Source organism: Acanthochromis polyacanthus, chromosome 4 (genome assembly GCF_021347895.1).
Source record: "Acanthochromis polyacanthus isolate Apoly-LR-REF ecotype Palm Island chromosome 4, KAUST_Apoly_ChrSc, whole genome shotgun sequence".
NCBI classification, from domain to species: Eukaryota; Metazoa; Chordata; class Actinopteri; family Pomacentridae; genus Acanthochromis; species Acanthochromis polyacanthus.
Window position 1 is genome coordinate 38575176 of NC_067116.1, and position 107075 is coordinate 38682250.

The 107075-nt window shown below is 40.7% G+C and overlaps 2 protein-coding genes across 2 annotated transcripts; one reads left to right on the forward strand and one right to left on the reverse strand.

Moving 5' to 3' along the window:
• Positions 1-2005: 2005 nt before the first annotated feature.
• Positions 2006-61015, reverse strand: polrmt (polymerase (RNA) mitochondrial (DNA directed)). Its single transcript, XM_022191706.2, has 21 exons — positions 60805-61015; positions 59124-59222; positions 56316-57163; positions 55485-55618; positions 50431-50617; positions 47393-47542; positions 44426-44593; positions 43739-43909; positions 41318-41557; positions 38024-38809; positions 37623-37745; positions 35988-36110; positions 34723-34902; positions 33579-33665; positions 31580-31693; positions 20292-20344; positions 15509-15607; positions 15021-15093; positions 12251-12342; positions 9922-9995; positions 2006-2939 (listed from the first exon to the last, which is right to left on the reverse strand). Exons 1-21 carry the CDS (start codon positions 60944-60946, stop codon positions 2890-2892), a joined length of 3993 nt encoding a protein of 1330 aa, XP_022047398.2. The 5' UTR covers positions 60947-61015; the 3' UTR covers positions 2006-2889.
• An 8159-nt stretch (positions 61016-69174) lies between these two features.
• On the forward strand, positions 69175-99861 carry fgf22 (fibroblast growth factor 22). The gene is made up of 3 exons (XM_022191695.2): positions 69175-70441; positions 95549-95652; positions 97760-99861. Exons 1-3 carry the CDS (start codon positions 70066-70068, stop codon positions 97952-97954), a joined length of 675 nt encoding a protein of 224 aa, XP_022047387.1. The 5' UTR covers positions 69175-70065; the 3' UTR covers positions 97955-99861.
• Positions 99862-107075: the final 7214 nt, after the last annotated feature.

The window sequence follows — 107075 nt, forward strand, 5'->3', positions numbered from 1 at the left end:
GGACGTCTTCAATATCCTGTTTACTGCCTCGGCCAAAGTCAGCCGCAGTTTACCCTGCAAAAACTAGATGCACGTACCTCGACCTCCCACTTCCTCCTCCGACATGTTCAACATTTCGAAGCATTGTAAGGGAAGCTTTTTAAAGCTAATTCACAGCCTGCCATCCTACTTTCCATCTGGTGTGATTCACATCCTATTGATTGAGCCTCCATCCACCATCCATGTCGACTGCATAGTGGTGAGCTCAGGTTATGTGTTGTTTTTTTTCCAGCCAGCTATGTTGTAAAATGTGATATGTGTTAAGTATGTGTGATCCGAAGAGCACTTTACAGCAGAGAGCTCTGTCCTTGACAAGTGGCTCCAAGAGACGAAGGGAGGGGAGATGGAGAGGCACACTGGGCCAACGCCTGCTGGAAGGAGACCTTGGTTTGGTTCACTGTGAAGTACAAAGTTTATTAAAAAGAGCAAAGTGCAACAAGAATAGAAAATATTGTTCGAAAGTTCTTGTGGAGAATATGCAAAAGTGACAACCTTCATTACAACAAGGACTAACTGCAGCCTGAAATCTGACACGACTGGCTGTCATACAGGAATTCTACAGTATTCTTATTGAAACACTACGCCAACTTTCTTTCTTGTTTAAAGCGACAGAAGAAGATCAATACCACTGTCATATCACTTCAACATCAAAATCTCTACCTCCTTTTTATTTATGCTTTTGACTCTTTTCTAATTATCTATTGCTTTTGAAGAATGTTCTTTTATAATTATACATTAGCACTGAAGCACACTTATTGCTATTCTTCGGGCTTATTCTTATAGATTCTTCTGACAGAATTTTCAACACCGAACTCATATCGTAGCTTTGAGAAAACCATTAGAAATTATAAATTAAAACATGCAGCTTGGCTGTGAATGATGTTCTATGTCTTTTGGTAGCGATTTGTTAAAGGTTTTTTACAATTTTCCAACAATAACTGCATTAAACCCCCCCACTGAGTCAAGTCAGCCAAAACCCAGCCATCTTTAGAACCCTCCAGCTCTAGAATATTATACAGTAGAAACTTCATTCAAAGTTTAAACTGCTCACAAGGCTTTAAATGTTATTCATCTAAATCAGTTTTTTTAATATCCATTACTGTTTTTATGCAGTTGCAGTGTAAGTTTCATGAATTTCAGAATTTTTCTTCAGCTACACTGGGTGACATCAGGTCACACTGGTAAGTGGACGAACACCAAACAGCTAAACTGAAGCTATCCTTGTTTTCCGATACCATTAAACCTTTATCTTGTTCAAAACACATATTAGCATAAAAGAAAATCAAGCTATATGTTCAGTTCTTCCTTTTTCTAGCTTTTCATTTGCATACGGTGTTAAAGAAGCTGTAATATAGCGACTGTAATGGCAGGTCCTCCCAAAAACCACACTGAATATGAAAACCAGAGCTCTAACAATGTATCACTGTCAAATAAAGCCAGTAGGTGGTAGATAATTTCTACCAAAATAATAAAAAAAAGCTGATCAAAATTGGAAGCGGTATCTAATGCACATCGCTAAATGTGAAGAGCAACTCCGTGTGCACGTCGCCATGCAAATCATCTGCAAACCTACAGTCTCATCAGCTCACTGTTTATGCCCCCTCGAAGATTAATTCCATTTCATTACATTGTCACTCAGCCAGCTTTGTTTGGCTGAGCCTACATTTTGCCTTTGAACATCAACGGCACCTTTTGTCTGAAACTGCTGTAACGTTTCCAGCAATGATCAGATAGCACTTCTGCTATTTTTACTTCTAGATACAGCACTGGCCCAGAAAAATAAGATCTGAGTTGATTAGTGAAGCCTGCAAACCCTTTGTGGTGCATCTAAAAGGAGGCCTTCATCTCACGATACACAATAGGATTGAAATATTCAGATACAACTAAAAACAGGCGGTCTCATTCATCCTATTTAAGCACACTAAGAATACCAGCTATTTCTTTGAACCAAATGAACACCAAGACATTTTAAGAAACACATTTATTTTAGAGCAATCGCCAAGTGCTTAGTTACTCCGAGGAGGTGAGAATCAAGAGTATCCCGGGTCACAACGCAATCTCAGAAATCCCTGACTCATCCTTCTACATGTCTCTTAGAGTTCTGTATCCCTCGTTTTTATTTCATCTCAAAAGTCTTCTTCAGAGAAACAAAATGTCTATGTCAGAGGGCATCATACGATTGAGGATTAGGTGGGACAGCAGTAGAGGCAGTTCAGCGTCTTCTGGAGGTCTTTATGGCATGAGAATACACACACACACACACCTGCAATCAGCAGCAATTACAGTTTGTAAGTAGAAAGTTTTCTCTCTCGGGCTGATCGAGCAGCAGCAGAAGTGTTTGTGAGTGATGGACGGATCGACACGGTTCATGTGTGATTCGGTTCGGCTAATGAGCGCACACACACACACACACACACACACACACACACACACACACACACACACACACACACACACACACACACACACACACACACACACACACACACACACACACACACACACACCTGAATATGGTCAAAGCTATAAGAGGTACTTTTCACTGATTGAAGTCTTCATCCATCCAGTGCCGATTCCCTCATTTTTTGCCTGGATGAGTATCCCACCCTCCTGTCCATCAGTCTACTAGTCAGTTAATCAGGCGAGTTCACCGTGTGTGAACGCCTCCAGCGGCTCCGGCTGCTCCAGCCGGTCGCTCGGTGGACCAGGACGCCGGCAGGGTGCGGCTGAACCAATGTCCTCGTTTCTGTGGGAGGCAACGCCAGGCGGGACTCGGCGGCCTGCAGCCTCCCTGCTGCACTCCTGTCAATTCCACTCATCTCCTTCTGCTGACTCGCCCTCACGAGGCTCTCAGCTGAAGAAATAAGTGGATTCTTTCACCCGCTGGAGATCAAAATCACCTGGAGAGGCAAGAGGCAACGTGTCAGAGCAGGTTTAAATCAGTTGTTACAGCAAGTAAATGATATGAGCTGCGAATGAACACATAAACAGAAATAACAGAAACTCTAAATGCCACATACTGCAGCGTGGGTGTGCTAACAGCTATGAATTTTGACAACCAGTGCAGCAGCAACATAAACACTGTAGAAACAGAGTAAATGATGAATGTTTGAGCTAAATCCTGACAAAATGACTATGGTTAACTGATGCTGAGCAGCTTTAATGTTTACATTTTTATTTTTGTGTGTTAGTATGCTAACATGCCAAGTGTTAGGGAACTCTGCGATGTTGAGAGACGGACGAGGTGGCAGAGACGCTCTGGAGACTCAGATGGCACAGAGAGAAGGACTGCTCAAGAACATCAACCAGACAATATCTAATCATAACCATGCCATGTTTTTGGTACAGCATTTGTCTCTATCTCATGTATCTTCTCTCACAGCATTTGTCTTTGTCAGGGTCATATTGGGGACAGAGAGGGCCTGAATGAGCTCCCATCCTCAGTTTGGGAGAAGCAAATAGGAGCAGAGGTCAAACGATAATCTGAAGTGATCCATAGGTTCTACAACTTGATTTAAGGTGACTCAAGTTGACAGATGCAACCTGCATGATATTCTGGGATGTCTTCAGCTAACAGTTGCGAGGAAATACCTCAATAAGGAGAAAGAGTAATTTTTCCTTCACACCAAGTCGTACTTCAAACAAAGTCCAAGTATTGTCATTGGTTTTGTATGCACGTGGTCATACAAAATGGTAGAAGGCAAGCTGTAATTTTAACCTGAATGCATTGTACCACTAGATTAAAAGTGGATAAATACAGTTAGGAGGGTTCATCCTCTGGGAACCATGAATGTCGATACAAAAGTTGAGATATTTCAACCAGTACAGCTGCAACTACTAACTGGTTACTCCATTAGCCAATTAAAAGACAATGCAACGATTCTAAAGAGGTTTCCTTTTTAAAACATTAAATAAATATTTTCTTGTTCTGTTTTCTACATTTACCTCATAATCTACATGCAGCTCCCACTGAGAAAAACAAGCATTTTGTAAGCCTATAAATTCATGGAAATGAGATGGCATTTCATACCAGTTTATTTATTCTAATACAAAGCAATTTTAAACTTTCTGAACAACCGCTGTCAGGGTGGTCAGTGATTAATGTGGTTAATGGTAACTAAAGGAACTACTCCCTCACCATTAGAATGCAGGTTGTTCTGAGGTATTCCAGGACTGAGCTACAATCTTATTGTGACAAAAGAGGAGGAAATAGTTTTTTATGTGGGTCAAACTCGGGAACTTTAATTTTTAAATTCGATGCTAGTTTTTAGTTTTACTTGGCACCAGGAAATTTCAACACACTGCTTGAATACTAATTTTAGCTTGGGACGAGGTCCTGTCCTGCTCTCTGTGCTTTGCCTCGTGTGATCTGTGCCTCTCTGACAGCTGTGAACACCAGCAGGAGCTGCAGCGTGAATTATTGAGGAAAGTGAGAATGAAAACCTGGCTGTAGCTCAAAAATGTTGACAGAATTGGTTAGACTACTATACTAATCAAATAACACGTATACACCTATCAGCCACTACATTAAAACCACTGACAGGTGAATTATTTGGTTACAATGCAGCTTTCTGTGGGACACTTATGGTCCTGACATGCATGTTGATGTTATTTTGGCACTCCATCCACTGAAACCTTGTTCCACACTTTCCCAGACAGCAGTGGCCTCTTCTAGCAGAACCATTCACCCTACTACTGCTGTGGCATTTTAAGATTGAACAAATGATAAAATTTGACAAATAGGATGTATGAATCAAATTAAAGAGCTAACAATGATAAGAATGGAAGACCTAACGTGTCAACTGAAGTTATGAGCACACTAAATAATCCTGTGGAAAGTGGCAACTCAGTGAAAGCCCATGAAGCCCATATAAGACATAAGACCAGGAGTTCATGCCCTCTCTTTGTCTGCACTCGTGACTTGAAACCTAGGTCACACCGAGAAAAGCAGAAATAATGCCAACCTAGCAGAAATAAAAAAAGAGGAGGTGGTTTAACGTTTGATGTGATTACTTCATGTGCAACCTGATTGGGTCTTAAGACGATTGGTTGTGGCTTTTCAGAATGAAAGAGGAGTGTTTAGAAGGCTTTGCATAGGTACAAAAGACGATGTAATGCTTTGTGTAGTCTGTTAAAATCTCAAGATTTTGCTCATGCTTGTTCTTACAGCCTATTCATTCAACAAACATTATTCACATCAAACTCTGAAGACTGTTTGAAAACTCTTCCTTGAAGACTTTTTGCAGACTCTACATTTTGATCCAGAACGGATTTTTGACTACGTTTGACAAAGCTACCTGATCATCACTGACCCTTAGCAGGCAGACTGAGTCATAACACTACACCACAAAAAAGCCCTGCAATGACCAAAGGAACACCACAAAGAACCCAAAGTCTTGATTGGTTTCTGTACTCCCTAGATCCCAATCTGACTGAGCATCTGTGGCATCCATTGGAACAAGTCCAATCCACAGAGTGCCCACCCCACAACCCACAGGACCCAAAGGATTTGCTACAAAAAATCCCCACACCAGATGCCAAAAAGTGCCCCAAGAGGTCCTGTGTCCATGCCCTGACAGGTCAGAGCTCAAGGGGAACTTAGATACATTCGGCTGCTATTTCTAATGTTGTGGCTGATTGGTGTATCTCTGGTATATACACACGTGGACAAAATTGTTGGTACCCCTCAGTTAAAGAAGGAAAAACCCACAATTCTCACTGAAATCACTTGAAACTCACAAAAGTAACAATAAATAAAAATTTATTGAAAATTAAATAATCAAAATCAACCATCACTTTTGAATTGTTGATTAACATAATTATTTAAAAAAACAAACTAATGAAATAGGGCTGGACAAAAATGATGGTACCCATAACTTAATATTTTGTTGCACAACCTTTTGAGGCAATCACTGCAATTAAACGATTTCTGTATTTGTCAATGAGCGTTCTGCAGCTGTCAACAGGTATTTTGGCCCACTCCTCATGAGCAAACAGCTCCAGTTGTCTCAGGTTTGATGGGTGTCTTCTCCAAATGGCATGTTTCAGCTCCTTCCACATATGTTCAATGGGATTCAGATCTGGGCTCATAGAAGGCCACTTTAGAATAGTCCAACGCTTTTCTCTCAGCCATTCTTGGGTGTTTTTGGCTGTGTGTTTTGGATCGTTGTCCTGTTGGAAGACCCATGACCTGCGACTGAGACCAAGCTTTCTGACACTAGGCAGCACATTTCTCTCCAGAATGCCTTGATAGTCTTCAGATTTCATTGTACCTTGCACACTTTCAAGACACCCTGTGCCAGATGCAGCCCCAAAACATTACTGAGCCTCCTCCATGTTTCACCGTAGGGACAGTGTTCTTTTCTTCGTATGCTTGGTTTTTGAGTCTATGAACATAGAGTTGATGTGCCTTACCAAAAAGCTCCAGTTTGGTCTCATCTGTCCAAAGGACATTCTCCCAGAAGCTTTGTGGCTTGTCAACATGCATTTTTGCAAATTCCAGTCTGGCTTTTTTATGAGTTTTTTTCAGCAGTGGTGTCCTCCTTGGTCGTCTCCCATGAAGTCCACTTTGGCTCAAACAACGACGAATGGTGCGATCTGACACTGATGTACCTTGGCCTTGGAGTTCACCTTTAATTTCTTTGGAGGTTGCTCTGGGCTCTTTGGATACAATTCCAACGATCCGTCTCTTCAATTTGTCATCAATTTTCCTCTTGCGGCCACGTCCAGGGAGGTTGGCTACTGTCCCGTGGGTCTTGAACTTCTGAATAATATGAGCCACTGTTGTCACAGGAACTTCAAGCTGTTTAGAGATGGTCTTATAGCCTTTACCTTTAAGATGTTTGTCTATAATTTTTTTTCGGATGTCCTGGGACAATTCTCTCCTTCGCTTTCTGTTGTCCATGTTCAGTGTGGTACACACCTTTTCACCAAACAGCAGGGTGACTACTTGTCTCCCTTTAAATAGGCAGACTGACTGATTATGAGTTTGGAAACACCTGTGATGTCAATTAAATGACACACCTGAGTTAATCATGTCACTCTGGTCAAATAGTTTTCAATCTTTTATAGAGGTACCATCATTTTTGTCCAGGCCTGTTTCATTAGTTTGTTTTTTTAAATAATTATGTTAATCAACAATTCAAAAGTAATGGCTGTTTTTGATTATTTAATTTTCAATACATTTTTATTTATTGTTACTTTTGTGAGTTTCAAGTGATTTCAGTGAGAATTGTGGGTTTTTCCTTCTTTAACTGAGGGGTACCAACAATTTTGTCCACGTGTGTATATTAAAATGCAGGATGTACTCTTTCTGCTGGACCTGGAGCTACACGTCTCTGATCTGCAGTTGATGGCTTCACTGACCTCCAAAATGTTCATCGTTGTGTTTGTATTGTTTGTTTGTTCTCCATCTGCTATCCCCCACTACCAACCCCCAACCGTCAGACAGACACCTTCCCTGAGCCTCGTTCTGTCTGAGGATTTTTTTTCCCCCTCGTCATTAAAGTTTAGATTAGTTGGATTGTTGGGGTTTCTCTTCTCTCTTTAAAACTCATAAGGACCTTACTATGGGAAGTGCAATGAGATGACATATGTTGAGAACTGGCGCTATATAAATAAAATTGTATTGAAATATTGATATGAACTCTGCCTTAAAACAGTTTTTCCTCATTAATATTCAGCTGTATAACTTATCCTCCTACCAAGCAGTTCCAAATTTAAGTCTCCCTGCCAAACAGTATATTTTTGCAATTTGATTTTTCTGTTACATTCTCTACAGTTACTGATTCGTGTAAGAAAGTTGCGTAATCATGGCAACATGCAGTCTGTTGACCGTGATGACATAATGTTCTGCTGCAAGAATGAAAACACATTATTTCTAACAACTTCTTATCTTGAAGGTTATAAACTTGCAACGTTTGTGGTCACAACTAATACCGAAGTGCAAAGTCAGAGTTTACACTTAAACGCAGGAAGGCCAAGGGCACACTGAAAAAAGTATTGCTATTATTGTCCGAACAAATAACAATTCTGTTGTCACCAAAATCAGACTCCAGCTGTTAAAACATCAGGGAGTTTTTCAGTATCCTCTCCAGTCACTATCTCGTTTTTTTTTTTACTCCTGACTGTGGTTACATAGATGCATCGGACTCAGCTGAACTTCTGCATTAAACACAATGAAACCTGACTCACCCTAATAATAAATTCAGGATCTTTATAGTGCAGATGCTGAAACCAGTGGACATTCAGGGACACACACACACTTAGGTACACACCTGACTGGTCTCAGCCACATAAGCTGATTATGCAGAGGAGGGACACAATTAAGAGTAATCAATTTATACATCCCAGCTGTCGATGTCAAGTCGGTAGTACGTGTACAGATGGAGAAGGACCGACGGGTTGCATAACAGCAAAGCCTGCATCCACCTGACTGACAGGGAGACGTTGCCTTTGTACTGTGCCTCCAGTCTGGACAACAATGGACAGACACTAGAGTGGCATCAAAGGAAATCAGGGGAAGCTGTACCTGCTCGTGGCCACGCAGGCATGATTACACTACTCATGACATAAGCTGAAAATGAAATTTCAGCCTCACTCATGCTTTTCCTGTTTGAATAAGAAGACAATTTTGGAGGCTTTGACGCTTCAGAGAGAATTAGCCGTGATCACTGGAAGAAAATTTTAGCAGTTGGAAGACATTGTTACCTTTAGCTTTCAGGTGATTTGCCAAACTCAGTTTTCTTTGGACAATATGGCACTTTCTGGTGTCATCTTAACAATTTTAGGAGAGCTATGACACACTATAAAATGTTACTGTCTGAGAATTACTATAATAATTAATGTTGATACAAGTTTTTTTTCTCATTATATTGCCTTTCAACACTGAATCATAGTAAGTGTAATCAATTTGGGGTTTCAAACATGAATATACCAAAGAAGATTTTTTTCATGTTAAAGTGAAGTAATGTCAATTAAATACAATTTTAAAATGCAAATTAAGCGACTATGTAACTTCATCGACTTTAAAGTAACTACTTTAGGTCAATACAGATGAAGCCAGAGGGTGCTAGAAGTCACAGAATTTGAAATGTAGATCATTTGAATGCAGTCAGTGTGTATCAGGTGACTGTGGTATAAATACACATGTATCTGGTTAATCAATACTTGTTATTATAACTACAGGACAAAAGACCAGTCTGTGAAAAGGTGACTGAACACACAAGTTAAGGGATGGCTGTCAGACTAGATGCTAAATTTTGCAGACATTAAACAGAGCACATCATCTCAAACACACCATCCCAACTGTGAAGCATGGTGGTGGCAGCATCATGATGTGGGCACACCTCTCGGCAGCATATAAAGGCTTGTAAAGGTTCTAGAGGACAGCCTGATGCAGTCTGGAAGAGAACTGTGACCTGAGAGAAGACTTGCGTTCTAGCAAGACGAACCACAGCATACAGTCAAAGCTGCATAGAAAGTCTAAAGCCAACAAGGTGAATTTTCTGGAGTGACAGAGTTTGAGTCCAATTCAATTCAATTCAGAATTTGTAGCTGGACTTGAAAATGGTTGTTCACTAATGGTCTCTGTGCAGCCTGACAGTTTCTGCCCCAGCACAGTCAACAGTCACCAGGCTATAACAATTAGCTAATATAAAGCAAGATGAAAAACACAAAACTGTGCAAGAAACCAGTTCAGTCCATCATCCAGGCCTACTGCTGACCTCAGACAGAGCTTTGGGGCATACCCGTTCAAGTCTTCTTCAATCCATTTTGGAAAAAAAAAACCACACACACATCCTTGATGTTGCCCCTCATAAAACAACCCCCTCCTTAGTGAAGCCAGGTGTTTGGGATCTAGACAGCTGCAAAGAAACTGACCTGTCTGGGGCACATTGGCCAACAGCAACATCAGCCTCCTGTACTCCTGGTACTTTTTATTCTTGGCTTCAGTCCTGCCACAAAGAAGGAGAATAAAAGAAGTTAGGACTTTGGTAACTCAGAGAAGAATGTGTTTGTGTGTCTACAGAGGTATAAAGTGGTGGGGGGACTGGACTTTCTGAAATCTCTTGTGTCTTGTTTCAGTCTTTGTTCAAGTGTCCTTCAGTTTTGCGAACTGATGATCTCAGGGATTTAAATCTCAGCAGCTTGTTCACTTCTGGATGTCACATTAGAATTGTTAATCTATTACCTCATTTAAAAATACAGAACCTATGAATATTCAGACATTTTGTGTTTTAAAAGTTTAATTGCTGGACACAAGATGTCTGCTACAGCACTTTAAAGTCTATTTTCAGCGGTTATGTATGGGAAGTCTCAAGTTTTCACCTAATGAGCTTCCAAACAGGGCTGCAACTTACAAATTTCACTGTCATTTAATCTGCTGATTATTACTATTTTTTTGTATTAGCTTTGGTCTCTAAAATGCTATAAAATGATGAAAACTCTTGATCATTGTTTCCAAAAGCCCAGGATGATGCCCCTAAAGGTTTTCAGTTTAATGTTACAGAAAACAAACATCCAGTTAAAAAAACAGACTCAAACTGGTTGATCAAATATCAGATAGAGATTAATTTAACAGCTGACGACTAATCGATTAAGAAATTGGAAAAAGTGGAAGAATTAGCAAATTTTCCACTTTCAGACAGTTCTTGAACTAACCATGTAAGCTCAAATATAAATGCAGCATATGAACATTTCATGCAGTTCACTTTTAAAACCTGTCCATTTAAAAATTCAAAAACCTGTCCAAAATAAGTGTTTAGCAGTAAACAGATTCTATAAAAATCTAATCCATTAGTGATTAATCTGCGAATAACAATCACAAGAAACAGTGAGAGACTTTAAGGCTTAACTAGTTTGAACTGCAGGTTGTGTTTACACAGAGCAGAAGTAGACAAATATGTAAGTCAGTAAGTATAACTAGTAAAACATCTACAGTATGGAGTGCTATCTTGTTTTTCTGAGGAGGTAAGGCCACTTGGAGAAATGTTGGACACATTGAGTCCAGGTTTTGTGAAAAATAAACATTGCATTTTTAGGATTTATGGCATTTTAACTTTGCTCTTTTGCACAAAAGACATTTTTGAGTTCTTCTTTCTTGTAGTCAGGGCTGTGCTGCTTCCATAGAGCTGCAAATTTTATACTGCAGAGAAAAATGACGCCACCGTTGGTAAAAATGCGGCAGGAGCAAAAATCCTTCTTGCAGTTCAGAGGGTTACTCAATATTTCTTGCAATTTTACTTCCAAACTAGTTGTTAATATCACAAACACTCTGCTCAAATGTGCACATCTTTAACTTAAATTTAAGGTTAGCACAAAGACACTTTCGCCCTTCAGCGCATCAACGTACAAACAATCTTCTTCCATCAAACTCTGCACAGACATCATTCTGCAGAGCAAAAGACATTGTGAGTAGAGGAGAGATATTTTTTGATGGTAAAAAAATCTACTCAGTTCACACTGTGACAAGTGAAGCAACTTAAAAATGTCTTTGTACTTCCACACGTCCTCTTCTGTGACACCTACTAGAATGAATAATGTGTTTGTGAAGTTAAGAAACAGTAATAACATGAGAGAGACGAAGAGGACGAGGGCTGCAGTGGAGTAAAGGCTGCAGAAAAAGGTGTCCAATTATCCCAAAGAGAGAAAAACACAGTCGGATGATGAGCGTAACCCACCCTGAGGCCAGTAAAACAGACGCCAGGAGAGAGGCAGAGAGATTCATTTTGTATCTACTGTCACAGATAACTGGAGGAAAAACTCGGGGGTTTTACAGTCGTACAACCTCTAGTGTGTGTACTTTCAGTTTTATGGTGCTTGCACATTTAGGAGCTGCTTGTGCACAGTGTTATGAAAGCTTTTGTCTAAACAATAAAAGTCCAGAAAGATCCTGAGGTGCGGCATAAACATACTGACAAAGATGGATGACAATAAAGGTTTGTTGTGGAAGAACAACTCAAACAGAAAAGAGGGACAGACTGCAGATATACGTAACTAAGCTTGAAAAAATGAACCTCTATAACATAACATCTCCGTAAATGTAGATACTGGATGACTGTAATTCTGCTCGATGAACATCCACAGTGAGACGTGTGTGTGTGTGTGTGTGTGTGTGTGTGTGTGTGTGTGTGTGTGTGTGTGTGTGTGTGTGTGTGTGTGTGTGTGTGTGTGTGTGTGATCAGATTCGCGTGCAGGTGTGTATACTCACGGGAGTCTGGTGCAGTATTTGTGCAGCAGGAAGTTGGACAGCTCTTGAAGAATCGGCTGGCTGTGCAGGGCGACAAACTGTTCCCGACAGACCTGACAGGTGGAGGATGAGGCAGACGGGAACGTGTACTTTGAGTTACTTGGGTCTAAATGACAAACTCCCCAGACTAGTTGACCAGGTAAAAGATGGATGGAGGTTAGAAGGAAAAGGGACGACGGTGACAGCAAGGGAGGAGAAACAACAAGCGCCGTTCCATCGCCAAATACGGCAAATGGACCGTCTCCAGGAATTTAAAACAACTCTGGCTTTGCATGTCTTTTCCAACTCTGGCTTCAAAGATAGTTTTTGTCAAATGTGCCGCAACAAAATGGTAGTGTGGGTTGGATTTATACCAGACAGTAAAACACCTGGGAAAAAGAGGAACTCTAATTTTTTTTGGGAGGTTGCAGGTTTGCCTTTTTCATACAGAAAACATGCCGGCACAAAAAATATACCTAATATTGTATTATATAAGCGTTTTGACTGTTTACAAATAAAATAATTACGTTTTTGAGGTACGTTATGCTGCATTCGTCCTTTTTCTCCACACACCTTATGTTGATAGACATCTGTTGGCTCTAGCTAGTTAAAATGACAGTCAGTCACACCAGATGCCTTACAATATGGTGTAGAACTGCAGTGTATCTCGGCAACGCTTCACTCATGGCAAGTTATGTCAATCAATCTTTTTGTGATGATTTCTACTTGTTTTTGAAATACTGTCACAGCAACAACACTGCATCTTTTATGCAAATCCATCAGACATTCAGCACCTCCCTCAGCAAGATCCCACTGAATCTCTAAAAGGAAAGCGATCATCTATCACGGAGCTTTGTAAATGTTTACATTTCTTAACAATCTTAACCCTGTTTTTTTTGCTACCGTCACTTTTTTACTCTTGGTTTAATTTTTTTGCTGCAAATGACGTCTTGTATCTCTATGGAAACAACACAACCATGGGTAGCAGTAGAGAAAACTACAACATGTCTGCTATACAGAATAACACCATTATAATGCCATAGAGCATAAAGAAAGCAAATGTAAGTATTTCACTTACAAATACTGAAAAAACTTGGAACCAGCATGTACAGCATTTCTTCATGTGCCCAAAGGTGCTACCAATACTTGGGAAAACAAAGGTGACAGTACAAACTATAGACTATTGACTAATTGTTTCCTATCTGCTTTATGTAAACAGCCTGCAGTTCAACCCAGCTCAGCTGACAACATCTAAAATTTTTGTCATGTGATGGTTGTAGCCGAGTCACTAATGGCTTCACAGTTGTGTTGGAGAATGCAGATTTATTTTTTATTTTTTTGCAGAATCTAGTCAGATCAAATGGTTTATTTTTGGCAGTTTAAAATGAAATATGTAGAATAAAGTGAATTTGATGCAATACCATGATTTTAAACTTGTTTTTGGCTATTTTTGTAATGAGACGATGTATTACAGATGAGTAGTTCCAACAAATTTTATTTGGTTTTTACAGTTTCTGGCTCTGATAAATGGTGTTATTTTGGTTATTTTTTTATACTACATCTTTTTCAAATCTGCCAGTGGGTTTTGGGGGTTCAGAAGTTTAAAGAATCATAAACACACAGCACACCTTTGAGCCATCTTTCCTTAAAACAGGTCTCTTCTTCTCATTCTGTACAAAACCACCCATCATCTTGTTAAAATCCACAGCTCTCCTCCATCAGGGAGGTGTCCTTCTCGGATATTGAACACTTTCTATGCATTGCTTTTATGATTTATGCAGCTTAGGCCGGTTTCCTCATAATCTCAACATTATTCTGATTTGTGTGTGAATCTCCCAGTGAATCGGAAACCCATCTCCGTTGGCAGGCTGTCCAGGGTGTCCCCCGCCTCTCGCTCAGTGCACTCTGGGATTGGATCCAGTGCTTTGTAATGGGCAGTTTATAAAATTGGTGGATGAAGGATGGAGGAAAGGCTCATTTGCCATTAAAACACTGATCTTTTTTTATGTGCTTAGGTGTTGACTAGGATGTTTAATACCTCTCCTCCGCCGCTGTGCTCAATTACCTGTGTAATGAGGAAGGCGTATACTCACACATCAAGAGCCGGCGAATATGCGAGAGAATAAATGTGGTGAGAGGGAACTGCTTCATTGGTTGTAACTCCTCTTAGATAGGGTGAAGACATAAAACTGTGACTGTGCTCTGAAGCTACATCTACAGAAAATTGGGGCTTTATGGTAATTTGGTCCATTTTATTCTATGTTGTGTCTCAGTCTGGGCCTGACAAGCGAGTTTCACCCAGCCGGGGCAGGCAATCATTTATTCAGCACAACGGGGTCTGTCGGGTGGTGCTACCTGCAGCCAGGAGCCTTTAAAGCACTAGAAGCAGTGACAATATAGAGTTTGCTGTCCCATCATCACCACGACGTTGCATTTATTGTAACAGACGCACTTGTAATAGATGCAGTACTACATAGTTTTGCCCCTGCATTTGCTGTAAAAGAACGACAACTAATTCACAGTACATTCAAAGTGTATCTGTTACAGCTAACACAGACACGTCAATATAAAGTTGACAGAGAGCCAGAAGAATTAAAACACCTGCACCACCTTTGGCTTCAATTAATAAGAGCAAATTGAGGACAACAACACCGGACTGACACGCAATCAGAAAGAATGGAAACAGCTGGGAATGGACGATAAGGATGAAGGACAATGAGGGAACCTGGACAGGTGAGAGTAATGCAAATACCTTGTTCATGGTGTCCACAGTGAGGGCGTGGGTCCAGAAACAGTCGTGAACTGAGACAAAAGTCAGACCAGCACTGAGAGGTGAAGACAGGACAGGGAACGAACGGGTGATGAGAGTTTAAATGCAGCGAGAGGAAAAAGAGAAAAGAGGGAATAGACAGCGTTATTAACAATAGGTAGGCATTGAAGGAAGGTCTACAGGACTGTATTACAAGGACTGTTATTGTCAAAACCACAGTGGACATTCATTCAAAGCCACTGTGAGTTCCATCATGAACTATCCCACTTGTCAAGAGGCCAATTCTGGTATATTATAAAACATATTACACAGTACTATGCCTATCTGAGGTGATAACCGCATCTAATAAGAGACGGTACTTTCTCAAATCCTTTTGGGGTCATGCATATATTTTGAAAGTTAATATCAGAAGCATTTTTTCTAGTATCTTAGAAAAAATGACTGTATAGCCAGTAGGAGATGAATGTTACCTATAGCAGTGGAGAGCAGTCAGCATCATATGTGTGGAGTCCAGAGAGTGGATGAAGTTTGGCGGGAAAGCATTCTTCTGTTTAACTGTGTCTGGACTCCTGAGAAGAGACAGAAAACAAACAAATATATATATATATATATATATAAAGCTTTGTATTCCCTGTAATGGTTCCTTTTCTTTGATGCTTTCTGATATAATGGGAAGGTTCAGCCAAAACCATCTCACAAGTCTGAAGCGGCCTCATTATGAACCATACTGATAATCCCCATGGAGACAGTTAGAAATCCTATATATTCATCTGTGTTTACGTTTATGCACAGCTTGAAAGACCATAGCATAAAAAACACTGTACTGTTCAGGCTGTTTTAAATGTAATTACATTTCAGCAAATGTGCAGATATAGCCCACGTGAGTAGTAGTTTATGGACATGATATAGACATACATAATGTATGCAAAAACAGAGGACAAGTAAAAAAACTGTACTGCAATTTGTACCGTTTTACTAGTCAGTGTCCACAGCAGGTGCCTACTCTTAAATTACCATAAAAAAATTCTCAAACACCAACTTTGAATCTGTGTTCATCTAATATGTTAGGCATGTAAATATCAGACTGTGTTGCTTTAAAGCTACAGTTCAACAATTCCATGCAGCAGATACAACACGAGGCAGGTGGGTGGTGCAGCACCGAGGACCTCTCTAAGGGTCTTCACTGCACAACTGCACCCTGACTGGGATTTGAACCACCGATCTCCCATGCCAAAGCATGTGGTTGTAACTGATGAATCAGTCAGCTGATAGTGGGCTATCACATATACAGTACATCAGTATTTGAAAATGTTTTTGCCAGCATGAATGTTGTTAAAAAAAAACACACAAAATAATGCAGAAAAAGATGCTCATTTAGAAACAATGTCATCATATACAGTCAAGCTCGAAATTCTTCATACCCCCAGCAAATTTTAACTTAAAGTTAAATTTTTTCAACCAGCAGGTTTTTTTGGATTGGAAATGACACAGGTGTTGCCCAAAAAACAATACGATGACGTACAAGAGGCATGATTGTGGAAAAAATCATTTCTCAGCTTTTATTTACATTTAGGGGTATGAATAATTTCAGGGTTGACTGTATTTTGTCCAACAAAGCAGTTCAGACACATAGTTTACAATACTGTCAACACTGTTTGTAGCACATGCAGCAGAGTATGCATCACAGCTGAGCAGACAGTCATGCCATATTTACACAATAAGTTTCTAAGTGAATGTGATTGCTGGGAAGAAAATTCACAAAATGGCCCCATCATTTTCCCATTTCAGTACATACAACATCACAAACGACACTAAAAATAACAGACAGGTGAAGTATATAGTAATGATCATCTCATTGCAATGCGATGCTCTGTTGGGAAACTTTGGGTCTTGTCATCTATGTGGATGTTACTGACATGTATCACCCACCTAAACCTAAACATTATTCCACACTAAGCACACACCGCTCATGAAAACAGCACTCCTCAATGCCAATCACCTCCCCCAGCTGGTCAGTACATCCTGCCACACTGTAAAACTGCATGAGGAACTGCTTGAGGAACATGAGAAAGAGCTTAGGGCGTTAAACGGTGCCTCTAAACTCCCCAGATACCAATCTGACTGAGCATTTGTGGGTTGCATCAGGGCAATCTTCTTCCACTGAAGCCCCAGCCCGCAAACCACAGGAACCAAAGGATCTGATGGCAACATCATGGTGCCAGACACTAAAGGGCTATTTTGGTGGCACAAGAGCAATATAAATATCAGGCAGGTGGTTATATAGTTGTTGTTCATCAGCGGATATGCATATATTGGAATCGGTCCCAAAAATCGCTTATTATTCAGGCTGTGGTTTGGTCATGTGTGTCCACGGTTAGCTTGTTCTGCAAAATCACAGTTGATTGGATGAATGTACTTGCATGAGCCCCAAGTTTCAGATGACTTTGACATGTCAAGGAATTATATATTATACTTTGGTTTTGTACCAATTAAACCAACCAGATTAAAATTTGACGGACCAGGCTAACCAGCAGTCTTTGTCAATAATTTCAGGTTAACTGAACAGAAATGAAAGTGCTCTTAATCTAAACATTTAACTGTTTTCAGAAAGAAAACAGCACCCAAAATGTCCAATTATTTCTTTACCAGGGGAGCACAGGACTAGAACTTGAGAAATTATTTTCCACATATCTCCGAGGGCCAGATGGTAATGAGAACAGACTTTACTCATGATAAAAGAAATGTTGTTATATTTGCAGGAAAAGCGCAGGTGAAATAATGGCAACATCATTAACATTATGGGCCATACCTGTGCTTTCCTAGTTTAGAACAATTCGAAATGTCTACTTTGAAAAACGCAGATCCGTTTGGATGGATTCATCAATATGTATTTTGTACTATGTGACCTCTGGGGTACACCTCGTATCTATGCTTTCAAAACAATAGTCAATATGAGGGTGTGCAAATATAGAAGTGACATAAAAGTAATAGCACAAGGTCACATAAATGCAATGCTGCTACTACTGATGATGGAACCGGCAGTGAGAAGAGCATCCTGCCAATCTGTGTCCCCCACGTTCCCATTAGCCTGAGCCTGTGCCATTCAAATCCTCTGGGCTGCCACAGACCAGAACGTTCTTCTAATGGGAATACAGAAAGAGCAGTGAGAGCCGGAGCCAAACCCAGAGCGAAAACACAAACATACAGGCACACACCATGCCTCACTGTCACTCTCATTTTCCTTCTGTCCGTTTTATTTTTGGCTAGGGCATGTCAGACTTTCATCACAGTGCTTTTTAGTTCTGCTGCTCTGGGCTCGAGCTGAGCAAAAAAAAAAAAAAAAGAAAAAAAAGCACGATTCCTGAAAATGCATTTGCAAAGCACACTCGGCTATAGAATATAGAATGAGAAGAGCAGCTTTTCTCTTTGTCCTGTTTCTTCGTCTCACACCTACACACAGACACACACACAAAGCAAACGTGTCACCTTCCATAAAGCTGACAGACTGGAAAGTTGTGCGGTCCATACTCTGAGGGTTACCAACCGCAGCTCTCTGCAGTCTAACTGTGCTCCCTATAGAGCAAATGAGCCGGCTGTGGGTTCACTTCATATCACTAGAGAGGCTAAAAGCTGGCGTGGGGCTTTAATCTATTTTCCACTGCAGTTTGGAGGCCTGGATAATCAGCGCTTCTCTAAAAGACTAGAGAGTAAAAAGCCAGAACTCTTGAAGGCTGCCATGGCTCCTGCCTCTATTTACAAATGTCAGTGCAGGATGAGGTTTTGTTTTTGGGATGCTTTAATTACAGCAAGTGCAATTGTGCTGTTTGTGTGGAAGTAAAGGCCATAGAAAATCATGGCGATTGTGTCAAGTTTGGCTCCGAATGTCAGCCTATGATGCTTTTGCTGACAGCAAATCTGAAGTTTCAGGCGTGACTCTCCCTCTCTCTCTCTCTCTCTCTCTCTCTCAGCTCCTGACTTCCTCCATCCCTCCCTCCGCTTTCGCTGCTGTTTCATATTCACACCCCTGGATCTGTGGTGTACTGTAGATGTCAGATTGAGGAGGACGGCTGTCAGTCTCTTGTCATCAGTGTCTCCAGCGCTCTCACTCTGTCACTCCATGGCTCGCCATCGCTGTCTCTCATTCTGTCCCTTTTTGTTACTCACCTCTGTCTTTCCGTCTTTTTTCGAGCTGCTCTATCTGCTGCTTTTTGCTGTATGCATCTAAAAAAAACTATTCATGTAACGATCATTCAATGTGACGTGTAGAGTTCATTCACATGTGAAGTCTCAACCTCATTTGGTCAACCTATCTGCATTTAGCTGCTCTGTCTGACAAGCACAACTACACTGGAGTAAAACAGACGCACATGTAGCGCTGTTAAGTCGGCAAAGGGTTTGAATTCTACATAATAAGCTACACAAGGATGTAATGATATATGCTGTATCGGGGAGCTGTTTCGCTGAACGACTGCTGTATACCTCTAATTTAACCCATTAAAGGAATTTTGTACTGCAGTTTTGACAAATTCTGTCATGCAGTCTTTAATGTTCTTATCTTGACTCACAGATTTTTTTGGTCTGTGAGTCTCTTTTTTCTTTGCATGATCCCATTTTCTTCTAGTTAATAAGAGATTATGGCAGTTATATGATTTTTATTATGTTACATGTACAAATGATGTTTCATGAAAAGTATTTTGAACTTATTTTTGAACTAATTTCTCAAAGTAAAGTTGCATTTACAAATGAAACCGAGAGTGTAAAACTATGCTTTCAAAGTCCTTTCCAAAAAACTTCTGATGGCATTTCCTGCTTTATGAAAAATGCAAAGCTACTTTAGAGATTGAGTAGGCAATTAGTCAAAATGTGCAGTGGAGACAGTGCTTTTGTGTGGCTTATGTTCCTCAAAGTCTAAGCTAATTGCCTCAAGAGAGCTCCACATTCTACATTCATTTACCTTTGAAAGCTAACTTGGCAAACAGTCTGAAGCGACACTTTGAAAACTTGTGACTATAAACCGACAAAAGTAAATGAAAACAAAAAAAGTTACCTTCAGTAAACACAATTTTCCTCCACTAGCTATTCTCTGTCCTTGTTCCAGGTCACTAATATCAGACTAACTGCTGACATTTCAGCTGAAAATGTCAATAAGCACCACGAGAGAAGAACGTGGCAACACAACATCTGCTGTGTCTCAGTGTTAGTGTGAGAGCGGAGAAACAGACAGAAACAGATGGCAGCTGCAGGAATACTTACTGTTTGGTGTCGTGGTTGATCTGGAGGGTTATGTGCTGAATGGTGCTCTTCAGCTGAAGGGGACAAACAAAGAAAAAGCGACGGTTATTAACTTAAACTCCATCAGGTCCTCCATAAAGTCCAACTACAACTGTCTGCTGCTCTACATACAGAGATAAAAAGTGTTTGATAATGTCACTGTCATTACCCCCTGCTAACTAACTTAACTACAGGATGATTATGATCAAGGTCGAAACAGTTGCAAAAGTTATAAACATTGCATGAACTTATGTGCAAGACATACAGATATCCTGCAATTCAGAAATGAAAAAGAAGAGTTTCATTTCGTATAAGTAGAATTTATCTTTAACAAAGTTTACAAAGAGAAAACTCCATCATTGATTAGTTGCACTAAAGTCACAAGTATCTAAATCCCAAGGTAATGGCTTCAATTGACTTCTTCAATCTACCATAAAATTATCTTTCATGCTGATCTCATCCTGCACAAATGTAAACAAAACCTCAATCGATAAAGCCGTGATAGTTTTTTGTTTTTAAAGAAATCCCAATATATGCTTTCGCTCTGCTTAACTGAACCTGAACTGTCCTTAGTTTATGGTTTAATCATTGATAATACTCCAGTGCAGATGCATACAGGAACAGCTGCAGACACCCTGTTAAAATTACTCCACTTTCTAGTCCACCTGCAAGACTCTGTTGCACACATGTGCAGTAGATCAGCATCTCTGTGTGCTGCCTCTGTAACATAGTTGGTTGGGGATACAAATTTTAGGCTGCACGAGGACACCTATGGAGGAATCTGTGGGAAGATGATGAAATTTACATGGTGCATGCACATTACTGCCCTTATAGCTCAGTCCACATGGAGACAAACTTTCTGCTGCATATGGAGAGGTCCATGTAGACACTCATGGACTTGGGGAGGTGATGAAAACTGTGTCACGTTGTTCCCTTCTGGCCTGATAACAACAACTTCGTGTCAATCCACAGCTGTTCGTGTGCACAAGGTAGTGTAATAAAGACTTGAAATTGATCCCACTATTCCCTCAATTGGTTTTAAGTTGCACGAACAAGCAAAGATACTATTTCAGCTACTTCACATTCTCTTCTCTATCTCACACGCATTGGACACTGACACACTTCTACAGGCCTATTTACACACACCTATACATTCAAACCCCAGATAGCAAACTATGGGTGAATCAATGTTGAATCTATGTTGAGACCTAACGTCGAAATTATACAGAAAGCGCAAGGTTGATAAAATGTTGAGTCAACGTTTGCTTTTCAACCATAAATCACACTTTACCCAGATAGCAAAAGATGTTAAATCAATGTTGAATTAGGGTTAAGAAGGTTGAATTTTGGTTACGGTTGAAGACTGATGGTTGGATCAACGTTGATTCAACAACATTTTGTCAACATTGAAGTTTGTGTTTAAAAGATACCATTGAATCTACGTTGTATTTTGGTTTAATTAAAATGTTTGACAGGTCAATGTTTAATTAATGTTGAATCTATGTTTGCAAACATGTAATCTATGTAAGCAAACGTTGACTCAACATTTTATCAACCTTGCGCTTTCTGTATAATTTCGACGTTAGGTCTCAACATAGATTCAACATTGATTCACCCATAGTTTGCTATCTGGGACATTAACAGGGAAAGTAGCATGAGCTTCCTCACTGACAAGAAAGAGTCACAGAGGCACCAAAGATCAAATCTAATCAACTCAGGAACAGGTAATCTCCAAATAGGGGCATTCCAAATAAAAAAACTCAAGCTGTTGATGAAGTAGTAGTATTACAGCTTCTGAAATTTAGGTGTCAATCAGTCATAATGACTCATGATTCTATTAGACATAATTAATTGAGGAAACACTTAAAAGGAGAGAGCTGGCAATGAGAACACTTGAACGCAAATTACCATCTACTAATGTCACAATCTCTGCTATTTTTCAAAGAGCAACTCCAGCATTTTTAAAGATACATTTTTTTAAGTGTTGTGAGCAGCATTGGAATATGTAAAAAAAAAAAAAAAAAAAAAAAAAGTTGATTAAGCCCTTTTGTTGCACTAAACGATGCCACACGAAGCAACGTCAAACAGAGCTGCAGACAATAGATCTAAAAATCTGAGTGTGTTTGAAAGCATTGAGCTCAATAAACCTCTGTTGCTCACTTTTCATTTCATTCTCACAGGTCTAATTGCATTGTGGGTAATGTAGGCTTCGGAATGCATGGAAGAAAACAAGGTCTACCAGTTCCGCTGCATCTATTTTTATACTTTTTTTATAACAACCATTGTACATCCGTCAATGCTACAGCAGCGCAATGCCACAGTATATGTAGCGGCTTGTACAGAATCATTATCCACTTAACCTTCACCACAAGTGGAAAAGGAAGGATGAATCGTATATATTAAGCCCATTTTCAGTATATGCACACTAAGCAGGCATCAGGCAAACACATCCTTTAGGGCTCTGCTGTCATTCCATCATTTTTTCTTTGCACACTCTTGAAGGCCAACACCCAAGCCTTTACTGACAGTTGTTCCTAATAGAGAGAATACTTAGTACTCTAATCTCCTCAGCCTGGAGGGTCCATCCAGGCGGCTGTGCCAAGCATGTGTGGCAGGGCAGTGTTTCCCTGACCTCTGGAACCATGCCTGGGTGGGAATGACGGGCTACTATCAAGAAAGAGATACGAGTGGCAGCCTCGTCCTCATCGTTGTGAGCACGTTCCATTATTGTGTTTACCTTCCACTGAGCCAACACAAATGTATCTGAGCGTCTTCTATGCATGTTAGTCTGTGTGAACACATTTTCTTTCCTCGTCCATGTAATGCTCCTTTCCATTTAGGTCTTTGACACTAAAATGTATGCCTGTAAACACTTGTGAATAATGACAATGGTTTTGTTGTCATTAGACGTCATTACCATGGTTGAGAATAAGATTAACCTACAATTATGTGAATGAATAGAAAATGTATTTGCATTTGTTTATTTGTTCCCAGTAATTAATGGAATCACACGAGGAGTAATTTGCATCCATTTGCTTGGTTTTTAGGTCATCTGCATGGAATTGCAACCACACGCAGGCAAATAATAATGATAAATCCATACTGAGCAGCATGGAGGCTCAGCGGTGATCTTTTCATAGTGGGGTTTACACGTCCCATGTTTGCATGGGGTACGATGGGCTGAAGCAAAATAGATGGATCAACTCCTGTTAGCTGCTGGCGGGTTTTGTGCTACAACAGACTGACAGCAAAATCTGACAGATTTTCCAAATTTGTTTCCGGATGGGGGTCTTTGAATTCAACAGCTTTATCCTCCAGAATACAAATAACTCTTCCGAACAGGAGCGCATGCGATCACAGCATGACCATTGCTATTCTGACGCCCTTACGAGCCTTAAAAAACCATGAGTTTGGTGATGATGTGCAACTCTTTCATTTGATCCTGCTTGCTCCTCTGTATTCTGGATGAATGCTGAGGATAGAAAGGACCTCTGAAGTGATTCTGCAACTCTAACTCTTCTCCCATTCAGCTTCATCCTGAGTCTATAATGACCTTCAGGAAAGCAAGAATTCAACATTTCATACTGGAAGCCCTCTTGGGTGCTGTAAAGGTTTAGTCAGAGTGAAACATCTTGGGGCCCCTGACAGGAAGGTGTTTTTACTCATTTAAAGGGCAAAATGTATCCTTGAGCAGAATTAGACTGTGGCTTCTCAATGATCCTGGCTATTGATTTTAGTAATGTCAGCATCGACTAAAAAGCTAGAAACTGGGGCATATTGACATCAGGCAAGATTTTTGGAAATTGGTCCACTGACATATTGACAGAGTGACTGAACCTTTGCTTGAGATATTACATCCAGACAAGCCATAATTGAATGCGAGGCTTACAGCTGTGAATGATCAGCATGGGTGTCACAATATCTCTTCTATTATTCAGATTCTAAAGAGCAAGGAAAGGATGTTTCTTTACGGGATCTTAGCACTTTAATCAGCCACTGCTGTTTTTGAGACCTTTTTTAAATTCAGTAATACAATGAGTCTAGAAAAATCAATGAGCTAAGACAAATTTTGTGGGAATTCTTCCAGTAGTTTAATAAAAACAAAAACAGCAATTTTGTGCTAGCTCACCAAAATCTTTCAAATATATTGTTTGGAAGCTACGAAAGTCTGTCTAACAGATGTTGAGATATTTCAGAAGAGAAAAAGAGAAAGTTGCCATGAGTGGAAAATGAAAAAGAATTCGTCATGTTGGTACCAATAAAATTTGGAAAACAGCATCAATTTACACAGTCATTCCTTCTATGTTTATTTCAGTCTGGACCAACAAACTAACCGACAAACATTTTTATCCTATGAACTTTAAGACTAGTCCAGAAATCTAGTTTACCCAAGATAGATATTGTTACACAGTAGGTTTTTGCTAACTTATCTTCTACATCATCTACTTCTCAGGGTGACTGATGAAGACAACAGATGGTTTGCTAACAATAAGGTTGCACAAATATATTCAGCACCTTCCTATAATTAATATTTCTGTATTACAACTCTTTAATTATGAGCGGTTGGAATAAAAATAAGCATGAATATAAAAGGATTTAAGTGACAGGTGTTCACATGGAAGGACTAAATCTAGCTTCAGGGGGTCAATCAAGCTACTCGGCTGGGTGGTTTCACTCGATTGCTTTAAGGTCGCCGCGTGATGAATGTCAGAATCACACAATTATCAATGAAGGGTTTCAGAAGAGAAACATAGTGTGGTAAAACCCCATTACTTTCTGCCACGGCTACCATGTCATCCATCACGACTCTAGGAGGACTTGTGAGGAGGATCTGTCCTTCCCATCTTAACATCCACTCTCCTAACAGACATGTCTGAAGGAGGGGAAGGGAGAAAATGTGGTAAGGGGGTGAAAGAAAATGGAGGCTACTTCTAATGTGAGTTATGGACTGCCATGCTGTAAATGAGGTCACTACTGCACACTATAACCCTGTTCGTTTTAATGTATAAGTGTGTGATGTACGTGCAAGACCTGAGAGAAACCCTGGGGCTGTGATGAATGAGACCTTGGTGAGTCCTGCTGTGTGTCTGTGGGGAATAGGCTCCTGTAGTCTAAATCACCTCAGAGTTGCAGTGCAGATGGTCACGGATGTAACAGCCATCAGTAACCACATCTAAGCCAAGAAGGGAATCCCTATTCATCACATGATGGTTAATAACACAGGCCTCATCTCCTGGAGTGGACTCAGTTCTGCATTACACCAAACGCTCCGCCTTTCTCTGCCGTTCTGGGTCACCTGGACCTCTTCCCTTTCCCCATTCACCTGCTGAAGAGGGATGAAGACACCTGCAGGCTCACAGCCACACAAAGCCCTGAGTGTTGCCACACTTCCACTGACCTTTTCCAGACCTTCTTTCTTCCAAAACTTTCTTTCCCTGCCTCTCAGGGGGTGTCCTTGAAACTCAAACTGCATTTATTATTTCACCACAAAATGCCACAAGATTCTGCAAGATCACCGAAACATCATGCCACCCCTGGGAACGGCTCTCCTCTGTTCCGAAGCAAAAGCAGGCGTGGGGGGGCATCACATCGACATTTAGAGATATGTAGTTCTCTAGAATTTGAATGAAAAGCCAACTCATTCTGACTGCACGGGCCTCACGACTTTCACGAACTCTCCTGTAACGCTGCTTCAATACAAAAGAGGAGTAAGTGGGGCAGACCGAGAACCTCATCTGTTCATCAAATACAGCACCACAGGAGGAAAAAATAGAAGCAGAAATCTGACATGAGTGAGTGGTTCATTAGTCATATGGATAGATGGATAAAAATGGCAACAAAGACATACTGAACGGCCTTAAAGAGAGTCAAAGATCACAAGGGGTTTCCAACAACAGCTGGAAAAAGAAAGAAAAAGAAAGATCTGTAAGACCACCACAACATAAAAAAGTGACAACGCAAGTTTCTGTAAAAATTCCTCACAGCTTCATTCAGAGGCACCCACCATACAGATGGAGAGAGTGATAGTGTACACGCGATATTTTTGCCATACACACGAAACTGAACAGTATATCAAGTGACATAGATTGCACAATAATGCACATATCTGCGAAAGACACAATCAACACTAATAGCAAGCTTAGTAGGCTGTCCAAATAACAAATAGCCTACTTTATTTATGACTTCCCAAACACTGGAAATTCTGTCCATGTGTGATGACAATATAACAACCACTTTACAAACTGTAAAATAAATACAGAGCTGTGATGGAGCACAGAATTCAACCTGAGGACGGCTGCTATGTATCAAATGATTAACTGTAGCAGAAAAAATGTGATACTTTATAATTTCATTTGCAGTAAATAATGATGTTACTGCTGCTGTTCCAGCTGTTTCAGTTTGCAATTGATGTGATGTAGAAAAAAGTGAAAGAGAAAAGTGATTTTTGGATGCAAGCTGTGTCTTTTGTGCTCTCTGTGCTGTTGTCTGACCAATGTTGGTGTTAGGATTCTTTCTGAAATCACTTCACACAACTAAAAGTATGCCTCTTGTGCGTGTCTATCCGGTAATGCCAAGGCAAGCATTTCAGGAAAAGTCAGAAGGCCCAACCTAGCAAGACTGCTGTCACGAGGTTAATGGAAAAGTTACCGGGGTACTCATTCAGACATGAAGCCAAAAACTTCAGTCGCCGTCAGAATAATGGAGAGGAAAAAATGTCTCAAAGGGATTTAATAGAGACAAGATAACCACACAGAGATGCTAAATGAATAGCAATGTCTTTTTCTAATGTAAGGAGTGCGGACCCTTCCACAAGTCTGTGCCCAGGAGGCCAACTGTCTCATAATCTGCCCATGATTGGCAAGAGGGTTTGTTAAAACTTTTATTTAAAGGTATTAACTCTCGGGGGCTTGTAACACATTAGATTTAATTATTTAATAACAGTGCACTATTTTTGTATCGCTTTAGGCTACAAGCATCCACTGTACTTGCCTGTATTGTACTGTACTTAGCAGAAATTATTCACAGTGCCCAGCTGTTCCAGGGAATCACCAATTACCCCCAAAACCCAAAGAAACCTGATTCTTTCCACGTAGAGGACATTAGGATCACAAGCTTTTAGTCACGCTATAAACTCCCAAATCCAGTCAAATCCAGCCAATCCAGCTGATGATGCCCTTGTGTCACGAAACACCAAGAGTGAGATTTCAGTGTAGCCCTGTCTGTAAGAGGGAATAAAAAATAAACAGGGAATATGAGCCACAGTGACCTCTGATCCGATTAGTATCTCCCAATCCTGTTAGGCAGCCTCCCTGATGTACGTTCATGCTCCGTTCAGCTACTCCATCATACTCTCATTTCCTCACCTTCCATCAGCCATGGAAAATCCTTGATTACTCAGGTCAGCATTTGTATCCCATCTCTGTATGCACACTCAAATCCACCAACGAACAGAAAGCACAAAGAAGCACACACATGCACGCACACACTGTTCTGATGGGATGTTACTGTAGCTACTTTCCCTCCTCTTATTGAGTTTCTTACCGAGCATCACACTTCATCTTTCCACTCTATCTAGAGTCTAATTACTAACGACCCTCAGAAACCCAGTGGCCTTGGATTTAAGAGGCAGAGAGGAGACTGGGAGATTGAATTTAATCCAGCCACGCTGGGAAAAGGTGACCTTTCTGCAAGTTAGTTTCATTTTTGCTACCCAATGATGCAACTGGATTAGAGAATTATTGCAGGGGATGAAGAAAGTTATCTGTGAAACATAAGCTAAAACCTCATTCAGCCATGACGCTATCTCTTCATTCATTCATTTATTCAGAGTTAGGCCTTGAAAAAGGCGAAGTTAATCATCTTCTGTGTCCCTGTTGGACATTAAAAGAAGCAGATCAAATCAGAGGAAGGCACGCCACCACATCACCAGAGAAAGAGAGATGCACCCTCAGGGGACCCGCCATCTGTCACCCTCGCTCTCTTACACCTGCTTATGAGGTGTCACTCCCCCTCTAAGCCAACCTTATGCTTGATGTCATACTAAAAGAGCAGGCAGCATGCTGAGCCAGCCTGTGAGCTCGCTGTGTGATTGTGCTTGGCATATGCTACATGTCTGTCTCCACCTTTTATTTCATTAATGAAATTAAGAATAGTAGAGGTCAAAGTGGATTTTATATAATCAGACACATAGTTATTTTCTATTTGTGTTCACGTACACACATTTAGTCGCACTATCTGCAGACGTGCTTGCACACAGACATGTTATCGCTAAGACGCGTTACTCTCAGGATCTCCATAGTGACGGACAACTCCGGTCATGTTGTTGAGCTCCATTAAAGTTGGACCACTCACAGCAATCACAATACACCATCAGAGGGGCACTCCTGCATCAAACCCATTGAGAGTTGGAAGCCCAGCGAGGACATAACATCTACAAAGCAACCAGTGTTTACAGCTCAGTGATAGCTAGGATGTCCTGCATATGAGAAGACCTAGGCAGTAATGATTTAATGGAGTCAGACTTCACTGGAGTAAAGAAAGAGAAGAGGATACTGAATTAACAGCATACACTTAAAAAAAAGGAGAATTTGTGTTTGGAAAAAAAGTAGTTTTGGGTAAAAGATGAAGGTGCTGGAGTGTGGAGACATTAGCTATTTCAAAAAGGAAAAACATGAATTCAGTCTCAACAGCTTTCCGGTTAATTAAAGGCTCACAATCAGAAGAGTCACTTTTTCCCCAGTTAGAAATCCTGAAGACTCACCACAATGCTTGATAGCCATTTTCAAATCAAAGCCAAGAAGAACCATTGCCAACTATCTATTTGTTAAAAATGCCTGATTAAATAGCATTCAAAATCTTCATGTTTCAGACACACTGGCAATGCCACTAATTCAAGCAAATTCTTATTGCGCTTTGCCAGACCACAATGAGTGAAGTAGAATTGTGGGCTGCCTGTGTAAGGACTATAGCAAGCTTTCAGAGAATAAAAATTCTGAATTATAGCAAGATTTCCAGCCTCTTCCAAGATGATATTAGTCTGTTTTTAATGATTACACAGTTCAGACTGCAAGTATTTGGACAGTTACACATTTACAGACTCTTTGCTTCAGCACATTTACGTTAACATTAAATAAGTGATTCTACTTTAAAGTGCCAAGTCTCAATGTTCATTTATAACACGATACACTTAACATAACTATCTGGAAGACATAGCTGTTTTACCACATAGTGCCTACAATGGAAGAGAAAGAGTGCATATGTGGCTTAGAGTTGACGGAGAGTGGCCATTTAGATTGCGGTGGAGATGTCTATTAATTAGTGGTCAATAAGCAGGTTTTTTTTAGAGCAGGGCGACCAGTGGCTAATACCATGTTGTTATTTTGCTAATTTCTGTTTTGCATCTCATAAAATACAACAAAATACACTGATCAGCCACAACATTATGACCACTGACAGGTGAAATGAGAAATATTGATCATCTTGTTATAATGCAATGTTCTGCTGGGAAACTTTGAGTCCTTACATTCATGTAGATGTCTGACACCCACTTAAACATTGCAGGTCAAGCAAGCCCTCAGCCCCCCATGGCAACAGCAGTGCTTGATGCCAGTTGCCACCCTCTGCAGGACAATGCACCCTGATGCACCACAAAAGCTGGAGTGGCACGGGGAACACGAAAGAACTCAGATGTTCATCTGGGTTCCACATTCCCCAGAGCCAAATCTTTTTGAGCATCTGTGGGATGTGCCAGGATAAGCCTGATCTAGGTAGGTCACTGGCCCATTACAGCCACCATCCCGGTGTCACAGGACATCCCCAGAGGTCCTACATCCATGCCCCAGTGGGTCAGAGAAGTTTTAGGAGCATAAAGGGAGACCAACACAATATTAGACAGGTGGTCATAATATTTTTGCCTGATTGGTGTAATGAAAACAAATGATACAAAATAGCTTCATTGAAATCATCATAACCTTGAATTTGTCTGCAATGTCTCAGTTTGCTCAAGCAGATCTGCACTCAAAAATGTATGAACAAACAAATGTCCACTGGTGACGAAAACTTTGTAAAAGAAAAGAAAAAAACATTAAGTTTTAGTACATTTATGTAACAACAGCAGATAACAAAATCTCCCGATAAGGAGTCGGCGTATTGTGAAACTTCTGCTTGCCAGTACACTGCATTGTGCTGCTGTCAATGGATTTACTTTAGCTAATCGAGTAACACTAAATCCTCTGTACAGCGGATAATTTCAGACTGTAACATAGGCTTGAACTATTAACACACTGACAAAGTTTCCAGTCAACTTCAGGCATTTTGTTTCCTGGTTTCATGATGTTGATGTGAACTATTTCAAAATTAATGTAAATAAAGAGGCAACCATAGAAGTGAAAGAGATCATAATCTATCAGAGCGATATTACAGGTAGTAGATTTTTATGTCATCTTTTTCAGTTTTTACTTGAAATTGAATGTGCAAAAGAACTTACAATCTGGACTGTAACTGTGTGCAAGTATTCATTCCGGTCACATGTGTGCACTAGCCTATCCTAAAGACATGAATAACCAGCTGCCCTGATATATTATCAGGTTCACTGGAAATATCATTGAAATTCAATGTGTGGAAATCACACTGTGGAATGACAATTATAGTTGGAATGATGGCCGAAGGCATCGTACCACTTCATGGAAGTATCGGAACAAAAATAGAACAATGTATTCTATACTGTACCAACAGTAGACCAGCACAAAGACGGTTTCCATTATTGGCTCTTGTGTCAAAGGAGAGATTAATGAATACTGTTTGTACTTATACATGTGAGTCAAAAAGTGCCCGCTGTGAAAAGGTCAGCTGTGGTCGTATTGAGAAAGCTGTGAAGGTTGAGACAAAGCGTGAAGAGGAGCAAGACAAACAGGCGAAGACAGAAGAAGAGACCAAGAGAAAGGTCAGCAAGTGAATTCCAAAAAATATAGAGAAATGCAGACTCGCCTTTAATTGACTCAGCTATCTGTCATGTATATGGAAACAACAGTAGCATGAAGAGAAACTCGATCACAGAGTAAAACACTGATTAAAGCCCTTCTTATTCTGATTAATTCTAACACCAATACCTATTAAGGCTACGGAAACAGCAACAACACTTTAGCTTCTTGGGAAACCCTTTTTATGCTATGCACAAAAATTACATGAAAGCTCTGCAGAGAGAAATTGTTATGATTTCACTTGGAGATGATAGCAAAGAACCCCCACGCATGTCTTAAGGTGAGACTTACCACTTGGCTGCGTGTGCGGTGGTAGGGCTGAATGATGGGTAAACCCAGGGGTGTCACCCACTGCACAGTGTGGCCAGACTTGGAGATGAGCCTGGCGCTCTCTGTCAGCCAGTCCTGCAACAGACGGATGCCAGCAGAGGCAAAGCGTGGTCACACACTGATGAGCAAACTCAGAAAATATTCACAGCGCTGCATCGATCAAGAGCGCAAATATCTGCCTGTTTGTTGTGGGAGCATGTTGCATGTTTGCGTTCTTGTGCAAATTTGTGTACGTGGACAATCAGTGGGTTCAACAAAGTTTTCACATTTCGCCCAGATCAAGATTTAATGAATCAAGTTAGAATTATAAAGATACCGTGGTGCATTTGGACGACCAGACAGAAAATAGGAACTTTCACAGCCCACAGCATCAACACATCTAAGCTCTACTTCCACTGCTCTACCTAGAGAGCTTGCAACAATTGTGCCAGACTTCCTGAGGAGCAGGTGAAGAGTTGTTGCTACTTACTCTAAAAATTGCATCTGTGCTGTTTGCATAAGTGTCTGGCACAGTTTATCTCCAAGAATGGAAGCCCTATTAATGTCCCATAAGTGTCTCCTCACACGTATACACACATACTGAGCTGGAGGAAGATAAATATTTCTTAGCAACTGGAGGCAGCAGTCTGACCCAAAGCTGTTCCATTCATCATCACCTCCCTTCCTGTATTCTCCAGCACGAGGAAAGGAAGATAGCATGAAAGCAAAGAAACAGGAGTAGAACATTAACCAACTGGGTAGATATTTTGGGAATTGGCTGATCAGTCAACAGATTGATAGAGGTGAGCAGAGACGGAGACTGAAGAGTGTGAAGAGCAGAGTAGCAGTGCTGACAGAAGTGATGTGAAATGTACAGAAAATGTAGGAGAGGTCAGGGATGATTTGTCAGCTTCCTCTTTCTCACTCATACGTCAACTCCTTCCTATAAAATGTGGGAGGATATGACCTATAAAAAAGCAGCAGGTGTGCACACACACACACAGAAAAGCATCAGGTTGGCACCAAGGCATGATGGGAAAGGATTTTTCGTCTCAGACTGGGGCGTCCCTGCACATTCCCCAAAGGAGGCAGACACAGCAGCAGTGCGTGATCGTGGTTCTATTAGCTCTTTGCCTTGTGGAGATAACGTGCAATTCCCTAGCAGGTGCACGTCCTAAATCTATAAATGGAGTCTATGTGATGAATGGGTGCTGTTGCCAGGGCAACAACGAAGTAAACTAGCCACTAATAAAAACATAAAACATCCTATATGGAGCAGTCAGTCAGTAGGAGGAAAACAGTCTACAAGTCTGCAACTTTGTCAGAAATTTTAAGTAATTTTCCTAGAAAGTGACATGAAATTTGGGATTATTCATAGAGAAAATGGAGACAGAAGCTCTGTTCTTAATGTTATTGTGCATATCAAGTGTACCTGTGTTGGCGTGCAGCAGTTGATTTTAAGACGTCTTTTTTTTAAGTTTCTTTTAAATGAAAGAAAACACTCATTAATTACTGGAAACATTTTTCATTGTATATGTGGTACTGTGTGTTTGCCGTTCACTGATTGAAACTCTTGAGATTGCACAATTAATTGTAAGTGGTTTCACTGACCTTTTACACTCAAATGATAATCAAATTACATACTTTTTTCTTTGGGGAAATATTTACAGAAATGATTAGAAAATGACATGTAAATACTTCTAAAATAACTTTTATCATAAACACTGAAAAATAAGTTCTTGATTACATTTTTTGTGATTACATGTTGCATTTTTATAAACATGTGCATATTTGTACTATTTGTGAAACCAGAGGAAAAAGCGGACGCGTTTTTATGAAAATAAGATCGCTAACCAGAATCTCCTCTTAATGGTACTGGTGTTGTGGAATTTGTGACAGACAAGAGTTGATACTGGTGGGAATTTGCTGCATGAGCCAATTCCATGCTTGCATTGGTCTCTTTGTATGTCTGTGAACTCACCTGAATCTCTCTGGTGCCTGTAAACATCTCCTTCAAGCCACTGAACACCAGACGCACCAGGTAATGGGATGCATCCCACACATAATTCTGGAAATGGAAGAGACATTTTGATTTTGTATTTATTCCCACCATTTTACTTTGATCTATTCCCAAATTAAAGCTATGATTTGCCTAATCTCACATGAGTGTTATTACTGTGGTTACATACAGAATGCAAATAAGTGATGTAAATTGCAGGATTGCGAGTGGTATATTTCTCATATCCTGACAGTGATAAGATCTCCCTCTCAAGAGGAGCTGCCTCATCCTTTCGATCTATCCTCCCTGTTATCAGTCACAATCACACTTCTCGCTAACTCAATGTTTAAACAATTAGTGACAATACGCAGACGTCATTTAGCACAATCCTTCGGCTGTGAGATGGCAGATACACTGGCAGTAGGATCATGTTGATCCCATCTATACAGACAATGAGATTAACTCCAACTACTGCAAGGACTTTTACAGCTACGAGACAGACAATAAACACTACTGTGCTGTAAGATTAGAATCCTCCTGCAATAGTGTCACTCAACAGATTGTTAGTGTCCATCAAAGAACCATTTGCATCCAACCAAATCAAAGTGCAATGGTTTTGAACTAAAAATAGGTTCATAGTGCCGCGACACTGGATATCAAATACAGTATATCTATTGTTAGACTGCATTCTTAGCCTCTCTCTTCTCCGTAATGTGATCGTGAACAAGCTTCACTAAAATAAACAATAGAAGCATTTGGTCCATGTAGCTCACTAAGAGACTGTGTGACTTCATGCCGAGGTCAAAGTTACTGAAACCCCTCTGGTTTCTGAATAAAATCTGAGGAGATCGCACTGTCAACTGTGTGATAAATGTCTTTAAATGGAAATAACACAAAAGGAGGACAAACCGTAGCAGAGAGAATCTTCTACTTCATTAGAGTCCATAAAAGACCATCTGAACTCAATGCATGTGTAATGTATAGCTTGAGATAATGGTATGAGAAGGACCCTACACAGAGGAGATCCTGCGTTATGGGGCCACTCTGTCATAACAGCCTAAAAATAAAATGATGCTGTGTGAGGAAACTGCCTCGCTCACCACCACCGCCCTCAGCCATGCCGTACCTTGGGGAACTCATCAATCTCCTTCAGTCTTTTCTCTATCTGGAGGCGTCCTCCGTAGCGTGTGACCCCGTACACAACCGTCATCACCGTCTGCTTGACCACCTTCCTGCTGATGAAGCCTTCCAGCACCTGAGCGATCTTCAGGCCGTTCTCCGCATCGCGAGCTCGAAACTCCTCCACCTGAAACACATGAGCAGGTTTGCAGGTCAAGATGTATACAAGTGCAATTGAAGGATATTTTAAAGCTTGTACACGAATCCAAATACATATAATCTGAGTATGAATACTTTCACTGTACCTACAACTAACTATCATGTTCATTATCAGTCAATCTCCCGACTATTTTCTTGAGTAACCAGTTAAGTTGTGTGGTCTTTAAATGTCAGAAAACACTGAAAATGTTCCAAAATGCCAAGGTGACCTCAAAAGTCAAATTTTGTATGACCAGTTACTCAAATTGCTTTCAAATAAATAAAAAAAATGTTACTGTTGAGAAGCAATAGGCAGAAAACTGTGATTTTTCAATCGATCAATCAGCTACTCACTGCATCTCTAACTGAAACTCAGTCTCAAATATTATGGCCATTTCCGCTGTTACCTATTGTATAGCTTTACCCTTGTGAGTAAACGAGATTTATTTATCCAGGTAGTTGCCATTTCACAAGACTGATATCATCTACAGTATCATCTGACACTAACTGCAATGCCCAGAGGTAAGTGTATGACAGTGAGATAGTGTCCTGCAGCAATCACTGACAACTACACGATATACTTTGCAATTGCAGTCGCTGCCCTTGGAAGGCCCGGAACAGACGCTTTTTTTTCCCTTGGCGCGCTCCGATACCTCCTGTACTGAAATGTCAGTGTGTCGCAATTAGCTTCAAACTCTTTCTGCCTAAAAGCTTGCAAGTTCACAGTAAGCTGGGTCCTTTGATAGCATTGTATGCACACTTACCCTTTGAGCCTTTGAATATGAGAAACTGTCTCCTTCCTCTGCACTTCTATGCAAAGAATGGGGAACTAAGCACTTTTTAAATGCAAGAGCTAAACTGAGAAACTTAAAATATATTCTCAGTGCTCAGCCTGTCAGTCACTTTGGGATCCAGTGAGTCATCTGAATATTAACAGCTGAGCGGGTGCAACGTGCTTTGCAAATGAAATATAACACAGTTCAGCTGTGTTGATGAAGTTTAAAGAAGAGTACAAGGAACGATATATATATATATATATATATATATGTATGTATGTATCTCATTGGTGCTGACCTGCTGTGCTACGCCGCTGTACACATCCTGAGGCACGTCACAGGGCATGAGGTTGACCGATGTGGCACCAATAACATCTCTGCCTAGAGCAGCATAGTGCTGGAGACCATTACAGGAGCCGTCCTGGAAGAGAGGTGGAGAGAGGAGGAAAAATATTAAAGCAGTGCTGTGAAGGAGAACAGAGCAGAGAGGGAGAAAGAATTACAAAGTCCAGCACAAATTGGGAGAGGTCAGCACGAGGAGAAGGGCTAAGGATGAACCTGTCCACCTATGAATAAATGATTTTAACAAAGTACAAGAAAAACAAGGAAACTGACTTGAAGGCATAGAAAACAAAGAGGGAGAAAAGGCAAGATGAATCACATGAACAATGGTTCAACAGATGAGAAAAAAGATCCAGTTAAGGCTGTTCGCACTGTAATAGCATCATGTTGTGCCATGTCTTAAAGCTACAGAGGGAATTTTGTGTATAAAGCTGGACTATCAAACCATTTACCAGAATAATGACAAAACTGAGTCATTCAAAGCAACATGTGGTTTGGTTTTGGAATCAGACAGAGGAAAGGAACTAAAAATGTAAACAATTAAATGATATTGTTCCTGTTTTTCAGATTGATTTGAAGGTAACTGGCAACATCTTCTGAAAAATGATGATATTTGGATATTAGCAATGTTTCTGTATTCAATATGCAAAGAAATATCAAAAATCCTAAATTGTTAGGCTTTGTTGTTACATAAACATGTATGGGTGACTTTACTCAAGTAAATAACACAAGTCACATATTTAGTTGAAGATGTGTAAAATATGGAACTCCCAACAAGTGAAAGGCTGCACAGTTAAGATATATACTTTTATAAAAAATTGTATGTTGCCTTCAATGACACCAATTTATATGATTTTTCTCCTGCTTTGGTGTGCGTAAGAAAAACCAGAGGCTTGAATGTCAGATCTCGGGGCAGGATATGTCAAGATGTCGTCTGGCCTGTACGATAAGGGCTACAAGTTTATGGCAGATAACACAAAACGGTCCCAGATGGCTGGAGAGGTCTCGGCTTGTTAACTTTGATTTGCCCTCTAAAATAGCACTATAAAACATGAGGGAATGGCACACATTATTTTTAGAAGGCTATAAAACTAATCGGTGATAGAGGTCCATAGTGTAGGCAGAGGAGTGAATTCCTATTGACAATCTACCCTACATAATATGTGTTTTACGTTCTTGTTTCACTTGAGTTAAAATAAAAAAATTATTGGACATTTTTGATCTTCAGGCAGAGTATGTGATTCTGGAGAAAGACTGATATTTAAGTAGTGCATTTTAATAGTATTTATTTGGCAGATTTACTGTACGAATGAGCACTAGTATGCACAGGAGAAAATTATGGAACAGATTTGTGTGGATCAGTGTGTTTGTCGTCCATTTACAGAGCCAGAGCTGTGTACAAACACTGGATTTTATCTCAGCACATCCACAGAGCAGGCAGCTAGCGACTGTCACGAGATAATCACTGAATATAACAAAACGTTTATTGGATTAGGGATTAGTATCACTGACTCTGCCTTTAAAAGTTGTATTATCACACTGGCAGGAGACGTGTTTTTAAACAGACAGATCATTCTTTGTTGCACGGTACCTGGTGAACAGGAAAATGAGAGACAAACTGTGTTGGATTGGGCGACCTCACGGCATTGGCGATCTCCATGCAGCAACCCAAAGCCTGCCAAGGCTCATCTGCATTCATCCACCACTTCTTACCCTGAAAAAAGACAAAAACAAGCACGACTATAAACACTCACAAAAAAGATTGTTTGCATTTGATTTTCTTTTTACACTTTGTCACTGATTAAACTAATTGTTCACTATTGTGAGAGAGATGACTAATACAGTAATCTGCACATTTCAAGAGTTGAAAAAAACTGTTTTTATTGCTGATAAATGTAAATGTGACTATTTCACACCTAGGAAGTAATAACAGAAAAATCTAAGTGAACTGTGTAATTGGTAAACAGCAAAGAAAACAAAAGATAGACTGACATTTAGAGGGTTGTCTGCCGAGTCCAGTATGTCCTCCATAACAGTGTTGGCGTACTCCAGTCGTCCCTGGAGTGAGCTCCTCTTCTTTAACCCTGTCAGATTGACTAAATGGATCTTTAGCCAGTCCAGGCCCTTGGGACCAAGAGGCTTCCCCTCCGCAAACACAAGGATCGCCCGTGTCACATCACTTCCCAGGTGATTAAAGTACGGAGGACAAGGGTAGGTCCGGCCTCTAAAGTCCATGTTGTGAGGAAACCAGAAGATCTCATCCCTCATGTGGTGAGCGATGGAGAGTTTATAGAGAGCGTCCATACGCAGGCTGTGCATCTCACTGCATTTCTTTTTGGCAATGATCACCTCTTTTTTCATGTGAGCCTTCTCGCTAGCTGTGTAAGTGGGATCTTGAGGGTTGAAGTGGGGTATTTTGGGGGCTTCTGACAAAGGAGGAGGGATGTCTAGCTTATCACTGCCACGATCGTTAAAGATAGAGATGATGATATCCAACAAAGGTTTGTTTATCTTCCAGGCGCAGTTACCTAACTGGTTAAGCGAGTCCAGGACTGCGGAAAGGTTCTCGCACTTCTCCAATAGTTGCTCATGTTGGGTGGCACCGTCCACCGCGCGCATCAGTTTGGCTGGTGAGAGCACGTACGCTCCAAACTTGACTGAGGTCCAGGGAACAGGAGGGCACAGCATCGGCATCACATAGGAGTCAAATGTCAGCTTGGTCTCCATGGCTTCCTGCTGCATCTGAGTCAGGATGGGGTGAGGCTTGATGAAACCAATCTGGTGGGTAAAACATCACCAGAAAAACACTTAGAAACGATAAAACAGCAACAATGCAATTTCAGGCATCTGTTTAAACCCCTTAAGCTTCAGTGTACCGCCGGCGGTACACCTACTAATTTGCATAGGAATTTCAAGAATGTCCGACGGCTGCAAACACGATTATACAAACACTATACGCCGATGGAAAGCTTAGATTCTCATGAATCCGCCGGTATAAACCACTTTCAGATGCGATTACCACAGCGGGTGAGAAAAACACATTTGTCCGACAAAAACGAATATTCATCCATCCGTTCTCTATACACAGCTTCAAAGCACACAGCGCGACTCACATTTCCGGGTTTATTATTACACACAAAAAAAAATATTCCACAAAAAACGGCCATAATCCAACCTTTTACATCCAGATGACACAAGCCAGTAAACTATTTTGTCCAAAACATGTCCTGAAGTCGGTATAAAATCCCCGAATCGGTCATTTTCAAGGAAATGCACCTCGCGATGCCCGTCCAATATTCCCTGTATTTTTCGTAATTTTTTTTATTTAAAAATAGAATATTAGCGATTTTTTGTACTGAAAACGGCTGGAATTGACTGAAGCTTAAAGGGTTAAATGATAACTAACATGCTTAGCACAATTAACAACTACTAATCGGAATACATCTCTTAGAAATCCAAATAACGAAGATAAAAACCCTCAACTGATGTAATTTCTTTATTCATACAACTAACCATCAGTAAATACTACTGACAGTAACAAAAGGGAGGCGACTTTCTCTTTTTGATTCTATAAAATCAAATATCACTTATTTTCTTCCTGTTGTTTTCTTAACAGTTACTCACTCAATGGAACCTGCACTGATGAATGTAAAGTCTGTAATCACATTTCTTTATGCAGAATCATTTCAGTTTTTTGTTTTTGTTTTTTTTTACTATTATTGTATCAGCATCACATTTTCTCCTTGTACCGTAACTTGGGCCTTCTACCAACACTATTTGGACCTAGTTTTCATGATTTTTCTTACATGTTATATATGTGAGCTTCTGGATACCTTAAATTTCCCCAAGGGGAAGAATAAAGCATCTATTTATCTACCTATCTCTATCTTTGTACTCCAAAAACCTTGAAAACCTTTAAAATCTAACATGTTTGTCTCATTTTCATTACCTTAAATGCAGCCACTGAAATGTTGCTTACATACTGGATATTCCACATTGAATTTAATCTGTTGGAACATCTTTCTTGACTTGACTCTGATCGGATTATGTAAAACTCTTTTGTCCTAGGCCAGGGGCTTTGATGCTAAAGATCTACTGTGTTCTAGTTTTATCTCCGCATACTTGAAGCATTTGAAACTGGACATAAAGATCATCACTTGTCGACAGGAAAGAAAAAAATAATGGTAATCTGACAGAAACACCTCAGCATTGCTTGAATGAGTCAGACCTTCATGCTGAGCTGTAAAATCATTAGCATGCTCCCCTGATGGGCTAACCTCCACGGAAAGCAGAAGAAAAAAGCAAAGGAAGCAGCAGAGGAAAGAAAGTAGAAAGAGGATGAAAAAAGGCACACAAAAAAATGACACAAGAATAAAATTCTGCTGCAGTCCACCCAGTGTCAAAGTGCATTAAGTCTAAAAAACAAAACAAAACAAAAAAACTCCACAATTTTCTCTCCCTTTTTGCTCTTTATCCCCTGACACAGTCGCCTCACCCTCCTGCAGGGTCCCATGGCAGTAAATCAGCGAGCCAATTAAGGGGACACTAAAAAAGGGATTAGCCTCGAACCTATTCATCTTGCTCAAATGTTCCCTCTGCCAATTCACACTGTGGGGAAATGGTTTTATAAATCACACTCTTTGCAGCTTCACACTGGATAGGAGGGTGCTCAAGTGTTCAAGGTAACCGGCTTTAGAACAGGCTTCTTGTCTAAAGTGAAGGTCAAATGTTTTAAGGTACTTTCTTTGTTTCTGCTCCTCTATGGTTTCTTCCTCATTAACCAAAGGCCAGCTGTGCAACTTCTTAAACTTTACTTAGTCAATCCTTTAATCAGACGAACTATTAAAAAGCTACAATGAGTATGACTTGATTGAAGCATTCTCATAATGAGCAGTTTGGTTCCTTTTTTGTATTCTTAATCCTTTTGAATACGTTTTTTAATGTCACTTTCAAGGAGATCCCTTCAACTCTAATCCTTGACCATTTTTTTCTCCACATAAATCTGAGTTGAAAGGATGTCTTTTGGTTTGGGTTAATGCTCAGAAATCCTGTTACCAGGTCATCAAAGGTATTTGAATTCCCTCAGATCTGATTGTGAATGGTTGCATAAGAGCAGCTAAAGGAGCCAAAGGATGTACAGGAGCAGTGTTAACATTCCTGTATAGGCAAGAATCTGCACTGGCTTTTTGGGTAAGAAAGTTTTGGCTGAATCACAACCAGCTGCAGGTTATCTAACCATTCTGTAACCCCCCAGCAGAACAGACCAAGCGAGCACAACGACTGTACCTGTCGGGTGCTGCGAAAGGTGTACATGTGGTAGAGGATGGGGATAAGTTTTCTGCTGTAGGCTGGGTTCAGGATGTCGCTGTTAATTTTGAGGTTCTTAACCATCAAATCCACCAAGTAAGTGCCCAGTTCCAGAGTTACTAGGTACGGCCAGCTTGTCTCGCCTCCCTGCAGCGAGGGTCCCGAACTCTGCTTCATCTCCAGCTTAACCCAGTGCTCCCTGGGAAGGACATTGTACACCTAGAGGGAGAAGAAAGAAGGTGGGTTGTTTCATTTAAGTACAGAGTACCATTACATTAATATCTTAAAAACACAATGACACTACAAGGCAACACTCATCACGACAAGCTACAGTATTTAAAAGACATGCTAACATCTGTTAGAAACCCTAAAATCTTTGAATAAAAACATTTTATGATTGAGGAGGAAGTAATCTTGTTAATCTTATCGGCATTAGAGGAGCAGTGTGAAGGATTTAATGGCATCCAGCAGTGAGGTTGTAGAGTGCAACCAATGGAATCATCCTTCCTTGTCCAAATATGTAAGAGAAATCTACAGCAGCGATCACTTTAACATCAAACATAAAAAGTCCTTTTTGATAGCCAGTGTTTGGCTTGTCCATCCTGGGCTACCGTAGAAACCTGTTAGTCCAACATGGCAGCATCCATGGAAGAACATCTGCTCTGTATGTGGATATGAAGGTCTCATTATAAGATTAGGAAAACATCATGTTTCATAGTTACAGTTAGTTATACACTAATGAATCCACAATTATGAATACTGAATTCCATTTATGAATAGGTCCTTTAAGCCATAATTGCTTAGATTTTATTTTTACTTCAATGAGTGTGAAATGAATCACTATACATAAAATTGACCTGAAGTGATGCGCAGTTTTGTCAAATGTTTATGATATTCTAAATGGATGCATGAAAATGTAAACATGTAAAGTGAGAACTTGGACAAGTCAATGAGACCTCAGACTAACACCAGCCGTCATAATAACATGGAAAAACACTGGCATAATTATAACTACAAAGGCTGCATATAAATACATTGCATAAAACAAACACCTTCACTAACTTCTGATCTAACTGCTGGAGCATAATGAGCTCTTGCTCATTATAGTGTTGATGACATGAGCATTTTCCCTCTCATGCACCAGAACCATCAAAACACTGAGTCAGTGATACAGACTATAAAATCCCATTGAGAAAATACAGTCCTTCATTCTACTAAAAAGGACTCGATGGCATGTCAATGAGCTGGAGAACAAGGTCGCCAACAAAGTTTATTGTTCTATTAGATACAGAACAATGATGCTGTGACTAAAACATTCAGCTTCATGACAGCATAATATTTTAAACTTTAGAGTGAAACAACTGAGTCACTGAGTTTGGTTTCCAGGAAACAAAACATGACACAAAACAATAGCAGGGGCTTAGAATGAAAGAAAAACAGCCACGTTCATTGACAGAAACGGATGAGAATCAAGAACTGAGTGTTGTGTTTTCATACATAACTACAGCAGCAGAAATAAACCAACAGCCACATCATTAAAACCACCTGTCTATTATCGTTTAGGCCCCCCTCATGCACCCAAAAACAGCTATGACCAATCGGGCTATTGACATGGGACTTCTGGCAGTGTCTGGTGATGTCTTTCACCAGGACTTGGCAGTCCATGGGTGACATCTGGGAGGTTGGAGGCCAAGTCAACACCTCTTTGTCATGTTCTTAAAGTCGTTTCTGAGCATATCTTGCAGTGTGGCAGGGAGGACTGCCTTACTGAGAGGCATGTTTGGTCTAAAACAATGGGGGTGTGCCAAAATTCATACCTACATACTATACAGTATGCCAGAAAAAAGATTTTGGATGCTCCAGTAGGTAGTATGTCGAATGCAGTGTCGAAAATATCCAGATGTACTACATCTGGATAGGTTTTACAGTATCTAAGTATCAGCATGCTTTTCTGAACCACAGTCCTCTGCATAACTACTTTACATATATTGAAGTGTCTCCTACAAGGACAAACAAGCTTGAGCTGGCAGGTGCACACATGCAGATGACCACTGCAATGGTCAAAGTTTAAGACACATTATCATGACAAAGAAGTATGTCCCAATTGTATATACAGTGCATGAAACAGTACGTACTTTGTAAGGGCAGCTATAGTACATACCTAAAGTTTAAAGAAATGGTATGCAATTTGAAAATCATAAAATATTTATCGGTGGTATTTGTCAAAGTAACATCAATGCCAAGACCTCAGGATTTCCAGCAGAACATTGGGTTCTAATGACATTATCGATGCTATACACTTCACCTGTCAGAGGTTTTAATGTTGTGGCTGATCAGTGTTTACAGTACATCTGTAGCACACTGCAGTAGTAAGCTGTTAAGTGTAAGATTTGTTTTTACCTTGGTATCTTTGGCCAGCAGGTCAGTGTACGAGTTGTAAATGCTAGCCATCTTTTCCACCATCTGATTCTCCTGCTTCTGTCGCACAGTGTACTTGGTGTAGACCCTGTTGCCCAGATCACTGGCTAAAATCTTCAGCGACTCCCCACTAGGAGGCATGTTGGCAACACTCTGGAAAATGGTAGGGCACGGGTCAAAAAGCATAAAATCATGTGTGACACTTCAGTAACAACAGACAGCAATTAAGTCATCAAGGCTTTTGTAAGGTTTGGTTTAGACAAATAAGAAAAAAAAAAACTTCCAAGTAGAAATCAGAGTGAGAATGATCTTTTCAGAATTAACATCATACCCTGTGTATTTGTCTTTGTCACAACCAAAGGTATCTGATCAAAGTATGCTCTGCTTTGCTGCCAGACCTGGACGCTTTTCCAGCTGCTTTGACTGTCAGGCACTTGATTTGTGTTTTGTGGTTTCCCAGATTAGTCGTGTCAAATTACACAAAAAAGTTGCGCAAACCAGAGAAAGATAACAGTGACATTACTCCATGTTTTTTTTTTCTTTGTAATGTAGTAAAATAAAGTCGTCGTCAATCAAATGCCTTTCATCCAAGCACAGATAAGCCTTTGTTACATCCTAGACTTCTGGCGTTTCATTGAGCGGTAGGCCGGGTGAGGTGGCTTGTATTACCTGTATCATGATGTCAACATACTCCCTATCCTCCAGCAGACAGAGATAGGGATAAAGGTTAAGCCTGTAGTCCTTGGTGTTGGTGTTAGCCAGGATCATCTTGCTCTCCCTGAGGGCCTGGAGGAGGATCTTCTGCCACTGTGCCCGCTGCTCAGCCAGCAGCTCTCTCTGAAAGGACAATGCAACTGGAAGTCATTCATCTGATGACAGCGATGGACAGCAGGAAAACCATAAAGGGTGAAGCAAAATGGAAAGTCATACAGCATTTATCACACACTGCTGGATCCAAATGGAAGAACATTTAAATCATGAGGCAGTAGTTAGGGTCACCTCTCACTGGGAACAAGTCATTGTGCAACAGGACCATGAATTCCATTTGATGGTTAGGCTTGTTTGGCCAAGAAACCTCCAGATGACAGAAAGAAAACAGACTAATCCTCTGAGAAAGCACAACTGGGCCACAGATTTATTCATCTAAAACAGGAAAGAAAAGCAGAGACTGGCCCAGTAGAAACTGTTTTCGGGGTGCATAAAGTGTATCAATCATTAATCCTCATTCACAGCCCAGTGACTTGAGGTTGGGAGGAAGAGATGAGCAGTTTGGGAAATAAAAACACGAGTTAGATGAGAAAACTGATACTGCTCTTGCAGGAAACCAGAACCAGCAGGCGTTACCATCTCAAACTTATTACCCAAAGGACGGCATTTGATTTTTATTCAATGTTTAGAAGTCTAGAACAACTGGAAATGACAAAATACCATTTAATCAACTCACACATTTAAAGCAACATACGCTCAAGTTGAACACAATCAATATGGTCAAAAAAACATTCAAGCCCAGAGGGAGAAATGACAGGATGTGCTTACAATCAGTTGCATATGTGACCCCTGATTTGTGATTACACCTCAAACACGCATGGGGCGGCATGGATCAGTGGGTAGAGTGGCCGTCTTGCAACTGGAGGGTTGCTGGTTTGATCCTCGGCCTGTCGCGCTCATGTCAAAGCAAGACACGCAACCCATAATTGCTCCTGATGGGTCGTGGTTAGCACCTTGCATAGCAGCTTCCGCCATCAGTGTGTGAATGGGTGAATGTGATGTATCATGTAAAGCGCTTTGTATAGTAAAGTAAATACAGAGCATTTATCTCTTGAGATCAGACCAGCACGAAACCTTAGTCAGATAGTTCATCCTTATTTCCGACTAAGATATATTCTTAGAACTCCACTAGCTGTAGAACCTGTGTCCTGGAGACAATGAGGCACATTCTGCATGAATAAAACAGCTAGAACAGACAACACTCCCTCAAACAATGAATGTTACCACAGCAAAGATGTTGATGGTAGTGAAATAAGCTGCAATAAAACTGCATTCATCTGGGCTCAGGATCACTGATATAAATAATGTCGCTAACAATTTAAACTGAAATTAAGACTGGAAACACAGAGAAGCAAGCAGTTTAACGTAAATGAAATCAGCCTACTAGTGCTAAAAGTCATGTTACATGTCAAATTTCATGTATTTCTTCTGTACAAACAACAAAATCTATAAGACAAGTTGTGTTTTGTTTTTCTCTTTACATTAGGCTTACTAATCATCTGCTAAATTCATAGTTGCAATGTAGATACAAGACTGGTGACAGTGTCATGATCATCCAGGTCTGTCTGGACTGCTTTATTTAAAATTATTTTAATTATCCACCATGTAATGTAGCTATTTCCTCCAGGAAATAGCTACATTCAGATGTCTGAATCGCTAACATTCAGACATCTGAATTGGCTGTTGATGAAAGGATTTTAACTTATTTTATTATTACGTATTTGCCCTGAAAATCATTTTAATCTGAATATATAGTGTTTGAATAATCTTAATTGAGCAAAATCTACAGAGCGACAATTTTTACAACAGCAATAAAGTTGAGACTTTCAGAGTTTTAGTTGTATTATTGTCTTTTCTCATTTGAAGTTCAGTCTTCTAAACCAATACTATTCTGTGCTGTGCTCTCAAGTTCTAGTAACTTTTTTACTTCTCTTGCAGTAATAAATCCACTATTTAAACCAGGCTACCTGTATTTTTGTTGCACCTGCAAAGCAAAACTATGCATGACTATGTGTATGTGCTAATGCTCTCTCTCAGTCTTGCTCAGTCCGACTGAAACTGAGACACAGTCTGGATTGTGAATAGAGAGGTGACTATGCATTCTCCCCAGTGGCCTCCATTACAATACATTATTATTCTGCCCTGCCTGTCTGTAAATGCTTCCTGACCACCAGGGACTCTCAGCCTGCTCACTTCCCACATAGCCCATCTGCAGAGGCAGACGAGCCAGGCTGGACTGTAAATGCCAGAGTTGGCAAGAAGACACACCAGAGGAACAGGATGTTTCTTCTTCTAACCTGTCGGGCCTCAGTGCATATTATTTCAAAGTTTATCAGAGAAAAGAGCTGAAAATCCTTAAAAAATCAATGTAAATGGCGATACATTATAATTACTTAAAATAAAGCAGATTACTGGCAAGATGAAAAAGCACCCATTACTGTTTGAATACTCCATTGTGTGCCAGTACGTTGTGCTTCGCTGAAAATCTACAGGCTTTTAAGTAATTTAAAAAGGGATCAACTTAAAGCACAAAATATGAAAACAGTTAAATTTCTGTCGGCACAAATGAAGCAATCTTTTCTATTCAGCAGAGAACATGTGACAAACGTGTTTTTCATAAAAACACTGCATTCACTAACAGCACTATTGTAGACACTGCGTACGATTTATCTTCAACATGATACCAACAAGACTTAAAACAAAACCCCAAAGCATCTATTAACAACCGTTTCTTCGCCGTGTCATAACACACCATTTTTGAGACAATTTCTTGATTTTAAGCATTGCAGAACATTGAATATAGAACTCTAGCAGTCAGTTTTAGGGATGAGCTGAAGGTGAACAGATGCAATGGGAGGATTTATTTACCATTTTGGCCATGTTTTCAGTGACTGGTTTGGCAGCTTCCACAGAGTCGATGGTGACAGTGCAGGCCTGCTCCACATTGAGCTGACATTTAAAACGCTCCTGAAGCTCCTCCTGAGTGAAGTCCAGCTTTGGGTAAGTGTGGTCTGCCCTCTAAAATACAATCAAACACCAAACAGAAAGAATGTTTACTGCTATACACAAGTCAAAATCTTTTTTTTCTATGAACTTACAATCCCAAACCTTACACCTAGGAACTTCAGGAAAAAGAAACTGGACTTTTTTAGGTTCTTAATGAGATTTCTTCAGTTGCAACTGAAATGTCATCTTGGATAAAAGGTGAAACATAAAGGAGAAGTCCAGTTGTTGTTTACTGGAGTTTCTAGGGTTGCCATTACTGAGAAAATTGTGATTCTGCACAGAAGTAACCCCTACTGTAACGCTTCTACTGAATCTTAAGCAAGTCTCCACCGAGTGAAAGTGAACTGTTGGTACACAGCCCTGAAATTAGCATCGCCTGAGACAATAAATTCAGGGCAAGAAGTAGGGAGAGCCTGTTCGGGGAAGTGAGTAAAGGCCAAGTCATAAAGCCAGCTCAGCCTCTCTGCCAAAAGTGTGCTAATCCGAGTTTCAGTGTCTCAAGTTGTGGCTCAGTGCTGTTGAAACAAAACAGAGTTCATTATTCTCAGTCTAATGTGATGTATTCACATGCATTCACAAGTTAGCAGACCTCTAATGTGCTGCTTGTTACACCACATTAGACCAAAGGGGCTTGTACTGACAGTGACAAAGTAAGACCTCACAGATATTGGTAAATGTATCACTAAGGAGTAAAATGTGCTTTAAAAGCCAATTATTGTTGAAGGGGATAGTGAACCAAGTCAAATACACATTATCAGTTTAAACCGTAGATGTATGATTGACCTGAATGAATGAATTACAGCACTAAGAACCTTAACTCATACACAGCAGGCAAGATAACACTGCAAAGCTTCAGATAATGTGGCAGCATGTGACAGCTTTTGGACAACGAAACATCTTCAGAACAACAAAAGACACTAACAAGTTGTTATTAGTTGACAGGGGTGAAATCAATAGATGACTAGTTAAGAAAGTGCTGGCATGATAGCATTATACAAGTACGTACAACCTTGCAGTTTCTGGTGCATGGAGGAAAACAAAAAGCGCTGCTGCCAATTGTTTAAATACAGAAATGTTGCTTCGTATACTGAATGGACTAAATTTTGTAATTTCTTACATTTTCTTTCATTAGGTGAAAGAATAACGTGACCAGTAAAGTAAGCTGTATTTACAGCTGCAAAGTAAGCAATATTTAAACTATATTGATAAAAAGCACAAATTTAGGCCAGTTTCCTGATGAAAAAATCATTAATGGAGAGAATATCACACAACCTTTGATGCGGAGTTGAAACTAGATCAAACTGCATTTTGTACGATGTACAGCTTCATCAAAATTCTATCTCACAGCAACAAACAATATTCTAATTAGATTGTGCTTCTGCTGCTAACACTGATTTAAATTCCTCCAGAGACCATACGGTCTGCTATTCCGCTATCTAGCTGACCAGTTATTTGGACAGCTTTTAAGCCACTGCGACCTGCCAAAAAGTCAAAGTCAGATAAATAACTGAACTACCTTTACAAGTGCAAATCAGAGTCAGCAGCAATGAAGCAGTGACATCTGACCTGTTTTGAGTATGAATAAGTGGCACAGTCACACATAAAGTAAACCCTCCTTATATAAATATACAACCTGCTGATTGCTAACATCACACACACACACAGGCCATCAATAAGATAGAGAGGATCAAAAATATGTCACTTTGATGAAAATGAATGTGGTGCACGGACTGAGGCTAAAAATACAACAAGTGTACAAAAAACCTGTTAATGAATCATGTGAGAATCACGAGGAGAAAGGAGGTGGGAAAAAGGAGGAGAGGTGAGAGGAAGAGAGGCAACTAAAGCAGAGGACCCATTAGAAAGCAGAGCTGGCTCACTATAAATAGGCCAGTGCCTGTCTGGCTGTGAAGGGGTGACAATCAAATCTTTCGTAGTCACGCTGGAGCCTTCTGACAGCTTCCACAGCTCTCTGGTGCTTTGACTGGCAAAACATACACAGCAGTCAGCCTTAAAAATAATTCCTGTCTGTGTAAAGCCACGCTCGCTGTTTACATTAACTCTCATAAATAATTTACATCAAGATTCTGTAAAACCCATGTGTTATGATTCAGGATTTTCAAGGGCTAATACTGATGCTGATTACTGGTTATCAAGAAAGGGAGATAACTGACATTTGGAACCAACACACATTAAATGTAATGTTTTCAAAGCTTGTGATAGCAGAGAACCTGTCATTCATGACTAGGCTTCTTCATCAATAACGGTGACTATGCCTGAAATAATCGAAATAGAAATGGGATTAATTAATTTAGGAAGTTCTCCTCAGTTTATGTGAGATCGACTGAGATTGACCAGTTTGTCTCCTGCAGTTACGTCTGTTGTTCTTCTGTATTTTCTTTGTCTTTCACTGCTCTATCATTTGTATTGCCCACTAAGGTCCACATCTTAACCATTAATTATTATTTTTCCAGACTCTGTTTCAGGTTAATCAGTAGCTGCCTTCAAACTTAGCCGCTCGCCGTTAGCATAGCATTAGTCACTGTGAGAGGAGCTAATTTCCTGGTTTGTGGCAACAGCTTGTGTTTCTTGTTTAGTCTCTGCTTAAGAGACATTTCCGAGACCGCAGACTGACCTCACACATAGAGAGGAGGCTGCATCAGACCTAAACTAGAGCATTAGCTTCTAAATAATTGGTCCATAAAAATACCAATACCATTAATCAGAAACATGCCAAATATCGGCAACGATGATTGGTCCATTCCTAATTATAATACAGTACACCCTAAGAAAGTAACAACGGCTGATTAAAACAAAGAGGCAGATTCTGCTTTTTTTTACTCACCAAACACCAGAACAGCCTTTCATCATGAAAGTATGCTGATAAAAAAGGCTAATACCTGTGCATAGTAATCCTGAACCAGCGATGGGCAAAAGTGGCTCGTTTGTTGGCTGTCGCTGGGCTGGAAGTCGGGCTTTACAACGTGTATGGCCTTCAGCAGCATGTCCCTCTCATCTTTACGGAACGCACACTGGCTGAAGAGATCATCCACAGACAGGCTGTCCTCCTCCATCTGGTTCAAGCACCTGGATATACAGAGACACAGAGTCTGTTGATGAGGTTTTTAATGGCCCTTAAGCAGATTTCAGGAATGATATATCAGTGGGGAGCAAGGCATAATCATTAGAACTCAGCAATGACTTTGCCAGGCTCTGGGATTTCTGGTCTTTTAGTATGCAATATACCAACCCAGGTAATTCTCTAATTCTCATCCATTGTAGGCTCATGCCAACAGAAGAAATGTAAGCACTCACTTAGCAGTTTATAAAGTGCACACAGCTGAAACCAACAGAGTTTAATCCAACAGCTCTGCAATAAACCTGCTTTACAAAGGTTAAAATTTTCGTTTTGAGTTAAAACTGTCTTACAGGAGTGTTAATATAAATGTTTAGTCAGTTTGGAGACTGCTGTTTGTAGTGCTGCTGAACTTTTCTGACTGCAGTTTCAACTTTATGGCATGGTTTGGGATAGTTGTGATTATTAAACTGCCAACTGAGTGTATGGGTGTGTGCACGAATATATAGCATACTATATAATAAAAGATTAGGAAACCCACTTCCAACTCTGTAGAGGAATGAAACTACTATACCTATTCTTTCCATTAGTTTAGCCAGAAAGCTTGTCAGAATACCAACCTATCGAAGGACACAAGAGGTACATTTTCATTTATGTGGGAGATTATAGTTATTATGATGAATCGGATCTTGGAGTCGTATCACAAGTTGAGAGTTCATAACCTTTTGACCTGCCTGTTGATGTGGGAATGGGTCTAAGATAATCACAACTAGCTGGGTCCCTGATTAATTCAGCTATTTAAAAAAATCTCTCTTGTCTGTGTGGATAATTGTATACGTCTCCCCTACTCCGATCGACAGTTGCAGAATATCAATTTGAGCATTTGCATTGACAAGCCTTCTGTGAGACTCAAAATATGAGTTTGATCAAGAGGCAGATGGCCACTGACGACATCAGTGAAATGTTTATTTAAATAGAATCTCCTAGAGATCTCGCAGAGAGAGCACAGTCTCCATGACTGGACTGCACAATGCAGATAATGCCAATGTGCAACCAGTCCCCGGAATACAAATGAGAACCGTAATGACATGATTATTCCACAACTCAATTTGATACATGATACCTAAGAAGGCCGGTGTATTAATATTTCAGGCTGATGAATCTCTATTCTTCTGTGATTAGAGGGATTCAGGGGTTAAAGTGATAAATATTTTGTCTGAGTGAATTATTTATGGATTTTGATATCTAACGTTATTAGGTTGATATATTCTACTATCCACAAACTGAACCTAAGAGCAGTGTTTATGCACAAGTCTAACATTAGCGGGGAGCACAATGATAAAGTACAGGTACCATAAATTATTATACAAATATATCAGAAAGTGAGAAACTGTATAATTATCATCATATTTCACACACTGACCCATTGCATGCTGGCTTAGCTGGATGAGTTCATGTCATTGATATACTTTATATTTTAAAAAAATGAGATTTTGTGCGATATAAGAAATAATGAACTGAATCTGTACAGTTTACAGCATATTTTATGCAGCTAACATGTTTGGTTGCACTGCTCCCTAGAGGTTAACAACAGAACGACACGGCTAAGCCAAGACAACACAAGCGAGGAAAACCCATTTGTCACCGACCACAGAGGATAACAGCTCTGCTTCACCCTGCACACCTTTTCCTCAAGACAATTATAAATAACAGCATGCTAATTAGCATCTGGAGGAAACCCTGGCTCAGCAGTTTCCACCTATTTAATCTAATCACAAGTGAGCAGCGTTTTGCACGTCATTAAATAAAACAAAAGAGTCATTGTAACGAAAGATTCTGTCATATCTACTGCTTAGACGTTAGGCATGTGCTGTTTGGAAAGCTCTCTAAAGCGAGTCAAAGAGGTCAAATTTTTGAGTATTTTCACTCATGCCTTGGAGTCTCTTGTGATGCAATGTGCAATTTTGGACTGAGTAAATGAGAGAGCTTTGAACAAAGACAGGATTAGTCTGGGTGCTGGCAGTGTGGTCCACAGGAACAAAGAAGGCAGAGAGGTTGAAAGATAGAGCATAATCAGCCTGGTGACTGCTCTGCTGCACCCAAGGGAACACAGAGCTCTGGAGGACACAGCAATTACAAAAGGAAAACTTAAAGGGATAAGTGCGAGCGTGAGTGTGTGTGTGTGTGTGTGTGTGTGTGTGTGTGTGTGTGTGTGTGTGTGTGTGTGTGTGTGTGTGTGTGTGTGTGTGTGTGTGTGAAAGAGACAGCGGAAAAGGAAGCACACTGGTATGCTGAGGGCAGGGACACTGTCGGGGAGACTTTGATATTAGGAGCAGTCGGGCTGTAATAAAAGGGAGACAACAGAGCAAAAGAAGAAAGGACTGGCTGAAAACAAACAAATTGAGTGACAGAGAAAACGATGACAGTGAGGAAAGGCAAGAGAAAAGAGAGACCGCTTAGACGGACCCAGAGTGCACCACTGCAGAACAACAATGTCATATAAGCATCAGCTTACAGTGATCGATGGACCAACCAGATACCCACCACCAACCCTACCGCCCTGCCACCTGTCCCGCTATTGGACTGCACCACATAGCAAGATGTCCCCAGGGTCTGAAGGGAAGTATGAGTGTGTGTTTCTCTGTGTGAGTGTGGTTTCTGCAACGGCACTTGACATGGCTGAGGCTGGTAATGTAAAAAAAAAAAAGATCAAGCCAGAGTTGACACGACGAAAGTAGTGATACCTCATTATTACACAACAAAATCATGCTGTATTAGCAGGCTATTCTTCATGGTGTGATTAGAAACGAGCTTCTAAGAGCACTAAGCATGAAGGTCAAACCTTTACAGGACTGAAGGTTGTTGGGTGAACATGAGACCTCTTTCTGAATGAGGGCATCTAACGTCACACACCAACAGCAATCGTGCATTCAAATGGTTACAGTCAACTCATAAGCTCAATAAATTTTATTTATTTTATATGAAAGAGCAACCTCTGTGCCCTGTAGTTTTTTTTCCCCTACTGTAATAACTCCAGAGTAATGTTAGACCCATTCGAAAAAAACAGCAAAATCCAATATGAGCCCTGCCACCGCCCGGGCAGCAGGCCAGCTGATTGCATTTTGTATCGGTTGCCATCAAACAGACGCAAAAGCTGTGACACATGTAGTCTTTTCCTAAAGTTGTGAGCTGTGCCCAGTAGGTTTATGGGTGCTGGATGTCATGCAATAAATCAAGCAGGCCAATTAATAACACTTAACAGTGATTTGTCAGGACGACCCAGTTTCCACTGTGACAAAAGTTGGCAACCGGCTGTCAAGGTTGTCCTTGATGGAAAAAAGTTGCATAGTGCAAAAAAGAACTTAAACACATCACAATGCATGACAGTACAGTTCTGCTGCCTTGTAACAATTTAATTAGTCTGAGCCAACCTCATTATTCATACCGTGTCAGCATGCTGCCACCAAAACCATTTTAAGTGGCCTTGTGAAAGCAATGCTAATTAATACAGAGACTTTCATGAATGAAAACATTTTTTGAGAAACAATCATGTCATGCTGGGTTGCCATGGAAACCAAATCAGTGATGAGGACAAGGAATAGGAAATAAGACACAAAGTGCCAAGAAAACTGGTAGCTGTCAGCTTGGTACAGGAAAGACACTGAACATGAATACTGTGTATCACTCCAAATAAAGCTTCCCTTTGTTCTTAAGTGACACACAGGACAACTTGGTTGTACAGCAGATCCAGTCAGGATGCTGCTATTACAGCAAAGTGGAACACAAAAAACAACAACAGACCACAGAACTGGCAAAGAACCATTTCAAGGAAAGCATCAAAAGTGAAAAATCCAAAAAGGATATTTCACCACTCAGCATCACTCAGCTAAAAGCCTTTTGAATGTTGTGCTGTCCTGTAATCCACATATGAGTGAAGTGTTAAAACCAACACTGCTATGCTACAGCTCTCACTTCCTATTGGTGAGGCTTCAATTCAACAATAGCATAAAAGCTGCAATATCAGTTGGTAATAAAAAGTACAAGCAAATGTTGGCTAAAGCAGCCTTTTAAGTCCAAGTAAATTTGGTTTAATGGAAAAAGAATCTACTTTATTGACAAATCTTACCTAATTTATCAGGGGTGATCTAAAAATGAGGTGTCATGGGAGTCGACTCCTTTGCATTTGAGATGATAATATCGTTGAGCTGATTCATCTGTTGAATTTTGAGTCCCATTGTCATCTAAACCTTTTCCTATATGTGATATCATTTTATATATTATTTTTATTTGAAATACATAAGACTTGTTTCAAAGTTTGTGTAGCAAGTACCTCTCAAAAGCAAGTATCAATATGTAGTGAATACACAAAACACATACCGCAGCTACAGTCAAAGGATTCAACTTCTTCCACCTCTGAAAAACATTTCTACATGCTGGTGGTAACTAGGAACTGGTATAATGCTGTAATGCTGTCAAGTCTGGTGCTTTCCCAAGTTATTGCCGACCCTGGCTGTGCTTAAATCTTCTCAGTGCGCAGCAGCAACATGACTGCTTAAACACTACAAGAAATAAAATCCAGTTAAAGCTGATAATAAGCCGCTATCAGACCATACATCACCAGAGACTTTTAAGGCACGCTGTTTTCCTGACACCATTATCTAGATCAAAAAGGTGGGACCTGCCAAGGAGAATGTGCAAATGTGACTATGAGCTTGGCATGACCCCTGCTGGTACATTTGTGTATTGCTGCTGCCCTTCTTTCAAACTCTGACCTGCATTCTGTTGCCACACAGGGATAACCATCTTGTTAAATTTCAGGTGGGGCTTTATGGCCTCTATTTCACAGAGAGGTGTGTGTGTGTGCTTTATCAAACATACCTTGAAATGACTTTTGGGGAGCATTCTACTTTGCGGCCCATACACTCCAGAGCAGCAAAGTAGGATCCCAGGTTTGGCTTCAGACCAGCCTCTTCTAACAAAATAAACACGCGGCCAATCTGATTCAAAGTGCCCTAAAACAGAAAGAAATGGGAGGGAAATGAGCCTTATTTACAATTACACAATCTAATGTTGCTCTTCCTACATCATTACTAATGTCTATGTCAGTGATACCTCATGATACCAAAGAAACAAGTGATAATTAAACTTAAGATCACAGACCATAGACAAGACGTCATTTAATTGATGTGGGTGATTAAAAAAAGGGAAAAAGAAAGTCTGTCAAGCAGCAGAACACAACTAAATGTGACCTTATATATGTCCAGTAGATAATTGAAAGCTTTCTTTAACATTTAAGTTAATGTGTAACTGTAGGACTTGTTTTAACAAAAGAGAGTTTGACATGTTACACTAGAAAAAAACAGGTTTAAACAATATAATTAGTGATGACTGAATTGTATTTAGCTACTTTGGTCAGAATTCTTGTATTATAAAGCTCTCACACTGTCATGACTTGTTCTTTATACTGTAAAAAATCTAAATGTACGTTGTGGAAAAAAGACAAATTTGTTTTAAACAGTCAATTATCATTTTAGTTTTTGTGGCCTCAATGAAAAATGCTCCAGTTATTTATAAAGGAAGCATACTACATACAGTATATTTTCAAAAATCTGTTTTTGTATTTGGTCTAAAATGCATAAAAAGCTAATTTCATAAAAATCTAAACTTCCAAACATTTGATTTCAATAGTTTCAAAAATGTTGTACTCACCTTCTTGGCCCACACCCTCATCATGATGTTGTAAACGTCTGTGTTCAGATGTTTACGCCGACTCCTCACTCTGTGCTGGCTGAGCAGGAAATGGTGCGCCCGATCGATGTCCCCCACAAACACGCAAGCCTCCAGGTAAGAGCGAATGCACTGGTTCATGTCCCCATTGGCAGTTTCATCTCTGGCCGCTTGCAGCCGCTCTGGGCTACTTGAAGCCGTCCGCTGGCTTACTTGTTGATTGAGTCTCCTCTCTAGCTCCTCCACCTGAGCCAGCTCATCAGCCCTGTCTGTGGCATCAGTCTGTTCTTGTCCCTCTTCAAAAAAGACCTCTTTTTTAGAACCTTTTTGTTTGCGTTTAGCTGCTTTCTGTATCAGGGCTGTTGTACCAGCCGCCACAGTGGCAGCAGTGGAGGTAGACTTCGAAGAAACTGCAGCAGAAATTTCCTCAGACAATTTCATGGAACGTCTGCTCTTTTTAGCTGCAGTAGATATAGTTTTATGTGTTGTACCAGGGGACATTAAGTTGCCTTTGCTTCCTGTCGTTTTTGTTGTAGGTTTATCTTTCATTTTTGTCTGTATTTTCTGTTGGAGGCGTTGCTGTTTTTTAAGTTTGTTTTTTTTCTCCTGAGTTAATTTTTCTATCCAGCGGCTGGGTTGAGATTTAGAGGCTCCTTTAGTAACCGTATGTCCAGATTTAGGAATGTCAGTTTTCTCCTGAGGTGAACCTCTGGGACCTCTGTCAGATGAAGTACCTCTTCCATAAGGAGGAGCTTTAACAAATTGCACCTTTGCGTGACGGACATCTAGAACGACGTCAGACTGGAGTTGCTGGATTCTGGCCTCAAGCACTGAGAGAGAAGAATACAAAAGATATCTAATGTCAGTAAACAAGATGACTGAGAGTAGAACACTAAAATATAGAAAACTCTTTGGACCTAGAATGGATTGGTACTACACACGTGGTCAAAATTGTTGGTACCCCTCAGTTAAAGAAGGAAAAACCCACAATTCTCACTGAAATCACTTGAAACTCACAAAAGTAACAATAAATAAAAATTTATTGAAAATTAAATAATCAAAATCAGCCATCACTTTTGAATTGTTGATTAACATAATTATTTAAAAATACAAACTAATGAAATAGGGCTGGACAAAAATGATGGTACCCATAACTTAATATTTTGTTGCACAACCTTTTGAGGCAATCACTGCAATTAAACGATTTCTGTATTTGTCAATGAGCGTTCTGCAGCTGTCAACAGGTATTTTGGCCCACTCCTCATGAGCTAACAGCTCCAGTTGTCTCAGGTTTGATGGGTGTCTTCTCCAAATGGCATGTTTCAGCTCCTTCCACATATGTTCAATGGGATTCAGACCTGGGCTCATAGAAGGCCACTTTAGAATAGTCCAACGCTTTTCTCTCAGCCATTCTTGGGTGTTTTTGGCTGTGTGTTTTGGATCGTTGTCCTGTTGGAAGACCCATGACCTGCGACTGAGACCAAGCTTTCTGACACTAGGCAGCACATTTCTCTCCAGAATGCCTTGATAGTCTTCAGATTTCATCGTACCTTGCACACTTTCAAGACACCCTGTGCCAGATGCAGCAAAGCAGCCCCAAAACATTACTGAGCCTCCTCCATGTTTCACCGTAGGGACAGTGTTCTTTTCTTCGTATGCTTGGTTTTTGAGTCTATGAACATAGAGTTGATGTGCCTTACCAAAAAGCTCCAGTTTGGTCTCATCTGTCCAAAGGACATTCTCCCAGAAGCTTTGTGGCTTGTCAACATGCATTTTTGCAAATTCCAGTCTGGCTTTTTTATGAGTTTTTTTCAGCAGTGGTGTCCTCCTTGGTCGTCTCCCATGAAGTCCACTTTGGCTCAAACAACGACGAATGGTGCGATCTGACACTGATGTACCTTGGCCTTGGAGTTCACCTTTAATTTCTTTGGAGGTTGCTCTGGGCTCTTTGGATACAATTCCAACGATCCGTCTCTTCAATTTGTCATCAATTTTCCTCTTGCGGCCACGTCCAGGGAGGTTGGCTACTGTCCCGTGGGTCTTGAACTTCTGAATAATATGAGCCACTGTTGTCACAGGAACTTCAAGCTGTTTAGAGATGGTCTTATAGCCTTTACCTTTAAGATGTTTGTCTATAATTTTTTTTCGGATGTCCTGGGACAATTCTCTCCTTCGCTTTCTGTTGTCCATGTTCAGTGTGGTACACACCTTTTCACCAAACAGCAGGGTGACTACTTGTCTCCCTTTAAATAGGCAGACTGACTGATTATGAGTTTGGAAACACCTGTGATGTCAATTAAATGACACACCTGAGTTAATCATGTCACTCTGGTCAAATAGTTTTCAATCTTTTATAGAGGTACCATCATTTTTGTCCAGGCCTGTTTCATTAGTTTGTTTTTTTAAATAATTATGTTAATCAACAATTCAAAAGTAATGGCTGTTTTTGATTATTTAATTTTCAATAAATTTTTATTTATTGTTACTTTTGTGAGTTTCAAGTGATTTCAGTGAGAATTGTGGGTTTTTCCTTCTTTAACTGAGGGGTACCAACAATTTTGTCCACGTGTGTAATAGAGAAGGGTCACAGCCTGTATAAGCCAGCACGTGACTATTAAAGACCCATGAATGCACCTACATCATTCAGTCTTAGTTAAATCAGTAAACTGTTGTTGATTACAAATGCAGTTTGGTCTGGAAGCACACATAGCACAGAAGAAAACATCAGAGAACTGACACCAATATTTAGAATGATCATGCAATGGTAACTTTCCATCAACGTTAACATACCATCTAACAACTGAGATTGTTCCAGAACACGTTTCTTTGTATCTTCTGTCTCCGGGAATAAAAATGAGACATTTTTTCTTTGAAGCTGCAAAGGAGTCACTGCAAAAAGAACACACACAGATAGGTTGGTCTTAAAATTTGAAAGATAAAATGGACAACAGACAATGGATTTTGTGACAAGCAAACTCTTTCACCATCACAGTTTGTTGCAACAGTTAAGGGCAATGATAGCAGCTTAATTTGGCTTTATCCTTACAAACGTGGTAAACATCTCTCTCTCTAGATTGTTCACACTGATAACTGGATGCTGCTAAAAATGTGTCGTTCACAGTCTGCAGATCAACAGCAGTATTTATAAATGATTAACTGAACTAAGGAAGAAGAAAGTTAAAGTGGGTGGTTAAAATGTGCACTACCGTACTGCTCACACTGGCTCACTGCAAGGATTTCTTATTTTGTAAGCAGTTGTGTGACATGTTACTGATCATGATCAATTTCTAATTGTAAATTTTCCCCAACATGGAGACAGGGCCTGTGACTGTTTTTAAGTTAAAGTTAAGTTAACTTAACTTAAGTTAAGTTAAAGTCCGTATCTGTCTGGCAAATGGAAAGTGCCGTATCCGTAGCCCACAGGCTACGGGTACGGGTCCGTATCTGTAGACACTACCTATTACTTTAGTGAAAAAGTCAGATCTGTTCACTGAAACCAAAAATGTTTTTTCTCAATTTATCTATTAGGAGAATTTTTCCATTTCACAGCAGGACATTTGTTGCAGTGTCATAATTAAGCATGGTGACACATTACAGAATGACACCTCTCTAGTCATTAAAGTAATTACCAAATTACGACAGATTGTCAAGCAACAACAAAAATACAGTAATGCATCATAACTGGCTGCAGTTAGACTAATTTTCACACATGGATGGAATATTCAGTGATGAATCATACGTAAACTGTGGGTGTTTTGCGTCCTCAACTGCTTTGCAGCATTTCTTCTATTGAGTGAGTCTGAAGGGTGATCACACTATATATCCAAACTCTAGCTGTAAATGTATTAGTCTATGTACAGTTAACCTTCAATGTAAAGGAAGAAACCAAAGTACATCAGCATGTGAACTCTCGTTTTGACAGTTTTCCACTAGCTTCTACATGACAAGAGCATGATAGATTTCCAGAAATTCAGTTCCAGTTTCTGACTTCAGACAGTGGTCCCATTGTGTGTTGTGGCCACCAGTGTGAGAAAAGTCTGTAGCCGCCCCTGCTCAAGGACAAGGAGAAACTGGGGAGGGAACCATCAACCGTTTGGCCGACAACCTCACAAAGCAACCCCGCCTCCAAAACAACCATGTGCTGGTTGATTATAGGATAGTGAACAAACTGAGTTCAGGCGGTCCAGAAAAACAAAAACAACAACAGACAAACAAACCAAAAAAAAACAACTCAAGTTTATATGCACTAGCATTAGGATAGAATCAAAAACATATCATTTTCGTTAAAGTGTTATGAGAGTTAACCCGGTTCCAGGATTGAAAAACACTACATGAAGTATTCGGTAAACACTTTGTTCAATTATAATGTTACAGTAGGTGTTAAACTGATGGTAAGTAAAGTCTGGAAACTTGTCCATCACGATGCAGCTAAACTGTTGGTGACATCCGTCTGATAGTGACCGGAGCTCACCTGATATTCGTCTCACTGCGCCGTTTCTTTCCGACACACTGCGCCGACAACTGTCCGCAAAAGACACGCGAACGGCGCACTTCTCAAATAAACTGCGACGACTCAGGCATTTGGCGAAGGCACAGACTCTTAGCAGTGACATGTTGACATGTAACAACCGCGTTACACCAGAACACTACGCCGCCATCTTAAATAAGACCAAGCTAATCGAGAGGGGAGCTACTCGCTACTCGTAAGGCCCGATGAGAGGAACGTCGATAAATCGAGCAAGACTTACAACTAGGGTAAGGAAACATTACAGATGCATACATGAAGAAGGCAATATGTCAATATTAACACATAAAGTGATAATTATTAAAGCAATACAACCTTAAAAGTCAAGTCACTGTTATTTACATAATTCATTTAGAGCAACAACTGTTGAGCCAAAATGCTTGCTACAAGAGAAACTAGAAAAGCACTCAGTGCAGTACTGCAGTGCCATAGTGTTCACTTGTTGTCATAGTTACAGTGACTCCATCAATGATCCAGAAATCATAGATCCACACTATAAGCCGCATCACTAGCAAAATGTAATCAACTGGTCATTGTGTCATTTCTGACCTTCCCTGAAAATTTCATGTTTCATGTTTGTTTTTGAGTAATGTTGCACACAGACAGATAAACCAGCTTCTTGGCGGAGTAATAAGAGGAGTCTAAGGAAGTTACCAGCTAAATTTAAGCTAAGACCCTCCAGCACTACTAATGTATAAGTTTACCTGCATGATTAAAATATTAAGGTTAATACAACTTTAACCTTGTAATTGAAATGTTAAGGTTAAGACCTGTACAGTATCGTACAAAATACTATTTCCCTGACAAACTTAGTTGTTAAAGTTAAAAACTGTGCTCAGGAAAGGCCATCTGTCTTGACCTCTACTTCCAGCTTCTGTCTCTTCTGCCTTCCTTGCCTTTATTCCTTTGAATCAATTCTGGACAGTATGAGGACATATTAAAAGGGCAAACATTAATTAGATAATAACAACTTTTAGTGTAACACATATTGCGCTTATAATTTATTATTTATATTTTGCCTTTCAATATTTTAGGGGCAAAAGTACACTGAATTATTGCTGAGTGTCAAAATGTATTTAGGTTTTTCCTCTACCTTTTCAGTAACTTCACTAGTTTGAAATAAACAGTGAATCATGTTTGGCCTACAGGTGGCAGTCTTAGCCAGTCAGTAAAAATGAAAGTACGGGTCAAACTGGAGACCAAGGTGAAAACTGGTGTCTTGTAGTCATTTCAATAGTAAGTTATATTGTATTGTAATTTGATATTAGAGGTCAATATGATACTTTTTCACACCCCATATAAATACTTGATTCTTTCATATAACAGATCTTTTTTGTGCAACTTTAACATTGTTGGGCTTGTTATATTTAAGATGGAAATCTTTTGTATGCTGCTTGTATGTGTAGAAAATTGGTCAAATTACCACCTGAACTAGTGTCCCATGTGTAGATATAAATATTGAAGAGTAAATGTGTAAAATTGGAAAATAATTTGCATAAGATCTTTTAAATGCTACAAATTATCATGTGAAATTCACAATGTTTCAAGCTCCCTTTTAAGGGCCGAGACTTCCAATTAAAATGCCACAAAATTCAATCCAGGTGTGTGTTTCCACGTCACATGTACAGTATTTACTACAGTTATTATGCCAATTTTTATTTGATCTCAACTTCTCATAAAATAAAAGAAAAAAACGCTGTATACAAGGTCACATTTATTACCAATAATGTAATTTGAAGCTGGTAGTTAAACATGCGTCCTGCTCTCCTGCAGACCTAAACCACAGCGCTGCTTACAGCCTGTTGAAAATGATTGTCTTCTTTCTCTGCTCGACTTTTGAAGTTCGAACCTCATACAGTTTAAATCAAGTGTGACTCAGCTCTGAAATGAAAGTAAAACATGAATTTATCTCATTCACATCCTGTGTACTTTCTGACCCCAACAGTGTCAGCCTCCCCTTGTCATGCGTCCATAAAGCATTCTTAAACACTTTAGCAGCCCTTTGTGTGTCGGCGGGCTGGAGGTTAACACAAGCACTACTTGACAGAGGGAGAGAGAGAGGAGGGAGGGGGACGGAGAGGGAAATGAGGTCCGGGCAGTACATCTTTTCTCAGTGGAGGCAGTGGCTGGGAGCACAGCGGTGGGTGTCTGCTGCTGAGCTGTAGGTGAGGATCAGGAGGTGTTTGTTGCCACGGTTCACGAGCAGGGCCCCTTGACAGGCTCGTTTGATGTGGTTGGCCCCTGTCGGCGGCTGGCTCTTTGCGCTGGTGTGACAGTCATTGCCGGGTGAGTGACTGTCAATGCCCCAACCGACAAAAGAGGAGAAGACAGGCATTCATGGGGCCTGATAATGGCCAGGCCAGGACAAGGCTGCCATTCTCGTACACTTTGATCATGTGGATTCTTTTGCACACCTTTGTAGGGGCTCCCTATTTGTTTAACAGATGGAGAGAGGGCTGTTTTTTGAAACGGCTTCACCTGGCCAGTGAAACTTGATGGAGATACTTCTCCTCACTGTGAGATGTGTGTATGGCTAAATGTTTCTGGCATGTGTTTCTGTGTGCCTGTGAGTCGTGCATGTGTGTGTGTGTGTGTGTGTGTGTGTGTGTGTGTGTGTGTGTGTGTGTGTGTGTGTGTGTGTGTAGCCTGCACCACTTACATAGAATTAGAGGTTGAAAAAAGGCTTCTTCTGCACACCCTCTATGAGCCTTCATATATGTGACATCCTCAACAACAAAAGTCATATTTAGAGCTGAATTTACATTTATTAAAAATTTAAAAAAAAAATCACTTTGGGAGTAAAGCTGAGATCTTAATATGTTTTTCCTACTCATCTGTAAGCTTCCAAAGAAAACATTTCAAACACTCTTGCTCATTACGCATTTCAATTACTGTCCATTACAGTGAGACAGACATTAGAATGATCCTTTGGCTTTACTGGACTACTGTGACTCACATGCTTTTACTGGGCTTCCCCTCACACACATTTTAAGATGGATTCAATTAGTGAGTCAGTTAAAATGTCTTAGGATGTGTCTTGCTCCTATTTACAAGTGTATCTTAATGGAATAATTTGAGAGAATCATGTATCCTGCAGACTTTAATGATGGCAGGTCAACCTCAACATCCAGACAAAGCTACTGTACCTGTAGGCAACGACACACTCTTCTTTTTCATTAGGAGAGTGGAGAAACGCCAAGTCAGCACTGACTTGAGGAACTGTTTTTTTAACATCACCTGCAGCTACATCCTGCTCTATCTGTGTTATTTTTTGTGATAGATCAGATTAGCTGTGCACACATGCTAAATCACTACAGATTTTTTTTATCAGACAGTTGGATCTTGGATTGCAATCTTGTGAAGAACTGACAGGTTGCATGTCTCAGAACTGTTCACGGCATCAGATAGATGACCCATTTATCATAGCACCGCCGACAATAGACAATAGTCATGAAGCAGGATATGCAAATGTCCTCAGTGAGGCTGAGTCGTGGTGGTCTGCAGTTCCTTTAACCGCATCCGGATGTTCGTCAGCCAACCACAGCTCAGAGATATAACACACACCTGCACTGGGTCTGAACCAACAAAACAGGCAGCGCTGCACGTGCTGAAACGATAAACTGCACAGTCACCGAAATTATGAGAATTTACTGCCCATGAATAATAATGCATGAGATAATTTCCTGATGTGGGTGTTGTAACTGTATGCATTCAGCATGCATAGTTAAGAGGAAGAAGATTGTTGTGTATCTGGAAAGAACTTTGTGAAAAACGAGGAAAACAAATGCCCCCCCCCCCCCCCCCCCCCCGAGCACTGATTCCCAAACTAGCAGAGTGCAAGTATATCTAAAAGCACTAGGTCAAGGGTGAGAGACACGAATTTAGCAGGAAGTCAAAACAATTAATAATAGGGAGCTATTACTGGGGGATTGTCAATGCAAAGAGGGAGGTCAGGTTTCAGACCCTTTTGAAGACTTTGATGGTACAAAACAGGCCTCATTATAGAGATATTATCTCTATTCATACACTTACAGAGCCGCTTGGATCCCTGCTGGGAAAGATTAGGTTCCTCCACTTGAGAACATCCTCCTTGGGTGCCTGGCTCTCAGAGCGCTGTTCTCAGTTGACGGCACACCCACCCTGCATGGCTCAGTACAATGCTACTCAAAGCAACGCAGCTAAACTCAGCTCAAGGATGATCCAGTATAATCCACCCTGGTTGTGGTAGTTGTAACAGAGATCAAGCTAAACTGCAGCTAGCTAGATCATGGATCTTTTCAGCCTCTAAAGATGGAATTGCTGCTCTGATTTGTGAGTCTACAATGTTGGTCATGACAGAAAGGTTTTGACTACTAAATGGAATAGGATGGAATTTTGTGTGGATAGTCATGGTGCAACGAGGATAAATCACATGACATTTACTATAACACCATCATAAGGTTGATATTTGGAGTTCTGAGGGAAATCTCCAAGTAACAACTATCAGGTATCCCAGTACTGGACAGATCAGATTTTCCACTGCCATTCATGCCCTCTGAATAGTGATGAATGCTTTAACTTTTTGTCCACTGCCTTCATCCAAATTTTAAGTTGTCCAGAATTTGTACCAAACAAATCCCAATCTAGCAGTATTCCTTCTGCCTTAGCTGAGACAGAGGTGAGTTATCATTTAGCTCTAAACATCACTGTGCCTATAATTATAAACATCTCAGCCTCACCTGAAAACGATAGCTGTGACTCCAAAGTCCGCAAAAAAAAATGTTGGTTATCATTTCTTCATTTCTGATGCTCTTTGATAATCAATGAGTAAAAGGGAAAAGAAAAAATAGACAACAAAGAAGGCAGAGCTGATTATTTGCATAAAAAGGCAATGACGCCCATGGAAATCCACAAAAACATGGTCAACACACTTCGTGAGGACTCCTACCGCTCTTTAACTGTAAAGAAGTGGGTTGCTGATTTCAAGCGGGGCAATGAGAGCACGGAAGATGACCCACAGTCGGGATGCTCAGAATCAGCAACCACGGACAATCAAATTGAGGCCATAGGTCTGTATAGATTCTCAGTCATCCAGGTTGTGGTAATTGTAGGAGCATCCGTTTAAAGCAACTGGATTTCTCCTGTAGATTCTTGAAGACGTTTCACCTCTCATCTCAAGATGTTGGTGATGGTGAAACTTTCTGGCTTCTTTCTTGTTCATTTTTGGGTTTCCCTCTTACCTAATGTTTTTCAAAGAACGTCATCTGCAAAGAAATGAATATAAAAAATGTAGCTCCTTTTGAGGTCAGTGATATAAGGCTATATCGTATACAGTTATGCCCCAGAATGGGAGTTGTGCTCCTTGTTTCTGAGTGAAGCAGAGAACTTTCTGAAGTACCCTCCTTCTGCAGCTTAAAAGAGGTGTTGTTTGTTCCCTTGTTTGTTTCTGACATTAGAAGTCATGCAGTGGGTTGCATGCTGACCTAATTACAAAATTGTAAAGCCAGACTAGACTCTAAACACTGCACATTTAATAAACTCTTAGTATATGACCATGAAATCATGCAAATTACCCACATTTCCAACATCAAACATTCACACTGTAAAACAGCAAGATATCACATGTTAAGACATTAAGACAAAGAGACACGTTATGCTTGTGTCTGCTCTGGCACTGAGCTCAGAGCCCAAACATTTGCTTCTAAGACACCATAAAGCAATCTGCTGCCACATCTGACAATCACATGAGGCCCGAGCTTTGTTGTTGACCTCACGAGGCATTCTGAATTCTGTGGAGTTTTGCAGTACATAGAATGATTGTATGATTTTAATTAGGGGGAATTTCAAGCAAAAGGAAGACTTCTTCTTGCTGTCTTTCTTGCTGTCTTTGTGTTATTTGTTCAGATGTGTGTTTACATGATTATCTTTGGTAGAAAGACCCCTCTCTCTAACAAATGACTAACACATTTTTTTTTCTTACACAAGAGAGGATGAACTATAAATATGCAGTGAATACAATGCATAAGCTGCATTAAATGAAAGAGTGCACCAATCTGTGTGCCCTAAGTCATTTTGACTTTTAAATAATATTAATATTACTATACTTTCCAGGTGAAAGCAGGTTTCCAGAAAAGAAGACTTGCCTTGCCACATTCAGTTTTGCTTATTTTTGCGAATGAAAAAAAACATACCTCATTAGCCTTTTTTATATTGAGCTTCATTCTATTTTTGGGCTGTAGACTATAGTTGGCACTCTCCTTTGAACATTAGCAATGCTATTATGGAACAATAAATGGTTGACGCAACTGAAGAGTTTATAAATGATGCACAGAGTCTATTGGGACAATTAGCTGGAATCCTCATCTTAAGCGTAAACATGTGCAACAAATGATCTCACTCTCTCAACAAAACAAAGGAAAGCAACCAGCACTTTAAATTTTTAGTGTCAGGTTCAATATAAGTTTTTCTCTGGAACAATAATCTTGCTTCAGGTCATAGTCACTAATTGATTAGGCTGCAAAGCATTGCAAAGTTGGCTATGATGGTGTGCTTTTTGTATTTTCGCGAAGAAATCTTACACTTTCATCCATTCTGAATCAAAGGCTGCTGTTCCCCAAAGGTTTTATATCACTTTGCTGAGAAATATTAGTTCCTACACAGTGCTGACTGAGAGAACAATAAACCAAATGCTGAGTGAAGTCTGCAAACAATATTCAGAAAATTAGATTTTTTTTCAAATATGGTGAAAAAACTTACTTCATCACAAAACAAAAGAAAGCATCTTTGAAAACATTCTGTTTCCATGCTGATCTTTGTTTCTCATTCTGACTCTTCCTAATTCCAGAAAGTAAAAGCTCATGCGTGGTGGCGACTGATGATCTGACTTTCAAGGACGGAGACAAGAGGCGAGAGAAGATGAGACAAAGCTGGAGGAAGTTAACAGACCTGGCAGCAGGGCTTTAACTGAGGGTGAAAGACTGTGATATTTTACGAAGAGCCCACATAGATCTACGATGAAAGTAGCTTTGATGAGGAGCCCGGCGGCCACCGAGGACCAGAACTTACCGGCAGGTTGACAGGAATGGCTTGGGGGGGGGAGAAGGGGGTTGCTGGAGATAGGAATTTGGAGAAAGAGGTGACTGGTATTTTTCTCTTAAGTTTTTTTTTTAATTTATTGTGGCGGTAAGGTTTAAATAGGGGCTAGGCTGGACAGCAAGTCTCTGTGGGCAGTTAACAAGCTGGAAGAGTGTGAAGTGACTGTCACACTCTCTGAGCAACAAGTCCTCAGACACACTTCCAGCAGTGGACAAGTGTGGCCTCAGGGTGGGACGCATAATTGAAACAAGGACTCTGTTAAAAGAGCAGATGACAGCCAAGCTAACTGGAGAATTTTTGCATCTTCTCCTTCAATTTCTCGCACAAACAGCAGAAATACATACTTAATTTGTCATCTCTCCTGTCTTGTTGCTTAACTATGAAGCGTTTTTATTAAAATAAATCTAATATTTCCTTCATATTCTAGTTCAAAGATTGTTTTTCTTCTCCCCATTGCAATAAATAAATGCTTAAGTGGAACGGGTCAGCCGTGCTATGCTGCCTTGTCCTAATCAGGTTCATTACATAGCTTGTAAAAAACAGACAAGAGTGTGGGATTTCACAAAAAAGGTGTTCTTCATTTCCGCCCTGCTCTGCTAAATTAAACGGCAAAGATCAGAGAGGGTGTTTCATTGAAATATTAGCACAGGTGATCAGAAAAGTCTCTCAGGCTTCATCTGGACTAGCTCTAGCAACACTCCTGCAACCTGCTCTGTGTTTCCGACTGCTTGATGATTCGAACCAGCAGCTGTAAAAAAAAAAAAGAAAAGAAAAAAAGAAAAGAAAAAAAAGGAAAGACTCCCTTAATTTGCCCCATGTGGCCAAGGAGAAGAAAAGAGAGTGAAGGTGTCAAAAAAACGTCTCCTTGCTGGTTTTACTGGACAGCAATGGAGCTGATTTGAACGTGTTACAAAATGCTTGCAGAGAGAGACAGCAGAGGTCATGGGATAGGAAGAGGATGTAAGTCTTTCCAAGTGTCTGTGACCAAGAAGAACAATAAAATCATCAGGTGAAAAAGCAAAAATGACTCGCAGAATGAACTTTTTGGAAAGAGAGAGAGAGAGAGAGAGAGAGATTGGTGTTTGATGCTTCTCATTTGTTTGAAATGGTTATGAATGAGTGCGGCAGCGGTGGCAGCGGCCCCATCCCCATCCCCCCACTCCTCCCCTCTCTCCCTTTCAACCCCCTAGATGCTGGCCCTGCCCAGGATAAAATGCAGGACAACTCAGCCGGTGCCTCCACAGAAGAGAGGACTGACTGACTGCACACAGCAGAGCGTGAGGCCGTTCACTTGCTGCTTGGCTGCCCTGTACAGGCTGACACACACTCACTGCCTGCCTGACACACAGACTCTCTCCCTCTCTCTCTCTCTCTCTCTCTCTCTCTCTGTCACAAACACACTCTCTCTCCCTCCCGTACTCACTCACTCGCTTACTCACTCCCTCTCTTTTTTCTCTCAGTATCACACACACACACACACACACACACACACACACACACACACACACACATACAAACACACACACAGAGTCAGTCACCAACCCTCATTCAACTCCCTCTCAGCCACGGGTCAGCAGCTCAGACAGGCACCTTGTTCCTATCCAGCTGGAAAGAGCAGAGAATCGCAAGGTGCACACACACACACACACACGCACACACACAGACACACACAGACACACACACACATATATACACACATACTCAAACACATACTCACACAGAAACAAACTTATCTTTTATCAGACTCACACACACACACATACACATGTGCATCTTCAAACATCCCAGGACTTTACCTGTGGACCGGTGAGGAAGACTTTCAGCTCAAGGAGGACAAGCAGAGCGCCATCAAGGAGTGGATTCATAAAATTACAACACTTTCAACAGACAGATCTAAAAAGTCGACCTAAAGATGACAGCCGGAGAAACTCTGGCAAGCTCGATGCTGTGAGGAAGGAAGGCCTGCTGTCAGCCCAACGTGGAGATTGGCCACCAGTGACATCCAGAGGATCTGCTGCGAGTGCCATTTCCCTCCCTTCTCGCTTCAGGACTCCCACCCTCCCGCAGGGACATCTCCTGATCATCAGCATGCCTACAGCTTGCACAAGGTGCACCTTGGGAGTCTGACCCACCATGTGCAGATGGACGGCGTCCGTAGCTCATCTCTGTCCTGAACCTGCCCTCAGCAGCACCTCCACGCCTGCAGCTTCCACTGGGCCGCCTCTCCCACTGCCCAGCGCAGCCTCCCTTTGCCTGGCATGCTTCACCCTGCTTCTGGTCACTGCTGGCACCGCCACGGGGGCCTGTCCTCCTCGGGTAGGGCATGAAGCCCTTCAGGTGCTGGCGAGTGGCATCAACTGTTCGTGGACATTGGAAAGGCACACGCGCAGTTATAATCACTTAGAGGGTGACGTCCGGCTACGGCGACTGTACTCTGCCAACAAGTTCTTCCTCTGCATTGACAAAACAGGCAAGGTGGACGGCACCCGGCGAAAAAACTACGCTGACAGTAAGTAGCCTGGCAACAGCCACAGCAACACTAAAGTTCTGTATCTAAAACGTGTGTCAGAGACAGGATGCCCTATGACGCTCTTACTTTTATTGTTACAGCTGAACTTTCTTATCTGCTGACTTTTTATAGCGGTTCATAGGGATATCCTACGGTTATATCACTGCTGAGCTATTTGTGTTGTGTTTAGAGCATGAGAGACGCGTTGCTAGGTAAGAAGAGAATACCCCAGTGTGGATTTAGACTCCTCATGGGACATCAGGCACTGAGGAAAGACAGTGAGCATCAGTTGGTGGCGCAGACTGGGGCTTGGAAAAAAAGTTTCAGTTTCACCGGGAATTAACTTGTCAAAACTGTGGTGAAAGTGCATCAATCGCAAGGAGCAGGTGTAAACTGAAGCACATTTTCCCCACATTAATTAGCATGTTCACTTGTCATTTACCCCATCCATGTGCTGGTTTGTGTTTGTCCAATTCCACAAGTAGGGAACTTTAAAATCTCCTCTTAAACACTTTGCACCAACTCACTGCGCTCACTGTACAAATCCAGGTAGTTTATTCTGCCTGTAAGTCTGCAGGCTACACACAATCTGTGGTGTAAGGGACACCTGAGAAGAGCTCGTTCATGCTGCTGCCAAAGCCTCTTCAGCATGTCCATCAATGGGTGTCTTTCAGATGCTTGACCAGGTCAGATGAACCAACTCTGGTCATGATGTGACCTCCCTCTCCATGAGTCACTGGCTGACTGACTGATTGGATAGCTCTTAGAGACATTCTTGCCTTTGACGGTAATATTTATGTATTTGCTCGTTAATGCCTTTTTATACAAGTGGGTGAGTCAGAGTTTTTCCATACTGCTACTGGGGGGAAGAGCAACTGCTGCGTCCAGTGAACAAGCCAGTCACTCTGTTGCCACTGTTTCAATGAGCTCCAAGCTGCAGACTGGATGACATTTGTTAAACCTGTCGGGTATTAGTCACCTGGCAGAATCTTTAAAAGCCACACACACTGTTATAAACTCAAGTTGAGATGAATTATTACTGTGTTCAATTTGGAGTCGTGAGGCTATCCAAGTTGGGACATTATTCTTCCATATTAGTGGTAATATATGTCAGCTACCATAATAAAATATTGCATCCAAACTGTGCTTGAATTTGACAGTTTGACAGAAGTCACACTGGAGGACCGGGAGAAATTTGGCAAAATGAGGAAGTTTAAATCTAAAGTGCTTTGGGTCATTAGAAAAAAGCAAAATACTGATTGTGAAATTTGTGCTTTTTTCTTGAGTCATTTATGCTTAGGGGGTTGCATGATAAAGTGCAGTCCCCTTACATGTAATGTCCTTATACACTTTATCCATCATCGTCTCATTTCCTTCGGTGGAAAGAACGATTCTTTCTGTGCTCACACAGAGTGAGGGTGTGTACCTGCACCCCGAGACGAGCACACTGCCAAACCAGCGGTCATGTAAGCTTTGCCTTAAATTCAACAAAATGGACCTTGTGGTCAGTCTGTGGTTGCGCCTCACAATGAGACAGATCTGTTGCTTTTTTCTTTTCTTTTCTCTTTTTTTGAGGTCTCTATTTCTGTGTGAGACTACCGATGCTGCCATCACAGAAGGAGGCTTTCAATCAGACTTAAAGCCTCCTGACCCAGAGAATTTGGCCATGCTATAGATTAGAGTGGCAGGATAAGCAGGAAGTTGTGCATATTTAATGACGAGAGCGGTGACATAGATACTAGACGCTACATCAGTGCTGAGTCTTGCACAGGAAGGAGAACGCATTTGGTTTTAGGATTCTATCAATACTTTTGAAATAACTTTCTCCATTTGATTTAAACACAACACAGTGTAAACACACAGGCATGTTAAATGATTGCATTACTTGCATATGCATTCCAACACAGATCAATAGAGACAAAAGTTGCTGTACTGTTTTTTGTCTGTATTATCCTGCTTGTGCACAACATATCTCTGCTCAGGACTGTCCTCGGCCTGACCAGTCTGTCCTTTGTGTTGCCCTTACACTCTTGTCGACACAACTATATTGCCCCGTCAGCTCTGCCTGCTACACCCAGGCTCCGGCCCTCACCTCCACCCCACTCAGTTTTTCCAGCCCCGACTCCCAGCTCCCTCTCAGGTGCAAAAACAGTTGGAATTAGTCAACAAGCTCTCTGCTAATTGAGGTTGGAAAATATTGTATCAATCCCAGTGGAGCAGGGGCATGGAACAGCTGAGGGATGAGGCGAGAGGGAGAAAGACTGACTTAGAGGGATGGTGGGTTTAAAGGATTAGAGAGCTGGACAGGATTGAAGGGAGATAGAGGGGGAAAAAAAAGCAAAACACAAACAGCAAACACACATTTTTTTAATCAGTTTTCAGTTTCAGTTCACGAGAGGTGTGTTCCAGCTTAATATAAATATTGCACAGAAGTCATTAAATTGTTTATCAAGTCATTAACATGCTCTTCAGATATGATTAAAGGGCAGATAAACAGTTAAATACTATTTTTGCAGGGTTATGAAACTGAAAACTGCCACTGGCAACAGACAGGACAGGCTCAATGTGTATCAGTTACATCTTCAAAGTGTTCCAAGAAAAACGTTCTGCCTTGTGAGCACAAATGTGGAAATATACACAAACCCACACGCAAACACAAACACTAAGGCCTCAGGTATCCGTTCCTGGCATTCGTTATCAGAATCATGTAACTTGTAAACTGGCCGGACATGAATAGTAACGCATTTGTTAATCAAACTACAGAGATAAAAATCAAGATTAGCGATCTGTCATGTGACTGCAAAACTTGAAACCAAATATAGTCTAAATATAGTTCTACCTATAATTACAAACCGCTTGATCATAGAAGTTTCTAAAAATAACTTGTTGAAACAGCCACACAAAGAGACAAAGTACAGTACTTTGAGGGACCGAAAGGGAGGGCTGTGACATGTTTTTCTTTTGACCTATGGCAAGGCAGAAAATGATCGAGGGGAAAAACACACCCAAGTGTTTACAAAAGCTCCAGAGGCAGGTACGCATCATATCCTGTCCTAGGTCATTGGTCATAGCCTGCTAATTAGACAGTGCTACAGCGCAACAGCTGTGCAGGCACGCCCAGCAACCACTTCATGATCAATTGCAACAGCAAAAGCTAAATGCAACGCTCCACATGGAGTCGTTAAAGTCAAATTCAATTAACAGATGAAGGCGGCTTTTAATTTCACGCTTCAGTTGCACACTTGTTTATTTAATCTTTTATCTTTCAGCAATTATTTTCTTAGCGCACTTCATTGCATATATATTACTTTATGTTTATTTTTTTTCACCACATCTTAAAAGGTTGTACTGTTGAATTTTGGGTGTGTGTGGATAATGGCATCAAACGCTTGTGCAGCCTCCAGGTCGTGTCAGCCAATTCACCCTTAGGAAATAAGGTCACACCAACTGCACCGCTACAATCGCAGAAGTCACTAAACTCTGCCTCCACAGCCACGCAGCTCTCACAGGCAGGGGCGTGTTGTATTTACGAAATTTCCCTTGGTGTGCAACATGTTGCTGTTTGATGTGAGAGTTTTCCGAGTTCATGAACGTGTTTGACTTGGAATACGACCATGGGAAGAAAATCTTCCACCCCACTGAAATATGTTGTGGAAATTATTCAAACTTGTTGTAGACAGGGGAAACTGTCACTCACAAAGGAGAGGCTGAAAATCAGAAAAGACGAGACGAGTGCTACAGACTGATGACTTTACCTAAAGGTTTTGACCAAGGCAGGTTGAAAAAAAGAAGATGATACAGACCAGAGGTGGAAGAAGTTTGAATCATTTAGTTGTATTTAACTTATAAAAAGCTGATCCAGCATTATGAGTAAATATCAGTTCTGTGCCATTCAGATATTAGTTCAAACTTGAAAAGAATACTCCAGTCATGCACAGTCTTGTCACTGTTATGATATACTAAAACAGAAGACACTTTAGAATACAGTTTTCTTAGAAGTCTCAGGAAAATACGCATAAAAAGCCCAATTATGAAGCATGGCTTCTTCATTACATTCTCTCTGACCATAACAGAACGTCAGATCTTCATCGTATGTCGTCTCGGCTGCACTTTGGGGACACTTGCATTCACAAACCACTGCAACAGACATTACAAAATGTCTGTCGTGCACTGCCTGCCATTTTAAAGGTGTAAGGAGGTTTACTCTGCGCGAGCCTTCCTTCATCCCCACCATGACTCACCATTAATTCTGGTCAGGCTCAGACGGAGATGTGTGACTGGATCAACAGCACCGAGGCTGGAGGGGCTAAAGAGGGAAGCACCTGGCTGAAGGAAGTGCTTTGGTGTTTTGAATCGGGGAGAATACACATGTTAATGAGGCTAGGAGAAGGGCCGGGGCGTGCTCTGCTTAGTATTGAGGTGGAAATTAAAGGCGAGAGGAGTGCTGGAGCGTTTCCCGTTGCTCATTAGGCATTAAGGTTTCCTCTGGGTTGTCTCAACCGAGAGGGCATTCGTGGACATTTTCGGATGCCAGCAGGAGGGTAAAATCCCACGAATCATGCATTTATTACCCCCACACCCCCTCACTGTAAAGACAGCGCATGGCCGCAGCCTGTGGGAGACGAAGTGGAAATCGACCCCTTTGCCAGCTGTTCCTATTACAAAGACAACTAAAAAACGAAATAAAACATCACTGCATGCACGTTGAACACGCATGTCACATCCTTCACACTATCACTGTCCTGGGAACACTGCAGGACAAGAGTGTCAGTGTCAGTCTAATTAGCAGAGCGTCCCTGGTTTCTGCCACCAGGGTTTGATATCTTGAATGGGCTCTAGAAATGTAGCAATTAGTAGCTAACAACCTTTAGCAGTCTGGCTCTGGCTCCTCTCTAGGATTTACTGGGTTCATCAACAGGTTTATAGAGTCTGACTTTGGCTCTGGCAGCCAATTCCTTTATAAAATCGCACAGCTCTGCACATCCTGTGGGTGTGAAGGGAGCACAAAGGAGAAGACTTCACAGTGCCAACAAGCAGCTACTTGGATGTTAAAGCCACTGACAGAAGATGTTAATATAGTGAAAGTTTGTAAAAAGCGTGTTTTAGATACATGAATATCTAAATGATTACAGTGTGTAATAGTCTGGGGTTTACTCATTTAAAAAATAAATGAGCCAGAAAGAAATCAGTAGTATACTTGCTATTTTTCATCCTTTTCCCAGCAGCAGACTGTTTCTTGCTGCCCAAAAGCTACCCCCTCAATGATTTAGGTGCTTTAAACACCAGTGTAATGAGCAACAATTAATTACAGTATAGAAATAAAATACTGACTATAGTTACAGCCAAACAGTAAGTTTTAAAAGCGCCAGTGAAGAGTTTGGGCCATTTTCGTCAATGAGAGCACATTAGCACTGTTATTACAGTGTGCGCTTTTAGTGAAAGGTGTAAAATGAGTATTAATTAGATCAGTTGGGAACAGGAGACCGGCGAGCCTTACTCATGCAGCACCACATGTTTGAAATCATTCGCCAAAGGAAATAGTCATGAAGCCGCCACTCACTTCTCGAGCCATACACATGCACACACATGCGCGCTGATGTAATCATCCCATTGCGACACGAGTAGACAGGTCCTGCCCCAACCTTAGACTGACCAAGACAGATTAATTGTTTTGATTTGACCCGTCTAATAAAGCCTCTCACCTCCCTGCTTGGACTGAGCCAAACATCATGTCTTGGAAGGCTTTTAACCACTGGCCCAAGAATAAAGAAGCTGAAAGAGAACCCCTGCTGTAGATGGGGGGAGAAACAACTTGGCATCCCTAAATACAACTACGCCTGCCTGACTACAGCTACAGGAGTTTAAAGGTGTTTGAAATTAATTCAAAATTGCAAATAAGCCTGGGACTAGCTATGTAAGGCACCTGCTACCCTTAAAACTTTTCTATAGAATTCTGTCCTAATCATAAAGTGAGCAATAACAGGCAGCAAAATCAATCTTTCTCAAAAGACATTTAGGTAAAAATCTAATTCTCCAACCTGCTTCTGTGGTGCTATAAGCCACAAGAGCACATGGAAACTCCGTGGATCTACAACAGACTTTAATCTTTCTCACAAACATAAACAGAGCAACTGCACCCTGTCCTGTCAATCTATGCGGCTAAATATTGACTCGCTGTTAGGCAATCAAGTCATAATGAGGACAACAGACTTCAAGACTCACACCTAACGTTTACTACAGCTAATAACTGCAGTATGTGCAGAATGTGAGATGATAAATGGAAATCGAGAGATATGGCAGACATCAGCAGCACCACGAGTTGTGCAAATGAAACTACATCCTGTAAAAATCCATTTTTTTTAACTTGCTGTTATGACCATATGGTGTTTTTTACATGCTGTAAGTCACGTCATGAGAGAAAGAAGCAGTCAATACAACAGTAGTCTCAAAAACATAGATTCAGACTTAAAGGTTTCATCCATAACAAACTTAAAAAAAAACAAAAAACAATTCTGCCAAATTGCAAGGGCTGGATTCATGCAATGTTTCAACTTGCTATGGTGTAGTGCAGAGCAGTTTTATAGGCTTTGAGCAGATTCCTAGGAGAACTTGTGTGCTTAAACTGCATTGCCCAGGGGGCAATGAGTTAATATAGATGCTAGGACTTCATAGAGCCACAAATTCTATAAAAGACGACAGTGTGCATTACATGGAAGCCATTTTTAAGACAGGAAGGGACTAATTTTATGGAAAGAAACTTCAAATAAGTAGCTTAAAGATGAGCTTTAAGGGGTGGAATTAACAATCTGAGAGGGACTACAGAAGACTAAGAATCTACAGCCAGGCTAAATAGCTCTGAAAAGCTCTAATGTGGTTCACTCTCAACGTTTATGTGACAGTGACACGAGAGGGAAAAAAAACAGCAAATCATTGCGATCACTGACAGTTCATCGTCTAGGAACCGTGGACACCTGTACCAATAGAGAACCAGTCCTTTAGGCAATCCATCCAATAGTTATTGAGACCTTACACTAAAGGTTTGTTCCTCAGGTGAGCATGAAAGGCTCTATTTAAAGTGTGTGGCAATCTATCCAATAGTTGAGACACATTAGCCCCATTTTAAGTATATCCCATCTAATCATCAACATAGAGACATGCCACTACACTTATTGGATGACAAAGTTCACTAGAAAGTGTGAGACCATGGCAGCATTCAAATGATTAAAGGTGAAGTTAGTTCAGAGCTTGTGAATGGAAGGTTGTGTCATATAGCTGAAAGCAAAATATAAGCACTAGTAAGATGTAGTTTGGTGTTTATCAATATCAGTAGCCCAATTAATGAATTTCAGTCTTAAAGCCTTCATTTCAGATAGATAGTTCACATTTATATGTGGATCATTCCCTACATGTGTGACAGCATGAAAATTAACACTATATAGACTAAGAGCTGGGTAAGAAAAGGCCACATCTATCTAAGATTGAATTGATAAGTGAAAAATTACTTGTATTTAGTTTGTCTTGCATTTAGATTACATTTGAGAAAAAGTAAGTAAATAAATCAGATCAATCTGTCCTGCTTAGCAAACTGGGTAAAAGTACTAATGCCATTAAAGTTTGAGGCCACTATTTGGACTGTTTTACATATGTTTTCTAAAAGGAGACGTACGATAATGAATGCAAATGTGAGAGACCAAAACCAGCGCCTCTGGTGCTGGTCCGTGCATACCAACAGGTTGAGACCATACAGAGCCGTCCCTGAAATGAATTACACACATGCACTCGTACCTGCTTTTTATCTCTGAGGCCATTTTGCTAAATGAACATGAGCAGGATGTGAGTATCATGTCAGAGCTCTTTGAATGTGCGTGTACATTCAGAATGCATGCGTCTGTGTTTATACTTGTGCCATTGCGGGAGCATGAAGTGGACCCTAAACTGAAAAAAGATGTGCGTTTCCGTTCCCTAATGGCTAATATGAACCAGACCTTACCTTCCACTCGGCTCGGTTGCATGCATGTTTGTGTGTTTGCATGCACGCTGACATGTGCGAGCTCATGTGCACACGGGTGTTTTTCCCATCTGCAGAGCCATGCTCCTCATTAGAACGCAGAGGGTGGCACAAAGCAGTGATATAGCTGAGGCAGTGCAGTCCATACCGTACGTCAGACCTCTCGCTTTCAACAAATCTTGCTTATTTTCTTATTTTGCATCTTTTTTGAATGGCTCAGGAAGACTAGTTTGCAGGAGTTTTTCCGCTGCAATCAGTGATACCTGAGCAAACATGGAAAAACACCATTCTGCAAATGAAACACCAGAATTTTACCACATCTTTGCACAGGTGGAAACTCCTTTGATGTGAATCTTATATCAATCTGTGATTAATCTTCCCTTTTCATGGTATATATATATATTTATATACACATGTCCTTCACTATCCTCCACTTGTTTTTTTCCTTTTGTCTGTCCACCCTTCTTCTCTACCTTTCACCATCCCTCTCTCTCCTGCTGTCTCCATTTCCCCCTCTCCTCCCCTGCAGTGGATAGGATTGGGGTCAGGGCCCTTTGGCCAGTGGAGCAAGTGACAGCTCTGACAGGGCCCTGATTTCACTCTTGTGCTTTCTGTCACCTCCTGTATGCCCATCTCATTTTAATAATGTAAATATGGGGCAAGCTCAGGCCACAGAGAATATTCAGTGTCCTGGTGCTCAGCCACTGGAAACTCGCTGCTCACCTGAGCCAAACATGCACATACTTAAAATTGGCAGCGCCTCGCCAAACTAAAATTGGATTTGCCATTGAAGACAGACAGAACTGCATGTAAAATCCAATGAATTCGGTGATGTTTGATGCTTTAAGCCAGAAAGGTTGTGGCAGTCTATGTTGACAACGCGATGAAAACAAAAAGAAAACACACGATTCCTGCCCAGATACACAACCCAGCCAATGACATGAGAAGGAAAGGCTGCCACTGAGCTTGTGTTGTATTGGATTGATGGTTGAGATTAGAATGTCTCCCATGTTTGCAGGTTTGTAAATGTTCATGCCATTTGGCAGGTAAAAACTATTTTATGATCATAGAATTGGCCATGAGAGATTTGGAGCATTACTCCAGCATTTTAGTACCGCACTTACATAAAGTCACAAAAGGCAGATTTTTTTAAAAATGGGATGGTAAAATTGTAGCAAGGGAGGCCAAGAACATCTTGACTTTTAGTCTTTAGAACAGGCCATGCTCCAGAAACACTGGATCTTAGATTTCCCATTATGCAACAGTATTATTTCATCAGACTGTCACAGCCTCCAAAGCTTTCAATCCTACAATTCCACAGTGTTATATTTTAACAATAATTGGCATATTCTCCAAGGAGAGATAATGTCAAAATTAGAAAAACTTGCTCGAAGTGCTTCTACACCTGCTACACATAACTCTAATTTTTTGGAGACTCTTGGTTTGATTCAGATGGTGCTGCTCTTCTAGATTCATGCAAAGTTTCGTCCAGAGCTCAGCGAAGATCAGGATTGGAAACTGTAAACAATGCCTTCATTTTCACAACTGAATCTGGTCTGGACAGCCAAACCAAACCAGCCACAGATGGAATTCGCCTACTTATTGCAGTTTAGTGACAAAGGGGGACAACCTGAGTTCAAAGTGGATCCCGCCATCCCCACTGCCCCTCCCAGGGTTACACTAAAGCACAGGAACCAGCAGAAGCTGTGAGTCACAAAGCTCCTGGCAGGCAGATCTGCTCGTAACTATCTGTGAAGCCTTTGATAGCTTGTTGTTCGCTTGTTACGGATGTGATGCATGATTTGGAGGCACTTTTGCCCTCCCTGTTCTCCCTCCTTGATTAAAGAGAGGGCCTCTTGGTCAGTAAGATTGCAGCCCCCTCAGCACCACACAGGAACAGACGAGCAGGCAGGGTGCACGCTGTGGGCTTCGTTAACCTTTTTCACCTCTGCAATCCCCCCAGCCTCACTAAAGCAGTACCACCCCACCACTCACCCAATCCCTCAGGTTGTCCTCTAGTGTTACCTTTTTCTGGCAGGCTCGCCCCCACTGTGCTTGTAAATTCAGGGTTTGATCAGAGGAGGGTCTGATTCAGCATCCTGGAGGTCCCTAATGAACTGATTGACGTTCCATTACTTACAATCACAGCTTAACATGGCCAAGTAAGCTTATGTTCGCTGGTGTAACTACCATGGAGGTCATGCTGACAGGACATGTAGGTAAACTAATGAGAGTCTGCATATGGTAGAAAAAACTCCAGGACTTCCACTATCTTTGACTTGTCAAATTGACATTTACTTTAATAAGCTTTATATTCAGAGTAAGTTTTGTTGTTGCATCGACTCTGATTATGAACAGCTCACATAAAACTGCCTCCTCGAACACATGCATATCCAGATGTAGGTGGTGATTCTGGAGTACTGGGTCAGTCTGTCTGGGGATAAATCAGACAGACTAATCTGTCCTGTGAGGGGATGGAGGGTAATTGGTCACATTTGACCCCCCGGCCTTGCGGACTGTGGGAACGTGGGCTTTATCTGCCAGCGGTAATTGGCTAATGAAACACTTCCGCAGCTCCTCCACTAGATTGCTGTCCACCGGTTAGGACAGGGTGAGGCATGTGTGTGTCTGTGTGTGGATGTGTGTGGATGTGTGTGTACACTAGAGAAAATAGCAGGATGCGGAACTCCCTGTGGCCATCTCCACAACCTTATCAACAGCATCGGTCTCATGATGCCCGCAGCATACTGATACATTGACAGACCACACATTAATGGTTGTGTGGTTGCTATTACAGTTCAAATTTAGGTTTGAAATGGAAATACTTAATGTAATTCAAATTTAACTTCGACCTAAGGCTGGGTTTTTCAGACTGACTGATATAATTGTGACTATTTGGAGCACTTGCGTTGGACCCTCAATACCACAGTAGTTCGGGTGGGCATCGTGTGCTGCATTGTGGTTTTACGGATTTTTGCTCATGCTTTGTAGTCATTTTGTGTGATCATTCATCTTTGCAAAGTCATGACCACATCAATTCAAAGACAAGAAAATCAGCATGAGGAGAGAAAGGTGTGGTGGTGGGGGGCACTAAGAAAAAAAGGCTAAAGTTACGGTAGTGAGACAATGTCTCTGAGGTCCCATCAAGTGAGCCATTCATAGATGCAGGTCTACCAGTTTGTGGAGCCAGGGAGACACTCCGATAGAGTGGGGCCCAGGGTGGCCTTGTCTTTTTGTCCCAAGCTGACCCCTGCTCTCCTGCCTGGCCTCTGCGCCCCTCACCTGGCCTGTCCCAGCGCACTGGTAACAGGATACCTGTAATTTGCTCTAATGGCCTTTGAAAGACCTGGCTGGGCTAATCCCTGGAGTACTTCTCCCAGCAGCACCGCATGAAAAGGTGGGGGGAACTGGGCCGAGTGCGAGTCCTGAAAGAGGACCAGCCCCTGGATTGTGTGTGAGAGAATGTCACCCCTTGCGGCCGGGGCTGGGGCCGAGGGAGCGCGGGAGTCAGCTTTCAGCAGATCACCACCATGTGGCTTGTTCACAGGCTCAAAAAAATTGAACTCTGGCTTGTAGAGAAGCAGATCGTCTCTGCTTTACACCTCCCTCAGAGGCTCAGTCTGGCAGACAGGGAGACTAGCAAGAAAACCTGCCTGTACCCAACTTTGAGAGAGTGCATTTCTAATGCTTTTCCTGATTCTGGTACCTGGATGGATGGCATCTTCACATGCAATCATAAATAAAAGTGACTGATAAATCCAGTACTGCAAAAATGTATTACTAAACAAAAGCAGCAGCAGCAGCTCTTGCCAATAATAACAATAGTAATAATAGTAATAATAATAATAAAAATAATAACAGTGATACTAAAACCATTGCTTGGCCACTGAATATGGTCTGACATTAAAAAGACAGGAGAAAAATAATCTTATCAGTCTCATCTTCGCTTGGTCCCTCCAGAGATTTTGATGGAATGTGGGAACAGCAAGCGATACATGGGCAGGGAAGACCAGCCCTCTGCCAGTCTTTTCTCTCCTTTCTTCCTGTTCTTTCTATCCCTTGTCCTTGTTTTTTTTTTTTTTTGACAAGGTGGGCCACATATATGGGAATGTACTCAGACACAACACACCTGCAAACCAGTCTTTGTGCGTCCTACTTCCTCAAGTTATAGCAGCCGTTGTATACAGTCAAATTTAAACACATGCATCCAGCGTGAGAGTGACAGCATGTTTGGATCTGTGAAAGTTCAACTGCATAAGAAAGATAAAAGGCAAAAAGAAGGGTGCAAAGTGATCCTGTTTCTTATTTCCTTTGTTGTAATTTTAATTATGTACCTTTGATCAAAGCCAACATGAGCCAAGCTGAAGAATTCCTAAATGTCTAGGATTTTTTTTTTTTTTAGCTAAACTACGCAAGAGAAACACTGTTCAGACTTCCAGGCAGCCTGAGCTCATTTGAGGAACAGAATCAGATCACAGGAGCAAGTTGCTCAGTATGCTGGCTTGGATGTGCGGCTTTGACTAACATGTGGAGGGCTGGTCAGTTCATTTATTTGTGGTGATTTCTTCTAGCATTTCTGTACTTTACCGTTCTTTGCTTCTGTTACAGAAAAAAAACCGAGACAGTGTCAAAAACCTGAGATTTGTAACTGTGTGTTTGGTTCAGCTTTTTCATGTTTGCATGTCTGCACAAAGCTCGGCTCAGCTCAGCCCAGACGTATCTCATAGCTCCCGGTAAGGGATGAATAAATCACCCCCGTCCTGTGAGAGTTAATAGGTATGATGCATGTCCGGAGACCCGGTGCAGACAGGCCGGTCGGGAGGGAGAGGAGGGGCGACTGAGGCGGGGACGGAGAGACCAAACACATGAGGGACAGACGGACAGTGAGACGAAGGCTGGCAGATGGGAGACAGGAAGAAAACGAGAGAAAGACAGGTAGAGTTTAAAGCAGGAGAGGGGAGGTGCTGCCTGGCTGCAGACCGACAGCTGCTCTGCTCCTAACAGAAAGCCACTCTATAACACACACATATAAATATATACATCAATGCGCAAATCCTCTGCTGGAACAGTCAGAGAGGCAGTTCCTGTGAAAGAGACTATAAAGTTTATATTGCTGTCCAGAACTGGTCAGTCCATTAAGTCACTGAGGGCATTACATCATTTATATTCTGATGATCTTTCAAACAAAAATAAATGTCATAATGTTATCAGTGTGCATATAAAACATTGCATTAATGAAAAGGACACCCAGAGTGTACCTTTGTAAGAGTAGGCCTCACAATGAGTGGCATAAAGCACCTTCTTGTGACCTTAGCCAAAATCTCCAAAACAGACCTTAAATCTCACGAATTACACCAAGCTTCATAGTAGTAATAGCAGTTTTCTTGGCTTTAGTTAAAAAATAAGGCCATCATTTTTACGTTACATTAGAGACCTGACCTGAACTTGGCACAACAGATACAGGAAATACATTTGCAAAAAGAAAAAAGAATTTATATTTGAGTGTAAACATACAGTTTAAGTTGTCTATAGGAGATCTTTAGCAGCTAGGCTGTTACTTAAGTTATAGGGCAGAAAATCATTGTGGCATCCCAATCAGCGATGTCAAAGCAGGTATTTTGAAAACAGATGAAGAACACCTGCTATGACATCACTCAGTGAGATGTGACCAGAAGTGCTGCATGCTTTAGAGCTTCAGCCACATGATTTTCGGCTATATGCATTTTAGTGCAGATTGGTATTCTTTAATGGAATATTCTTGGATAGTTTATTTTCAGCTCAGATACACCATTGCCGTAGGTATTTTGCAGTGACCTTAAATTAGCTAGAACACTGCTTAGTTATAAAACAGGATTTCTCTTGGATATCTGTTGCTGAATTTGGGGTTTCTGGAATTTTTATTAATAGTGTGAAAATAAAATATGATGATGAGCTCCAATCTTGTTTATTCTGGGTCTTTTCACTCCTCCTGAAGTAATTATGTTTTTTAAGATTGTAATGCTTATTGTTAAGATCTCCATTGTGTTGTCACTGACAAAAAGTAGAAGACATTTACATCTTACCTTTAATTATACCTCTAAATGTTGGTGGCTTGTGGAATGGGAAACAAAATGTGAACATAGCATTTATATTTTGCCACCATAAGGTGACAGAGTGAAGTTGTTGGCAAAACTGGTTCTGTTTTCAACAGTTCTGGAGAAATATTATCATCCAGTTGGAGTTATGTTGCCTGTTCCACCTGTTAACTATAAGTCTACAAACAATTCCTCTTATTTAGCTCCACTTTTGGTCTCTACCAATCCATACTGCTCTCTTAATCTGACGTCACCATTACATTAACAGAGCATGTGAGCAGAGTGGAATGGTGAAAATTTCGACTCTGTCCTATCATTTTTAAAGCTCAATATCATTCAGTGTTCCACTCAGTTCTACACAAACTGTTCACTGCTTGTTCCAAAAAATCAAATTAAAAAAAAGCTGCACTTGAGGTGTATTTTCATTTTGGCTTTATCTTTATTCAGTGCAGAAAAACCCGAGCTTGCCCAAATTGCCTGGTTATTTCCTGGATTACTTTAAATATGACTTTGTTTCATTTCGAAATGTCACAAATCAACTGCAGCTCACAGTGAACGTCTCGATGCACTCATTCTTTGAGGTCAAGATGTGAGCGGTTCCTGTGTGGAAGATAAAGTCTGTTTAAAGAAAAAAAAGCTGGCTGCTGTTGTTGAAAATTTTCCAAAGCAATCAAAACAACCTGTAAGCTATAGATTTAGGCAGTAATTCTCTGGAAGTTAAACATAACTCATTATGTTTAACTTTCAGAAAATGACTACCTAAATCATCTGTAGCTTCCATTTGTTTATAGCTGCTTTGAGGTAATTAATGTCCAAATACATATTTATCTCTCACAGGTGTTAAAGTGCACTAACAACACCTTGTCTCTGTTAAACATTATTGCTAAAGTTTGAAATATACTGCATCTATTTGTGTGCAAAGAAGCACACAGCTGACCATGTTTATATCAGTTTAGAAATGTCTGTTACTCTCAATATTGTGGAGGGAATGAAGCTGAAATAGCTGTGCACAGAAACAGGAGACTGATATGTGGTGCGCACAGGTACAAGAGAGAGCATGATGCATCTATGCGAGGAAGGTATGTTGGGATAACAGCAATTTGGTAGTCAATACAGATATTACTGAATTTCTATGACTCTAGATACCAGATTTGATACCAAAATAGCTAACTAAACCCAAAGAAATGCACACAAGACACTGTAATTTGACAAACTGTAATGATCAAAACCCACTAACGTTATGAGGGTCATCCAGGTTATCAGCTAACGGGGTGAAAACCAGCTAAAATTAGCTGGAGTGAATGTTGTGTGTGTGGAACATCATACAAAAGATGTAACAGTAAATGTAACATTTAATGATAGGAACATTTTGGTGGCATAAAATCCAAACAGCTGCCACTCGTTCACCTCCAATTCTACATAGAGATCCAGATCTATATTATATATGATATATTAGAGCTTGTTAGATACGTTTGAGGTGTTTCCTCTGCTGTTGACAATTTAGAACTTCCCCCTGAAAATCTAACCCAAGCACTAAATGTCTCTATACACAATTTTGTGTTTTTTCTTAAGGTGCAGCAGACCTGTTGCTGTACCTACACTTGCTACCACCATTGTGCAAGTTCTGTACGTTAATGGCATTTGGGGTGACAACATCCCCAAAGTGATTTAAAAATGCAACCAAATATTGAAATCCAGCTTTCCTTGCAGGAGAAAAAAAAGAATTTATAATGAAAGCCACAACACCTCCAAGTAGCAAATGAGAGCACTTGATAGATATGACCTGGGGTTTAAAAGTCTTGATGACAGATTTAAACTCCACCAGAAGAATTTCTAAGTCGACCACCAAAGTTATGATTCATGTTTACTCTTGCTGTGTTGACTTCATTTGAGTGTGTTTGTGTATCAGTAGCCAATTTGTGATTCCAGTCTATCCTCTGGTTTCAGCCAACCAAAAGTGATCATTGCTGTTCTCGTCTGTGGCTCTCTGACCTGACTCATCCCTTCTCAGGCAAAATATCTTGGAAAAATACATGAAAGATTCAAGATAAGCACTAGATACCACAAAAATGACAATTTAGCCTCTACAAACATGAAAACATTCATTTTAGCTATTGTGAGTCGAGACATCAGATGTAGTTCAAAAGTGCAAGCAAACAGTGGATGTGGATGGTGTCCACACACGTTTGCTAGTATGTTTGGTCTCAGGATTATTAATTATGTGTTACAATTTACTAATTTGTGCCATGTGGACCTTCATAGCCATGTAACTGTGGAAAGTAATAATCTGGGCTTCAATCCCAGTAACTTTGGTGAACTTTTTTACACACAGCAAGCATATAGAAATATTATGTGTATGTAAATGTTGCTCTTGCTCAACTGTAGATGCTTGTTCCATCTACCTTTTCAGCATATTGGAAAGAACTCCTGTAAATGCTTTCCATTGCAAGCGAGGGGAATCCGCAATAATATTTGTGGAAGAAGTGCAAAGTATTAAAGTCCAGCGCACACTGTGTCCACCGTAAATGATCGTTTTCCATCTCAGCAGCACTGTCATAATCCACAGATCGTGCTGAAGATCAACTTTCACACCAGCCACACATTGCAGTGAGATCATGACTGCAGCAGTATCACGTGCCACACAGTAGTGATATCAGGCTCCCAGTTTATGAGCCTCTTGACAAGACTTTCCTTCATCTGTCAGTTACCAATCAATAAGAAGCATTTGGCTAGGGAAGGTATTGTTTGCCTCTTTGCTATTTTATTACCCTGAATTAGTAATGTAACAAAGGCATGCAATTCGGTCTAATTTTATTTAAACTAAGCAATTCTAACTTTTTGGTTTATCCGTAATAAACACGAAAACATGATTTGGAGCATTGACATTGATCATGTCTTTCTCCTGTGTGTCCTCAGATGAACTGAAGTAGAGGCAGTGATTCTTTGTTGACACACATCTTGCCTCGGATTTGATCAGTCACCACATGTTGAGGGTTAAAAGTTTTGTTGTCAAGGCATAAACACCGGCCTCTGCAGTAAATCAATCTCATGATTATGTTTTATGGCCTATTACAGTAAATGATGGGGCAGTGTGCAATCATCAATAAGGTTTCAGTGGCCTGCTTTCAAACTGCAGATTAAACTCACCTGAGCAGGTTTGATTTTACACTTTGACACGACGTCTAAATTTAAGCTAATGTAATGTGTTTGTTACCAGTGTGTGTTGATTACCTTTATACCTTGTCTGAATTGCCATATTCAGAGGTGCAGTGCACACTGCAGACTTTGAGTTACATAAGTTATAGATAAATTGTCAGATGTGCGCTCCTTTCCATTTATCTGGCAGCATCTGACGTATCAGCAGTATGTCTGAATAAGCGCCCTTGTCACTGTTAAGTTGAAGTCCAGACAGCAATCTTATTAGGCTATCTTACTCACTTTTAACATGGCACAAGTCTGAACAGCATTACTGGATTGTTAAAATATACATATATAGCACATTTAAAACAACAAACATGAACCTTAAGTGACTTCCAACAGACATACACTAAAAAATATTTCAAGTTAAAATATTTCAAAAAAAAAAAAAGAAAAAAAATTTCAAGTTGTGTGAAACTATTCGGAAAAGGTATTTTTCTTTCACATTTCAGCATTAATATTGGCCCAAAAACATCACACTGGTCCAAAAACAGATAGAGTTGCGCAAATGTACGCATACAGAACAGCAGATGTAACTTCATTAAAATTCTCATATAACAAATAAAAATGATCCTTGAGACTGGAGCAAGTCAGAGGAGACACAGATTCACAGTTTATAAGCTACAGTTTCATCCGTTGTTAGCAGAACAGAGCAGTTGTATGGGTGGTATTCTAAATTCCATTACAGTTGTCAGGACATTTTTATTTTTTAGTTTGGAAAGTAGTAGTTACATTTTTATCGCACATGGACACATTTGTCAGAGTTAAGGAAATCATTTATAGATTAGGCTACCAGTTATTTGACAAGTTTGATAAGGATGCTATTAGTTTAAATTTAGTCTTTTTTTAAAAAGAATTACATTATTATACATTATGTCTCTTGAGCTTTCCACTCTTGTATGACAAATGTCAGTGACGAACATTAGTGTAGAAGTGCATTGTGTCTGAATAACATAATGCAGTCATTTTAACAGACTACTGAAACCGGCAATGTTACACAAAGTCTGAAAAGGGCAAATTGACTGTTCTTTCTAACTGCAAGCTTAATTTCAAACTGAATGACAGCCTGCATATTATTGTAAAGAAATACGCCACTCCCAACCTGATTAGTGCTTTCATATGTTTGCCTGTGGAGCACCAGAGTCAAAAAACAAAAAAATAATTGTGCAAATGTGTCTACAACTGAAGTTGCTGAAAAATGTTAGATTATATTGTAATTTTGTTAACGCGTGAACTGTGTGTGGGTTATGCACTCCCTTCTGGAAGCAGCCACACAAAGCTATCCTTCTCAGTGAGCCCTTCCCAATCATTTACTGTACATTCAAGGTTTAATCTGCAAGTTTCCGTATCACAGCACCTGTGAAGGCCTCCACTGGAGAGCCTGTTCTCATGGTAATCTCTCAAGGTGTTTAAAGCAATAGTGAGTGATGCAGCCTTTGTCTGTGCCGATACACACAGGCGGCTGCTTCGCCCAGTACCAGATCCTTCGAGGGGGTCATGGTAGATCAAAGGTGCTGGTCACAGCCATTAGGCCTGGCAGCCCAAACCCGACATGAAAAGCTCGTGTTTTGAAAAGGAGGGCAGAAGGAAAAAAACAACAGGGCCCTCTTCATTTAAAAAGCGAGCAAACTGTGAAATAATTGAAAAGGTATGTCAATCAAGAGCAGGAGCACAGCGGGAACTCCGAGATTCCCAGGCTCTGCTTCTGGTCGAGCACTGAGCCATGGAGGGCAGCTCAAGGGGGCAATCCAAGAAATTAAAGACCTGGGAAAAGGAACAAAAAGAAGACAGGAGGGAAGGAGCAGGAAAATCTCTTTTTCTTATTCTCTTTGCTCGCTCTTTCACTCTTTTCTGCTTCAAATTGGTGATGGAAGGAACTATTTTGCCACAGTTTGCAGAGCCCCATTCAAAACGCGTGGTCATTAATAAGATCTTGTCTAGCTCTTCACCTCTCAGGTGAGTAACAAAGACTTGCTGGGGGAGGTGGAGGAGGAGGGGGGGAAGAAAGCCTCCACCGAAGCCACCATCTTATAGCCAGCACCTTCACCCTGTGCTCCCTCCCTTCCACCCTCCTCCCCCATACCATGAGTCTGACAAAAGGGAACCCTGTGAGAGTGTCTGTCTCTCTCCTTTCTGCCTTTTTTTTTCTTCCAAGGTCAGAAAAGGCTTGAATGATCTGACGATGGGCTAACGTCCAAAAAATGGGGGACGGAAAGAAAAGAAAGAGTAAAAAAGAGACCGGGTTAAAAGACTTTTTCTATGCTTTTAAAAATCCCATAGAGGAGAAATAAATGGCAAGTCCACAGTTGACTAGACATGTATAGTGCAGGATTTGCTTGTAATGGCAGCTTGAGCTTATTGACAGTCCCAGCCAAAACATGTCAAAGGTTAAGAGATCTTGCCAATTGCAAGTGGGAAGCCAAAAGTGCCTTTTTCATGAGCTCAATGGGACCATCAGTTGATACTTGCTCAGCAGAACGAGGCGAAGAAGTGACCTTCAGTTTCAAGTGCGACCTCAGTGACAAAGAGTTAATTTGTCCTCATTGTTTGCGTCTGTTCTTTCAAACTGTGATTGTTTGAAATGTCTGAATCATTTCGTGAATAAATATTACACACCATTTTAAAAGAATTAGCTCCAAGCAAAGTCAATTATTACTGAAGAATGAGAATGATTTAATGCGACCATATACTTTAAAACTGTTTATTCAAGACAGGATAAATGATATGCTGTGTTTAAAATGTTGCATATAGTCAGAAAAAGGTCATTTTTCTCATCTAAATTTAAACAACTGTACTAACTATCCAGTTTTGATTATTTAAACTGTTTCAGAATTGTCACACTGCCATTTAAATCAGCCTAAATGTTGTAACAGCATTAGTGGGAAATGCGTACTGCTCTGTAAAACTATATCAACATTACAAGTCCCTTTCTGTGTGCCTACAGCCCTCCAGTAAAGTGACCTTTGGATTTCAACAGTTAGAAAAACCCTCTAATAGCTTGAAATACCTCACTCTGATTTCTCAGGCTTTGAACACAAAGGAGTGACTTTTCAAAGGGGGAGACTGCGAGTTATATGGATCTAACTGGTCTTTATAGATGTGTGGTCAAGCGTCCAGAGCCCAAGTGATTCCTCGAGACAATGTGAAATCCCCATTTTCGTGTCCTCAGATCTTTTGTGTCTGCTGGCCGCTACAGCAACAGGTATGAATAAAATGTACTTTATGAGATTGGGAGAAGAAAAATAGCAATATTTAATGTGTATGTAAGTGAAAATGAAATTTGAAAGCCCTTTGCAAAAACCAACGATTTAAAAAAGAACACCTGACTATATCAGCCTTTTTAAAACAAACAAAAAAATGGGCATGTTCAAGTTTAAAAGTTTTTGGTTTGGGTTTTTATGTGAAACATTAAAATAAAACGAATGTGACATTTCGCACCCCGCATCATTGCAACGCTTCAGATGTGACAAACATGCTTCCATCACACCTACTGTGCCTGGAACTCGAACCAACAAAAAAAAGGCAATTACTGCTGGCACCACTTTCAGGCACCAGCGGTTTTCATTGGCCTGGACTAATCCCCCATAAACCCTTGCAGCGCCCCAATCACCAGCCGAGCCTTGGCTAATTGCTTATGAGTCTCTTGCACGCTCCAGGTGCCACCATAGCACACCCGGTGTTTGTAAACACAGCTCGTAAAGAAAGAGGAGGTTGCCATCAAAGTGTTAATGTTTCCTCGGAGGATCAGAGGGAACACAGGAATGATGGGGGCGCAGCTGGGCCGATACCTGGATAGGCTCGGCCGAGGCATTCCCCTCCTTCCCTGCAGCTGTGTGCGAGCCCAGAGAGGGCTTCATTTACACGTTCCTGTCAGAGAAGAAAGACACTCAACAGGAGTTTGTGTTTGTTTACCTTACCCCTCTTTTCTTCTTTCCCCCTTTTTACTCTTTGTACTTCCTTGTGTCGCTTGCCTAAAGTAGATGACCTCACTCGGTAAGCACGACTAGTGATGTTCGGGGCTGAAGAAAAACAGTTTGAGATAGCTGTGAGTTTAAAGTGATGAGAGCAGCAGATGTGAGCTTTTTACCAAGTTTTGAAGTCTTTCTGATGTTTTATTTGAAACCAACAGTAGCTTGATGGTATTAGTAGTCATCCCTTCAGAAAAGAGCAGTGAGTAGCATTGTGTATGAAATTATGGATTGCATTGCTGCAGATGAACGGTCACAATTTAAAAGTGTTTCTTGCATATATTTAATTTCAAGTATGCAGCTCTGCTCATGCTACAACAGATCTGTGTCGCTTTTCCAGTCATATCAAACACAGGAAAGCACACAGGGAAAGATCAGCTGCTTACAGATTACTGATGTACCGCTGTGGTGATGTGATTTTCCTGCAGTGAGCCGAGCACTGGACTTCTGGAGAAACTAGGTGCTTTATTGATCTTGAGGGAAATTCAAGAAGTTCCCATAAGGATTGGTCAACATTGATGGAAAGCATGTACAAATCAAACCTCTTCCAAAATCCGGCAGCAACTAACTTCAATTACAACCCTTTAAATGATAAATTATGAAGGTGTGAATGACGGAGAATCACTTTGTGTAGTTTCTCCTCATACCAAACATTTGTTCTAAGCACCACTTGTTTTCCTCGCACATGTGCAGTCGGCACGGCCATAAATTTTGCACGGACGGTCGACTCAGAAGCATGAATTAGTCTTACTTCTGTTCCAGACTGGCTATAAAGAGATCCTTTCTTAACGACCCCCTCCAGTGAAAAACAAGTTACCGTGAAAGACACTACATGAGCTAAAGAAGCTGCAGTGTGACAGTGTGCAGTGTGACAAAAAAAACACATTCAGACTTCTGGGGTTATAAGCATATAAAAGCAATCCTGTCAGCTTATGGGGTGAGGCTTTCTGTATCATTTTTCGTCTACAACGGTTTCTGGATCAAACATAAGGCTGAACACTCCAGTGTTATAACTTGTGCAGCACAGAGTAGATTAAGAGTGTTTGTACAGTGTTGTAGTTGAACCAGTGTGCTCAAGCTGTAGAAATTGGGGAAGGGATGTGTGAAGAGATAAATATGAATACAAGATGGGTTATAAGTGCCCAAACATTGCAAAAATAAACATTTAATGTTGGACAACCGTTTTTATTTCTATAATGCGCTCTATATAATTACCATTGTTTCAAAAACACAAATTAATATGTTTTGCACTGTTGATGAACTTGCATTAGCACAGTTGAAGTTATGCTTGTAATAGGATTAGTGATACATTTCTTGAGATGACGCCTGGTGCTTCCAGCCCAGCACGGCTCAATATCTCCAGCCAGACTCTTCTCCACTGTTGTTTCCAAACAAACTACCAAACTCTGTGCGTTCTGCTGAGTCCCTTTCTACTTTTAAGAGACAATTGAAGACTCAATTGTTCAGAGAACACCTAGGCACTTAATCTGACTCCACCTTAGGGGTAGAATAAGTCAGGTGGTCCAAAACCCAGCACTTATTTAGCAGACGCTTTGGACAAAAGCGTCTGCTAAATGAAATTGTAGAATTGTAAAATTGTAGAATGATTTATGTTGCGTATCCTCACCTTATACACCATGGCCTTCAAGTGCCCCCAAAGATAGCATCAAACGCATCTTCTAGAGTATCTGAAACATAAAAAAATATATACATTATACATTTTCCTATGTATGGAAACTTATGGCCTACCCTACGAGTAGTAAGGCTTAACTCAACGACTTTAAAGTGGTTTATAATGTGAATGATAGGGGACAAAATCTTAAAGTCCTTGCTCAATACTGAATTGCATACAAAAGTTCACCAACAACTAATAAGACGCTTTAGCAGTCACCTGGTTTACCTATGCAATATAGCGTTCTATGTTCAAAATTCCATCTTTCTTATGCAGTACGTTCATTGCAGCTCAACCATCAAACACTGTACCCTGTCTGAGAATTACATCAGAATATGAAATCTCAATTTCCAGTTTGTACAGGAAGAATTACAGCAAACCAAAAATGTTTTCAATTAATATATGGAAACCTGAGCCTTGCATTTGAGGCCGTCGTCCCAAAAGGAAGAATAGCTGCATCAGTGGTGTCGGCATAGACCACAAAACAGCAGGAAGAAGTAAGTTGACAACAATATAAAGCCACAAAGTAAAGATATGGGGGAAGTCCAGGAGAATGGATGGGTCAACAAAATAACCCACAAGGAAGACGGCAGTCAGTGTTGAGACCACTGCACCTTTCAAAGTGTTTATTATCGTAGCCAAGATGATGACCTTCAGTTCACAATTTTCCCCACATCAAGATGATTTAATGCCTAAACATTAATCATAGAGTTTGCAATAGATTTGAAAGGAATTCTGCCAAAAGGGGCACCAAGTAAGGGGATGTGTATGTGTTTTTCTACATATATGAACAGATTTTGTCCATTAATTACAGGGTTTCTTCTGCATTAAGATATTAAGAAGTGAACCCATCTTTTAAATCCCACTCTAAAACAATAATATGACTATTTATTTAATTTAAAAACATTAAAAAACACAGGATTTGCCCCAAGTTCCGCCTTACTGGTCTCTCCAAACAAAATTTGAACTTGCACAAATAAACAGCCATTAAAAACATACTACAGGGCAAAGGGGGGGTAAGCACCTGCAAAATCCCTGGTGTGAGCATTTATTTTTCATTGCTGGATGGGTTTAACCGAGACTGTTCAGGAATTCAGTTCAGTCGCTGCCCCATACAAGAGCTGTGGTTGTACCAAGCAGCTGGAGGTTGGACAGTCGGGTGGCCAGTGGCCCACTGCTGCTTTTATGACTCATCGTCATCACTCATTTCCTACCAGCTTTGGGTCACCCTGTCCTTCAGCACCTTGATCTGGTGGTGTGTTTACAGCATCCGTCCAAAGCCAACAACCCCTTTTTCACAAATATCCAGCAGTGCTTGGCTTTCGAGCAACAAGACGGCATGTTTTCTCTGTGCAGACCTGGCTTTTAGGGTGTAGAAAAAGGTTTCGTACTCTGATCAGATAGACAACCACATCAAGGTGCTTTTGAAGGTGTAAGTGGGCAAACGAGGCCAGAAAAACGTTATGTAAAAGAAAGCTTCATGTGTAGCAATTAGCTCCTATTCAGAACTCTGCGGTAAGCCATCAGGTCATCTCCAAAACATCTCTGTGTCATAGCTACGACGATGGGTGTGTGCCTTTATTTTTGTTTGCAGACAAAAAAAGTAGATCAAGAGAGGGCCACATGGGACTTGTTTGCAATCAGTGCCCAGAGCAAACAATTATCTGACAAGCTTGCCAGGTTTTTCATGGGGTGAAGTGAGTTGGAGAGGCTGCTTAAGTGGCCCGCAGACATGGGTTTTGTGTCCCTCAGTAAACAACACTGAGTATCATCAGGATGGAGTGTCACATCTGGAGTCAGGAGGCTTTAATGGATGCAGACTGACACTGTGCAGACACCATGTATCCCTGCTATACGAGTGTCTGTTTCAGAATTTATAGAGTTGGGGACACTGGGGTGCATTTGTAAAGTTGTTCTATTTAAGCTTGTATGATAAAATAATCCTCTTTTCTTTTAATATAATCACACTTTTACCTGTTGGCTGAAATGCTCTTGTCACGAAGGATTTTTTTTCTCAGGTTTTGTCTTCTGCATATGTGATGTTTTCTCTTGTCTCAGGCTCCCTCTCCTCAGTGCACAGGCCTGTCTGGTACTCTAATCACTAATGATAGAGTGGCTTTTGATGGGGGAAACTCCCAAAGCTTGATGTTTCTAACCCAGACTCTTGTTCCCTCTTTTATTTTCCAGGTCTGATGGAAATCCGATCTGTCAGTGTGGGAGTTGTTGCCATCAAATCTGTCAGCACCGGGCTGTACTTAGCCATGTCCAAGAAAGGCACGCTCTTTGGATCGGTGCGTATACAACCTGGCAACATTGTTTCTGGAGGTCAAGACTCCAGGAGCTTGGATAGGGGAAGGGGAACTGGTGAGGGGTGGGGGGGGTATATATGTATAGGAGTTCCAAATGAGTGCCTACACAAACATGTTTGATATTGCTGAAGTGACGGGAAATCTCAGGAATCTTCTGCTGGAAAAGTCCAGAGAGAGGTCAGAGAGCCACTATCAATCACGGCTGTACACCTGGGCCACGATACCTGCAGCTTGAGCCGCCTCGTTACACTGTCAAAATAGATAGCAGGAAAAAGAAACCCAACCAGCAATGACAAAGAGCCAGCTGGGCTCAGTTAAGTCTTTGCGTGCCATCTGCCAATTGTTGTTTCGCACAGCAAGCTTTCAAAAGTAATCACCTCTCTTTGTTGAGATCAGACACGCATCAGACCTGAGGTGTGTGGTGTCTAGCTCGTGTGCTCACATCTCGGACAAAGAGAAATCAGGGACAAGCAATCAGTCAACAAGCAGTGATAAGACAAGTGCCTCCGACAAGCTAACGCAGAAAAACAGGACATAAATAGACGTGAAGATCCAGGATTTCTACCTAACCCTGAAAGCTTCCACAATAACAAAAAGGCAGGTGAATCACAGCAGACTCATACTATCCTGATGGTATCGCAGAGAGGCCTCGTTATGGCAGCATGATAATGATCTGGGAAAGGGAATGCAGCAGAACCTCTTGTCACCACAATATCTTTCAAGACTCTGAGTAGCTGATAAGAAGCGGTAACCACCCATGGAAAAGTGGCTTCGCTGACCGCTGAAGGTTGAAATAAAAAGTGGCATTTTTATGTCATACACTCTAAAAAAAATAATAATAATAATGAATTGGCTCAACAACAAAAAATTAACAGAGCAGATCAGTCTTTTTGAAATTTGACAACTTCTAATAATAACATGCTCAATCAACAAACTACATTAGTTTTAGCATTAGCATTAGCATTTCCTCTGTAATTTAAGGTATTTTAATATATTGTACTTGATGATTAGTAGCATAAACACAAACTTTTAAGTTGATTACTCATAAAAATTAAGTTATGTGATTTAACAGGAATTTTTAAGCCTTATGTACTTAATTACAATAATTAAGAACACATGGCAAATAAAAAAAGTTACTCTAGTGTTTATTAGGTAGGGGAAGGGACTTGAAATCCTGACCTCAAGGTAAAACAACAACAACAACATAAAATGTTACCATGACAATTTCATCAAAACACCTCGACTTGAATTAAATTAACTAGTGCAGACATTTGAGTTCAAATTACATACAATATTATTAGTATGTCACCCACACTCATCAAAAATTACATTTTATTTAACTTAAAAGATTTGCTTAAATCAGTAAATTGATATATTCTGTCTTTCAGTGTTGGGAATAGGTCCTTTGAAACACATTTAAGATTTTATTTCGGTTCATTTTAAAACATTATAGGGTCGCTTAACCCAAATCACAAACACTATTTCACTTTAATTGTCAAGATTTTAGTGTACCAGCTCGAAGATATCTGCTGCCAACCCAAAACGATGTCGGTAAACAGAATTAAAATATCAATCCAATAACAACATCTCAGGTACTCAGGATATTTCACAGACCTCATTGTCATCTGTTTCAGTCAGAAATCGCTCCCAATGAAAACTCAACTGTCAGGTCGATGTCAAATAACCAGAACATTGTTTCTGGAAAGGACCAGCTGTTGCTGTCCACCGACATAAACTGTACTGGGTTGATGGAAAATAAGTTTCAGAAGCGAATATCTCCCCAAAACTTTTTGCTTGGCTAGACACCACCAATAGTGAGGGACGTGTTTTTTTTTTGTGATTTTGGGTTATTAAACTCTTTAATTCCCACTTGCATGACTTTAGAAAGACAAACCAGCTTAATTCTGTGTAATGGAAAAACTCCATCAACTTCAAACACCTGGGAAATCTTTAACTGCAACAACACAAGCATTAACTTTTGTGTACTTCTTGGAAATAGGCCTAGAACAGCTCAGCAGGAATAGCAGTCAGCCGTTAACTGCAGACTCATCTGTTCTAACCTCTCTAACTTCTCTCCTTGACACTACAGGTGAAGTACAACCCGAGCTGCAAGTTTAAAGAGCGCATTGAGGAAAACGGCTACAACACGTACGCGTCGCTCCGCTGGAAGCACGGCGGCAGGCAGATGTTTGTGTCCCTGAACGGGCGGGGGAAACCACGGCGAGGCCACAAGGCTCGACGAAGACACCCGTCCACTCACTTCCTGCCCATGCTCCCCTCCTAGCTGCCCGAGTCTGAACTCTGACCGGCAACTGGATGGCTCACCTGCCTCCTCACACTAGTGTCGATCTAGCTGTGATCATTATTTTTTATTATTCCATCCTCCTGTCACATAAAATGTACATTTGCTGAGGTCTGTAACATTTGTAGAGTTAGTGTAATATCTACTTTTAAGTTATTTTCTGCATTTTCTAATGATGTTCAGTAATACAGTCCAATACAGTAGAACTATGCTATGTCCTGGCATCTGTCTGGTTTACAGAATCCACTTGTGTATATGTGGGAACTCCATTTGGGTGACGTTAAGGAACTGAAAGAGGATAGAAAAGGGAAAGAGAGGCTTGGAAACACTTAAATGTGGTTTGTGCTGAAACGCATTGTATTAAAACATTTAAACAAAGAAATAGCCGTAAATCAGAGGTAAAGGAAACTTTGTGGACACTGAGGTTATGATCTCAGTATTTTAGGGGAGCTTTTGGGTACAAGGTCATACTATACAATTAAAAAAATACAAATAATTGGCAGTTCATCGGCCGATTCAAGTATTTTAAGACCTAATATTGTATATTTAGCCTTACAAAAAACAAACGTGAATTCATCTTTCACATTTTCATAATGGAGCACCACATTATATACGAAAACCTGTTTTTTTAGGTACATCATGTGAGAAATTAAGAAATATTACATGTAAAAGTGTGTAACAGTGATTCATATATAGTAAACTAACATAACACATCATTTACCATGTAAAATATCATTTCACTGGGTTCACACAAAGGCCTAATGTAGTTTTTGAATATTTCAAAAAGTAATGCGAGACTTAAATCTCACATTTTCTCCTTTTGTAAGGCTGAACTGTACTACTGAAGGTGAACAAAAATCTAATATTCTCAATCAGATTTTCTTGCTATGGACAAAGAAAAGTTAATAAATTATGTGGCTAACAGACTAAACAAATATGAGGAATTTAAATAATTGATTGCCATTAAGGGGATTTGAACTCGTGACCTCAGACCCGAGCTAAGGCCTTGCTACAAATTTTAAATCCTCACCATCGCTTGGGATAAACTGACACCACTGGATAAGAGATACCGAACTGCACCTGAACTGTACAGACAAGATTAAAAAAAAAGCTCTACTGACTTAAACACAGTGATTAATGTACTGTTCTGTCTGTATTTGTCTATGTATGACAAGAATGCAACAGAAACTAAGCTAACTACTGGGATAACGTGCTGGATTTCTTGCGAGGACCTTTGTAAGTTTGTGCATGCTTCTGTCAGTCTGCTTCTCCCATCCAATAATCCACAGCTAAATAGAATAGAAATCAGTCCCAGAAAACATGCAGCGTGTCTCATTTAGTCTTGGATTCTTGGTCTTTAGTTCAGTCGTGAAATAACTGACATCCATTCTATCCATTTTCGCAGCCGTAGGCACCAGATGTCATGTAGCAGCAGCTTCATTAACTTTGTACACACTAGTGAATGACATTGCATACTGCCTCTCTGTCAAGTCTTGCTAACATTTTTCTCGCCAACAAGGCTGTTGCTAATAGAACATTTAATATATTTAAAACATTTTGTACTCTTTAACTGTTTGGAGTTGATGTTTATTGCTATTGTTGACTTTTTTCTGTTGGATTGTAGTCCTACTGTTAAAAAAAGAAGGGAAAAAATAATCGTATTTGAGTCCATATTCAGCTCAATTTGTATGGTATTACTACTGGATATTGGTACATTGGTGATCCACGTATCATAAGCAGTCTTCAGTTATAGGCCAGAAATAGCAGGTTGTATATAAAGTCTCAGAACAAACAGTCCTTAGATCCATTGCAGCAAAGTAAAGTCATCTGAGTGCCTTGGCCCATGCTGAGTTTGGTAAACTTCAATAAAAAATGTGGATAACTCATGAGTCATGGCTCGCCTGCTTACAAGCTCTGATTAAATATTTTTCTGAAGTGCAACAATGGCATTTTACTCTGATCTTGTGCATGGCACTGATTGTTAAGTGTTGGTAACATCTCCATCAGAGCTCCTCGACATAATCCCCCCCCCCCACCTCCTCCTCATCATAATCATGACAAAACTCACAGCTGGAGAGGCGTTGATGTGGAGGACCTCCCCGTGCCCGATGAAAGGTCCGCGGTTATGAACTATGCGACCGAGCATCAAGATCATTTACACACAGACGAACCCTCCAGTGGCACAGGAGGCCACTCGGTCTTTTCAGCCAACAGAAAGGAGAGTCGGGGATGAATAGTGGCTGTTTGGGGTGAATAAAAGCCAACCTTTCAGCCTGTCATAATGTGAGATTACTGTGACGGGTTACATGTCTGGTCAGAGTGGCGTGAAGTCACACTGTAGTTCAGCTCCAAAGGTCTGGGTGCACCAGGCACATATCAGTATGGGGGGTCTGGCTGTACTGTAGCCATGCAAATGTCTTTGTCCTCAGCTGTGCACCCTCGTGATGCTGGCAGAATTTTGAAAAAATTAAATTTACTTGTATTTGTTTTCTTTTTACTTGTAAACATAGTCATCAGCTAGCATTGTAAACTTAAACCAGTGGAGTCCGATCATATTTTACCAACTGTGGGAAGATTTTTCTAAATAGTTAAAAGTTAACATAGCAGTTAGCATAACAAAGTTAGCATGCCATGAATCATAACAAGGTTTCATTTCTTCAAATATTTAACATATCAAAAAAATTGAAATACCTCAAATCAACATGTACAACGCTTTTTTCCCCACAATTGTTAACAACACTGAAAAAATGGAGACTCACATACTATAAATATTTTACCATTTACATTTTTACAACTTCTAAAGACTAGACATTTTTCACACCACTCTGCAAAGATGTTTCACCATGCTGAATGCATCTTCTAACAACTTGAGCCATACTGCATTATCTTTATTAAGTATGTTTTATTTGCTCTCAGTCTCTCTTGCTGTTGTCTTTCAGCTCTGTGTAAGCACAGCCTGCAGTTCACATTTTAGACAGCTGCGATTCATTTTGGACCTATTTTTGCATGAGACATGTAAAATAAGGTAAATGTGATAAAGTAGCACAAACTGAAGCTTAGATTTGGTTCATTTTCCTTATGCAATGTAAGAATACTTCAAGAGCCATCTGAAAGTTGATGATCGAATAATACTCTCCATTTCTGGTCTGATAAATACTGTCATTTTTGTGATTTTCTTGAAAGATATTATGCCTTTCAGTCCCATTTGTAGGTTTTAGGTTCAGAGGGTTAAAAGAAAATGGAGATACAGTTTCTTGCAATCTGGAAGACGAGAAGATCAGCACCATTTTTATATCTACATATTAAATAATTAGGCTACAACCAGCTAATGTAGCTTAGCAGGGTTACTGGAAACAGGGAAAATTGCAAGATTGTTCACAATATAGGTGACAAAAATCCACAAAAAACAGCACTTCAAAAGCTAATTAATTAACATACAACTTGTTTGTCTGACATATATAAATGGAGGCTATCAAGTAAGTTACTCTTCAAACAAGAACAAATGTTACCACAAAACTCTTTGTAAAATAACAAACTGAAATTTTGACAATTGGTAAATGAGATATGGTAATTAGTGAGCTTCAGAAATGCTGGTGAGGCAGATGTTATTTTATCTTTAGACAGGGACAAACTGGCCTTTTCTTTTATTTGCAGTCTTTATGCTAAGCTAATTGTCTGCTGACTATCTCCGTATCTACTGTATAAATGAATAGGTGAGAAAGCATATTTCCCAAAATATTTACTTTTTCCTGCATATTTTTAGACAGGAAACAATGTATTTTGTGTGATATATTGTTTTTGCATGTTTCATATGTTTTCTGCTTTCCTGTTACAGTCCATTTCAGCTTTCCAGATGTTTCTCAACATATGATGTCCGTCTGACTCTCCAGCTGGGGCAGACACACTAAAACTTGCACGCCACAAAGTAATCCCATTTTCTGCCTGTTCTCTTGATTGACTCGCCTCTTTGTCAGTGTCCTCCATCTCCTGTCCTCTACCTCTCCTCTCTCTCCTCTTTTAACCATCCAAGAATCTCCCCTTTCTCCTTGGCCTGAGGGTGCGACTGGTTGTTGGTGCCAGTTCCACGGACAGCAAATGGGAGCTGTAATTATCATTGCTCCACCACTGTCCTGTCAGTGCTCTCGCCAGCAAAACAAGAGGGATCCTTTGGAAGTCCTGATCAAAAGCTCTGGCCTTTGATCATGAGGCAAAAAGGAAAAACCTAAACGCTGTGCAAAATCAACGAGGAATGTCTCGAAAAGAGCGAAAGAGCTCGGGAGAATGCAAATGACAGCCATCCAGAAGACATTCTCGGCTCCTCCTCTGCCATGATGTCACCAGCACAGGTGTTTGGGTTTGATGTTATCGATGTAAGCAAAGGATTGAAGGAGTGAGTCATGTTGTTGCTAAAGTGTCCCTAAGATAGCACCTGGCAAGCTGCACAGCAACTCGCTCAGCCTTCATCTTTCCGCCTCTCGCTAACAGATCTGCGATTTGGTTGGAAACGTCCTCATTCACGTCCGTAAAAAACATTACATGCATGATTTTGCATGAACCAATAAAAACAGTGTTTATAGAGAAGGTTACTTTGAATGTTTCTAAAATTAATTTGCAGCTGAGTGACAGAAAAAAGTAATAATAGAAGCCCATTTTGAGGCCCTCAGCCAAAATCTACAGGGGCACAAGTCATGCTGCTTCAGCGACAACAAACCACAGCCTCTGGAACCTTTGAAACCCTGTGTGGTCATTTTCTCTCACAGTGACTGAAAAGAACTGTGGTGGGTGGGAAAGAAAAAAAAGAGCCCCTCGCCACTCATAATACCAATCTTATGTATGTAGACGAAAATGGGAGGGATGGGAGGGGTTGGGGGGTGGCAGACGGACTAAGGCACAATTTTAAAGCGCTTATTGAATTGCCATTACAGCTCCTGAGACTAATTGTGGCTGTTGTGTGTCTCTCGGTGGCCTAGGGGGCTCTGGAGTGGCCCTGTATGCTCTTACTCAGTGGGGTTTTCAAACCGAGTGGCCCTGAAAGAGAACAGGACCACCGTAGATCAATGGCAAACCTTTCACTCTTTCACAGGCCCTCGCTAATCCTTCTCATTTGTCTGCCATTTGTTGAGGCACATTCACAGCTCCCTGAATTTAGGATTAGGGCTTGTTTTGTTACAAAAACAGCCCAAGTTATAATGCTGAATAGGTGGACTGAAGGGTGGACGACGGATGAGTGTGGATGTGAGTTTTTGAGCATGTTTGTGTGGTTATTAAGCATACACTATGTTTATGACCAAACTCATGAGAATACAGAACCTATTCAGAGTCATAGTGCGTCTTCCTTTGCAGATGATTTCTGGTAGCAGCAGAGACATAACATTTTATTAAGTGATGTGTTTATTGTGGTTTTCCTTAAAATGTTAAATAGAGCTATTGTATGACAATGTTGTCTTTAAGTGTGATTAGAGGAGACAGATTGTAGATTTCAAGCCTTTTGGATATAGCTGAATTTTGGAGGTGGCACAAGTGCACAAAAGTAAAAAAGAAAAAGACAGAAAGAATAGATCACTTTAAAGAAAGACAGATCAAATTGGATTATCATTTATTTATATGACTGATTTATAAATGTATACAGACAGGGAAATAAATGAGAAAAGAGGAGCTTTAAATGAGCTCTGAGATCAGTCAGTGGCTGAGCTTGACACAAACTTACAGAAGTAGACTTCTATAAATGCGGCTGGTTGGTCCGTTTCTAACTAGCTAACATCTGGACAGTTGGACTGCATTGGCTGTCTGAGGTGAATAAACATCTGGCAAAATTTTGGTTCGCTTGTTGCTGAAAAGCTTGAAACTTAAGATACTTGAGATACCAAATATGTCATGCTTTTGAAGAAAATGTGCATTCAGTTACGGATAAATATTTCAATTTCTACATCAACCAAAATTTTGGTTCGCTTGTTGCTAAAAAGCTTGAAACTTAAGATACTTGAGATACCAAATATGTCATGCTTTTGAAGAAAATGTGCATTCAGTTACGGACAAATATTGAAATTTCTACATCGTCTAATGGCTCAATCAGGCTCTGAGTGCAACTTTTTGTATGAGTCTGGATCTACTCAGCCGAAGCTCAGAATTAAGGAAACTAAAAATGTGATGTCTCGATGAGAAAATTGCCAGTACAGGGGCACTGCGCTGCCAAACATGAAAATCGTCTTATAACACGTCCTCTAGTTCACGAACTTTCACACAAGAGAGAGCAAAGGCGGAGTTCACTGTCCTGAGTTGCCTTTTGAAAGCAAACATTTCATAAGAGAGAGGAAGAACATGAACAAATTGATTCATCACACACAAATACCTGCAAAGGAAATGCAGTTTCATTAAAGCCACAACAATTCCCTTTGAAGCTTCGAGTTTTCTCCCCATTGTGCTCTGTCTGGACCTGACAGTGGGCCTGGACAGTCTTGGCATTCTGCTGCACGGCTATCAGACTGAGGCCGTCTCATCACTGAGTGGATTAGTGTTCATGTCTGAAGCCACTTAGAGGACTTTAGACAGGGCTGCTGAGTGGCACCTGCGCCATATTTCCCCTTAAGCCCTGCCATACCACGCCGCAGGTATGTGGTGCCGACTGGCTGAACCCCATGTCAGGAATTCTCTAGATGCCTTCAGCCGTGCCAGACACCGGGGGACGAGGTGAAGAGACGGGTGGAAACATGATTGTGTGAGAGGAAAGCTAAAAAAAAGAGAACATGCATTAAAGAGCAGAAATCCGATTATTTGCTTTTTTGCTTTGAGTTGTATGACAAGGTTGATACCTGACTTTTGTCTGGAGGGTAAATACGATGCAAGAGACAGCAGATGGATCAGTTAGCCTAGCATAAAACATGGTAATCCGGGCAAATTAGCTAGCAAAGGTAAAAAAATAAAAATAAAAATCCATCTCTCACAAGGAACTAATTAACATGTATAGCATGAATCATATAATAAACAGCTGTTTATGCTTTAATGTACCGTTATGTGCCAATACTGTTTTTTGGCCTGGCGCAGACTTTAATTGTAATAATTGCATGCTTGCCAGTGGATACTAATTTAAAGGGGAACTTCATTTTTTTTTCAACCTGGGGTCTGTTTTCATATGTCATTTCATACATGTGAGTGATGGAGAAATGAATTTTCAACATAGCTCCAGTATTTAGCCAGGCAGGCAGCTTAGCAGCTCAGCTAGCAGCTCAGCTAGCGAAAAGTATGGGGCAACTTGCCGCCCCCCGCCCCCCCCCGCGTCAAAGTCCGCCCTAACGTGCTTTTTTCCCCACACTGACCGGCTCGGATAGTCTCAATGAGTGTCCCACAACATACTAGAGATGAGAAGTGAACAAAAACCTCCACATTACCTGGCGATCGCTCTTTGTTGTGGTCTGTATCCAAATCTCAGGACAATACTTTCACTTTTAGTCAAATCAAAGTGAAATGATGTTACTGATTGAATATTCTCTGTCATAATTTAGCTACAGTACCAGCAGTGTGAAACAGATTAGGCCGCAAATCAGAATCAAACATATTTATTCATTTTCTGGTTTACTAGCTTACCGACAAATGAGCTCCTGGAGCAAGGCAGCACAATCGTTTCATACTACTGTGGCTACCATGTTCAGCAGTATTAGCAAAGTACAGCTAAACTGTTTTTAGATACAGAATATTCCCTAAGTTGGGAAACTATACCGCTCACAGAGAATCCATAATTCTGAACCAAACTTCTTCCAATATAAGTTACTAGAGGGATCTAGGCAGGTTTCAATCAGGCTCTCTTTGGTTTAGACCTAGCCAGGTTTACAGAGAATCACCTTTGTGACATCCAAACTGGATTCAAGCTCAACATATCTTGCTATCCCAATGATTTTGTTTACCTCCCTATGGAATGCATTATATTGAGGGGTCTTTTGAATGTCTTCACCACTTACAAATATAATATGAGGTTGGAGGAATACCAGAAATGCATTTCAACATAGTCCAATCAGGCACAATACCACCGCTGACTACAGTCCCAAGAATAAACAGCTGAATTAACGGCAGCTTGGAAATGAAAACCAGCCAAGAAGAATGTGACAAGAGCCATCTGTTCACTTCCATTTTGCACTGGATAAAGCGGTACCAAAGCCTTGGGTGTGCTCCACCGCCCTGATGTCACTACATCTCCTCAGGTATATGCACCTACTCTATGATCCAGCAATTTTTCCCTGATGAAGTTGCTCCTGTGCACCTCTAAGACAGGATAGAAACTGGATTTGTGCATGTCCTGTAGAGATATACACCAAATACTGATCAGACTAGTTGGGCAAAATCCTGTGACCACTGTTTAGTAGTGCTGGGTAGATTAGAAAGTGCAAAGGTGGTGCCACTCCTGTGAGAGGTAAACTGTCAAAACAGAGGAGTGTATGTAACAAATAAAATGGTGATGAGATTATATGAAGAGGATTGCTGAAAAGGTGTCAGCAGCCTTAAGTTGCTCCTTCTATATACTTTAGTCAGCTGAGGTGGGCCAGCTACATGTTGGCCAACGTCCCAGTCAACATCATGAGGTTGTCTTTGGCTGTTAGTGACTGGAAAAGACCAAAGTCGGTGCCGCTTCATGCAAAGTTTGAGCCGTGCCAAAGCCTATCCACCCTGCCCCTCAACCCCGCTGTGTGTGAAGTAATTCTTCATGCCAGTGAAACCAGACAGACTCTGTGTTTTGTCAATGCATGCATACTGATATTTCTTCAACACTGCAGTCTTTTCACTTCAAAGATTAACAGGTGCATGTTCTTCCTGAACTTTCATGCACTATGTCAAAATCTGCTGGCTTTTTACCGCAAGTTAGTTTGAAAGAAACCAGTTGAGAAGGTTTATATTGGATTAAAACCCGCAGGTTGTAACAGACAATAGGCATGATTTGTTAGTGTCACTTTCCACTCTCGAGGTCTGTCATCATGTTGTAGGAGAGAGAACTTGACACCATCTGGAAAACTTAAGGATGCTACACGCAACTCAGTCTGCAAGTTCTGGCAGCAACTATGGATTAAAAGTAAACAAGCCACGCACAAGGCTTAATTCCGTTTGTTTAGTTCCATGC

Excerpts from the sequence above, each read along its gene's own strand:
- polrmt (XM_022191706.2), bottom strand. The coding sequence starts at position 60,946 with ATGTCACTGCTAAGAGTCTGTGCCTTCGCCAAATGCCTGAGTCGTCGC. Across the intron at positions 41,558-43,738 it reads TGCTGGCCAAAGATACCAAG|GTGTACAATGTCCTTCCCAG; the intron begins GTAAAAACAAAT and ends TTCTCCCTCTAG. Across the intron at positions 20,345-31,579 it reads ACCGCACACGCAGCCAAGTG|CTGAAGAGCACCATTCAGCA; the intron begins GTAAGTCTCACC and ends TGTCCCCTTCAG.
- fgf22 (XM_022191695.2), top strand. The coding sequence starts at position 70,066 with ATGTGCAGATGGACGGCGTCCGTAGCTCATCTCTGTCCTGAACCTGCC. Across the intron at positions 70,442-95,548 it reads GCGAAAAAACTACGCTGACA|GTCTGATGGAAATCCGATCT; the intron begins GTAAGTAGCCTG and ends TTTATTTTCCAG. Across the intron at positions 95,653-97,759 it reads AAGGCACGCTCTTTGGATCG|GTGAAGTACAACCCGAGCTG; the intron begins GTGCGTATACAA and ends TTGACACTACAG.